Raw genomic sequence first — 121,896 nt, 5'->3', positions numbered from 1 at the left:
GGAAACAGGATTCTCCGTTCCTGTGAATAACCCCTCAGAAATCACTCGGAGGGAAGGGAAAGGTTCAACAGCCAACACTCCACTCCTCTGGACACAGAGATCTGACTTGACATGCAGAATCGATTTCAACTGCATAAGATTTATTAATTACACTTCTGTGTGGACTGATCCTGCATATGATGAATGGCGTCACAGAATTGGGCCCACATAGTCCTCAGTGCTCAACTAGTATTATTTAGGGCTGTCAAGCGATTAAAAAATAAAAAGATTAATCACACTGTTAAACAATAGAGTACCATTTATTTAAATATTTTTGGATGCTTTCTACGTTTTCATATATATAGATTAATTACAACGCAGAATATAAAGTGTACAGTACTCACTTTATTTTTTATTACAAATACTTGCACTGTAAAAAACAAAGTAGTATTTTTAAATTCACCTAATACAAGTACTGTAGTGCAATCACGATCATGAAAGTTGAAGTTATAAATGTAGAATTATGTACCAAAAAACCTGCATTCAAAAATAAAACAATGTAAAACTTTAGAGCCTACATGTCCTATTTCTTGTTCAGCCAATTGCTCAGACAAACAAGTTTGTTTACATTTGCAGGAGATAATGCTGCCTGCTTCCTATTCACAGTGTCACCTGAAAGTGAGAACAGGTGTTCGCATGGCACTGTTGTAGCCGGCATCGCAAGATATTTACATTCCAGATGCGCTAAAGATTCATATGTCTCTTCATGCTTCAACCACCATTCCAGAGAATGTGTCCATGCTGATGATGGGTTCTGCTTGATAACAATCCAAAGCAGTGCGGACTGATGCATGTTCATTTTCATCATCTGAGTCAGATGACACCAGCAGAAGGTTGATTTTCTTTTTTGGTGGTTCGAGTTCTGTAATTCCTGCATTGGAGTGTTGCTCTTTTAAGATTTCTGAAAGCATGCTCCACACCCCGTCCCTCTCAGATTTTGGAAGGCACTTCAGATTCTTAAACCTTGAGTCAAGTGCTGTAGCTATCTTTAGAAATCTCACATTGGTACCTTTGCCTTTTGTCAAATCTGCAGTGAAAGTGTTCTTAAAACGAACATGTGCTGAGTCATCACGAGAGACGGCTATAACATGAAATATATGGCAAAACGAGTAAAACAGAGCTGGGGATAAGTTCAGTCACAAATTTAATTAACACTTTTTTTAAAATCGAGCATCATCAGTATGGAAGTATGTCTTCTGAAATGGTGGCCAAAGCACGAAGGGGCATACGAATATTTTACATATCTGGCACGCAAATACCTTGCAATGCCAGCTACAAAAGCCCCATGTGAATGCCGGTTCTCACTTTCTGGTGACATTGTAAATAAGAAGTGGGCATTATCTCCCATAAATGTAAACAAACTTGTTTGTCTTAGCAATAGGCTGAACAAGAAGTAGGACTGAGTGGACTTGAAGGCTCTAAAGTTTTGCATTGTTTTCTTTTTGAGTGCAGGTATTTAACCAAAAAAAACCCCTACATTTGTAAGTTGCACTTTCCCCAAAAAAAGAGATTGCATTATGATTCTTGTATGAGGTGAACTGAAAAATACTATTTCTTTTGTTTATCATTTTTACAGTGCAAATATTTGTAATCAAAAATATTATAAAGTGAGCACTGTGCACTTGGTATTCTGTGTTGCAATTGAAATCAATATATTTGAAAACGTAGAAAAACCATCCAAAATATTTAATACATTTCAATTGGTATCTTTTGTTGAACAGTGTGATTAATCATGCTTAATTTTTTTGAGTTAATCACATAGAATATCAGGGTTGGAAGGGACCCCAGAAGGTCATCTAGTCCAACCCCCTGCTCGAAGCAGGACCAATTCCCAGTTAAATCATCCCAGCCAGGGCTTTGTCAAGCCTGACCTTAAAAACCTCTAAGGAAGGAGATTCCACCACCTCCCTAGGTAACGCATTCCAGTGTTTCACCACCCTCTTAGTGAAAAAGTTTTTCCTAATATCCAATCTAAACCTCCCCCACTGCAACTTGAGACCATTACTCCTCGTTCTGTCATCTGCTACCATTGAGAACAGTCTAGAGCCATCCTCTTTGGAACCCCCTTTCAGGTAGTTGAAAGCAGCTATCAAATCCCCCCTCATTCTTCTCTTCTGCAGGCTAAACAATCCCAGCTCCCTCAGCCTCTCCTCATAAGTCATGTGTTCCAGACCCCTAATCATTTTTGTTGCCCTTCGCTGGACTCTCTCCAATTTATCCACATCCTTCTTGTAGTGTGGGGCCCAAAACTGGACACAGTACTCCAGATGAGGCCTCACCAATGTCGAATAGAGGGGAACGATCACGTCCCTTGATCTGCTCGCTATGCCCCTACTTATACATCCCAAAATGCCATTGGCCTTCTTGGCAACAAGGGCACACTGCTGACTCATATCCAGCTTCTCGTCCACTGTCACCCCTAGGTCCTTTTCCGCAGAACTGCTGCCTAGCCATTCGGTCCCTAGTCTGTAGCTGTGCATTGGGTTCTTCCGTCCTAAGTGCAGGACCCTGCACTTATCCTTATTGAACCTCATCAGATTAACATGAGTTAACTGCGATTAATCAACAGCCGTAGTAGTATTTACATTCAGAATAAGAAGCCAGTCGGCAGGGCAGGCCAATGGGGACAATATGTCCAAACCCAGGTCAAATGAAGTTTTTACTGGAGGATAGAGGAAAAAATACAATATTTATGCTGCTTTCTCTTCCTGTTTTACTTTCACACATCTCTGCAACTTTCCGTTTCCACGTACAAGCACAAATCCCCACCTTCCATGAGAATAGCTATGCTTGCAGTATTTCCAGTGCCACCGAAATGAGGAAGCTTCAAAAGTCTCTCAGAAAAGCCTGCTGCCAGACAACTTTCACACCAATGTGATTTAGGAAGTACCTTATCTTCTCCCAGCCCTCGCACATGACTGCTGGCCTTTCTGAAAACATCCACCCAATGGGCAGCGGCAGTCAAAAAAGCGAACAGAAAGTTGGGAATCGTTACAAAAGGGATAGATAATGAGACAGAAAATATCACCTTGCCTCTCTATAAATCCATGGCATGCCCACATCTTGAATTCTACGTGCAGATGCGGTCGCTCCATCTCAAAAAAAAAAAAAAAGATATTGGAATTGCAAAACGTTCATAAAAGGGCAACAAAAATTATTAGGGGTATGGAATGGCCTCATCCCCAGCCAGGCTGCCTCAGGCAGCTGCCGGGCAGCTCTGCAGAGCAGTGACCGGGAGGGGTCAGCATTAAAAGCTGCTCCCTGCCCCGGCTCCTGCCCACCAGGGAGAGCGGCAGAATGTGCTGGGGGGTGGGGTGGGGGCCAGGTGCAGCAGGAGAATAATGCACCGCCTCCCCCCGACAGGTAACATGGGGCGTGGAGAGCATGGTGGCCCTGGGTTGGGCAGGGGATGACATGACCTGCCCTTTAGATCGTGCCCCTCCCACTGTGGGGAGGCACTAGTTGTATATGGGGCACCCTCAGGGGAGGGGGACTAGGAGAGAGCAGGGGGGTCAAGCACCCTATGGGAAATCTGGAAGTTGGCGCCTATGCTCTTCGGCACGCGCAGGGTGGTAGCCAATATTTCATGTCTTCAGAACAAAGTTCTTTGCCGTGGTAAAGAGCTGCCCTTTGAGTCAGACTCCTAACCTATTAATGGATTTTAAACAGGTCCAATGTCTGGCACTTGCAAGGCCTGATGGGCAAACATACCTCATTCCAAGGATCTAAATCTAATCTAGCTTTAGTCTGGACCCACTCCAGTGCTCTAGAACATTTAGGCTTGGAATGTAGTGTGTAATGGACAGTTTAAGTATATTTGTTGCATGTCACAGCAAGGGGTCAGACCTGGTCTCCGACTGAGGGAGTCTGATTGGCCCCTTATACCGTGATCATGTCTGGTGTGTCTACAGCACCTGGATACATTCCACTGAAAGGCTTTTTCAGCCTGTCTCCAGAAGGGTTGAGAAAATAAGAACGGCCATACTGCCCAATGTCCAGAAGTCCATCTAGGCCAATATCCTATCTTCCGACAGTGGCCAATGCCAAGTGCCCCAGAGGGAATGAACAGAACAGGTAAGCATCAAGTGATCCATGCCCTGTCGCCCATTCCCAGCTTCTGACAGACAGAGGTTAGGGACCCCATCCCTGCCCATCCTGACTAATAGCCATTGATGGACCTATCCTCCATGAACTTATCTAGTTCTTTTTTGAGCCGTGTTATAGTCTGGCCTTCACAACATCCTCTGACAAAGGTTCCATAATTCCTTTTGTTTTAAACCTGCTGCCTATTAAGTTCATTTGGTGATCCCCAGTTATTGTGTCATGAGAACGAGTAAATAACACTTCCTTATTTACTTTCTCCACACCAGTCATGATTTTATAGACCTCTATCATATCCCCCCTTAGTTGTCTCTTTTCCAAGCTGAAAAGTCCCAGTCTCAATCTCTCCCCATATGGAAGCTGTTCCATACCCCTAATAATTTTTGTTACCCTTTTATGAACGTTTTGCAATTCCAATATTTTTTTTTTTTTTTTTTTTTTTTGGAGATGGAGCAACTGCATCTGCACGCAGAATTCAAGATGTGGGCGTGCCATGGATTTATAGAGAGGCAAGGTGATATTTTCTGTCTCATTATCTATCCCTTTTGTAACGATTCCCAACATTCTGTTCGCTTTTTTGACTGCCGCTGCCCATTGGGTGGATGTTTTCAGAGAGGCCAGTAGCCATGTGTGAGGGCTGGGAGAAGATAAGGTACTTCCTAAATCACATTGGTGTGGAAGTTGTCTGGCAGCAGGCTTTTCTGAGAGACTTTTGAAGCTTCCTCATTTTGGTGGCACTGGAAATACTGCAAGCATAGCTATTCTCATGGAAGGTGGGGACTTGTGCTTGTATGTGGAAACGGAAAGTTGCAGAGATGTGTGAAAGTAAAACGGGAAGAGAAAGCAGCATAAACTATTGTATTTTTTCCTCTAACCTCATTTGACCTGGGTTTGGACGGATTGTCCCCATTGGCCTGCCCTGCTGACTGGCTCCTTATTCTGAATGTAAATACTACTATGGCTGTTGATTAATCGCAGTTAACCTCAAATGATTAACTCAAAATTAATTGCGATTAAAAAAATTGATCACGATTAACCACACTGTTCAACAATAGAATACCAATTGAAATGTATTAAATATTTTTGGATGTTTTTCTACATTTTCAAATATATGGATTTCAATTACAACACAGAATACCAAGTGTAGAGTGCTCACTTTATATTATTTTTATTACAAATATTTGCACTGTAAAAATGATAAAAGAAATGGTATTTTTCAGTTCACCTCATACAAGTACTGTAGTGCAATCCCTTTATTGTGAAAGTGCAATTTACAACTGTAGTTTTTTGTTTGTTACATAACTGCACTCAACAACAAAACAACGCACAACTTTAGTGCCCGGGCCCCTGGGCAATTGCCCCTTTTGCCCCCCCCCCACCGTGGGTCTGAACAGACAATAAAAGGTTTTACAAGTTTATAGCCACTTTCACTGAATAACTAACTTCAACTGCAATGTACAGTGGGTAACTAGGTTTATTTTCTGGCAGTAGTTGAGATTAAAGTATGCCAAGTTTCTACCGCCTCATGGAGAAACTTTAAGAGAAAATGCACATACTTACATGACACTGTTTACGTAAACTCCTCCAGCCTGGTCACTGCCATAGCACATCTTCATCGCACAAACGCCATCTCTCTCCCGTAGATTTTGTGCGTCAGCTGGTGATAGCAATAATTAAAACGTGGTGGTTGCATTAGCAGTGACTACAGCACTTCTTTTTCCAGTGCTCCCCTGCTATCTTCCTCTCTCGCCTTAACTGGGAAATCAACTACCACTATTCACTAGCAGGCTTGGCTTGGCTGATCCTTCTTCCAGCAAACTTGGTTTGGAAGCTTTCCAGGTTAGAGCAAATATTAAGGTTGGCTGAAACCTGTCCACTGAAATTTTTCACTAAATGTAATTGTACTTCCCCATCCCACAGGGGCATAGTGAGGATAAATACATCCAGCAATTATGAGGTGCTCTGCTCAAGGGTGACTTGCTGGCCAGCACTCCCCTGTCTGAATTGGAAAAGGTACAAGAAAAGGGCCACAAAAATGATGAGGGGTATGGAACAGCTTCCATAATAGGAGAGATTAAAAAGACTAGGACTGTTCATCTTAGAAGAGAGATGACTGAGGGGGGATACAATAGAGGTCTATAAAATCATGACTGGTGTGGAGAAAATGAATAGGAAAGTGGCATTTACTCCTTCACATAATGCGACAATTAGTGGTCACCCAATGAAATTAATAGGTGGGTTTAAAAACAAAAAAAAATACTTCTTCATGAAATGCTCCCTTCTAGAGTCAACTTGTGGAATTCTTTGCCAGAGGATATTGTGAAGTCCAAGGGTTCAAAAAACAGGTTTCAAAAAAGAACTAGATACATTCATGGAGGATAGGTCCATCAATGGCTATCAGCCAGGATGAAGAGGGATGGTGTTCCTAGCCTGTTTGCCAGAGGCTGGGAGTGGGCAGCAGGGGATGGATCACTTGATGATTACCTGTTCTGTTCATTCCCTCTGGGGCACCTGGCATTGGTGGCTGTCGGAAGACAGGATACTGGGCTAGATGGACCATTGGTCTAACCTAGTATGTTCAAACGGTTGAGAGTTGCTCTGTTGAAGAGAGACTCATCAGCCAGCACACCCCTTCATGGTGTGGTGTATTCAGGGTCCTTCCCTCTGGTGCCTCTTTCTGACAGCTGCTCCAGCCCAGCGGTGACCTGCTACTTCCCCAGACTCTGCTCTCCAGCCAGGACACATTTAAGCCCACCTCTTTCAGGGTCACAATGTCACACAAAACAATAGTCCGGTTACCTTATACCAGGTTATTGCCCTGACGCTGAGCTCAATGGCCCGTACAGCCCTTCTATCAGGGAGTTTTCATATCACCTTCCTTGGAGGCTGGCAGGGGATGCAGGCCCAACTTTTACTCTGAGCTCTTTCCTCGTCTTGTTCAGGGCAACGCCTCCCAGAGCTTTGTCCCTGGAGGTCCGGCTCCTTGTCTGCTTCTCCCCCAGACTCTCTGTTCCACCCCATCCCAGAAGCCTGAACTGCCTCTCTGGCATCTAGCCCTTTTGCCAGGGCTTACCACAGGAGCTTACTCCACTCCTTGGCTTCCCAGTGAACATCTGAGCCTCCGCCAGAAGCTCCCTTCTTGGGAGAAGATCCCAAGACTCACTCTCCTCCAGACCTTCTGCCTCCCTTCTACTTCCCTGAAATCCTTCCTTTATTAGCTCTGCCACCCAAGCTCCTCCCCATTGGGCCTGGCCCACCCTCTAGGTGCCCTAATTGCTTTCTGTCTCCAGTAACTCTGTGCCAGTGTGGGGTACATACCACTGTAGTCCAGTAATGGGGGAGGGAGCTATATAAGTACCTTTACAAGTATATCTACATAGGCTCATTTCCTTTCCATGATCACTGTTCAACTGGACTGCACACTTTTTGGGTCTTAAAAGCTAGGGTTGGTATTAATGTAAACAATACAACTTCCCAGGGTTACCCCCAGTATCAGCAGAAGTCTCACTGTGCTTTTACCTTCTATCTCCACCCCCAGTTCTAAGAATCTCTAATGCAGGGGAAGTCAATAGGCAGACTGCGGGCCAAATCTGGACTGCCAGACGCTTTTGAACCAGACCCCAAAATCTTTTTATTTACTAATTATCATTGCATTATTTCCTCTGGAGTCTGAACCTTAACAACACCTTCATCAAGAAATTTGGACCTTGACAGAAAATAATTGACTACCCCTGCAATGGTTGAGATCAGCAGAGGCATTTTCACGAAATCTTCAGAACTGCATACCTAGGGCCTGGAGGAACCAGCTCGACATTTTCAAAGGAGGTTTGAGGTTTTCAGCAGTGCAGCAAGGTGCAGACTCCCTTTTGGCTAAGACTTTGTTGCCTGGCTCAGAACTAAAGGTACTGGCTTTTCCCATTCCTCTCCTGGCAGGGCACTGGTTGAGTGGAAGAAGCTTAATATTGCTGCTCATATGGACAGTTGCAAACGGATGTATCCTAATATTGTTACATTGGACATTTGTTGTTGATAGGGAGATTTTCAAAAAACAGTTAACAGATTTAGGAGCACAAGCCCTGACTTTTGTTTCTGGCCATTACAAAGATCTCCTTCTAACATAGTAATTTTAATGCAATTTGTTTTTAAAAAATTACAATGAACTCAAATCAATGGCATACCAAACCTTTTATCCCTGCTGAATTGCATATCCAAGCTGAGATTCCAGTTCAAACTGTGTGCTTTTCAAACAGAGGCATGTATCCTTAAATATTAAACAACATTGATAAAATCATCCTTTCAGTTGATTGATTTATCTAGCTCAGTGCACTACAAAAAACAGGAAACATTACAAAAAGTCTTATTTAAAACAAAATTCTTTAATATTTTTAACTATAAAGACAATTAGTACTTGAATGCAGCATGGATAATAGATTAAATACATTATTACTTAAATATCTCAAAGCTGATGTGTTTTGCAAAACAAAAAGGGTTGACACACCTAAGCCTAGGGTTAGTTACCAGTTGTTTCCATATGAAGATTGAGTGCAGTATATCAAAATATTTATTAAACATTTCTTAGTACAACTGCTATTACACATAGTCCACCCCATTTATATTTTTTGTCACAGTGAATTCATCTGCAACAATATCTTGAACTGGAAAACAAAGATTACACTCAAACAAATAGTGTTGATGTTAGAAAGTTTGGTCACATAACACATTGGCTATTCCATGTCCAAAGACTGGTTATCTTCTAAACAGTAAACAATGCATTATCAGTGCATTCAACTGGGTTCAACAGAGTCTACATCAATTTGACAGAACATGAGACAAGCAGTAACCAAATCACTCTACAAAGTAACTGTTGCTTATGTTCCTAGACTCCCTCGGCCCCGGGAGCAATACTGTGCACGGTCAAACAATGGAGTAAAATTCTGTTGCAAGACAGTGACTGAGGCCTCAATTCAGCGAAGCATTTAAGCACATGCAAAAGTCTATTCCTATTCAGCAGAGCATTTAAGCACATTCTCAAGTCTCACTCAATGGGACTTTGTGTGCTTCAAAGTTTTGTAGAAGAGGGATGGACTTAACCGTTAACAACGCTTAAGTGCTTTGCTTAACTAGGACCAGATTCATGACATGCCAGATAATCAAATGGGTCATTAAACTTTCACTTGCAAACTCTCATCAATGCATTTTCAAGATAGGTAACTACCTGATTTGTGCCTGCATGGAACTCCCTAGAAGTCAATGAGACTCCGTGGGAGCAGCAGTCCACCCAGGCGCTGTCAAATTGCAGGATCAGGAGCGATTTAGCCACACAGCTCTCATTGAAATAAATGGGGGCTGTGTGGTTAAGTCCCCTGGTTGGCTTTTAAAATCTCAACTGATTCATACTACGATAATAAGAGACGTATGGAAATTATGCTTATTGTGCTAGTTGAGTAATAAGGCAGCAAAAGGCTAGATAATGCAGTATTGCATATTTCTGGAGGTCCACTAAAAAAACACCACCATTTGGAATTCTGCATTATAAGGTGTTTTTTTTTTTGAATACCTAAATAATCATGTAACGAAAACCACCCCCCTTTGGGATCTTGCCCATACTATCAAAAAACAAAACAAAAAACCAATATAATTTCATGCTCAGAGAACATGGTGACTGAGAAAAACCAGGCACTTAGCAGCATCAGCTAATTGCATGTAATTCTGCATGCTCCATGACACAAAACATTTTAAAACTTAACTGTGTCATTACATTATAGGATTTTCAAAAGCAAAAAAAGTAGAGAACATCCCTGACATGCAAGAGACATTTTTGTTCATGTACAGAATAATCCATTCTATAGTCCATCCACGTAAAGGTACACTGTAATATCCAATATATTGCATATAATATTCCAACTACAGTACCTCTATAGTAAATAATTCAGAATCCATATTAAAAATTAAGCATACAGGCTTCAAAACATTCAAGCCTATTACACAGAGGTGTCTAAAGTGCAGTTATCAGGAAAAGTGACTAAAACTGATGCTAAGGGATTCTGTATTTATTATCTCACTGACTCCAGTTAAGATTTACTATGTTCTCCTGCCTTCCATCAGTAAATGTTTCTCCAGTTAGAATTTTTCTTCTACAGCTATACTAGTTTTGGAGCGTTAACCAAACTGTACATTTAAACCCCAGTCCTGCAATTTACACAACACAGGTGCAGCCCCACTAAAATCAAGGGGTTGCTTCATCTGCATATTGTCAATTGTAGGATCAGGCCTTAATGACTGCAAAATACAGAAGGTCTGACTCTCAGAACCACCGAGCTGTTGAGGAAAAGACTGCCCTGACTTAGTCACTTCCTGAGCCATCACTATAATATAAGAAAAAAAATCTTCCAGTATGCAGTGTTCCTCCTGACCATTCATCTCCTGCCATCAGATGCCAAAAATACTATATAAATTGATTTTAAATGACTAATGGATACAATGCATTTAATAAGTGTTAGTGATTGCTGCCCAATTGCTGAATCCACAGTAAACAAGGTGGGTAGGTATCAAAAACACTGAGGGTAGTGGAAACTGCTGGGGTGCCTAGCGGGTTGAAAGTCAAGCCACTTGGTAAGGTGTCTAAACATGGAGTTGGAAGCCTAGGTTTCAGCTTGTGGTTTTGAGAATCTTGGCGGGTAGCATTAACCTCCCCACTTTTCATTTTGTGTCTGATAAATGTAACCAGCTGTTGGGAACTAGATGTTGCAAGCAACCAAATTCAAATAAAAACAAGCAAAAAAAAATCAAGTAGCTTTAAACTTCTCCTTTAGCTTAACATGTCCTGCCAAGGACTGAATACATTAATTTTAGAGCCAGAGGGGCCCAAAGGAAAAAAACAAATAGTATTTATAAAATAGAATTTTTACCATCATATACTTGCCACCTATCATACACCAAATACAAGTTATATATGTTAAGCCACCTAAAGGTAACATAAATGCACAACTATATTGGCAAGCAGGTTTAAATTCAGATATCTAGAATTAAGGCCTTGAATCTGTGGCCCTTCTGTTCATAACACCCATTACAAAAGTCAGTCAAATTTGAGTGCAGATGAACAGGATCAAGTGTATAAGCAGAAAGCCTCGGACAAGTATCTAACAAATCCACTTACCTAGAGCGAATACATTTAGCCATAGATTAGTTCAATACTTTGCAATCCTGCTAGTGTTGCGAGGTCTGAGTTAGGCTACTTGTCTTTATCTCTGCATCCTTAAATTAAGGGCACTGATAGTGTGCAATATACATGACAGAGGTAGATGTGCAAGTGATAATTCTATTGCATATTCCAAATTCTAACTCTATGGTGCTTTTAAAATGATCAGTTTGTTCTAAACACTTGCTGGTTGTGCATCTCCTGGTATTAGAACTGAAAGAAGAAACATTTTCTCCCCCATAAGGAAGAAGAGTTCTGGAGATAACTAATAGTGTTAGCCAACTTGCATTTCTGCTTTCAAGTTAGATGTAGGTGAGATTCCTCCTTACTGGTAGGTCTGAATCTGCCACATCCTCTACTTGTTGCAAAAGCACTTTTCATTGTTGGGCTGCATCCAAAAAATCCTGACTCCTGACGCATGGGGGAAAAGCGTGGTGTGGATTTTTATGGTCAGAGAAGGTTAAATGTCCTAATGTTGACTCTAAGGCAGAGGTTCTCAGACTGTGATCTGTGAAACACTTGCTGATGGTCCACTGGGGAGCTGATTGGTCACATGGTAAAGGCCCTCCTGGTTTTCCACAGATCTTTTTGCAGCCAGAAGTGACCAGTATGATCATCTAACCTGACCTCTTGCATGACACAGGCTACAGAGTTAAAGTTTCCAACCTTTAAATTGCATCAAAACACACTTGCTACTTTGCGAATGTTACTTTTCCATGGCAGTAACAGCCACAGAGATGTAGTGAGCTCACACATGGGAAGGGAAGATGGTCCATGTGACACTGTCTTGTCAGATGCAGCCCACTCTAAAAGTCTGAGATCTGCTGCTCTATGGATGTGTCTACACTTCAGGCTCTGCAGCCACACAAGCGCTGTGCCGCTGTAGTGCCATAGTGTAGATGCTACAGCGACAGAAGAGGTTTTTCCATCACTGCAGTAAATCCACCTCTTGAGAGGCAGTAGCTAGGTCAATCTAGCAAGGTCTACACTGGGGCTTAGGCTGGCTTAACTACATTTCTTGGGGTGAGAGTTTTTCACACCCCTGTGCGACGTAGCTAAGGTTTAGGCGTACACCAGATTTCAGAAAATAAATACCTCCTTGATCTGCTTGGTCGTACAAGGAATATAAACAAGTAGAAATGTAACAGATACATGCATGTTCTTTACACTGTAGTCTAGTATATCTATTTTTCAAGCAACTGAACAAGGCCGTCTGGATGTCATGTTTGAAATAAGAATATAAAGTTTATTCTGTCCTGACATTTTCAATAGGACCTACAATTTGTAAGGTAGTGCTTCCCAACACATCCATCACTTTAGATTACTATTTGTAGTTAGAGGCTTACACATCTCAATTTACATTCTTTATGTAGTGGCAACGTCTTGAAGAGAGGCTCTTGGGGAAAAGTGTGTGTTTTGGCTACTTAAAAAATGAAAGAATAAGCCACCTTGCAAAACAAGCTAAAAACAGAAACCCTAAAACTATTTTTACTTTTTTGAACAAAAAAAAAAGTAAACAGAAGCAAACTGACAAGACATGTTAACACTTATTTGACATCCCGATAAATTAATTTCACATGATCTGAAAAGAAATGTACTATCTTGCTTCTCACAAGCACGTAGGATGTTGAGCAAGTTTTTTTAAACACATCTCATACAAGCAGAGACATCTCTTCATCGGGAAATTGGCTTTTAGCACACAGCAGTGACTGCACATACACAGGTAAGTCCCGAAAATACATAACCCCCCCAGATTCTGCAACAAGAAAAATAAGGCCACTGGAAAAAAAAAGTTTTAAAAAAAATATTAAGTAACCAGGAGGCCATCAGTGACTGTTGAGATGTTCTGCATGCTGCAGCTATGAGATGGTGCTTCTGGCCCTAATTCAACAAAGCATGTGCTTGACTTCCATTTGTGGCAGAGGGGACTAAAAAGATCCCGAAGTCCAGCTCCTCAAGGGCAGGGCCCAGGCTTGCTTTGGGGCATTTGGTGGGGGAGAACCAGCACCCTCTTTAGTTGTATTTTTGAAACCGACTGCAAAGCTCTTCTCGGAAATGATTTTTTCCCAAATAAATATGGTGCCCAATTCAGGAAAGCCCAGGCTTAATTCCCATTGACTTCAATGGCACTTAAGCACCCTCCCTGAATAGAGATGGGTTCCTGACTAGTGACTTTAGCTCTATTTAAGTTGCAGATCTATCAGATAATGTTTACACAGACTGCAAGCTAGCTGTCAACTGCCAGTCAAACCACCATTTAAAGATTTACATACTGATAGTGTTATTACAGAAGGCCTCTAAAGTCTGTAGGTAAAGTGCAGACAGAGAAACACATTTAAAGGAAAAGATAATTTTGGTTAATATTGATTGTACGTTACAGGATCTAGTCTTATCTTTTGAAGTAAAACAAAAAAAGTTACATGGCCAAGACTTTGCAGACCTTTGAAGCAGCTTTATAGGTGCCCTGCCCCCACTCCACCCCTTCCCCCACGGCCACACCCCTGCTCTGTCCACGCTCCTCCCCCTCTCTCCCAGAGCCTCCTGCATGCCACAGAACGGCTGAACTGTGGCAGGCAGCAGGCACTGGGAAGGAGGGGGAGAAGTCGATCAGCGGGGTTACTGGCAGGGGAGTGCTGCTGGTTTTTTCAGTGGTTGCTGCAAACCCAGAGGCCCCAGGAAGTTGGCGCTTATGACCACCGCTACTGCTGCTTGTTGGGGGTGATTTAATTATGTTGACTGGAGAGCTCTCTCCCATTGCCATAGAGTGGGTGCATGGGAGACCTTACAGTGGTGCAGCTGCATAAGGTCTCTAGTAGAGACATGGCCTCAGAGTGCTGTCAATTATGCAGACCGAAAAAAGGCCTGATTTTCTAAGTACTGAGCACCCTCCACTCCAGCTGAAGTCAGTGCAAATGAAGGATACTTAGCACCTTCAACACAAGCCGGTGAATATTTGTAAGATTGAAAAATATGGGGGGGGGAAGGAGAGAATTTAAAGCTAGACCAACACATATATAATCATGCATTTAAATTAAATGGCTGTGAAGCTGTGAGCATGAATGATTTGCAGAATGAAAGAAGGGTTAGTAAAGGGTGTTCAGTACTTGCTAGGGATATTCAGAATTACCAGAAATGGCCTCCTGGATTCTCACACAAGTTAGAAGGACTTGGGACAGTTGTCAAGTTTCCTCACATTCATAGCAAGAATGTCTAAGTGACTCTAAACCCCTTTTTAAAGGGTCGTGGAGCCATTGCATTGGTGCACCCTATCCCCAGACACTGCTGGAAAACACTCACGATGAGTCCTAAAAAGAAAATGGAAGCCTGACCTAATTTAATACAATTTCTCTACTTGTCCCATTCCCTTGACTTACTGCAAATAGCAACATATAAGCATGGTAAAAGAGAGCCCTAAATAATTGCATACTTCACTAAACTGTATAAAAGTGCAAGCCTGAATTAGTTCAGAAGGATTCAATTCACAACAGGCCCCCTGGATACTTAGATTGGCCATCACTTGGCCTACCATTTTCATAATTCAGTTACTATATTAGTTTAAACCACAGACCAGACGGACAACTGAATGAAAACATATGCAACCCATTTCAAAAAATGGTAAGGTTTCTGTGACCAGCACAAAATATAGCCCAGTATCTTCAGCTATACAACATATACACACAAAATATTGTGTCTTAATTTTGTTTTAACACCTTAACAATAAAACGGTTCTAAACATTATTCCCATAATGCGCCGACTCTTCGCTCTGTGCTGTACCTGGCAAAACCAGTAATACAGAAGTCTATTTCCTGCTACACAACCCTTGAGCTGATGCATAATTTTGCCACATCAGTGTCAACAGCTGTGGAGTTTCTTTATTCAGCCAGTGGTCACACTTGGTTGGTTGGTTGGATGTCTCACAGTCAGTGCTTCTTGGGGGGTTCCACAAGCAGAATAGGCCATATGCCAAAAACAAACTGAAATGAAAAGGGGGGAAAACAAGATTTGCTTGCAATGTAGCCGCTCAGAACAGATGAAATACAGTTCACTTGTTCTCAGTTATGTTTCTTGGAATTAACACACAGAACACAATGTAAAAATAAAGCCAGAAACAGAAAGGCCTGGCCAATGAACCCAGAAGCACGCTTAAGTGTAAGCCAACTGAATGGCCCACTTCTACACTGTATCAGTAAGTACAAAAATGTTTGACAGCTTACCTTCACCTTTGGCCTGTACTTCAGGAAAAGTGTCCTTGTGTATAAGCTAGGGGGAGAAATCCTTTCATAAGATGCATTGCTTAATAATGAGCATTTCACAACCAAAGTGCCATACAAAGTACACAGCTACACTTAAGGCTTTGTGCAGAGCGGGTGCAGCACTGATGACAGGAGTGATCCCCATGATTTCCTGCCTGCACCAGGAGCACTTCTGTGATCACAGCTCAGCCTCAGCTAGTTCTGCCTAGGTTTAGTCACAGAGCCCTGTTTTACTGGCTGTCACACAGCAGCAAGTGAGCGGTGTCTCCCCACCCCCACCCTTAAGGAAAGGGAGAGAGGAACCTCGAAGAGCATTCCCTCTGCCACAGGGGAAACAGCCATCAGGGACTTGCCCCTCCCTAGCCTGGAGGGGTGGGAGAGCAAACCCTCTGAGTAGCCACAGTGCTGAGCAAAGTTGCATGCACCCATCAAAAAGCAAGTATAGGTTGCTCACAGCTCCTACACTTCTGCTCATCCGTCCCCTCCTCCCATGGTATCTGCTTCAACAGTGGTTTTTGTTTGGTTTTATAGACCTTTACCTCAGGAAGGGAGGCACAGCTTACACTTTCAGGAAACCATGCTGGGTATGCATGACAGTCCCATGTGCCCTTAGCATTTATACAACACTGAAACTATAACATTAGCAAATGGAAGGTTTGCACGGTCTCGTTCCTGGAGCCGAGTTCTGGGTCAGGAGAAATGGAGGCTATTAAAGACTCTGCCACTCACTGTGTGACGTCGGGCAAAACTCTCAGGAAACTTGAGGCACAGAAGTGCCTGAGCAACTCACTGAAAGAACTCAGGAGTTCCTAGCTCCTACCCGGGTGCTTAATCCACTGGATTCCACTGCTTTACAGCAATCGTGATAGAAGTCTACAAACATTTGAAGCTTGTAAACAGCCAAGAGTGATGGGGATTATTTATCATGGCACAAAAGTATATGAACTACTGTAGAAGGAGAAGATGAAATTAACAAAAATTGGCTAAATATTAGAAAAACCTCTTACATGGAGATCACAGACTATGGAATAATCTGATAACAGCCCTGCCAATTCAGAAATGTAAAACCAGACTGGAGAAACACTAGGAAAATTAAATTATAGGGAGATCACTTAGCTCGTCTGGAAAAACACTCCCGGGGTAATGCATGCAAAACCAATTTTCCCCCCCTATTTCTGGCACTGCAAATCTAGCCTACGGTATTTAAACTGTCTGCCTTAGTTTGCTTTCTGTGAAGAACTTTCTATAGCTAGGTGTACTCAAGCCATACAGAACAGCAGAGCACCTGCCTCCTACACTGAGCAGCTGTGTTCAACAGGACAGCAAGAAAACGCTATCACAAGGAGGCTGTTGGGACTGTCCCTCGTGAAAGAACCAAAAGGAAAATAACCAGCTTTATAACTGGCCAAAAAAACCTCAACCCTGCTCTCAGTGTGGAAAAAAGCATTTGAGAAGCGATTAAAATTCACACACTTGCTGGAATACCTCTTAAAGATATTTATTTTATGATTAGGGCCCTACCAATTTCATGGCCATGAAAAATGCCTCACGGACCGTGAAACAAGCCCTTCTCTGTGAAATCCCATGTCCCCTTGTTCCTAGGAGTGCCCCAGCAAAGGGGGCTCCTAGCTCTGGCTGGGGAGGGACAGGACTTGTCCATCCTCTGCACAGCAGCTCTGAGGAGGGAGACCAGACCCACCTCAGGGTGCCTCCCCCTGCTACAGGACACCCTGGGGCTGGGCTGCAGCCCCAAAGGTTCATGCAGCTGGAGGAGGCTTGTGGATCTCCTGATGTCCCCTTGTTCCTAGGAGCTCCCCAGCAAAAGGGGTTCCTAGCTCTCGCAGGGCTGGGGATGGACAAGTCCTGCACTGATGCTCTGGGTGGGGGGAGGGGACGGGGGACCAGACCCACCTCCGGGTGCCTCACCCTGCTGCAGAGCACCCTGGGTCTGGGCAGCAGCCCCAGAGGTTCCTGCAGCTAGAGGAAACTTGTCGCATTGGGTCCAATCTTCCCTGTGCTGCTGGGAGTGCCCCAGCAAAAGGGGCTCCTAGCTCTAGCTGGACTGGGAAGGGACAGGACTTGTCCATCCCCTGCACAGCTGCTCGGGAGAGGTGGGGGGGCGCTACCAGACCCACCTCCAGGAATGTCCTGCGGTTGCAGGAAGCTCTGCGGTTGCTGCCTTCAATGTCCAGCTCTGAAGGCAGCACAGAACTGAAGGTGGCAATCCCATGACCCCCACTACAACAGGTTTGCAGACCCCCCCACTATCAGGATCCCCCACAATCACCTTTTGGGTTGGGAGCCCCACGCTTACAATACCATGAAATTTCAGATTTAAACATCTGAAAATGTTGAATTTACCAATTTTCATATCCTATAGCCATGAAATTGACCATAATGGACTGTGAATTTGGTAGGGCCCTATTTATGTTTCAGAGGAGAGACAAAGCCATTTTGATGACATGTTGCGAATGAGCAACAAAAATATTTTAAATTCCATCCTTAACCCAATTCTAATTCTGATCTACAATAGACAGCAGTAAAGAAAGAGCCAAAAATGATTGGAAAATTTGAAGAGCACCTCCCCTGACCATGAATTCAGCTCCAAGCTTGCAAATGCTTATGCTCATGCTTAACTTTTCAACTGGGCTACTCATGGGAGTAATCAGAGGTGCCTGGACATCAATGAAGTATTCTAGATGAAAATAGCACCCTCATCTCCCTGCTTCATGAAATAGCTGTACTAGTTTTCAGCAGTGGTAGAGCTCATAGAAAGTTAAACACAGGTGTAAGTGTTTACAGGATTGCAACCCGAAGGAATACAAACATTTAAGTTAACATCTTGTGTTTGAAAAATGAAGCAATACAACCTCAAGTCCACTGGCATTTTCACTGCTGGAGAGATAAAAACTATAGGACTGCCAGTGTGAATTGCAACCCACCCTGCAACACGAACAATTCTACACTCTAATATATAGTATATATTCTTAGACAGATTTCTCTACCAATTACAGAAACTTCCATCCCATTAGTTTAATAAAAATGGTTATTTTCCCAATCCTTTCAGCTAATATGACTTTTAAAGGGCAAGATGCAACTGGGAAAATACTTGTCAAAAACTAATCCTAAAACAGTTTTATAAACATCTAGGTTAGACCATGCCTGCTACCAAGGTCAATTCCCCAATACCCACAGAACAAAGCATAATTATGGAATAGATATTATTTTACTAGTGTGCCTGGTACTCTAAAATGAGGCACTTCCAACTAGCAACTCAAATCTAAAAACTATTTATAGAAACCCCACATACTTTGCTTAACAAGCTATGGGGAAAAGGCTGTTTCCTACCTTAGCAGGATATGAAGGTAAGAGCCAAGGCCCGTAAAAATGTGCCACCAAGCATGAAACTGGGTCACGGCTCCCACAACAGGAGGCATCTTCTCTCGTAATCCCCTGTTCAAAGAAACGTGTCACAATGCATTTTGTTCCAGACTATGCAGTCCCAAGCAGCAGTGTTCACTTGTCAGATCATGTTACTGTTTCTGTATCTCAGTCACGTACGACATTTGTGTTCAGTCTTTACTAAGTTAATAATGACGACATTTTTTCCATCCCTAGTTTGGGAAGATGTTCGTCGAACCAGTCTTCTCATAGGTTTGGAAAACTACTGAGAGTCTTAAATGGTTTAGACCCATAACTTCAGGTATCACATCATACTAAAGACACCAGAAAATACTAATGCATCTTACTTTGTTCCCGCCAGTTTCCTGGCCAGTGTGAAAAAATAGAAGGTCTGAGAGAGGAATTGGAACCCTTCTGAAGAACTCTGTATAAGCTCAAAAGCTTCTCTCTCTCCCACCAACAGAAGCTGGTCCAATAAATGTATTAACTAACCCACCTAATCTTGGGACTGACATGGCTACAACAACACTGCATACCCACTTCTCTGTGTCTAGTAGCCATTTCGTCCCCACTCACCAACCTCATGGGAAGTTTGTCTTGACTTTCTCTCCTTCCCAGTGCGAGGCAAGGGCAGACTGGGTGGACAGCTGTGACCCAAACCACCAAGGACAGCAAATGCCTGATATATAACTCAAAGTGACTCTGGATATGTGGGGCCCCAGAATTTGGGCTCCAGCCCAAGCCCGAATGTCTACACTGCAATTTTTTAGCCCTGCAACTGAGCCCTGGGAGCCCAAGTCAGCTGACATGGGCCAGTCATGAGTGTTTTATTGCAGTGTAGACATACACTGAAGAGCTTTGCTGGTAGGAAGCAGAATTGAGTGCAGAGCTTGAAATGCTCTGCCCAGTTGGTTGACAGTTGGGAAGAGAGCTGCTGGGGAAGAGGACAAAGCAAAGAGGGGAGTCAAGTTGTCTCAGCTCCTCTTCCTCACCACAGAGTTCTAGAGACAAGTATGATTAAGTTGGTTTTAATTTGAGATGGAGAGAGAGTTTAAATATCTTTTCCTTCCTTTTAAAAATCGATTTTCACATTCAATCACAAAAATTGGATATGGTAGCTGATTTTATTTATTTCCTGTAGCCCTTGTTAACTAGTTAGTGTTAGTCCTAGAGCTGGGTTGAGGTGGACATGCTTGTGCAGACACAAATGTGCTCATGAATAGCCAGGTTAATGTCATTCTGCATTAAGAACAGAAAGGGGAAACTCCACAATATGTACGTAACACATCGACACTCCTGGATCCATGCTCATAGCCCTGGAGTAGCAGTGGCTCCCACAGCTCAAGATTCAAAAGTTGGTGGCTCCATCCAGGGGTGCTCTGTGCTAACCTAGCTGTGGAACCATAGCGACCTTTAGTATTTTCATCAGTTCCATTCTCTGTGGAAATTGAAACATGTTACAGAAGTGAAGTGCAAAATGGTTACAAAATCCTGAAATTTAAGAGGAGGTGAGTAGGTCAGTGTGACTCATAACTTAGGGCATGTCTCCACTTACTGCGGATCAACACTGCAGCGATCTATGCATCAGGGTCGATTTAGCAGGTCTATTGAAGACCTGATAAATTGACTGCAGATTGCTCTCCCATTGACTCCGGTACTCCACCAGAACGAGAAGTGTAAGGTAAGTCTATGGGAGACTGTCTCCCGTCGACCCACCACGGTACAGACATCGTAGTAAGTTGACCTAAGCTACCTCGACTCCAGCTATGTTATTCACGTAGATGGAGTTGTGTAACTTAGTTGACTTACCCCTTTAGTGTAGTCAAGGCCTTGGAGACTTCCAAAGAATAAAAATTACAAGCAAGAAAACGTATCTTCTCCAAGAGTACCAGCTCTAGTAAGTCACCCCTGGAGATTCCAAAGTTCCAGGGATTTCGGATTAAAGCTATGAAACAGGTACAGTTAAATTAAAAATTACTGCAACAGGCAGCAACACACACATTGTACGGTAGGAAGTACACTGACATTTTTTTCCTTTTGCCAGCTGGAGATGGAAAAAGGTGCTTCTAGCGATTGATGCAATCTACTAAGATGCAAACTGCAGGCAAAGGGCAGACTCCCTCAATTGATAGAGTGGTTTTGACCTCACGGTTGCATCAGCATGGCTGAAAAAGCAGTCAGTCCTTGTGCCAGTACCTGCAGCTTCAATGAACACCCTGTCATTTGTGCTGACAGAGTCACATCCCAGCACCAGATGTATCAATAGCATCAAGTTTTGGGCATGAGCCTCAACTGACATAGCTGACACATTCACAGGTCTGCAAGCTCCAAGAGAACTCTGCTGGGACCAAGTTTCAACTGGCCCAATGTTGTGCATACATCATTAACAGCCACAAACTGTGGTGGAAGGAGGATGTCAGGTTATACAATATGCCTTGCTGGGTTCTGGCCCAATATAGTAAATTACTGGTGTAATGCTGTCGAAGTTGAAGTCAGTACAGGCCCAGAGAGTGCCTGAGCAGAGGAGGTGAGATCACAGGAGTCAACTGGGATCTTCTTGATGCAGGCCTTAACCTGTCCCTAGAGAGAGATGAATAAACGTCCTCCAAGTTGGTGGTTAGTACTACTGTTAGGATGCACCCAGGGAATTAATATTTCAAGAGTGATACATTGTCAGGACCTATCTTGCCAGACCTGTGCTCTACCATGCATAGACTTGACATCCAGCTGTGAAATTTGACAGTGGCTTTCTGTGAGCTTTTGTCTTTGAGGTCTTCCTGGCTGACTTTGCATTGGATTGAGTTGAGGTGTTGTGAGGAGGCCAGGAGAGTCTCTTCAAATGCCACGCCAGGACACAAATGCCCAAAATGATGCAACTCTGTCAGACTAATTAGCTGTGATTCACCTGAAACTCCTCCAAGAGTGGTCACTGTTTATTAGTTGACAGACATACATCTATATTGGATGTTTCAAGATCTTGTAGGGTTGCTATTTTTGACATTTTGCTGAAAAAGAGGAAGAAGAAAAAAAGGCAAAACCTGGAAAGATAACAGGCCCTAAAACTCCCTTTGGTGACCACAGTAAGTTTTTTTTAAGTCAAGAATGAGACCAAAAAAAGGAAGAAAGAAAATGCCACAGCCAGGTGGCTGAATGATACTGAGCTCACAGCTCTGACTCCAGATCAGTCAGCAGCAATTCAGCCATGGAAGCCTTTTCAGCATCAATGGCAAGAAAAGGACCAAATGTTGTAGGCACTAGAGGTCACTATGGATATGTTTATACTGCAATTAAATACCCTCAGCTGGCCCGTGTCAGCTGGCTTGGACTGTGGGCCTGTAAAATTGAGGTATAGAAGTTTGGGCTCGGGCTGGAGCCTGGGCTTTGGGACCCTCCCTCTTTGCAGGGTACCAGAGCTTGGACTCCAGCCCGAGCCTGAACGTCTATACTCCAATTTTACAGCCCCACAGTCCAAGCTCACACAGGCCAGTCACAGGTATTGCAGTGTAGAAGTATCCTATGGTTCCACAGTAGGGGCAACCCAAAGTGTCTTCTTACTGGATAAAAAGCTGTTTGAATTTTGAGCTTATGGAAGTTCTCCACAGCTAGGAGCGTGGACATAGGAGTGTTCTGTTATCACCACGCTTTGGTGAATGTGCTCTCAAACGTGTGTGTATATTTAAGTAAAGAAACGACTACTGATTAAGCATCAAAACTCCCAGTCCACGAAAGAGATGCTTAAACTATATACGTGTCTCAAACTTTTTCAAGAACTAGTTTCAAAGTAGCTGTAGATAAGCAAGATATTTAGTATTCTGCCTCGAGGGCTGCCAACGAAATGACCAGTTAAATTCCAATTCCAGAATTTCTACATCATTTTTCACGCTAACAATGCTTAGAATTTGAGCAGCTGTTAGAGGTCTACTCTGTTGTGAGAGCTAATCAAGAGCAGACTGGATAAAACACTTGTAAATATTCTGTGGGGCTTATACTGACATATCAGGAGATGGACTCAGAATTATTCTGCAGAAAACAAATAAAGCCATGGAACTCAGAAATTAAAAGATATGCAGACAAGTTGCAAATGCTTACCTCAATTTATCACAGAAAATGTTGTCTACGTTCCAGAAAAAAAATCCCATTAAAAATACACTTAAGGATGTATAGCCCAGACCCCTAAGCCATGGGTATACCCTAGGGGGAGAGAAACAAAGTGAAATTTAGTTTTGAGGATACAAACTGCATTTAAAGTAACATATATAAATTACACTATTTACAAATTAAATGCCTGGTGGAAAAAAGATTAAAATTCCTTTAACGCGACACCATCAATTTGAAATCTAATCACATTTTAAAAAGTGAATTAAAGGCTCAGTACTGTCAGGTAAAACATCCCAAGTCCCTTGCTATTTTGGGGTGATCACTCATTTTCCTCCTAGACATTTCTTACCCTGACAGCTAGGTGTGAAAAAAAACAAACAAACAAGAGAGGAAACAATTAAACTGACTATTCCAATGCACAGACTAAATGGAAAGAATTTTTCCCCTCTCTAATCTCTTTTGGTTATTCTTTAGTATTACTTCTAACAGTGATAGGTAAGAGAGTTTCAGACAGAAGCGTTGTGGGTAGTTGTTGGTTTGTGTCCCTTTAACATTCAAAGCAAAAGTTATTGCAGCCTTTCGATAAAGCGGCATACCAAAGCCAACCACTAGCCCAGTGGACAGTTTTAGAAAAAATCATTTCAGATTGTGTTTTACCAACGAGAGCCATTAGGAAAAAAATCCTATTTAGGATACAAGACAAATGTGCTGAAGAACCACAGATGCAAGGCAGCACATCATTCATAAGCCCATCTTACTGTTTGCATTCATGTAGGCCACCGAATCATTAACGTCTTAGTGGAAGTGGGTGAAGTTTGTTCCTTTGACAGTACTAGGACAAGTACTCAAAAATATCCAATTCCAACCCCAAGAAGCTACCATGAAACACAACTCATGTTTTAAATGTAAATAAAATTCTCTGACAGTAGTGTTTCCTGTTAATAAACACTTTGGAGTTACGGTGACTGGCATGAGGTGTGTGGTTTACGAGCTTGTAGATATTTTTTCCTCAAGGCAAACATATCAGACATACACTGAATGTGTTACTGAGGGGGTAAACACAAACCCATTCACATCATCAGCAGACTGATTTCTAACTAGCATTTATTTAGTCCCATAAATATAACAGGTAAGCTGAGCCAAACCCCCAAAACGTCCTTACCCAAAGAGCTTACTTTCTAAGGGCACAAGTTAGCTGAACATATGAATGAACAAAGAAAGGCATAAATTATATACTGTTAATTTCAGCTGGAACGGCTCATTAGAGGGGGTTATGTGTTTCATGGAGGAGGAAAGAGAAGGGGGTTTACACGCATTATTAACTGAGAGTCTGGTCCACGAGCACAGGGCAGCATAAATGAAGGCACAATGTGGGACTGGGCGAAAGAGACCCTCTGAGCAATCAGACTAGGAAGGGTGCGGGGAATGAGAAGTGAATGGTGAGGAGACACAGGTAGGAGCATAGTTCTGAAGAGTTCTGGAAGTAAGAAGCCAGAGCAGGAGTCTAAGGAAGGGGGGCCCAATTTGAGTAATAGAAAGAAAGATTTTAGGGGCTGGGTTTGATGGATTTGGGGATGAGAAGATACTGGGGGGAAGGGAGTAGGTAAAGGAAGGATATTTTTGCAGTTAGGTACTAGACAGCCACAGGACAGCAGAGTTCAGGAAGGGATGAATTTTGGGAATGTGGAGGAAGTAACTACAGGATATGGCGAGGGTCTGGATATGAGAGAAGGAGAGAGCGACTGAATGTTGTCAAGTATTGGGTAAGACAGGAAGGTGGGGTAAGAGAAGGAAAGGTTTGATTTTACACATTTTAACTGGGGTGACAGCAGAACATACAAGAGAAGATGTTGGAAGGATAGGCAGAGCTGTTGGGATTTACAGGGCTGGAAAGACAGTAAACTTAAGTTGCTAACACACACACGCTTTTTTACGGTAGGCAAACTCAAGATGGATATATATTGCTCAGACCTAAGCAGTATCTGAACCCCTGAGAGAAGAGATCACTCAAGCAGGAGACACACAAAAGAGAGGAGAGGGCACAAAGTGAACCTAGAAACTTAATTTAATATATTTATTCACACTGGCTGGTCTCTCTGTTTCTTCAGTTTTGCCAAGAGAGACTTTTCACTGGTTCTCAGTTCTTCCAGCTCTTTTGATACCATTCCTTTTATTTTGAAAAAAAAAATTTAATTCCCAACTTCACATATATCACACTTTACCCATTCAAAACAGTAACTTCAACAAAACTTTTAGCATCCAAGTTCTTTACGTGCTAACTTTAAGGACTGGGCTGCAGGGAAAACATTAACTGAAGTGTTTAACCCTGTGACTGACCCCAACGTCAGCCAGCTACTAGAATTTTTGTTTGAGCACTGGCAGTATTTACAGTACTTTAAAAAAACAAAGGAAGAGAGAGTCCCTGTGCCTGAAGGAATCTACGAACTACTGGTCCAAAGCTACTGTCAAAACAGTTGACAAAAAGACATTGATCATGAATGTGTGTGGTCCAGGCTTGCTTGAAGGCACAGGCTAAGGGACTGTCTACACTATGCATCTTTTAGCAACACGGGTGTGCCATCACAGCCGTGCTGCTAAAAGGCACCCAGCGTAGCCTCTGTTTGTCAGAGAGAGAGAGAGAGAGAGAGAGAGAGAGAGAGAGAGAACACGCGCGCGAGAGAGCTCTCCTGCTGACAAAAACCGTCCACCCCCAATGAGGCGCTTTTCACACTGGTGCTTTTCGTTGACAAAAGTTTTGTCTTTTGGGGAGTGCGTGTGGTTTTTTAACACCTCTGAATGACAAAAGTTTTGTCGTTCAGTTGCCAGTGTAGACAAAGCCTAACTTCAATCAAATATCTTTACTGAAAGACATGAATCACTTCTCCATTGCCACAAGACAGAGAGCATATGACCTTGCGTTTCTTACTCATTTTAGAGAAGTGGTCAGCAATCCCAGTTTCTCATGTTAAATTGTTTTTAAAATGTACACCTCTTAGATGCAAACACCTAGTTAGAACGTATCTACTTGTAATGCTGAGCTAAAGAAACAGTCACTTACCACAATACAATATATACAGACCGGAGTACTATAATAGAAACTAGTGCTCCATACACAATCTGCAGGAAAGTAAAGATAAAATTCAATGTTAGTGTGTAACAGGCAGGTATTATTGTGTTTTTAAACCATACTAACACAAAAGAAAACTAAACGTTTGTTGGTTTCTCATCTACAGTATCTTTACTGACTTTTTCAAACCATCATTTTGTCTATTCCACAGTATAGAGGATAGTTTTTTCCCCTTTAAGTTTCCAAACAAAAGAAAAACAAAGCCAAAGTATAAAATGCCTCCCTGCAGTTGAGTTTTGATTAGGGAGCAAAAAGAAAAGGAGTACTTGTGGCACCTTAGAGACTAACCAATTTATTTGAGCATGAGCTTTCGTGAGCACATCACCATGTCTTCCCTTCTCTGTGCACTTTAATCCAGGCCTGCAAAAATGACAGTGGCCTTGGATGGTGTCTAAATTAGCAACTCCTTCACAGACAGCATTTGTGAGTAATGATACCGTGCAGCATTAATGAAAGCAGAAATCTGAATAGACCTCACTATGTCTACCATTCAGCAAAGCCCAAGGGAGCATTTTAAGTTAACTGTAGCATATGTTCAACATTGAGGCCTTCTCTAAACAGGGATGAGGTAGTGTTCTATGAGTAGATCGACAACTCAATCATGATACGCCTGTTTATCTGAGAGGACCTAGTGAAACTGGTCAGCAATTATAAAGGTATTAGTGGGAGCTCCAGGAGACAACACAACTCGCCCATTAGCAGATACGATTATCCCCAATATCAGTCTCCACCAGAAGAGAATTTATTTTACGAAGAGCTTGGCCACACCATGGCATGGAAAGCTGTAGTGTAAGTAAGCCAACTGTGACGTTTATAGAGAGGGGGAAATCCTAGAAATGTACGGGACAAGCTGCAGAAGTCGCTAAGCAAAAGGATTTGAGGAGTTGCCACAGGGGTTAAGTTGAAGAAAAAAAAATGAATTCATCTCTATACGCTCTTGGGTGAGGTGGATTATCATGAGGGATAGGATGATCTTGCAGTAAACACACAGCACTGGGAGTAAGTTAACCTCTCTGCATATGGCAATGAATCCACAGGCAGAGTTGTATAAACAGCAGATGGGGACACTCTCTCTCTCTCGGGACAGCATGAGGATGGAACTCTTGACACTGGTGTCAGCACCACAGACTGCTCTTTGGGACAAGTTGACTTTTTGCAACTTCAGCTGAGAACACCTTACTTAGAGTAGCCTATGCAAAGCACCTCTTTTAATAAAACAGTCTCTCTCTCTTTCCTTTTAAATAAATCTTGTTTTACTGAGAAACCTGCTGCTGTTTTGGGAAGTTTCACTTAGCCAGAGAACAAGCACCTGGCATCCTCAAAAAGAGAGGTGCTGCAGGATAAAGAGTTACTGGAACTGAAACCCCTGCCCTGGCATTCTAAATTTTTGGTCAACAGGGAACGAGCAAATGCATTTATTCCCAGTGAGGTGTACAACAAAAAGCTGGGCAGATGATAGAGAGGGGAGCAACCATGAGATTGAATGAGAAGAGAGGTGGCCGTGGGGTTAGGTAACAATCTCAGATGGCAGAGATGGGACATTGATTAATGTTTCTTGCCCCCCAAAAGGAAGAGCAGTCTGAATTAAATTAAGTGGCAAAATGAGACAAAGAAGAAGGGGTGCAAAACTCCTAGTTGGGGTATATCAGCACAACATCACTAATTTACACCTGCTGAGAATATGGCTCAGGAGGGATTGTACTCAAAGACACCACCCCAGTGTGAAAGGCAGCAATTTAGGAAAATAAATGAATAGGAAATAATTTATGGCTGCTCACATCCTTTCTCACATGCAGCAGGGGGTTGGACTAGATGACCTCCTGAGGTCTCTTCCAACCCTAATCTTCTCTGATTCTATGATAAGCCCCAAATGGACTCCTCTAACAGTATGGTTATAAGGTCAATAGCCCAAATGAGAACACATTAGCAGAAATGATGGTATCTGGCACTTTACACAGGAGGTAAATATTTTCCTTATTTTACATATGGAAAAACTGAGACAGAGGTGAAGTGACTTGTCCCCAAATATGCAGCAGTCTAGTGGCAAAGCTGGATTAAGACCCAGGTCTCCTGAGTCCCAATCCAGTGCCACATATACTGGTCCACACTACCTTTCTTTTACCACAGTATTCTCTTGGTACATCAACAAATCAGTGAGATGGACACTGAATCCTTGGCCAGTAAACCATAACATGAAGCTAGGCAGCAGCAAAGTAATATTTCAAATTATACAACTTGGGTATTAATTTTTAAAAAGAAAAGGAGTACTTGTGGCATCTTAGAGACTAACCAATTTATTTGAGCATAAGCTTTCGTGAGCTATAGCTCACTTCATCGGATGCATCGGATACAGGTGCACCTGCCCTAAATTGTGATATCCTCCATATCCCTCTCTATTTTTCCTTCCCCATTCCCCGACCTTCCTTTGTTTTTCCTTTTAGCTAATCCCTTCCTATCTTTCCTTCTCTCTCTCTTGTTCTATATTAAATATAAATATTTAACAAACAGAACTCCTCCAATAATTGTATTAAAAAACCAAGACCACTACAAAATTGAGGAACTAGTATGGCATTTGCAAACCAACATTTTACTGACACTGCTTGTATGTTCTATCCCTTTCCCCACCCTTTGTTTTGTTTATTTAGCCTTCAGGCCAGCAGCTATCTCTGGCAATAGAATAACTGGGGCCTGTAGGCTCTATCATAATACAAACAAACAACAAACTGGTTCGGTTATTGGCATAACAATATTGTAACTGTAGCAGCTGAGAAAAATCCCTCCACAGAAGTTTAAAGGCAGCCATTGAAGGATTGTATATTAGTCTCAAATCAACCTTTAGCATTAAAGAGGAAAGGTTATGGTGACTGGCAGACCATAATGTCTACATTTTACTATTGATAAGGTTACGATTCTGTCACGGATTCTGTGACTTTCCGGGACCTCTTTTGGGGCAGGGCTGGAGCAAGTGTCAGTCCTGAGGTCAACCGGAGCCCTGAGCCTGCCGCACAGCTGACCGGTGGCCAGCCCAAGGCCTACCGAAGCAGCAGTCCCCGGCCATCGGAGCAGTGGCTGGGGTTGGGTGAGTCCCTGGGGCTGGAGCAGCTGCTGTTTGTCCCACACACACCTCCACGTATTTTTAGTAAAAGTCAGGGACAGGTTGCAGGCTTCTGTGAATTTTTGTTTATTGCCCATGACATGTCCCTGACTTTTACTAAAAATACCCATGACAGAATCTTAACCTTAACTATCCATATGTATCAGAACTGAATCAATTCTGACCTGAGTCTTTATGGTACTTAAAGTGAAGCTCCAATCCAGACTATGTGAAAAGTGCACAGTGGACCTGCCCCATTTGTGTTCAGAGTAAGAGCCGATTAAAGTTGTTACTAAAACAGTCACTACTTTTTATTCACTATTGCAGTGCAGAACTAAACAAAGGGATTTGCTAGCGTAATTCCAATCTGTTTTATGCATTAACAGAAAAGTTAAGTAAAGTCTTATTACCTTTATTGGGGAGATGTGTGACCCAGAAACAACCCAGCTAGACTTGATATAGTGATCGTTAATACTGAGCCAATTGAGGAAAGCTGTATACTGCCTGTGTTTAAGTGTCCAGAGGGAGTTCACACCTTGCTACAACCAGAGAGTGAGTCCTCCATCTTTATGCCTCTCCGTATTGTGTATAGTTTGAGGTCCTTTTAATATTTCCAATACATTAATGAACACTTCTATCTTGTCTTAACCCTGATTTCCAAAAAGGACAAATTTAAGATGATCTGTTCCACTTCGACACCCAAATCAAGAGACTTGTTCTAAAATGTTAGAAAACTCACTACAAGAGACAGCACGCTAAAGGACTACCAAAGGATAGTTTTGATCATTTTCCTTACTGCATTCTTCTTACTTACAATTTCCATCTCTAAGCATTCCTCTATTTCTATATGGATACACGTTTCTGCTTTACAGACAGATTTCTGTCACACTCGTTAAAATAGTAGCCAACATCAAGCTTTTATCATGTAACAGACTTACACTGGCTCTTTGTACAAGTATGAAAGGCTTTTACTCCATCTAGCGAAACACCTGGCTTATGACCAGCCCACAGGCCAGGTAAAATACTGGCTAAAAAATATTACTCTTTGGAGCAGCTACTGACAGAATGAAGGAGCAAAAACTGAAGGAAAGCACTTTTCCTGAGAGCCACTGACTTGATCCCTCAAAATTAGTGGCTTAATGGCTTGGATAGAAGATAGTCATAATGATGCAGGGATAAAAACTAACTATTGCTGTGAATGGAAAGACATCCATCGTTGACACATCTTGAAAAAAAGAAACAAGAATTTAAAGTAGCGTGTTAGTAATAAGATGAATACACGTTTATTGTTCCAGTTTCTCATTCTTTCTCTAATAGTTCTTCCTGACATACGCCAAACACCATCATCCTCAGACACAAAACATTGTAAAGAGATACTGTGACCATGAAGGGATAATAATTGTAGAGTCATGCTGCAGTAGTTTCTTGCTGGAGGAATATAAATGGAGCCACACAGTGAGCTTTAAGTAATGCTTGAACCCACTCTATACATTTCCTAGTCTATCTTTTAAACTGAATATAAAAATTCTAAGTTTCTTCCCTGACCTCCCCCAAAAGATAACACATATTTGTTTTTTTCTTTTAAAAGCTTTGCTTATGTTTGCTCCAGTTCTTTATGTTGCTTCTCTCTGCATTTCTAAATGTGGCATTAAATAACTGCATCACTTAAATTACAATACTTTGAAAACACACAAGGTAGCTTTCTGTAACTCTGTCTCTTACAGAATCTGCTTTAAATTGGACTAGAGAAAACAGCAGACCAAGTAAGAAAGTTTGCAAAGTAGCTTAAATAAAAGGAAGCCGCATAAGCATCTCTTCAACGTTAGTTATCATAAAACACTTCCCTCCCCACTGTATGTGGCAAAAATGAAGCTGCACATTATTCAGGCTGCCACAATTTTTCACCTTTGCACTGGAAAATACGCCTTAGGCTTATCAGTAGTAAATACTTTGCCCTTAAAAGTAGGTAACGCCTTTCATCTCCGGGCCCTAAACAGAATTTACAAAAAACTAAAACTAGTATTTTAATGCAGAAAATTAAGTGACTCACACAAAATCACTTTCTGTATCTAGTCAGAGGCACAGCTGGGAATAGAGTTTGGGGACCCTGAGGGAGACTAGTCCCAGACCCATCAGACTGCATTTCCAGTGGAGACAGGTTCCGTTTTCTGCTATTTCCCACCATTTATTAACACTGCTCCTGACTTTCTGCCCCAGTCTTCATTAAACTGGTTAGCATCAGTTTGTTAGCTTCAACTATTATTGCAGATATCAGGAACTTCACCAAGAGAGTCTGGATTTTTGTACACCACCCAATATTTATCAGTTAATATATTTTTCGCCAAAACAAAATGTTTAACATTAAATATTTAAGCATCATCTATCCTGGAACTGGAAGTCTTATTTGCAGTTTACAGTACAAAAAACAGATTTCTACTGTATAGGACTTGAGTTTCTGAAAGATGCTTAAGAAATAGGGTGGGAAAGGAATCAGATGCTTAAACTATTACTTATATTACATCAGGATCTAGAAACCCCACCCAAGATTAGGGCCCCCATTGTGCTAGGCCCTGTACAAACACAGTGATGGTATATCTTCACTGCAGAGTTAACTCAGGTGATCAGCACCCAGGTCTGAGCACCTGAGTTAGCTTAGCCCGGTTGTGAGCAGCCCCACTGCAAAGCCCCAGCTGCCCATCAAGTGAGTGGATCAAGATGGTACATGATGTCAAGGCCACACCTTTGTATTAGGGATGAGGCCGCCTCTAATTTATTCTGTTAAGCAAATTAAGTACAGCCTTCAGTTGGCCAAAGGATGGTAGGCTGTTCTTACCATTGCAGCACTGGGATTTCTAAAGCTCCTTGATACCTACTGTTAGTGTGGAGGAGAGGACCACTGTACTTTTACTTATTTTCTTACTATGCCATAAATAATTGGAAGCCCCTCTAATTGTAAGCAATTTCGGGGCATTAGCCAGGAAGAAGACAGAAGAACAGGAAAGAAAGTAAGCAGCTGACTGAAAAATGAGGCCTGGATCATGGGTACTGAAACAATGCAGAACCCTTCTGTTGTTACTTCATCTTTGTGGACTAGGAGATTGAGAGGATACAAAAAGCATGGCCTGCTTTACTCTCTACTTGAACACAACTATTTGCCCCTTCCTTTGTGAAACTGACCAATGTATAGAGACTGTATGAGATGATTCCTGGTATTACTTAAGTCCCGTAAGGAAAAACATTGCTTGGCTATTTAAAAGTGAGTATAGACTCAGGCCTCAAAGTTAAACTGCAATTATATATAAGTAATTAAATTCACATTAATTCTTCAATAAATATTTAACGAAATGAATACATTCTGAAGTTACATAGCAATCCCCTATGTACTCTATAAATAAGGGGCAAATATTGAGGTGGAAAAAATACCTAGCTTAGTTACACAATCATAGAAATACTCCTTCCCGATTTACAGTGCATTTGGGTAAATTCCATGCAAAAATGAGTGCAGTACTTTAACATTTGGAATTTGTTCATTTCCCTAATAATTTACAATTTGGAAAAAGCTGTCATAGCAGAAAAACAATATTTTTAAGGAGCTACGTATTTTTCACTGTTACCCTTCACAACTTCGTGGTGAAATGATGATTGATGGCATGAAGGCTATATTCTGAACTTAATGGAAACCAGATATAAACATTAAAGCCAAGAGGCAAGGATTTTAAGTTTCCTAGAATTCTCCCTATTGCTACAGGAATGCGACCTCTTAATTTGCATCATATTTAGCAGCTCAGACATTAAAAGCATGCCAAGCTGGCTGCAGTCAAGCTGTAATGCTTTCACAGCAGTGGGCAATACTGCTCAGTGGGCATTTGACTTTAAACCATCAGCATCAGTAAAACTTAATTTCCCCCGTTGTTACATCCAAAATTATTTAAAATTAACGGATTCAAAACCAGAGCGGTGAGTGGCTCAAAGGAAGAATTTCCTTTAAGTCTCTATTTTCACCCTGATCACCATAATAATGCATATGTTCCTCTTGTTACACAAGCATAAAAGTAGCACCATGATTATCAGGCTTTTTATTAATATACCAGCAGAAATACATATACCATTTCTTATTGTGACAGCTGTGCCAGTGATGGTGGTATATTCTATGCCATGACATCTGAAGAAATTAAGGTTTCAAGGCTCAGTCTTCCAAGAAGCTGAGCATCTACAAAACACATTAACTGTCCAGATGTTATCCGGTCAGTCAGTCATCCATCCATGTGGGGAAATATCCACTCCCATTCTGTGTAGATACATAATCATGACTGCTAACCTTTTGCATTGGTAAATACCAGCACAAAAAAAGCAACCTTCTCCCTATCAATACACAGATCAATCTCTAAGCATGCAAGTGACCCTGAGGGCCTGAAAATGCAGCAGGTCACATTACTCTAGAAGATGCAGGCTTGTTCCTAGACACCATCCTGAATTTTTCACCAACGTTAAGTTTTCAGTCAAATACAGGTGGGTACAGATAAAGGTAAGATGACACATCCACTGAGGGAGGCAGAGGGAGAGAACTGCTGCTCAGTACTCCATCTCTCATATAACAGACCTAGTAGCCTGCTGAAGCCCCTTAACTCATCGGCTTTCTGCAGCTTTCCTGGTATTTTCATTCCGGAACGACCTGTGCTTCTAAAGCCCCAGAGTCAAATCACTGAACTCAGAGGTATAAATACCAGGAAAGCCACAGAGTACCAAAGAGTTAGGGTACTGGGTACATTTCCATTTATCTGGTGCCTCTGAAGAGAAAAGACTCAATGTGTTTCTCTCACACACAGCAGCCTTTAGAGAGCAGCCAGTTTTCATCCCTATCTTCTGACAGGAAATAGGAGGAGCCAGCAGAAAAAACAAACAGGCTGTATTGCTATTAAGGAGCAACTAGGGCTTCCCAGCAAGCAAGAAGAGAGAAGAGCAGACAGGTGTCCCTCTCTCTCATGCACCTCACCGCACAGTAGACCTGGTAATTTATATAAGGTAGCCATTGAATACCCAGGTAAAATATTCAATCAAATACTGAATTCACCCCAGCACTCCTTGACAATGAAATACAATCATTAAGTTTTGAGATAATTCTCCAATATTTTTTCCAGGTCAACAAATGACAGGACTGCAGTACGCCAGTTAAAAAAAAAAAAAAAAGTGTAAGGCATGATTATTCTTTTTGTAAACTGTGATGTATAATACAAGATTCTCAAACATGACACTAACATGGCTACAGCAACACTGCATACATTATTTAACAAGGCTGTCTTTACGCTAAAGAATTAATTGCAAAGGAATAAGATTTACCTGATGAAATACAGGCTCTTTCAAATTTAGGTAAATCTGCAAAGAGTCAAAGAAAAAGTGTTACACATACTTTGTTTTACATACAGATTATTTTTTTTTTTTACACATATTGAAAATCAGAAAGACTGAAGCCATCTTAGAATAAAAATACAACTATCCACCTACACAGTACTAAACTTGATTAGGCATCTGAGTTCTTTCCCCTGACAATAACAAGCACCAATATTCTTTGAGTCCCTCCAGATTTACATCACTATTTTAAAAATTAGTTTTAACAGCTAGCTTAAACAGATAGTTTTAGATGTGAACGTCTCTCAATTTATTTAAACTGCAACACACATATAGTGAGTTAAAAGTGCATTAAAATTTTGAACATATATAATCCTTGATAGGTACTGAAACAGGCTGAACTATAGTCCTCATAGGCAATTAATTTTTTCTTGAAATTATCAATCTGTCTCTGTTAAATGATATCTCTTAATTCCCATGGATGCTAACAAAAAGTCACAGTAGATTCCTACTGCTAAGGTAGCGAGTTCAAATCCTGTTTTGGAAAAAAGTGGGCACTGTATCTATGAAAAGAATTTTTTCATTTCAGTCTCCATCTGATCTGCTCCACAACATGCCATACCAAAAAGGCTCAGAAGAACAGCCAACACATATAAAGGTGCAAAATCTGCAATACATTATGATAAGGGTCAGCAATGAAACTGGCAGGATTACTTGGCTTTTATCTCCATCACCAAATATAGAGATTCCACCCATGTGGTTTTAGGTTCCTAGGAAACCCCCCCACAAACATCCAGGGAGCACGCTGAATCAAGGAACAGAAACAAATTAACCTTAACTGTATCATATTTATTTTGATCATTTAAACAGCTAACTTCTAGTTGTGGCTGGTTTTAACCTCTATTTAGCACATATATTGCTTTCTAACTGTAGATCTCAAAGCACTTTACAAAGATGACTGAGCATTATTATTCTCATTTTACAGATGAGGAAGCTAAGGCTCAGAAAGGTAAAGCAACTGCCCAAGGTCTCAGAACAAGGCAGTGCAAGAGTCAGAACAGCAGACCATTTTCCTGACTCCCAGTCCCAGGACCTTAGCACCTGGATTGCCTTCCTATAGTCTCTATGTGAATGAACTTTTTCCACATAAAGTGTTTTGAATCAGTTTTTATTTACAGAAGACATTAAAGTTTCCCACAGAAAAATTACATTTTTCACAATACAATAACTAAATTAGTCTCCCGAGCTTTGAACAGAATTATTCTCCCCTGCCCAGTTTCGACAGCAAGCAATAAAGTACGAGAGATGGAATTTTGCCAGTTTAATATTCCTTATATGTTAGAAAAATTACTAATGCACATATGAAAGTTCTGCATAAGAAAAAGTTACTTACCATGCTGACTATGACACTGAAAGTTATTAATACAAAAAGCAGAGGATAATTGACACTGTTCTTCTGCTTGAAACATTCATACCTGAAATAAAACATACAGGAAAGTTACATGTCCTACTTTATCATATATAAATGATAAATCTTACAAGAAGTAATAATGTTAAAAAGAACCATCTGTTGGAAACTAAAGGGAACCTGTGAGTGAAGTGACATGAAACTCATGGGCCTTGTAAGAAAATGTATACTTTCCCACAAGGCCCTGTCACTTTTATAGATGGAGTATATTTCACTTGTAATAAATACTGGCCTGATATTTACTTTTAATTATGTGTTACTGTATGAACAACTTGTTTGGGGAAAACACAAGCTAATACACACAGGGAAAGATTAACCCAATGAAAAGAAAAAGGGTGGGAAGAAATAATGCCTAAAAAGGCTTCCTCTTTCATGGACAGCAAATTAGACACAAGTTTGATGTGGTTACTAGAAAAAACACTGAAACTTTCACATAGTAACATGTAGCCCAAAATTATATTGCATCAGAAAACAGGAAATTATATGGGCTGTGGTGCAATCACACTTAGATTACTGGGTACAGTTCTGAGAACCACATCATCAGAAAAGAGCTTGATAAACGGGAAAGAACTCTGAGAACAGCAAACGTGACTGGGGCTGGAGGAATGGATGTGTCAAGAAAAATTAAGACCTAAATACGTATAGCTTAAATGATGAATAAGGGTTTATATGTCTACAAATCACCACAGAGGGAGAAATATTACTTAGCCTTATAGTAATGGGATGAAAGGGAGGAAAAATATATATTTATCTGCAAAAAATCTTCAAGACAGGAAGATGTATGGCTCTAGAGCATCTTGCCAAGGGAAGTGGTGGAAATTCTACTACTTGGGATTTTAAATTAGATTGAACCAAGGGTTAGGGAATATTCTGTATTGAACAATCCTACTTTGGCAAGCAGATGAACTAGATGATCTCTCTTCTTAAGCTTCCATAATTTTACTAAATATAAGCACATTATGTAAAGCACTTATATTTAAGAATTTACATGCAGTATACTACTCACTGTACATAATTTCAAGCAGATTCTGTGCATAAGCCTCACTTAGGTCCATTATACTTTTAAAAATATGGAATAATCAATACGATCCAAGAACTGGTGTTTGAACTTGGTTTTTTCTTCTCTGAATCACACTCAATTCAGGCAAAATAAATGCAAAAGAAATCTCACGGGTACAGGATAAAAGATGGAGAAAAGTTGTTCTCTCTTGCCACAGAGGGCAGGACAAGAGGCAATGAGTTCAAACTACAGCATAGCAGATTTAGATTAAATCTCAGGAAAAACTTCCTAACTGTAAGAACAGTAGGACAATGGAATAGACCGCATGGGGCAGTTTTTTTTCCCAATATCTTCATTAATGATCTGGAGGATGGCGTGGACTGCACCCTCAGCAAGTTTGCAGGTGACACTAAACTGGGTGGAGAGGTAGATACACTGGAGGGTAAGGATAGGATACAGAGGGACCTAGACAAATTAGAAGATTGGGTCAAAAGAATTCTGATGAGGTTCAATAAGGACAAGGGCAGAGTCCTGCACTTAAGACGGCAGAATCCCATGCACCGCTACAGACTAGGGACCGAATGGCTCGGCAGCAGTTCGGCAGAAAAGGACCCAGGGGTTACAGTGGATGAGAAGCTGGATAGGAGTCAACAGTGTGCCCTTGTTGCCAAGGCGGCCAATGGCATTTTGGGATGTATAAGTAGGGGCATTACCAGCAGATCGAGGGACGTGATCATTCCCCTCTATTTGACATTGGTGAGGCCTCATCTGGAGTACTGTGTCCAGTTTTGGGCCCCCCACTACAAGAAGGATGTGAAAAAATTGGAAAGCATCCAGTGGAGGGAAACAAAAATGATTAGGGGACTGGAACACATGACTTATGAGGAGAGGCTGAGGGAACTGGGATTGTTCAGTCTGTGGAAGAGAAGAATGAGGGGGGATTTGATAGCTGCTTTCAACTACCTGAAAGGGGGTTCCAAAGAGGATGGATCTAGACTGTTCTCAGTGGTAGCAGATGACAGAACGAGGAGTAATGGTCTCAAGTTGCAGTGGGGGAGGTTTAGATTGGATATCAGGAAAACCTTTTTCACTAGGAGGGTGGTGAAGCAATGGAATGTGTTACCTATGGAGGTGGTGGAATCTCCTTCCTTAGAAGTTTTTAAGGTCAGGCTTGACAAAGCCCTGGCTGGGATGATTTAGTTGTGGATTGGTCCTGCTTTGAGCAGGGGGTTGGACTAGATGATCTCCTGAGGTCCCTTCCAACCCTGATATTCTATGATTCTATGAAAGGTTGTGGAAGCTCCCCTTTAATGGAGGTTGTCAAAAGGAGGCTGTATAGCCATCTGTCTTGGATGGTTTAAACCAGTGGTTCTCAACCTATTTACCATTGTAGGCCATATATGCTGCTCTCTGTGTGTGATGTGGGCCTCATCCACACAATATATATACTAGCTGAATGGCACTGAGGATGTCACATAGGCTGCAGCTATATGCTGATTGGGCCGCAAGTGGCCCGTGGGCTGCGGGTTGAGAACCACTGGTTTAGACATAGCAAATCCTGCATCTTGGCAGGGGGTTAGACTCACTAGATGACCCTTGCGGTCCCTTCTAACCCGATGGTTCTATGATTCTAGGATCGGTTCAGATTAAAGTGAAACAGTTTTAAGAATGAAAACATTATGGACCCAAGTTTTACATCAGAGCTGGTCTAAACTGTAGTGCATGCAGCTATGATAATTTACCCCACCTGAGGATTTGGCCCAACAGTACTCCACTTAATCCACAAGCTACAGGCAGACTTCAATAAAGCTACACCAATTTACACCAGCTGAAGATCTGTCTCTATGTTTTTAAGTAGTCAAACAAAACTCATTGCTTGCAACCAGTTCATAACAGGAATAAGTGGATTGATTTCATTAGTTGGATTTTCAAGGCACAGCCCGCCATATCGCTTCAGGGACTGGATGTGGCAGGTGGGAAAGACAGTATTGCATAACTTGACTCATTTGTTGGAGTTGCAAAATGCTACACAGTTCCCTGATCCAAGGAGGAGAATTGCTTTGGATGTTGTGCCAAAATGTTCTAGTTTTTCCAGGACACTCTTCTACAAAGTATTTAGTTTCCTTAAGAATTTTTTTTTTTTTTTTTTAAGGGTATGGAAAGCAGGTTTGACCAAAATTTAGAAGTCTACATTCAGAGCACACTGTCCCTAGTGAACGATAACCCTGCTGTTTTTGCAAGAGTTTCATTACTCTTGTTGTCTACATGCCAAATACTGCTTAATTCTTAACTGTATATAATGCTTTACATTTGCAAAATGTTTTTACAAACATTAAATCAACATCCCTGTGAAGTAGGGAGGCAATTTGATTTGTTTATTAACATTTCTACAAGGCTTATCACAATATTGTCTTACTTTATCCAAAATGTTATGTCTCATTTACAGCTAGGGAAATAGACAAAGAGGTTAAGCAATCTGCACCTGGTCACACAGCAAGTCTAAGTTAGCAAAGCTAGGACTAGAAGTCAGAGTTCCTGGCTCCTAATCTGCCCATTAAATCGTGATTCTTTACTGTTAGTAAAATTGTTGACTGCACTGAGTATAGCATAGATGCTTTAGCATCAATTTAAATGAGAGCAGATTGGGTTCCATGTATTGGACATTACATAAAAGTAGCTTTCCAATATTAAAAACATTTGACAAAATACTTACAGGCAGTAGACAAACACACAACAACTGTATATCATTGGCAGTTCATCCAATAGCTACAAAAAGCAGAGAAACACCAAAACATGAAAAATCGCTTTTAACTCATGCACAGGTGTAAGTTAACCAGGAGGAAATCACTTGTTAAGTAGGGGTTTTTAACAGTTTTATGATACCCAGATTCTTGACTATATTTTATCTTCGACAGTATCAAATGCCTCTCAACCTTAGAAAGCAGGTGAGTTACCATGCTTGCTTAACAAATCTTTCAAATATAACATATTATGAGACAGCATGCGTTCACAGATCTCTGCCATTTTCACCACTCTCATATCCCTTTTAAACATTTACGGAATTTCCAGTAAATTTTTAAAGAAATCCTGTAATACAGGAACTACCTAACCCCCAAACTTCATAACCTGCTCAAAACATTTCGTGGTATCTCCCCACCTCTCAATAAAAATTAATCAGGAGGTTGTAGTGAAGCCTCTTTAAGACCTCATTATTTTTGCACAGAGTATTACAGAACATTAGTACATTACGAAACATTCTCTGATGCAGTAGCCTCGCTTTTCGTTTACCTTCTAATTTGCAAAATTAAGTAAACTGTAGTAAGTTGCAATAATTGGGTCTTCCAATTATGACTGCAAATTAATGCATTTTTATCTTAAACAATTTTTAAACCATTAGTAATAGGATCACAACATTTTGTCTAAAGAAAATGAAGTTACTCTTCTGGAGGGGGGAAAAGTCTTTGGGAAGTAATACACCCACCTTAATGGAGGAGGCAAGAAAGATCTATGAAGAATAGATACTTCTGCTGAGGATGCTCATGTTGCATTTGAACTTTTGCATCACATACACAGAATCAGAACATCACCTTTTCCACCAAAACTCTGCTCTCCAATGAGTGCTTACATACATGCACATGTGAATTTGAGAGTGCGGAGTTGATTTCTCACGGAAGATGACAGTAAAGTCAAGAGACTGAATCTTGACAAAGGGGTCATTAAACATTATGAACTTAGACAGTAAGCGCTCCACATAGTTTCAATTAAAGAACAATTTTTATGTTTCTTTACTTTGACCCACATTTTTGTCAGAGGGAAATGAATTTTCCGGGGAAGAGGTCAAATGGGGTGCAAATAAGGCCAGCATGTTTTGCTGCTGGAGGCAGTGGTGCTCCCCTTTCTGAAGGTTATTGAGGGGGATTGCCAGGCTGGAGCTGTGCTGGTACAGTGGCTCCTGGCTCCCAGACTACCACTGGTGCAGGGGCACCCAGAGGGGCCACAGCTGCACTGGTGCCAGAGACGCTGTAGTCCTACTCTAAGTGCTGAACCACATGAAAGGAAACCACTCCCGATGGTAACTGACATGTTCCTTTGCATAAAGCCAGCCTGGTACTGCTCAACTTGGGAAGAAGGCCTCTGAACACATTGGCCAAAATAACCATTCAATTTTTAACTTTCACGTTGAAAGGCAATTCAGTCATTTTAAGATAGTGGCCGAGTCTATCAAGAGTGAGAACAAATTAACGTCTCTTATTTTTGGCAAAAAAAAAACTTGGAGAATTCAGAAGGGATGACCAACAATACCCAGGATAAATGAAGCTATTCATTTAGAAGATTCAGCACTAGAGATGAACAGCCCAGAGTTTGCTTAAACCATTTCTTAGCATTTTTGATATTTCAATTTTCCAAGGTCTGGTCAGGCATAACCACGTGATTAATCCATGTAGCTCCTTCTTTAAATAAAAGTTGTTAATAAATTAAGGTTCCATGAAAGAAAATAAAACCAAAATCAAAACAAATACTGTGGCCAACATTTTCAAAACTGGACACTAGCCTCCAAAGTTCACATTTTGGTAGTTTTCAAGGACAAAATAGTAGAGTAAATCTCCTAGAGGTTCAAATAGATTCCATCTAGGTGGGAACCAATTCCCCCCAAAAGACAGCATGGCCCAGGCACAAGAAGGAGGGTGTGAATCAGTCCTTTCAGAAGTCTTAACTACTGGATGTCCAAGCATCAAGGAACCTTGCATAGTGACATAGTGAGCGGATATAGCTGCCCACCAAACAGTTTTGGCAGCTGCTCTTCAGGCAACCACTGGAACAATTTTTCTGAAGCCATTGCCTTTTCCCCTTTGCTGTACAATTCTGCCTGATGGTCTGTTTGCAATACTGAGTTAATGATAGCTCCTGTGAAAGTTACCACTTGAGCCACTATGAATGATGACTTTTCATTGCTGAGACACAGACCCAGTGAACAACAGCATTGTCTAAAGGATGGAATGTACTTTTTCTGACTATGGGGACTCATCAGCTAGTAACAGGGTAATTGTGAATCCCTCGCATTTAGGTTAGCTGCTTCTACAGCTAGATATTGAGTGCTGTGGAGTAATTTGTACTAGAAGGGACCTTGCATATGCAAAAGCTTCGGTACTTTATACATTCTGACCTCAATGACAGATAATAATATGCACCACTGAGGCTGACAGCCTCCAACAAATCCCATAGACATAAGAGAGAAGATTATGGAGGCCGTCACCATACTGACCTTGACTTGGAAGATGAATTTGTCTCGTGTTCTCATATCTATGGCAAAGCCCTTCAAGTCTTCTTGGGAATGACGCTATATTGGGACTAGAATCTCCTTGCCCAACAATGTATTGCTGAAGAACCTCTTCTATTATTCCCAAATGGAGAACCAGCCAACAATTACTGCTTTTCACAGAGTTTCGACTTAAGTGCCAAGGGCAGATGCACATCCAGAAGTGCAGTTTTATACTGCTACAACATTAAGCAATACACGGGGATACCAATGGATGACAAAAATAATCCTAGGCAATAATGTTCAGTACCAAGTCGAAGCTGTAATGTAGTTTAATATTACAGCATCACAAATGAAAACTCTAAATCTCATAATAGGGAACGTCCCTTTTACTAAATAGTCAATTGATTAAAGTACTGATTTAGAAACCAGTATACATTCCTGCATGTACATCAGTACCAATGGCTAACAAAGTAGGGCTCACACTACATCTATGCTGAAAGGAATCACATCCAGTGAAAAACATATTTTACATATAAATCAAACAAAATTAGATTAGCTAAGAACAAATCCCTAAAATGACACATTCTGTCCCCCTTTAGAGTGATAATTCTTTGCCAGCTCTGCCAGACTTAAAATGAACATGCACAGCCACCTGATTTGATTCCTATGAGGGAAAAGCAAGCCACTGGAGGCATTTGGTTACAGAATTAAAAAAACCCAGCAAATGCACACTTGGGGACAATAGTGAGATACCTGCACAAGGTTATTCGCATCTGCTGATTAGTACTAACCTGCATTTCATACTTCAGGGTCATGTGGAAGCACCAGGATCCCAATCCAACAGCTGAAATGAAACCAAAACACAATTAGCATAACCTTTGTTAAAATCACATCAGTGTATTATCTTAACAAATTAACTTCACTGACAACAGATCTTTAAACATCACAGACAGGGACATTTTCAGTCATCTATCCAATTTTTTTTTTAACGCCTTTTGACAGACATATTGGTCATTAAAGATCCCATTGAACTTTTTGTCAGAGAATATTTCCCCCAGCATTCTTTTCCATAAAATAGGAGAGCACTGAGCATTAGGATCACAGGAGTATTGTATTCCCAAATATTAAATGTATTAGAACCGTTAAGAAAGATGGAGAAACAGTTACACAGTATTGTCTTCTGACTAAATAAAAACCACAAACCTGTGATATTTTTGTTGATGTTCAGCTGAAAGGCTTTAAAAGCCAAAGTTTACAGAATCTTTATCAGACCACAGGAAACAGGATTTGAGTTCAGATTTCAGAATTAGAGCCAGGTACAGCTGTGGATTGCAGATTACGTAAACCTAATGGAACTATTCAGAAAAAAGACTAGCAGATCTTTTCCATTTCTGACTTCTATGAAGCTCTTGATATATTCACCTGGCTTTTTTCATTTGACATATTTGCCCTCTCATCTCTGTATTTACTTCTGACATTAGTTTAAAGACACCACCTTACCTGGATATCATTCACCTTGTTTTTCTTAGGCCTGATGAAGACAGATTCTTAAACCATGTCCACACTCAGACTTCAGCCAGCATAGCTATGTCAGTCAGGCGTGTGGTCCTTGACCAATATAGCAGTGTGGGCAGAAGACCCTGGTGTAGAGTTAGGCTGGTCTACACTACCGCTTAAGTTGATTTGTAAGTTACGTCGCTCAGGGATGTGACAAAGACACCCCCCGAGCAACGTAAGTTACACTGAACTAAGCACTGTGCACACTGTTGCTCTCCCGCTGACATAGCTTCCACCTCTCACGGAGGTGGAGTAATTATGCTGATGGGCAAACGCTCTCCCAACAGCACAGCGCGTCATCACCAGATGTGCTACAGTGGTGCAGCTGCGCCGATGTAGTGCTCTAGTGTAGACTTGCCTTCAGTTATACCGGTAAAGCCCTGCTTTTATGGATGAGTTTGCCTTGCGAAGGGAGAGGGGAATCAGATATCAGTAAAAGTGTAGATTTGCTGGTATAAGTTGCGTCCACACTAGGAGCACTTTCCCGGTATAGTATACCGGTATTCCCACACAGGTAAAGTGCTGCTAGCGTAGAGACAGCCTTAGAAATTGTTCTGACTATTTAGATAAGACTTGGTGGGGCAGGGAGTTAGCTTTGGCAAGGGGTTGCTGGTCTCCCCTAGTACTTTCAAATGTGACAAGATATGTTCCTTGCCATTAAAAAAAAAAAAATCTTCCTTTTTTTGGGGTTGGGGGAAGAGTAGATAGGTTAATGTCTGGGTTTATACACATTCCACCTAACACTCTCCCTTAGTTTCAAATCAAGGTATTTTTCATTTTGTCTTAAACTGCTCTGCAGTGTGGCACTCCAGTCCAAAGATATAATAGTCACATTTCAGTAATGGGTAAATAGATCACTTTTGAGAATACATACTGAAGTTGGTCAGATGTGCAAGTGCCCTTATCTAGAGGTGTTCTGTTTTTTTATGCTCTGTTAGACTAGTATTACTATGTCACTGTGTCTCCTTACTGAAGAGGAATGTCTAAGCATGCAACTGCTTACTTACAGTCACATTTGCAGTCCAACCATATCGTTCAAAATGTGTTGTCAGAGATATCTGAACTTCATTAGCGCTCTGGGGAAATTGGACACCATTGTCTATGGCAAGCATACGCACTTCCATCGTTCCCAACTGAAATTTAATTAAATTACTCATTTAAACCTGAAAAAAGAAAAGGAGGACTTGTGGCACCTTAGAGACTAACCAATTTATTTGAGCATAAGCTTTCGTGAGCTACAGTTCAGCTCACGAAAGCTTATGCTCAAATAAATTGGTTAGTCTCTAAGGTGCCACAAGTACTCCTTTTCTTTTTGCAAATACAGACTAACACGGCTGCTACTCTGAAACCTGTCATTTAAACCTGAGTGTCACTGTGTACCTGCATCTACACATTCTTTTTAGAGAACTTTTCATATCATGACCAACATCTATTCTAACTCCATTAAGATTTAATTGGGAAATTCACATGTATCTGGCTACACCTACAGTATATTCTGACTGTCATTCAATTTGGAAATCAATAAGCTCATCATAGCAGTGCATGAGTTGGTGTCACTGTAGTCAAGGTTACATCAGTATTTTCTCTATAAAAATCCTTTCCAGTTTATAACAGCAATAAATTTCACCTTGGGCAGAAACATGGCATGCAAGGTTTCAACTTGTTTTTTTAATGAACAAAATATGTTAGTTGTAGGTTATTAAAGTTATAAAACCAGCAAACCAATTAGAATCCCACTCCACACATACAAAATTAGAAACTGTTGTAAGGACTATGCTGTAGAACCTTGGTGTTTCTTTTATTATGAAAGATTACACTGGGTTGAAAGATATTCCTTAAAATGCTTAAAATGAGAAATGCTCTTGGGTCTGTTAAATTCTAAAAAACTATGAATGCTTTAGGTGCAAGCCCTGTACATGCACCACTTCAATAAAATCTATAATCTTGGTGCAATCATGTCAGATTTCCTAAATCAAGCAGGATCAGATCTGTTCAGTATTTGGATGCAAGAACTCAGTGAGAAATCCAGGGTGCTGCACGATGGGGAGCTGGTTATTCAGTAGGTGGCACTCTCCCCTCTGAATCAGTGCCCTAGAACGGTGCTGTGGGAATTGTGCTTCGGGTACTATCTTTTGGATGAGACAGAAAACCCAGGCCTTGAATACTTTTGGTCATAAGATCTCATGTTAACTTTATGCAAAAGTAATTATGTCACTCTAGAGTCCTGGATAAAAGCCATCTAAAGTATATTCTGTCCATCTAAGAGAACCCCTTAAATTCAGTTCTGTTTGCATGGTGGTGGCTTCCTTGCTCCATCCCAGTAGCAGTTAATAATCCATATTGAGAGTCTTGAGGATTGATGCTTCTATATAATACATCCGTTAGTACTACTGTTTGACTTTGGTATATATTCACAGCAGCCAAATAGATCATCATCAATCAAAAGAACATGCAGTCAGTCAGCTGAGAAGCCACTGTGCTGAAGTAAAAACCCAATTGTGTGCCTAGATAGCAGGTAAATATGCCTTTTCAAAGTTAGGTAATTTGGAAAGGAACTACTTAACAAGACAAAATGTTACAGTCTTTTGTGCAAATTATAAGTGGGACTACTTGTCTGTCACAGAGGTCGCGGAAGTCACAGATTCTGCAACTCTACGAGACTTCTGGAGGGGCAGTGTGGCTCAACCCAGGCCTGCCCAAGTGTCTGGCTCGCTCCAGGGCCAACTACTCAAGTGGCCCCTGGGACAGCCACACCAACTGCTGCTCCAGTGGCCCCATGCAGCAATCCCCGGCCGGCCAGCCAGAGCAGCCACGGTCCATGGCCCCGGGCAGCTGGTACCGCCCAACACCCCCTCAGCAGAGGTCCCCACACTCCCACCCCAAGATTTAGTCACAGGTATTTTTAGTAAAAGTCATGGACAGGTCACAGGCTGTGAATTTTTGTTTATTGCCCATGACCTGTCCGTGACTTTTACTAAAAATACTTGTGATCGCAGCTTTAATTATAAGCATACTCTGCATTTGTCCATCACCACACGCAGATGCCCCTAACATGCTTACTACAAAAAACAAAACAAACAAACAAAAAAATCCTCACACCACAATATTTTAAGACTGCAGTTTCAGCAAGTTTCTAAACTGAGAAAGGCACTGTGGATGTCATGCTTGCAAGTTACAACATGTTGATTTGCTGCACTATGCTATATCCACTGGGCAGGCAAGGATCCCATTCCACTCTGCTCATGATCTAAGACTAAGGCCATGTCTGCACCAGGAGTGCTTCACCAATACACAGGGCCCTTCCACATTCATGGGCCATTTTGGTCAATTTCATGGTCAGACTATTTTAAAAATCGTAAATTTCAGTGTTGGAATTGTAGGGGTCCTAACCCAAAAAGGAGTGTGTGTGTGTGTGGCGGGGTGGGGGGGTCGCAATATTATTATGGGGGTGGGTTGCAGTACTACTACCATTACTTCTGTGCTGCTGCTGACGGCGGCGATGCCTTCAGAGCTGGGCAGCCGGAGAACAGCCGCTGCTGGCCAGGAGCCCAGTTCTGAAGGCATCGCCGCAGCAGCACAAAATTAAGGACGGCATGGTATGGTACTGCCACCCTTACTTCTGCGCTGCTGCCTGCAGAGCTGGGTCCTCAGTCAGCAGCCACCACTCTCCGGCCGCCCAGCTTTGAAGGCAGCAGTGTAGAAGTAAGGGTGGTATGTCATCTTTAAGAAAGATGTGGATACACTGGAAAAAGTCAAGAGGAGAGCAACAAAAATGATTAAAGGTTTAGAAAACCTGACCTATGATGAAAGGTTAAAAAAATGTTTAGTCTTGAGGAAAGATGATGGGTGAGGGGAGAAACCTCATTACAGTCCTCAAATATGTTAAGGACTCTTATAAAGAGGATGGTGATCTATCTTTCTCCATGCCCACTGAAGGCAGGACAAGAAATAATGGACTTAATCTGCAGCAAAGGAGATTTAGGTTAAATATTAGGAACAATTTTCTAACTATAAGGGTAGTTGAGCTCTGGAATAGGCTTCCAAGGGAGGTTGTGGAATACCTATCATCAGAGGTTTTTAAGAACACACACCTGTCGGGGTGGTCTAGGTATGCTTAGTCCTGCCTCAGCACAGGAGGCTGGACTAGATGATCTCATGAGGTCCCTTCCAACCCTATATTTCTATGATTACATCTCTATGTTGCCATTTCAAACTCAGCCAAACAGGGCTAGCAGAAATTTAAATTTAGTTTGTGAAAATTTTTGAAAGAAATGAAAACACTTTTTTGACCAAAAAAACTTCAAGATGAAAATTCTCATTTCAAATTCAAAATTTTAATTTATTTTTCATTTCCCCCTTCCCTTTTCCCCTCTCTGAAAGGGGAAAAGGAAAAAAAAAGTTACTCTCTCTCGCTTGAAGTTTTAAATTAAAAAAAAAAAAACTTTCCCACTTCCCCAGCAAGAAAGGTGAAAAAGGAAGACAAAATGGTGGGAAGAAGAAAAAAAATCTCTAGTTTTTTCTTTAAAGATTTTCCTGTTACCACACAAAATGAATTTTTTCTAAACAAAAATACACATTTCCCATTTTGCTTCAAAGATTTTAACCAGAAAATAAAAACAGATAAAACAAAAAAATTCATAACTATTTTTGTCAAAAAGTTATTTAACAAAACACAAAACAAAACACACTTTGCTGTGGAGCTAGTTGAAAAGTTTCAGTCAGAGTTTGAGAGCCACAGCTGTTATCTAAGGGCCTCTGTGAAATGGTACAAGGTCTTATTCTTCTGTCTTAACCCTGCACACTATGCATATAGTATGACGTGATGAGCAGGCCATGGAATCCTGATTGGACATTAACGAGCAAGCTACGAACTAGAAAGGGAAGCATGTAACTGAGCACCTCATATGTCTGCCAAGGATCACAGAAAAATCCTTATTTCCTCGGGAGCACCCATTTTCTATCCATACCCACCCTTTTTTTAAGCCATGCAATTGAAATAACATAGCAAGCATGCAAGGGGCTTGGGATTTATTTCTGCTCAGTAAAGAAGAGTAATTATACTAAGGTAGAGTAGTTAAAGTAGCTTAGTACTTAACCTTATTTGTGTCCATGTGTGGCCTCTAGTCTCGCTTCCACCACAACACCCTTATGTTCCCCGTTCCTTGCCTCACATTATAGAAAGACTTACATGATCTAGGCATTTCTAGAAAAGTATTCACTTCATAAAAACCAAAAACACAATCAGACATTCTGTAAGTACGTCCTCAAATAAGTATAGTATTTTCTAACTGGGAACAAACATGAGGAGAGAGGAATGAAACATTTGCCACAGAAATAAGCTTCCCATGTGGTCATCTACATATTGAGAAAGGGAGACAATTAGGTTCTGACCCAGGAAGTAGAGGTCTAGGTTACATTGTTACAAGAGAGTTTCCCCAAGCATGTAATAGCATAGAGGTCAGTAAGCATACAGAATTTAGCCAGCTGGAACCTCTTAATTCAGAAGCTTTGGCAACCAATTGAAGCGACATAGCATTTAAAAGTTAAAGCTGACAACAAGCTGCAGTAGTTAAATAGATACCGGGTGTCACCCCTCAACATTTTTATGTTGATCCTCATCACTTCAAATTACAGAGGGGCATATCTAAACAGTGTGATAAGCACAGAATACACACCCTATTTTAGAGCAGTGGAAAGTAGTCTAACATATGTAAATAAAGTACTGCTGAAAATGTAAGATCCCACTAAGCTATATTATATTTAGAGCACCATATTCCTTTTATTTCTGAAAGCATTAATACAGGTTTCTTGGTACTAGCAATTGTAGATATTTGACTGTCAGTTGATATATTTGTTTCAAAATCTGAGTGGTGATGCAAATACAATGCCATCCACAAATTTCAGGCTATGAACCCACCCATGCTTTCACCTCTCAGAATGGATGTAGATATGTATTTGTAAGCAGGTTCAGGAAAAATCTGAAACTTTATATGATAAATGATGCTTTATTAGACTGCTTCTATTGTGTAGGGACTAGTCTTACAGGAATGAATTCTGGGGACTAGATGGAGAATATTCTGTGGGGATTTTTTTATATTAAGGTATTTATGGATTAATATTTAAAATAACTTCACACACAACCAAGAAATGAAATCCAGGGGCAGCACTTGGAGTTTCATTTATTTTTATAATTTTTCAAATTTAATTTTGTTGGATTATTTTTGCCCTTTTTTTTTTTTTTTTGGTGGTAGCTGAAAAGTAATGGTTTTCTTCTCTTGCATTTCCCACAATCTAGGGACAGGAGTGGTCCCAGCTACTCCATGTAGACCTGTTTTTGGCTTCTGGGTAGGAATAGGTGAATGACCCTGTCATAAATATAAAGGGAAGGGTAAACCCCTTTGAAATCCCTCCTGGCCAGGGGAAAGCTCCTCTCACCTGTAAAGGGTTAAGAAGCTAAAGGTAATCTCGCTGGCACCTGACCAAAATGACCAATGAGGAAACAAGATACTTTCAAAAGCTGGGAGGAGGGAGAGAAACAAAGGGTCTGTGGGTCTGTCTATATTCTGTCTTTGCCGGGGATAGACCAGGAATTGAGTCTTAGAACTTTTAGTAAGTAATCTAGCTAGGTATGTGTTAGATTATGATTTCTTTAAATGGCTGAGAAAAGAATTGTGCTGAATAGAATAACTATTTCTGTCTGTGTATCTTTTTTGTAACTTAAGGTTTTGTCTAGAGGGGCTCTCTATGTTTTGAATCTAATTACCCTGTAAGGTATCTACCATCCTGATTTTACAGGGGGGATTTCTTTATTTCTATTTACTTCTATTTTTATTAAAAGTCTTCTTGTAAGAAAACTGAATGCTTTTTCATTGTTCTCAGATCCAAGGGTCTGGGTCTGTAGTCACCTAGGCAAATTGGTGAGGCTTTTTACCAAACCTTGTCCAGGAAGTGGGGTGCAAGGTTTTGGGAAGTATTTTGGGGGGAAGGACGCGTCCAAACAACTCTTCCCCAGTAACCAGTATTAGTTTGGTGGTGGTAGCGGCCAATCCAAGGACAAAGGGTGGAATATTTTGTACCTTGGGGAAGTTTTGACCTAAGCTGGTAAAGATAAGCTTCGGAGGTTTTTCGTGCAGGTCCCCACATCTGTACCCTAGAGTTCAGAGTGGGGGAGGAACCGTGACAGACCCCTTAACTGAAAGGTTCTAATAACAATTCTACGCACATCTCTCAGTTTCATTTAAAGCCAAGTCTTCTAGGCTGGTTATAAATTCTTATCAATCTGTGGCTGGAGTGCAGAATCCTTTCTCCCTTGGCATTCATTTATCTTTAGCACAATTTGAGTGATTTAGCACTAGAACTTAAGCATGCCAAAAAATATAGAAGAGAATCTAAAACACAAAATAAGACACTTCAATCTTTGACAAAAATTTCAGGCCAAATCTAGGAGCTATGCCTCCGATGTACACTCAAAGTCCAACACCTCTGATAAGAGAAAGCAGGACCAATAGATACCAGACGTATACTTTGGGGAGATAAGGTTAGATTAAGTTCAAAACAACTACAGAAGTGCTTGATACAAGAAGTTGGATCAATTCCCTTCTAGAATGTGTAACATTAAAGTACTATAGACATAATCCCAAAGAAAATAAGCAGTACTTGGGAAAATATTCAGAGAGACTCTCTCTAATAGGTCATGCTTTCAACACCACAGTTATTTGAGCTTCTTAGACGCCTGTCTACAGGTTAATATTATGAAGTTCTGTAAAGAGAAGAGTGCCCTCTAGCTACTGGGAGAATGCCTTGAATGTGATTGTTTGTCCTGATGCAGGTCAAACCAGTAAAAGGTAAGTACTAAAACTGACAAAAGAGATGGAAACCTTGTGCTCACTCAGTTCCTCCAAGGTGTTTGCCCACTTGTTTTATTTATGCTTTTATAAGTGTTACTGTTTGGTAAATATGGGCCACACAACATAGCTTCTGTAAATCAGCATAAAAGGGACACAGTCTATGAAAATGTATGCACTGGATTAGGACACAAGGCCAGATAGTGCTTATTTTACTACATCAGACAGTTATTTTGTTAATTCTAATTTTATTTATCTGGCCTAAACAAAACTAATAATCATCTCCAGATATTATAGATTATATAAAGAACTGAGGTTGAAGTTATAACAGAAACAAATGTTCCGATTTTGACTATACAGATCTCATCTGAAATCCCTGTATAATTAAAGTGCAAATCAAGTTTTACACATACCTGTGAGACAAAAAAATGCAGCTAAATATCGTTTTTCAAGGCCATCTTTATAGGTCTGAATCGCACCATAGATTGGAGGTAGAATGAAAATCAGGTTACTCACTGTGTTCCCTGTAAGATAGAAACCCAAGAAGAGATTTAGTATTGGGCAACATGCACTTGAAATAAACAAAGCTGCATTCATTCAAACAAGACTTCAACAGTTCTCAGTAAAAAGGCTACACCTTTTCTCCAAGCCTCTTTCTGCTTCAGCACTTTATCCACTGTTAGATTTTGCTACAGTCTGGATAACGTCACTAAAAAGTGTGTGTGTGGGGGGGGGGGGTTGATTTTTTTTTAAAACAAAAACACCTTTATACTACTTTCCATGTGCCCAGGTAATATTACAATAGTACATCAGACCAAAGAGGAATACTGGATGGTGCTTATGTTTATGGCAAAGGAACAGGAAAAATATGGTTAATCTTGGTAGAATACAAAGCATATTTTATCAGAAATTCTTTTAGCAAATATAAATCCTCAAACAGCAGAAGTTTTGGTATTGTAAGGAGCTGCTTTTTTTGAAAAAGCAACTCCTGGAACACTTTAGGGGCACTAACATGAGCATACAGTACTCCTTCCTTCTCTCCCCATGCTCCTCCCTCTGATCCCTCAAGAGAGGTTATACAATTTTCATTTTAATCATTTAAGCTAACTGCAGGCAACACTCTTCCCTTATCAGGGTTTAAAGCTTTTACCATACACCTACTAACCAAAGCACATTTCTAAAGACAAATTTCAGTAGGACCAGCACATTCTTAGTGTGGTCCAGAAGCAACAGGCTGCTGGGATGTGTGACATCTGACCACAAGAGCTCTGCTACCAACACAGATCTCCAGTTTTTAGCTGAATAGAACTTGAAGCCATTTGCCTAAACACTGAGCTTGGCTGTATTCAGATACATATAACATGCAATCCGATAACACAAAGAGAAGACCAAAAATAAGTGTCACATTTTAGAACTACAACCATCTAGGATACCAGATGCCACTGCAAGAAAGTAGAGCACCTGCACAAATACTATAAACAACGACTCTCCCATACTGACTGGGTAGTGTTTTTACATCCACTTTGCATGGGTGTACTATAAATGACTGCACAAAGTGCAAACAAAAGTGAGTAAACCCTTAGTAAGGCAACTGAAATTAAGCAAACAGGCTTGGTCTGAAAGGAGTGCAAATTCAGCATCTTATCCCTGCCTGATGTAGTCAGATTTTAGGAGCAGAAGTTATGTACTGTAGTTACCAAATTAAATACAGACCTATACTTTTCTTTAAAAGGGCTGATTCACAAAAATACATGAGTCTGACCACCTGACAAGATAAAGCACAGAGAAACACGTACTTGCAGATTGCATCAGACCAAAAACCAGAAATGCTTGATATTATGCTAATATCAGAGCCTTATTATTCAAGGATCTCCAATAAGAGTTAAATTGTATAAAGCCTTGAACAAAGAGGTGCATCCTGTGAAACGTGTAAGTTAATTTGGGGCATTTTGACCAATACAGCAGCTCAATATAGCACCTGCCACAGGAACTCTTCTCACACAAATACCTAATCCCCTCAAACTACTTGCCAAAAGGAAATGGGAAGAATCAAACTATGCTCAAGTGTTTTAAAGTCCAATATATTCCAAGAAACACTACCAAAGAAACTATGCTTTGCTTTACATATTTAAACACTCTCCTGCAGTGCAAAAACCCCAGACACAACAGTATTATTCCAGCATGAGAACCAGAATGTGAAATTAGATACTGGTGAAGTAACTAGCCTATTTTCACTGCCAAAGCTCAGCAAACCTGAAAAGGCAACTAGTATAAACACAGACAAATTTAGATTGTTTCCATTTTAGATGTTCTTCATAAGCAGATAAATCGTATCTGAAGCGAGTACCTTCTTTAACAAGGTGCTTTACTAACATGATCATGCTTAACAATGGCACAACCACCAATTTGATCCAGTTATAAACAAAGCTGTTCTGGCTGCAAGTCAGTGATCCCTGAAGAAAGGCCGCAGTCTTATGATCGGTACTGCAGAACCATACCCCCTGTACCCAAGTGAATCCTTACTGAGGTCAACAGGGCTGTGCAAAGGCACCCAATGCCTATCTGACTGCAGAATAAGGGCCTGCCCTATAGGATCTCTTCATTCTTAATTCCCTTTGGGGGTCACCAGCCCAACGACTAGTGTCAAGAAGACTATTCCCTATTTCAGTAGATGCATCCCTTTAGACAAGGCTAGATAATACTGAATCTCTCTCCTTGATCATTAGTTTGGGGAGAGTAGGGCTGCAGAGCCATCAGATAAGGAGAGATAAGATTATAGGACCTCAGCAGGCTAAAGATGCCCATTCTCTACCTTGTGACACATCCCTAAAGTGGGCAGTAGGTCAGCCTCAACAGAATTCAGGGGTGGAAGAAGCTCCCATTAAATTAAATATTTGTGTTGTATGTATTGTAAATATTTTAACTTGGCCATTATCTTGTCCTCCCCACAAACAATGCAAGAGGGCTATGTAGCCTGAAAAAGCAGGGTAAAGTTTCTTTAGAATATGGCCCTGTGTTCTAAGTCTTCATAATTTTCTAGAGTGGCTCTTAAATGCTCTGATTTCCCAAAGCAGTTATTGCAGATCATGTAAATCTCATAATTTCTTAAAGGTGCTTATTAGTATGAAATGATTCATAGGATGCTAAGAAATACACAAAAGAAGAATACAAAAATACTGAATTAAAGGAACATGTAAAGAAAGACCTGTTCATAACTGACAAAGCAAATCGTTTCAGAATAGAGCCCATTAAGGCTGTAAACTTCAGACTGATATGAGAACACAGAAAAGAGAACAATGTACATTAAGGCAAGAGTTTTAGCTTTCATTCTCTAAATATTTATAAAACGGAAGCTGATGTAAACTATTTGCTACAGTCTTATCAGTGAGCACATTCCTTACATCTCAGGCTGTCTTGCAATGAGAGGAAGTGCCATCACTCCTAACAAATTTTAGATAAAAAGAAAAGGAGTACTTGTGGCACCTTTGAGACTAACCAATTTATTTGAGCATGAGCTTTCGTGACCAAAAGCTCATGCTCAAATAAATTGGTTAGTCTCTAAGGTGCCACAAGTACTCCTTTTCTTTTTGCGAATACAGACTAACACGGCTGTTACTCTGAAATTTTAGATACTACTTCCCACATTGTTTTAGCGCACGGTATTGACTAAATGCTCTTGGCATGCATCAGGGGAACCTATTAAAAATATTGTACGCTTTGCACTTTTGTACTTCCCCTACTGCTCCACGTTAGACTGTTGAGTCCCCCATCATCCTCCCTCCCACCTAGTATGCACTCTCACCCCACCCAGCTTTATTTATCTGAACAGCATGAGTCCCAAGGCCTTCCCTGAACACAGGCTCCCCATCACCACACAAATTATAAAAATCTAGTTGCTTTGTTAAAAGCAGCTTTTTCAAGATTATACGCACCCAGGGAGAATAATTTTTTTTAACCTAAGTGTTAGTTTAATCTATCATCATGGTAAAGGGAAGGCAAGTAGATTTCATGCCTTGCTTTGCAAATTTTCATGACAATTTTTCATGAAAAGGCTATTTTAATACACAGCATTGTTCCAAAGTGACATTTTATTTGCCAAGGAAGTCCAAGTACAGTACTGTACCTGTATGAAAACAAATTTATACAAATATAAATTCCATGGTCCTCTATTAGTTATACTTCCCATGGGCAGAGTTTTACCATATCTGCAAACTATCGAACAAATACAATCGGTAATTCAAATTTCTATGGAAAATTTGAGAAGTCTATTACTTTGCATGTATATTCACCGAACAATTTTACAGTCCTTCAAACATCTATAAACCACCATAAGTGTACATGGCTCCGGACAACAGTTTCAGTCATGCCAAACAAAGATCTGACAGTCTAATGATGTGCCTGATGCGTGCACATGAAAGGAAACAAAGGCATAAATGGGTACAACACGGAACGGAGCTTGGTGTTAACTGGAATATTTTGTAGAATAAATGGGCTCCCATAAATTTGCTGAACCTAGATTTTGTAAACCTTTAATTCCTACAGAATTAGCTAACTTTTGAATTGGAAAGTTACTTCTACAAAACACATGAAGGAAAATGTGATAGGATAAAGTAAATGAAGCTAGACAATTCAGTCTATTTTCAACAAAATATGGCCATTAGAAAAATCTAAGCATGGAATAAAAATACCCTAATGCATTACAATAACTTGCAACAAATGCAGGGTTTTCAATGAGGGAAAGGTACTAAAGAAGCTAAAAAATACCTCATTAAACTTTTGGCAGGGCAACCAGTGTGACAGGAACATTTCTAAATTACCCTGGTATCTATATTTGTACGAAGGATGAAAGAGATTTATGAATCATGAGGGTCCTTTCCGCTGTTAAAATGTTCTCTCTCTCTTTAGGAAAAGCCATCAATTTTGACTCTCCTGAACTGAAAATAGTAAGTTACAGTAGGGTGTATATGACAGCGTGGCAAGGACACTTTTGCAGTTAAAGTTTTTTTAGTTTTAGATTTGTGATCAATAAAGAAGACCACCACATTTCTTCCATTAAAAATCTGTATGGTATCATACCACCACTTTAAACAAGAAAAACAGGGAAGGCAGCAGCATTTTAAAGGGATACCAACATTATAACAACTATCATCACACGTAATTTCTACGTTTACTTTAACTAAATGATTCAAGAAAAAAACATCAGTTTTACTTCGCACATCTGACAGCATTTTGCACAGCCACTGTCAATGTATTTCCATTTGTGTGGGTCTTGCACATAGCAATAGGGAAAAGAAAATACAAGTATGAGATAGTGAAGTCAAAGGTGAAGTACCTGAATTTTCTTCCGGTCTGTTTATTATTAGGCCACAAGTGACTTAATCTTAGAACTTTTCATATTTTTGAAAGTGACAAGTACTTATTTTTATAATCAAACCTTTAACTTTGGACAATCCAGTCAGAGCTACAGTGCAAGCTAACAATTATCAGGGTGTCTAATATGCTTATTAAGAAAGTGGGAAGAATGGCATGTATTCAAGCACATCTGAAAGAGTGGTCACCTGCTTGTGCCTAAAGGCTGGATTAAGTTAGCTGTATCATGTGGGGGCGGCCTCCCTTTTAGAGGTTCTGGGGAGGCAGAGGTTTCTTTCTATGCACAGGTAGCCAGATGAATGAAAGGAAAGGAGAGGGAGAGAAGGGAAAGGAAGCAAAGGGGGGGAGGGGTTAATTATGTGGCATGGGTGACAGAAGGGACAAAGGGCATGGAAAGAAAGGGGTTTAAAAAAAAGTGGGTGGGAACTAACGTATGCATGGGTGTCAAGGTTCCTTCCCCACTCTGAACTCTAGGTTACAGATGTGGGGACCTGCATGAAAGACCCCCCCTAAGCTTATTCTTACCAGCTTAGGTTAAAAACCTCCCCCAAGGTACAAACTTTGCCTTGGCCTTGAACAGTATGCTGCCACCACTAAAGGCTTTCCATAGTTCCTGCCAGGAAATTAGTTCCTGCATCTGTAAGGATGTCGGAGGGCCAACCTATCCTGGCAAAAAAGTCTGTTAGTGCCTGGCACACACTTTTAGCCCTAGTGTAGCTTAGAACTACTGCTTCCGGCCATCGGGTGGCAAAATCCATGAAAGTCAGTATGTACTGCTTTCCTCTGGGTGTGTCTTTCAGAAAAGGACCCAGAATATCCACAGCTACTTGCTGAAATGGAACCTCAATAATGGGGAGTGGCTGGAGAGGGGCTTTGACCTGGTCTTGGGGTTTTCCCACTCTTTGCCACACCTCAAGACCGGGACATAGGTAGAAACATCCTTGCCCTTTCCCCCCCAGTTGAATGACTTTCCCAAATGGTCTTTGGTTCTGTTCACCCCAGCATGGCCACTAGGATGATCATGGGCTAAGCTTAAGAGTTTTACCCGGTACTTAGTTGGAACTACCAACTGTCTCTGAGGATGCCAGTCTTCCTGGTGTCCACCAGAAAGAGTTTCCTTGTATAAAAGTCCTCTTTCTACAACAAACCTGGATCGATTAGAAAAGCTGAGAGGCGGTGGGTTGCTCTGTGCCACCATCCAAGCTCTCTGGAGGCTTTCATCTGCTTCCTGTTCGGTCTGGAACTGTTCCCTTGATGCTGGAGACATCAGTTCCTCATTGGATTGTGGACCTAGGCTTGGTCCCTCTGGAAGTGATGCAGGTGATGGGGCTGTTTCCGGGGACTGTGAACCACTCTCCACTGGTGCACTATGCTGGGGTTCAGGCTCCGGCTGAGCCTCTTGTGTACGGTTATCTGCTGCTGCCAGTGCAGGTTTGGTGGGGCCCTCTGGTGTTGGGGTTGCAAACACTGGATTCAGTGCTGGCAATGGTTCTGGGACTAGCTCTGTCTGGGTCTCTGTGACTGGATCCACTACTGCTGTTGCAGACGTTGGCATGGGGTCCAGTTCCATCACCTCTGACTGGGTCCTGGTAGAAGTTTCCAGAACAGAGCTAGGTCTGACAGCTTCCTTAGCCTGGCTGCGGGTGACCATTCCCACCCTCTTGGCTAGCTTCACATGATTGGCCAAGTCTTCCCCCAACAGCATGGGGATGGGATAATCATCATAGACTGCGAAAGTCCATGTTCCTGACCAGCCCTTGTACTGGACCGGCAACTTGGCTGTAGGCAAGTCAAAAGAGTTGGACTTGAAGGGTTGAATAGCCACTTGGACTCTGGGTCGATTAAATTGGGGTCCACTAAGGAAGCATGGATAGCCGACACTTGTGCTCCGGTGTCCCTCCACACTGTGACCTTCTTCCCGCCCACACTCACAGTTTCCCTCCACTCTGAGGGTACTTGGGCCTGAGGACCTCTGGTGTGATTCCGGTGCAATGATCTGTAGTCTGCTGGGGTTCTGGGGCAGCTGGCCTTTACGTGCCCCCGCTCATTACATTTAAAACATCGCCCAGCTGACTGGTCACTGGGGCGAGATGGGTTGCTAGAAAATGGTGTGGCGGGACGATAAGGTGTCTGGAGTGTTCCTTGGGGCGTAGTTGGGGCCTTAGGCTGCACCCGGTAGTAGGGTGTGGTCTGAGGGTGTCCCTTCTGGTATCCGCTCCAACTGCGACCAGGGTTGTTTCTCTCTCCTCCCTCGACCCTTTTTGTTCCGGTTTGCCCCGCCTCTCTAGCGGTCCTTGGGACTGCTTGTACTGATCAGCATAAGAAGCAAGACTTCCTTCTGAGTCCATTTTCTTATCCCATAAACACTGTTTTATATCATCCTCTGACTTATTCAGGAATTGCTCCTGTACCATCAAATCCCGCATTCCTTCAAAGTTAGTTACAGCCCGTCTGTTGAGCCATTTATCAAACAGATCTGTCATCTGGTTTACATAAGCCACATTACTTAGTCCAGGCCCGCTCTTAAGGGTTCAAAGTTTTACTCTAAGTTTCAGGTGTAACTTGAAATTGCTTTAAAACCAAATCCTTGAACTTATTATAGTCAGAAGCCTCATCAACAGGCATCTTATTGAATATGTTCAGAGCTCTTCCAGTCAATTTTGCGACGAATATGTGGTCATCTTGTGAGCTTCAGGAATTTTATGGAGAGTGCACAGTCTCTCAAAGGTGAGAAAATATTCAGCAATATCACTGGATTCATCGTACTGTGGACACAGTCGCTCCCATTTGTGGATTGTTGGGGAAATTTTGTTAGGGTTATCCAGTAGATTCCAGTCAGCCCTTGCCTTCTCCATCTCCAGTTCATGCTTCCTCTCTTTTTTCCTCTCCTCCTCAGCATGTTTCCTCTCTTTTTCCCCTCTCTCCATTTCTTCTTCTTTTGCCTCCATAGCTCTCCTGTGGGCAGTCTCCATTTCTTTTTCTTTGGCCGCTTGTGCATCCATCTCCATCTGTCTGAGTTCTCTCATCTTTCATGTTCCTTTTGTCTTTCCTCAGCCTCAAATCTGGCTAATTCCAGCTTCTGTTGAACACTGCATTCTGTCATCCTAACCTTTCTATTTTTAACTAACTTTACACCAGAGAGTAAGAAAGAAAACAAAAAAAACCCTGGCTTGTAACATTTTGCTGTGCTGTAACCTGATACCTTTTGTCACTGATAGCTGTTCTCAGCCTACAGAAAAATCTTTTTCTTATGCCTGCTGCTCTGTCCCCCAGGCAGAGAGACAGAATCAACAGCTGCAATCACCTTTTCCAAAACCTTTTAAATCCTGCTGTGCTTCTGGTTCAAAATGATCTCACCACTCTGCCACCATGTTAAGGTTCCTTCCCCACTCTGAACTCTAGAGTACAGATGTGGGGACCTGCATGAAGGACCCCCTAAGCTTACTCTTACCAGCTTCGGTATGCTGCCATCACCAAGCATTTTAAACAAAGAACAGGGAAAGAGACACTTGGAGACGTCTTCCCCCAAAATATCCCCTCCAAGCCCTACACCCCCTTTCCTGGGGAAGGCTTGATAATAATCCTCACCAATTAGTACAGGTGAACACAGACCCAAACCCTTAGATCTTAAGAACAATGAAAAATCAATCAGATTCTTAAAAGAAGTATTTTAATTAAAGAAAAGATAAAAGAATCACCTCTGTAAAATCAGGATAGTAAATACCTTACAGGGTAATCAGATTAAAAACAGAGAATCCCTCTCGGCAAAACCTTAAGTTACAAAAAGACACAAAAACAGGAATATACATTCCCTCCAGCACAGCTTATTTTACCAGCCATTAAACAAAAGAAAATCTAATGCATTTTCTAGCTAAATTACTTATAATTTAACAGGAGTTGGAAGGCTTGCATTTCTGACCTGTTCCCGGCAAAAGCATCACACAGACAGACAGACCCCTTTGTTCCCTGCCCCCAGATTTGAAAGTATCTTGTCCCCTCATTGGTCATTTTGGGTCAGGTGCCAGCGAGGTTCTTAGCCTCTTAACCCTTCACATGTGAAAGGGTTTTGCCTCTGGCCAGGAGGAATTTTATAGCACTGTATACAGAAAGGTGGTTACTCTTCCCTTTATATTTATGACAATGGGTTTGAAGGGTAGGATGAGAAGTTTCAATATAATACAGAAGGTGAGACACATGAAGAGGGTTTGATAAAATGTTTTTTAAAAAGAATTAGAAAGTCAATAGCAATTTACTTGTAATACAGGCATAATTTCTAGGGCACCCATCACCATGGTATCAAAGTGCCAACAGGGAAATTAAAATGTGAATAGAACAGCAAATTTCTGCTGTATATACAATAATTTACAATTAGACCACACGGAGCAATAACATAGCTCAGAATCCTTGAAAAGCCAAGATCATTACTAGATCACCAGAATACAGGCATCACTTCATAAATTCTTCAGAAAAAGAATCCGTATTTCTTCAATTCACTAACTTGTATCTTTTGCAGTTCTCTCTTCCATCATATCACCAGGAAAACAGCACAGCAATTAGCTTTTCATTTCCACAAGCCATTTTTAAATTTAGAGTATCTTATATTTAACGCTCCACAGTGACATACAGCATGAGTCAGGAAATCCTGTATCCAATTGATATTTCAGGAGGACCTCAAGTAGATAGAATAGAGTCACCCAAAATGGAATTTGGCCAGTGTGTACCAACACTAATCTCCCTAATTTTATAAAATGTGCCACAGGAACTTCCATGACCATGAGTACTCAGGACCTTTGTTTTACTGTCATCCAGACATACAGCGCAGTGTTACATCAGGCTGGAGTACTGCATCAATACTGACTGAGGGAATAGTGTTAACCACTCAGTAGAAACAGCTAACTTCTTGCACCCTCCATTTCCCATGGAGATTCCCCATCCAGTATTAATTAGGCCTGTTCTTGCTTAGCTTTGGTAATTTATTCTGATTACAATCCATGCTGGCACCCAGCTGCACCTTTTAGTAAAAGCAACCTAGACAACATTCAAATATCTCATACAAATCTTTCAAATAGTAGTCCTATAACTCCTTTGTATAGGAAAATGGAGAAAATATTGAAGGAAACAAATGATTAGACAAACGTTAACTGAACCATATAAGCAATAATTGGAAACTTACTGAAGTACCATAAAAATGGGTAATGATAAAAAATAATGGCTAGAACTAATGGGTTACTATAAGGAACAGTGTTAGATTTGGCTCTAATGACAAGGAAGAAATTTAAACAGCAAATTAAAGGACTGCATAAATGGAATTAAAATAGGAAGGCAAACACTGCAGAGAACCAAGAAATAATACAAAGATCCAAGCCATACCATACAGCACGGAGGTATATCCCATCCCTATACAGTACTGGGTAAGTACAGTATCCACATCTTGACACTGTATTTTAAGGAAAGCTAACTGGACAGAGATCAGAGAATAGCAACGGAAAGTATCAGGAGTTAAAGGATGTTCTTAAAAAACTGAAAGAACTAAGTATCTATACCTTAGCTAAACAACAATTAAAAGGGAATGACATAACAGTCTACATATTTGGAAGATGTGAAGATCAAGAAGTGAGAGGAATTCTTTGGGTTATTACATGGGGGCATTTTAACTAGCAGCAATTAAACAAAATTAAGAAAAGGTAAATGTAGGTAGAATTTCCAGAAAGTGAGCTCCATTATGCACCGGAAGAGTCTCCTAGTGGGAAGCCCATAACTTGGAACAGTTAAAACTAGACTGGACAACACACTAGAAGTTGAACTGCAGAGAACAATACAGCACCGCCCAGGAGATGAACTGGATGAGGCATGAATATAGCACCAATTCTACCACTGATGGCAACACATGCCCATGCTATGAGTACATGAAAATTCAGTCCTGCTATGTGTCAGACCTGACAGAAATAGCTAGCTGTTTCAAAGATGCCGAAGCACTGGAATGGGGCCTCTCACACGGGACCTGCACTGACAGAAGCAGCACGGCACAATACTGAAGGCATGCTAGGTCACTCAAATGTAAATTATACAACATACCACCTGTGTTTCAGAAACTTCTGGGCCGCTCCTCCCACCCTTCAGTTCTCTAGTGCGCAAAGATTTGTGCTGGCTTCCCTCTAAACAAAAATATTTAGCAGGTGCCTTAAAGGGTGAGAAAAGGGACAAAGGTATTTTCAGAATAAGACATTAACTATAACAGCACGAGTCTGGCCTTTATTCCCAGTGACCCAAAATATGCCATTGTTATTTTGTAAGTAGTTCTGATCTGCTATCTCAAGATACGTTATGGCTTATGAGCTTTACATCCTTTACTCCAGTTGCAGAATTCATTCTCACTTGAGGATTGTAACACCAATTCAGCTGATGTTTTTATATCCAAGTAAAAATGTTACCTACAATATTTAACTTTACAATTGTCTTCTCCAAACATAATGAAAAGTCTGGAAGGTAGTTAGCAAAAAAAGCCTTCCGCACTCCTGAGTAACACAGGATACAGAAGAGAGCTCAGTTCAAACTTGGAAGGGGCATGGGTGTTTTCAGTGTACTGGGTTCTTTTTGCTATGCACGTCTTATAAAAGCACTTATAATTCAACAGCTCATAAAGTGCCCTGGGGTACCATCAAATTATCCCTTACTTTACTCTAACCTTCATCTAACCTCTGTAAAAACATTTGTCAACTGCTCGAAATGGCCCACCTTGATTATCACTACAAAAGGTGGTCTTCCCCCCCTGCTCTCCTGCTGGTAATAGCTCACCTTAAGTGATCACTCTCCTTACAGTGTGTATGGTAACACCCATTGTTTCATGTTCTCTGTGTATAGAAATCTCCCCACTGTATTTTCCACTGAATGCATCCGATGAAGTGAGCTGTAGCTCACGAAAGCTTATGCTCAAATAAATTTGTTAGTCTCTAAGGTGCCACAAGCACTCCTTTTCTTTTTGCGGATACAGACGAACACGGCTGCTACTCTGAAACCTGTACATTAAAAGACACTAGCCATATAAAAATCAGTATGTTCTACTGTTTAGCTTCTGACATTGTGACTTTCATCCAGAGTGGATGAGAACAGATATTTTTAAATTTAAATCAGATTTTCTTATTTAAATCAATGTTTTATTGAATTTATATTTTTTATTTTCAAAAATAAACGTGTTTAAAATGAAATCTGAATTTAATACAAAATACGTGAAGCCCTAAACTTATTGTAATCTTTTAAAACATTTACATAAAAATATAAATATTCTGAATCCATGGGCCTCTATCAAAAACTGAGTTAAAAGCTGTTTTCTTATATTATAAAGAAAGAATCAGGGGGAAGACATCTAACTTTTAGGTCAAGCTTTATAAATATGGCACAATAGGTTAACCTAAGTAACTTAGTAGATGTCACTTAGGAAATGTCATCGTCAAGAGACTTAGGCAAGCAGGAACTTCCACTCCAGTCACTTTCACATAAGCATATTTGAAAATGTTCCCAGGAGAACCTGAAATAATCAGTTAATTCACTGACTATAGTTAATTCCTCTAATATATCATATAGTTGTAAATGTGAGATGTGTTTTGATAATAGAAGTTTAAGTAGTCAAAACATATGGTTGTTTTATTTAATAAAAATAAATTTAATAAACTGTTGTGTGCTTAATTAAATTCCAGTTACCATCCTAATAAAGCTTGACACAAATCATGAGCAAAAAGTTAATTATCTAGTATAGTAGCAATATACCATTCGTTTTCCAACAAAAGAATCTGAAAATATCAAACAATATAATTGCTTAAAGAAATATATATCATTATAGTGTACCCTCTTAGGTCCGATGTAAGCTGCTTTATGTCAACCTAACTCTGTAGTGTAGACCAGACCCTAGTGTAAAGGCTCTATTTATTTGAATATCAACATATTTTAATGGGTATATTAACCAGTGAGAATGCACCTTTCTTTAGAAAATAACTGAAGTGCAAATGGAAAAGTTGATTACAATGGATTTAAATCGAGGCTTTCCACCTGGTGATTTAAATCTATCTACCCTGCTTTCATCCTTTTGTGCATTATGCTAGCACTGTAGCTATTCACTTGCACTCATTTCTTTTTCTTTGATTTAACACGACACATACCAAGCCCAGAATTTAAATCATCAGACATTTCTTGACAAGAAATTGATATCCTAAGTATCACACAAATATGACAACTGTGTTCATGCTGCAGTTTAACACAAATTACTGATATTTACTTGCTGATGGTTTAAAAATACTTTTAGATAAAAAATGTTTTGAGTACTTACATGATTCCCATCACAATTGTGTCTGAACACCTTATAATCTCTATGTATTTAGCCTCACAATGCCTCTGTGAAGTAGGAAAGTGCTATTACCACCATTTTACAGATGGCCAGAGACACCTACCTAAGGTCAGACAGAAAGTCTGTGGTGGAGCAAGGAATTGAACCCAGAACTCCTAAGTCCCATGCTATCACCCTAACCACTAAACCACTGATGAATTTCTGTCAGTAAAAGGCTGGGTGAAGGAAGTGAACAAATACCTAGAGTAAATTGTCAGGGACTACAACCTTTGTTACTTGTTTCTACAACGCCTAGCACAATGGAGCCCAGTCCTTACTGGAATTAAGAGACGTTACTGCAATCTCTTTTTGTGACTTCTCCTTTACTGGAGGTTTGCAACCATGGTACCCAATTCTGAATTATCCTCTGCAAATCTCTGTGGATGGATAGCCATTTTGATCCACCCATCCAAGATCTTCTCTCTCTGCTTCATTTTTTTCTGCCCTCAACTTTCCCTTCCAGTGCCGTAAACATGCCTTGCCATCTGAACCTCTTAAAATATGCCCTGCAAATCAAATCTGTCTTTTCATAGATCTTTAACTAGCATTTCCTGAGTTCCAATAATTTCCAAAACTTTTTTTGTTGGTTACGTGATCAAACCATACTTTCTGTTGCTGCGATAGAAATTATAAAATGCCTCTTCCTTGGTTTTCAGGACAACACGCAGTAATTCAAAACCCAGACTTAACCATCGTTCTTTTTGTGAAAGGACAGATCCTGCAAAGATATCTTCCACAATGGTCTTTCTTGAAGAATTTTATGATTTGGCCCGGACAGTCTTACAAGAGTAAAAGTACAGCCTTGAACAATAGACCATCCAATCACATTCTGCAGCCACAAGGTCTGATGGGCCATGATGAATAGAGATGCAGGGAAGAGTTCCAAGGCAACATCACAGAATAAAAATAGCTGCCAGACAACATACACTCCTCAACATTTTCCAAACTTAGTTCTTCTAACCACCTAACAACATAGGTGATATCTAGGTCTGCATGGAAGCTCAAGGGCATCCTAAGATTCTCAAAAAGAACAGGAGCACTTGTGGCACCTTAGAGACTAACAAATAACACGTAGCCCATGAAATCTTATGCTCTAATAAATTTGTTAGTCTCTAAGGTGCCAAAAGTACTCCTGTTCTTTTTGCGGATACAGACTAACATGGCTGCTACTCTGAAACCTAAGATTCTCAAGTATGGTCTCCATCTCCAGTTCATTTTACCCTTAGGGACTATCACAGTATTTTCTACACCCTTAAAAATGACAGATGCGATCTTCAGACGTCGTTTGAGAGAGCAAACCAGAAGTCTGGATCAGCGGTTCTCAAACGGTGGGTTGGGACTCAAAGTGGGGTGCAACCCCATTTTAATGGGGTCACCAGAGCTGGCATTGAGACTTGCTGGAGCCTGGGGCTGAAGCCAAAGTCTGAGTTCTGCAGTCCAGGACTGAAGTTGAAGCCTGAGGGATTCAGCCCTGGGTGGCAGGGCTCAGGCTTTGGCTTCAGCCATGGGCAACAAGGCTCAGGTTACAGCCCCCCTGCCCAGGGCAGAAGCCCTCAAGCTTCGGCTTTGGCTCCCTTTCTGGGTGGTGGGGCTCAGGCTTTGGCTTTGCCCCCGGGCAGCGAGGCTCAGGCTTCGGCCCTGCTGCCATGCTTCAATCCCCCTTCCTGGGGTCGTGTAGTAATTTTTGTTGTCAGACGGGGGTCACAGTGCAATGAAGTTTGAGAAACCCTGGTCTAGATTATTAGGAAGGGCTGCAGCTTCTTACTGGGAGCATTCCATTCACAATCCAGGATGTCCCGAACGCACTGGACTGCAAGAAATAATAACCCTTTCCTATAATTCGCTGAAATGAGGTCCTGCCATCTCTATGGGAGTCTCTTATTTAAGACCTTTTGTGGGGTGGGGACAGTATCCTGCCTCTGGGGAATTCATTCTTTGCCTGACAAACTCATAGGACATTCCAAACTTAGAGAAGATAGTGCAGGTAAGTCATTTTCAAGTTGTATGTGGAAGATTTTGCAATAAAATTGCAGGCATAAACACTTTGACATGTCTAATGAAGTGTCCAGACAATACAGGAAGAGTATTGAAAACAAATAAAATGCTTGATTTACAGCCCAAAAAATGCAACAGAAGTCTAAACAAACCATGCTGGAATTCGCAAAAAGAAAAGGAGTACTTGTGGCACCTTAGAGACTAACCAATTTATTTGAGCATAATAAATTGCTCAAATAAATTGGTTAGTCTCTAAATATGCTCAAATAAATTGGTTAGTCTCTAAGGTGCCACAAGTACTCCTTTTCTTTTTGCGATTACAGACTAACACGGCTGTTACTCTGAAACTTGTCATGCTGGAATTGTGAAAAGTTGGAATTTTGTCTACAATATTAACTCTAACATTACATCATTACTAGGTACACTTACTTTAATAGCAAAAGAAATTCTGGATCTCAAACTGATTTTAAATGCTGTCTTAAGTCAAGAAGCAGGCTAATGCTGGAAACCTGGAGGTTAGGGAAGAAAGAGGAAGATAGCCAAGAAATAGGCTAATTGTTAAATTTATGAGTGGCCCTAAAGTAATGTCCGATATCATGGCTATGACCAAACCAATATATTAGGATAATCCATGAAGTCTCAATCTTTGTCCTTCTGATCCCCGCCACAACATGCTATACAAATTCCATGGCCCACCCGTGCCACAACTGTTTTTCAGTAGATTAAAAGCCAGGGCCAGCATTAGGGTGTAGCAAGCAGAGCAACTGCCCAGGGCCCAACGAAGCTAAGTTGCTCAGGCTTCGGCTTCAGCCCAGGAAGGAGGGGATCGGGCTTTGGCCCTGAGCAGCAGGGCTTCGGATTCAGCTTTCTGACCTGTGCCCCAATGAGTCAAATGCTGGCCCGGCTCTCTGGTTTATTTTGGTGGACCCCTGAAACCTTCTTGCAATCTCCCAGGGGGCCTCAGACCTCAGGTTGAGAACCACTAGGATAATTAGCTTTATTTTCTTCTTCTTGAGTTCTCCTTGCTCCAACTGCCCATGTTCAAACTAAACTGTCAAACTATACCACCTTACTCTTCCTCTCCTGAACACCCTTGCCTCCATCTCTGGACCAACTTCTCTACTCAAACTAAGGACTTGTTTATACAAGAATGTTGCACCCCAAGTTAAATTTTTAAAGCAATTAAACTGGTACAAACCCCTCTGAGGATACTCTTATTTCCGTTTAAACGGAAATAAGAGTGTGGACAAGGCATTTAATAACAGTTGAACTAAATCTGTTAACATTCACACCTTTCGTGGAGCAGCTTCCTCATGTTGGAAAGGCCTTAGTCACTCTCTTGATGTTGTATTCGAGTACTGTCCTTGTTCCAGTTCCAATCTCTGAATTCCCTTGCTCTGATCACCACTTTATCGGTTAATATTACTCACTTACTCCCTGCCTTCTGTTCAATCACATAATCCTTCTATGACCTCCAGAACACCAAAATCTGACTCCTTTGCAGTACTTAACCTGCTCCATCCCACACACACCTCCAGTATTTTGCCTCATTTGATTCCCTGCCTTGCCCAACAACCCAACCTTGACTTACTACTTGCATTCACTTCTTCCTTTGCTCAACTGCCTTTAGAGAAAATCCTAGGACCATACAGATTTCCTTCACTACTGCCTTCCTTACTCTCCCCAGTCTTCCTTGGGAAACTATTCTGCTTCTTCTCTCTGTCTCCTGCACTTACCACCCCAGCAGTTCTTTTCTGCAGTCATTTCTCTCCAAATTCACACTCAGCCCTGCCAGAACTCTTCAGAACCTCTTCAAAGTAACAGGATAACATTCAGCAACAACTTTCAGCTATACATCTCTCTCCCACACTGGACTTGGACATTGTGGCTTCTCTTCCACTATCAACTTCCAACCACCTCCTCTATATTCTCACTCTTTCTTCAGTCTCCCAATTTCTTTCCAGCTACCTTTGAACATGACTAGGTATCCCCTAACCCAGTGGCCCCCAAACTTTTAACCTCATGGCCCCGCTTACTCCTGTCCGCGCCCCCGTCCCAGGGCCGGGAGCAGAGCCGCAGACAGGAGTAAAGGCGCCGAGGCTGGGGCCGGGAGTGGAGCCGAGGCCAGGGGTCAAGGCTGGCAACTGGCACCCTAGACGTAGAGCTTGCAGCAAGGGCCAAGAGTGGAGCTGGGTGGTGCTCCCTCCCTGCGCAACATCCATAGTACAGAAGTGTACAGATATTTACTGAACACTGTAAGTGGACTTTCTGCAACAGAAGAGAGGAAGACTTAGGTCTGTGCCACAATTTAAACCATAAAAAGTAAGTGATACCATATACTGAAAGATTAAACTGCAAGTGGTACAGTTTTTTTTATTATAACTAGAGCATAGTATAGAACATAATCATGATAGCTGGCGGGTTGTTGGTAAGCTTCATGGAAGAACTGAGTTTAAAGGGAGGATCTGACAGAGGAAAAGGGTTGACAGTGGGCGCACATGGACAATGGTGTTCCAAGCATGAAGGGTGGCACAGAAGGGGGTGTGAAGATGACCATGAGAAGAACATAAAGGACGTTTTCAGAAAGACTTGAGACAAGTGTACACAGTGGGTGTGCTAGCTGGACAATGAAAGCAGAGATGTAGACGGGTTAAATTATATATGACTCTGAAGGTGAGAACAAGAAATATAAATCTGACATGAAAGGCAAGAAGAATCATAAGAGTCGAAGATGGGGCAGAAGGTGAATGATGGGATAGGAATGTTTTTCGGAGAGGAGTAACAGCTGTTCATCTTCTTCTACACCTAGAGTGAGAACAGATGGGAAGACAGAGAAGGTTGCAACATTAAAGGTAAGAGATTAACTTGGTATGGACACATCTGTCAGTGATGGGGATGGAGAGGAAAGTATGGATTCAGAGAGGTCTTAAAGGAACAAAAATCAGAGCCTGAAAAATTTACCAACAACATCTACTACACTAAGGCTCAAGAAAACTAGCAAAAAAATAGTTGTGCTACCACATACCCCACAGCCAGACACCATGCAGTGGAAAGGAACCAGAGAGTGTACTACTTATAATGCACAATTTAGTTACTTTCATGTCTGCCTCTGCTGCTTTCCCTCACAGCAACAGAATTAAATTGACCTGATTTGCGTTTTTACTGTTGCCTACCAGTTCTGAAGAGGAAGCGTAAAAACAGGCAAGACTGATTTGGTTTTCACTCTGCTGTTCCTGAAGAAAGCCATGAGGAACAGCAGAGGCACTGGAGCTGCCTGCAGATGCAGGAAAACAGCATTACATGGCACCAGGTTGGAAGGTCAGCTTTGTAGTAACACAGGCCACAAACAAAAGGACACGGTCAACTTTTTTTTTTAATTAATAATTAAAAATTATTATTTTAATTATTAAGCAAGCTATAATTAAGACTGCTATAACTGAAAGATCAGAGAAATAAAAAATGTTGCATCTCTATTTTTCCAGACTGTTTACTTTGTGCATTTGGCTACACTTTGTGTACAGTCACTTCCCCTATTACTTACATGGGACATTCCCACAAGAGTAGAGGGGGGAAAAATTAAATGCCATTGTAAGAGTGACAACAACTGGGAGGAAGACTCAGAGGCAAGTTACCTGGAACTACTTTTAATTCATTGTTAACAAATTTACTAGATTTCATACTGAAGTTATCTTTTTAGAATAACGAGGAAAATTTTACCTGTGCTTTCCCCAACATGTCCTTTCTTTGAATAATAAGGGCCAGAGATCTGTTTCAACTGGTACTTCAGTCTGCTTGCAGCTTAGGAGGAGAACCAGACCAGTCAGTCACTGGCAGCAGGGGAATATCCCACCTCCTGAGGTTCCTTTCAGTTCAGACAACTTCCACTGCCAGGATAATTCAAATCCACTTACTACAGATTGTGGTAAATACTCTTTGAGGAACAACCTCTCCAACTGCAGAGGATTGTAAAAAATCCATCTAATGGCAAACCCATATCCTTGGATGCCAATTTTCATTTCTATTCTGGATGATCCATTTGTCTCTAGGGTGGGACCATATTACCTGAAAACTTCCTTTCTTAGAGTAAGTACAGATACATTTTCCTGTTCTTCTTTGTGTTAATGTGCACAGATTCATTGCTATGAAAATCCCACTGTAGTGTGCCTCCAGGGTGGGAGACAGGATCATTCTTTAAACTTGGACATCAAAAATGAGTTAGATTATATATATACCTCTCTTCCATCTTCCCCTGGACACTAAAGTTGGAGACTACTTCTACCAAAAGAAAGGAAATGGCATTCTCTAAGATCAGATGACCACTATGCAGAATTTGGTGAGCTAATGGCTGTCTAGCAGATCTCAGTATAGGAGACATGACTACTCTACCCTGAGAATGTCAATGCTCTTGAGAACTGGACTGAAGCTTAACTGAAGGAGGAATATTTCTTGAATTAATTTAGGGAATGAATGCTATGACAGTTGTGCAGACTACTGGTCCAGAGTAGAAGTCCAATACTGGGTCTCATCAGAGAAAGCTCACAACTTCAAATAAAAAAGCCCTTGCTTGATTAGGATAGTAGCCGTCAGGAGGCCTACTCTAATAGATAGGCAAGGACAACACTTTCCGTAGGGGTTTAATCTGGATAGCATGGCAGGGAGCAGAATGAGGTTCCAAGGCTGTGGTCTATGACCTCATGGAGTTTGAATAAGGCTGATGCACTAAGAAAATATTTAACGTTGAGAACTGTACAAAACACTTGCCGGCATTGACAACATCAGTGCTGTGTCTGGTATCCTCCACCTGCTACCCAGAGGGAAGTAGAGGGGGAGGAGGCAGCTGAATTCCATGGTCAATAGTGTGGCAATTGGCACTGGCTGTATGGACTCAGGAATGATCTTTCATCTGGTTCGCTGCTCTTCGAGCTTCATTTTCCTCATGAAGATAGGGGAGAAAGGCTGCTTGCCCTGGAGCCAGTTCTCTTCCCAGTCGTGCCTGGCTCCTCTCCTGCTGGGGATCATACACCCTGCTTTTCGCCTGTGGCTTTTCCCAGCCTTGCTTGCTTGCTGAAGCCTGCAGGGGCACCAGCCGCTGCAAATGCCTCAGAAGGGGAAGGAGAGCTGGGGGGATGGTCTCCCCAAAAAATCAAAGACTGCCCTGGCACAAAGCTGGGGATTACACATTTTTAAAACAGAACTGCCAGTCTAAAAATTTCTCTCCAAAAAGCTCTGCAACAAGTAGGGCGGGGGGAGCCAATGGCCACGGTGTGGAGACAGAAACAAACGGAGGGAACTTCAGAAGGAGAAGCATTCCTCAGCTGCCAGTGACTGACAGGTCTAGTTCCTCCCACCCAGCAGGCACAAGTACCCACTGTAATGGACCTGAGGACCAGAGCATGAAGAAGAAGCAAGCAATGATTCTACAGAAGTTAACAGCACTGATCCCCACACCCTCCTGGAAAAGATTCCCATTTGCCAATAAGGAATTAATTTCTCAAGTGTTGATAATATTTAGTGTATCATATTGAAATCTGTTAAGACCCCCTAAACAAACTGATGGATTCTGAGCTAACACAAAAGGCACATACTCCTGAGGCCCCCAATTCCATGGAGGGGGTCGGTCTGTCTCTCTTATCTTCATTTATACACATATAATTATATATAGAGAGAGAGTGACGAGGCAAGGCCAGATGGCTATAGAAAAGTAGTGGGAGATAGATTATATTAGCTCCAGGCTAAACAAATCCCTGGTACCAGGATAAGTGAAATGGCAGCTGCTCCAGGTCAATTAAGACACCTGGGGCCAATTAAGAACTTTCCAGAAGGCAGGGAGAATGGTAGGTTGATTGGGACACCTGAAGCCAATCAGGGGCTGGCTGAAACTAGTTAAAAGCCTCCCAGTTAGTCAGGTGGGTGTGCATGTCAGGAGCTGTGGGAGAGACTTAAGTAGTACACACCAGATCAGGCACAAGGAAGGAGGCCCTGAGGTAAGGGTGAAGTGGAGCTTGAGGAAGTGAGGGCTGCTGTGGGGGAAGTAGCCCAGGGAATTGTACATATCATGTTTCTAAAAGGTCAGCTACCACAACTTTGCCCCCTGATCAATCACTGAGACTGGGAGACAACAGAGACTGTGCAAGGAAGGATAACTTCTCCTCACCTCCCTCGCTGGCTTATGATGAAAATGGCTCTGTAGACTGTGACCCTTGTCTCTAGAGAGAAAGATTACGTGGAGGGTCACAGTGAGCCTCTGAGTCTAGCAAAATCCACCAGGAAACGCAGGACCCATGGAGGCAAGGACAGAGCTTTGTCACTATATAAAAAAAACCTTACATGTGAATGGACTCCTATGACTCCAGAGGGACTCAGCATAATCTACCTGCATGCAGGCAACCAAAATCAGTGGCACTCCATTCAGATGCAAGGATCCATGCTCAGAGACCCTTTTGCAAGATTGCTCTGCAACTAAACCTTAGGTCTGCCTACATTGCTCCGTGCTGTGAAAAATTTTGCACTCTGTGTAACGTAGTTAGGTCAACCTAACCCCCACCGTAGACAGAGCTAGGTTGACAGAATAATTATTCCATTGGTCTAGCTACTGTTTCTCGAGGAGGTAGACTTATCACAACAATGGAAAAGCCTCCTGTCACTGTAGCAAGTGTCTACATTACACAGGCTTAGCTGCAGCACTACATCTGTGCTGCTGTCATGCTTGTAGCGTACCCATACAGTGTATACACACTCTTGGACATCAAGTTTGACTATGTGGACATACACATAAAGAGGCATGACTTTTATGGAATTATAACCAGGAGAACTGCATAATAAAAAACCAAAACACGATGTCTGCCACATGTAGTATACACGGATAAGAGACACCATCAGTTAGAAATCTCTTATTTAAAAAAAAGAGAGAGAGAAAGTTAGAAGTAATTTCAGGCATTACACCTCCCAGAGTTCCACTGTCAATATTTTGGACTCAATCACATCTCCTCTTTTGCTGTGTGAAAGACTCATACAACCAGGGGAAACAGACAGTACAAACAACACTGTCAAAGGCACAAAAAACAAACTGAAGACATTTGTGTGTCTTTCAGTAACAGTAATTATAGGTATTACCTGCAACTATAGAAGATAAAGAATTATACAGGCGTGTTAAGTCAGCAGTGTTTCTTTAACTTCACTCATTTTGCATAAGTGTAAAATTCTTTAATACTTTCTGAAGGTGCAAATTCATATCATTCCATTCATAAGTCTGTGGGCGTTGGAAGTTTTCAGACAACAGAATTAGAACAGTGGCATTTATATGATTTAACATTTGGAGTGGCAGTTGCCCAAATGCCAGCCATATGAATGTTGAATTTGAAGTACTGAACATGATGTAATTTGGTGCTTTAAGTAGCATTAAAGTATTTTATTGCCACTGATTAACTACGCAAATATTAACAGGTAAACACAAATGGCATATGTTCATATCACTTGTTAAACCCCTTTCGGCATGCTAGTAACGGCAGATAGATGAAAACTGATTGTTCAATATATTTGTACCTTCAAAAAAGCCTTTGACACAGTCTTTCAAAAGAGGTTAAGCAACTAAGTTGTCAAGTTGTGTCATGAATTAGAAAGGGACCAGAGACAAAAAGAGAAGGACTAAATAGTTGTCCATCAACTACGCAAAAGTTTAACAGTGGAGTGCCAAAATGTTTTGTGCTAAGGCTGGTGTTTAACATTCATTTGTGACCTAGAAAAGAGAATGAACAATAAAGGGGCAACATCTGTCAATGACAAAATTATTAAAATCAAAACTAGAAAAAACCATGAGGAAATGAAGAGCAGTTTCTTAGCTTACTGCTTTAACTACATTACCTCTTCTTTGCTCCCCCACAATTCACTGTTAACATAGGCAAAGTAATGCAAATTGGACAAATAATTTCAACTACTCATACATGTTGGTCAGTTCTATATTAACTTTAACCACTCAGAAAGAGACCAGGCATAATCGTGGATAGCTGTAACCACATCTTCTCCATGTGAAGTAGCACTCAAAAAGGCAAACAAAGTGTTAGGGTAAAATAAGTTAAAGTTAAGACCAGATGTCTGTTTAATGCTCCACTCTTCTAAATGCTCTAAAATCTACAGTTACTTGGATTGCCTTAAAATTTGCTGTCCCTTGTGCAGGATTCTGTTAGTGATCCAAATTTGGGGCCATTTCCTGAGATACAGCATTTCTTACAGTTGAGTGATTCTAGCAACCTTTTGTTGCTCACATATAGAGATCAAACAAAGACTCAGATAATTGCATCAGGATGTCCAATGCTAGCGGGTGACCCCAACAGAGTGCAAGACACCATGCAGAACTTTGGGCAAAGGTATTTGTAAAAGATTTTGCTTCTGTTTGGAATATCAGAAGCCTCATGTGTTAAGACATGATACACTAAAGCTATTTCTTACTGCAAATGCGTAGTGTAAGGCTAACTAGTTGGAAAATGACGTCTACAGTGCAATAAACTACCCACAGCTGGCCCATGTCAACTGACTAGGGCTCGCATGGCTATAAAATTGCACTGTTGATGTTCAGGAGGGGAGAAGGTCCTAGAGCCCGGGCTCCAGCCCGAGCCCCAAAGCCTGGACTCCATACCAAGCCTTAATGCCCACACTGCAATTTTATAGCTCCGCAAGCTGGATTCAACTGACATGGGCAAGTGGGTAGTGTATTGTACAGTAGATCTACCCTTTGTCACAAGACATGGGTTGCGCCGATGAAGTGTCACAACAACAAATATGAGCTTCACATCAGGCACAGAGTTTAAATTCAACCCAGGGTAGAAATCTGAGTCAAATATGTGGACATGTTGCTCCAGTGTGCCTGTATCAAAGGGGGAATCTTATTCTAGGGAAATGTAATCTGAGTACAGTAGACTATTCAGAAGATGCTGCGACTATTTTTTTTTTTTTTTTTTTAAAGAAAATTAACTTCTACAAGCAAGTGCTCTCTGGAAGAGTGATTGGGGTGGAAGAGTGGGGGGAGGGGTTGGGGCAGGTGATGGGGAGAGGAAATGGACTAGGATATATACTAAGGAAGGGTTGGATACTGGAAAGGGGACATGGGGGTGAGTGATTGGGGATGGAGAGAATAGGGGCAGGGGCGCCTGTCAGCCCCACATTCTCCTCCCATGTCTGTGTGCCCAACCCACCTACAGGAATGTGACCCCTGACCCTTTCCTGCCCTCCCTCATGTAAGGCAGATTCTGGAGGGTGCTTGCCTATCTGCGGGATTGAGCCCCACTTCCTACCCGTTATTCAAGCTGGGATCTGGGGTCACTCCCCCTCTCGGGGTGTCTGAGCCCCACTCCCTGCCCCCCAAGGTGTGTACACCAGGACTGGGGGCCTCCACCCGTCTATGAGGGTCTGACTCCATCCCTGTTCCTCCTCATGCAAGCCACATTCAGGGGGTTTGCCTTTCTGGGGGTGTCTGAGCCCATCTCCCTACCCACATGTGATCCAGAACCTGAGGAAACTCTACCTCTTTGAGTGGAGACCTTAGAACAGGCATGCTTGGAGCATGCATCAAGAACACTAACATGGGGTGAGAAGCTGAGAATGGGTTTACTTAACTTAACTTTACTCAACTTTCAGGGGTGGGCAAACTTTTTGACCTGAGGGCCACATCTGGGTATGGAAATTGTATGGCGAGCGACGGTCACGAAATTGGGGTTGGGGTGTGGGAGGGCTCTGGCTGAGGGTGCAGACTCCAGGGTGGAGCCAAATATGAGGAGTTCAGAGTGCGGGAAGGGACTCTCAGCTGGGGAGGTGCGGGGGCGTGAGGGCTCCGGCTGTGTGTGTGGGCTCTGGGGTAGGGCTGGGACCAAGGGGTTCGGAGGGTGCGAGGGAATCAGGGCTGAGACGGGGGTTGGGGCACTGGGGGGTAGCTCAGGGATGCAGTCTCCAGGTAGTGCTTACCTCAAGCAGCTCCCGGAAGCAGCGGCATGTCCCTGCTCCAGCTCTTATACAGAGGCGTGGCCAGGCAGCTCTGCTGTGCACTGCCCTGTCCACACGCGCCGCCCCTGCAGCTCCCATTGGCTGCAGTTCCCGACCAATGGGAGCTGTAGGGGTAGCGCTTGGGACAGGGGCAGCATGCGGAGCAGAGCCCCCTGGCTGCCCCAACGTGTAGAAGCCAGAGCGGGGACATGCTGTTGCTTCCGGGAGCTGCGCGAAGCGGCCCCTGACCCTACTCCCCAGCTAGAGCACTAGAGCAGGGCAAGCCCCAGACCCCCCGATTAATACGGCTGGCAGGCCAGATGCAGCCCGTGGGCGTAGTATGCCCCCCCGCTCTATTTTCTGGTTTTCAGAAGTTTTTTTTGCTGAACTCTATGTTCCGGAAGGACACACACTATCACCAGGCAACCTCGACTCGGTGTTAATACAGTTTTTTGCCACTTAGTAAAGACTGAGATGAAAAAAATTACTGAAAACATGGCAGTGCCATTACATAAATGGATGGCATGCCCTCACCTTGAGCCGTGCGCACAGTTCTGGCTACCTCAACTCAAAAGAGCAGAAATAGAAGGTATCTTAAACAGACAACAAAAGTGATTAGAGATATGGAGAGAGATTGAAAAGACAGAGTTTAGTTTATAAAGACAACAAATAGAAAGTGATATGATAGAAATATGTGAAAACAGATGCCGCAGTGAAGATGAATTGAGTGTTCCAACTTACCCACTCAGAATACAAAGGGGCATTCAGCAGAAGAGAAAAGAAACAGGTCTGAAACTGACACAGGATTTTTTTTTTCTTAAGTATGATATAGAAATGCTGTACCAACGAGATCAGAGGCCAAGAGAGCAGTAGGATTGGGTAGTAGAAGTTAGTAGGATTTAGAAAAGGGGTCGACATTCACATGAAAAATGAGAATATCCAGGGTAACATGGGACAGGATAACGAAAGTCTATGACAAATACATACCCTTGTGCATTAGGACATAAGCCACCTACTAACAACCAATGGCTAGGAAGAAATTTCTCCTTGAGATAGATTGTTCATTCCATGATTGACTATAACAAGAACCCTTACACCTTTCCCTGAAGCATCCAAAACAGACCTCTATCTACAACAGGCGGACCACTAGTCTGAACGAACATGGCAAATACTATGTTTCTAAATGCTGTTTGCATGCTAAATAAGCATGATTGTGACATTGGCATGCCTCTTCTTGTGATAGCTGTTGATCAGAAGCAAAGAGAACCTCAACTGAGGGAAATGGTGCATCTTGAACCGTTATACAATTATCTGTTTTCAAATCAAAGCTCTGTGGTGATTTTTAGCCATCTGAAATTTTGCCCAAGCTTGCTTTCTCTCTGAGTAATACATTATTATTAAACTATGTCTGTATCTTGATCCCTTCTCAGATTTGCAAGTCTCTTCTATCCTTATTTCAGTATTACTTGTTAACCAATACATTTAGAGAATATCCAAAACATGACTTCTGATTTGACAAGAGGTGGGTCCTGACCCCCAGCGGCATCATGGACAATTTCTTTTAACTTAAAGTATTAATTTAAATATGGGCAAGTTTCTGTTTTTACAACATAATTGCTAAATACATATCACGTTCTAAGACACACCCTTGTTACGTTCATATTAGTGGATGACAGAGAGGGAACACGGCTTGTCAAGCTGATACTTGAACCAAAAACAGGGGACATGGTGATGTAAACATCACATGGGTTCAACTGACGTGAAGTACCCTTGTCTCTATCCATCATCTTTAATTAGAAATAAGGAGATGACTCACGCACAACAGCAGCACTTAAGGTTGAATGACAGGCCCAATATTTTAGAGGTGGGGGGGGTTGTTTGTTGTTTTGGTTTATTTACAAAGTTTACAGAGTTTGCACAATTCAGTATGCTGAGCACTGGGGGCTGGAACGGGTTGGTTCAAAACGAGTGCTTCAGTACTGTGTTGTCCTCTCACACACAAACAAGTGCCAGCAGCACTGCACTCTTGACCAACCCTAAAGAACAAAGTAGTATGCATGCAAATTAGCCAACAAAGGGAATAAAATACAGTTAGAAGTAAAGGTCACTTTAGCTTCAAGTTTTTAAAAAGTATTTGCCTTTCAAGACCTTTGTTTCTTTTTTCTCAGGGGGAGGAGAGGGCGGGAGCATTTGGCGTCTATTTAAATGAAATTAAAAAATCTGAAGATTTTATTTCCTGTTGGTATCAACAATCCAACAAGCTTTGCCACAGAATGCAGACATGGAGGAGGAGACTCAGGGAGTTGGAAGATGTTGGAGAAAGAGCTGTGGAAAATTCAGTCAGGTAAGTGGATAAAGGAAGACAGAAGGGAAATTTTATTTTTGGAATTGTGAACACCAAAAAAGTCCCAGACAGGAACCTTTGGGTTTGAATTGTTGGCTTTTAGGGGTATTGAGGAGCAATGGAATTATTTAATAAAAGAAACAGTGTATACTACATGACCTCACATTCACATCTCTGAATACATAAATTTGATCAGCTGCCATCATTTACTACTCATTTAGAAAATGAATGGGAAAGAAATACACGTAGGCTTCCGGACTAGCACATGAGCACAATGTCTCAGTTTGTACTGAAATTAGCATATCAAAAACATTTGCAAAGTGGCACAATGACTTGAGTTGCAAAACAAGCCTATGTTTTTGGCTCTTACAGTGTTTTAGTAAGGCTGGTTCACACTTAAAAATTAGATCAACACTGCTATGTTGCTCAAGCCTGTGAAAAATACCCCGAGAGCCACAGTTAGGTCAACCTAACCTTCGCGGCAGACACGGCTAGACTGAAGGAAGAAGGGCTTTTTTGGCAACACAGGAAACCTCTGTTATAGCACTACAGCACCACAGCTGTAGTGTAGACATGCCCCAAGATAAGGACAGTAAAAGCTTTTTTATCCAGCATGTTGGGGGAATGGGAAGTGCTGGTAAGTGAAAAATGCTAGTTAAGAAAGAGTGCAGGAGTTTGGGGGGTGGGATGTGCAGGGCTACGGGTTAGGGTGTGGGGCGCTCTGGGAGGGAGTTTGGATGTGGGACAGGGGGTGCTCACCTCAGGCGGCTCTCCGCAAGCGGCAACCAATGCCTGCGGACTCTAGGCGGAGGCACACCAGGCAACTCTGCACAAGCTTCCCCCGTCCGCAGGTGTCGCCCCTGCAGCCCCATTGGCCGCGGTTCCAGGCAGGGGCAGCACGCAGAGCCGCCTTGCCACGCCTCCTCCTATGGGCCACAGGGTCTGGTCGCTGCTTGCGGGGAGCCGCCCGAGGTGAGTGCCCGGCGGATCCAGCACCCCGCACTCCCTCCCGCACCCAAACTCACTCCCAAAGTCCACGCCCCACACACCCCTGCGAGCCCCAAACCTGCACCCCTCCCCCGCACTCCGAACCCCTCGTGGCCGTTCCTCCCCCTAGAAGCAGCAGGCACATGTCGCTGCTTCTGGGGGGCCACGCACGGAGCCTGCCGGCCCTGCACCAACCGGACTATAAACCAGACATTCTATGAAGATTAGAAATGCCGGTTTAGAGAGCTTTCCAGTTGGTACAGGGCCAGATAACACAGCTTTTAATGTGAAAAGAACACATGGCTTAACCCTGACAGTGTCCTGCAAGTTTCAAATATCCAATGGCTTATTATAAATTATTTGGAATAAAAACTGGATGCAAAAAGTAAGAAATATTGTCATTGTAGTGAGTGGCTCTCCACTGCTTGTAACACACTGGACATCCTGCTTTTACAATCTACTACAAAAATGGGCATACCTCTACCTAGATACATGCAGGTTTACTGAAGAAGTCCTATGCCTTTCTACCTAATGAGAAATTGTTGGTTTGTTACCCAAGAACATACTGCTCATAACACAAACTCTTTTCTCCTCCATAAACAACATAATTCTAAAAACAAGCACCAATGTGTTTTATACTGCTATGTAATTGTTAATGCATTTGCATGTTGGTCTAAGGTTGTTTTGTTTTTTTAATATATCTGGTATCACTGCAAGGAATACCAAAAAATTTTGTTTTACAGTATGCTTACCTTGTACATTTGAGTTTCAAATAGGATGTGATATTAAAAATCACAAAGACTGTCAGGGACACATACAGAATGCAAAAATACTTCAAATTCATTTTTTAAATTCACTAGATATCAAATGACAACAATTTAAAGATCCAAAATAATTAGATACAAATAGGGGACTTCAGAAGAGCTATAAAACAAAGGTCATGAAAGATCCCATGGTTCTTTTATGAAAGACAGGTTGTTAATCCATTTGCACTGATTTAAATTACAACTCTAGTTGATTCATATCCTCTAAAACTGAGCTTTATCTTTCCTCTGACCCTCACATTCAGAACACTCTCCACTACCGTGATGTCATCTTTGTCTTCTCTTTCTTCCTCCGCTTACTCATAGGATGTAGAGATGGAAACCCACTGGCTCACCCTGGTCTGTCTCGACAATAATGGAAGATTATTCCATAACACACATGGATTAGACACTAGTAAAACCTAATTTTACATTTGTAAAGTATTGGGGCCTCCTCCACTTCCCTGGAGAGATTATTTACTGAACATACAGATGTTCAGTCTAAATTTTCTCTTTTTAAATTTTATCCCAGTACTCCTAGTTATAGCCCCCTTTTGCCATGCTAAATAATCTTCCTTCCTTCTCGGGGTTTACACCCTTCAAATCTGTGTAGATTTATGTCCCCTTCATCAAATTCTGCTGTTCTTTACATCTCTAAAATTATTTTATTCCTCTCCATATCTAGCGCCTATTAGTGTGGGCTAACACGTTATGTCCCAACTTACTCATTTTATAGCCTTTCAATCCATACAAAAGTACATCTTGCTAGTCACTACGCTTTTTCATCCTTAGATCTATAAATGGTTAAAGTTTGGCAAAAAATTATAAACAAGTGAAAGCAAGGTCTTACAATGGAAAGTTTCAGGCAACCTTAACAACAGGCAGCACTACCAGCCCCACCTCTAATATTGACTTTGTTTTTCTAATATCTCTATAACTCTGCCTTGTCTACACTGCTGCTCTTCTACTTCTACATGCCTTCCCATGGCCACTCTCTACAAAAGAGCCTCTCATGACCATTCCCTGTGTCTTTTTCACCCACTCCAATGTTTGTGACAAAAGAAAACCCACTATCATCTGCATCACCCTCCTGTATGCCTAAAACCTTCCAAAAATGGATGCCAAACTTGCTCCCACTCATTCAAAACACTTCTGAAATCATACCTAATCTGTGAAGCATCTAAACTATTCTCAGCTATGATTTTTTCTAATACAAGGTTCCAAATGCTCTGGGGGATGGAGCTGTTTTGTTTGATCCTGCTCTCCTAGGCTAATCCTGCAAACAAGAGCCCTTAACTTTAAGCCCACACATAAACCTTTGCAGCATGGGGACCCTACCATACAGCAGCATGTATGCACTATGACCACCATCACCCTTAAAAATGACACAAAATACTTAATTATGGGGGGGGGAGCGGAGATAAGAGTCAAAAATCAGTATTTTTCATAGCACAATCTGCAGTGCCATGAATACAAAGTGAGCATCTCTGTGATCCAAGGCCACCCCTAGGCACAAAGCCTGACAGCTTGCTGTCCCACCTTCAGCCCCTAAAAAATAAGATCAGCTTGATTAATAAGTCCTGCATGTATTAATATATTCTTCCTCAAGTGCCTTTTCTGAACAACTGCACTTTGCTTTGTCCATCTTAGACTGACACTTCTTCCTACCTCCCTTGGAAAGGACAGGGAATGTGCCTCACTCTGTTTAAGAGCTATGCAAACTCATGGCTAGGCTTACAGGAATTTGATTTATCTATGTTTTATCTATCAAGTTGCAGTGGGGGAGGTTTAGATTGGATATTAGGAAAAACTTTTTCACTAAGAGGGTGGTGAAACACTGGAATGCGTTACCTAGGGAGGTGGTAGAATCTCCTTCCTTAGAGGTTTTTAAGGTCAGGCTTGACAAAGCCCTGGCTGGGATGATTTAACTGGGAATTGGTCCTGCTTCGAGCAGGGGGTTGGACTAGATGACCTTCTGGGGTCCCTTCCAACCCTGATATTCTATGATTCTATGATTCTATGTAAGTCAACAAATATCAAGCATTTTCAAAATTCTTATCTATTTAAATTTTCACAGTTGCAGAAAATGATGGAAAGGTCAGATGGGGGGGGATCAGATAATAATTACTTAATGACAGCAGACATTAAGTTTTAAAAAAATAAAATTTTATAACCATTAAAACACAAATTGCCAACACCACCTGTCAAAACATACAAAGCAAATATCCTTAAATCAAACTCTAATTCCTCTCGAAGCAGCATTTTTCCTACTTTACCTATTGGTGTATTTCAGTCATCACAGATGGAGTTTTTTTTTTTAACCTGTGTATGGTGAAACTGACATTTACCAACATTTACTGATAAAACTCTAACCCTTCCAAGCCTAGGGTATGGCCTATATGTGTGATTTTTTTTATTAAGAATCTCCCTTCTTCGTATCTTTAAGGCCCCAAGCCATCCCAACGTCCATAGCCAACAGCCTGTTGCCCCCCTCATCTCATCTCCCGCTCCGGCAGCACCCCAAGGCTATCCCCACAGGCAGAGATGAGAGTGCCAGAAGGGACCCTGGTGCACGTCTAATCTGGCCTCCTGCACAACGCAGAGCAGAGGACTCGGCTGAACTCACTCCTCTTCGAATTAGCGACTCTGGGGCCCAGCTTCCACTCGCTCCTGCCGAGAGCAGCCGGGACGCATCACTGGCATAACAGGTGATCCGTTTACACCAGCCCCGAGGCCGGGGCCACGAGTTCGGGGGCAGGGGCCGCCAGTTTCTCCCCTCACAGCGGGGAGCTGGGGGGCAAGGGGCTGCCGGGCCCGTCTCCCCCTCCCCACCCGGGCTCCTGGCCCACACGCAGGAGGAGGGAGGAAGCCACCCCCGGGCATGGCGGGGAGCGGGCAGCCCGGCTCGGCGGGAAGGGAGGCAGGGCCCGGGGCGGGCCTGCACCGGCCCAGGCCCGCCGGCACTCACAGAACTCGGCGACGTAGGAGGACACGGCGTAGTTCTCCTCGCACCACTCCAGGGTGGAGGTGGGCGCGCCCCAGTAGCCGGCCCTGTCGGCGGCGGGAGCCATGGCGCAGCGCTGCCTGCGTGCGACCGCGGCCGGGCCCGGACGCTCACTGCGCGGCGCGGCCCGAAGCGGAGGCGGGAGGTGGCTCCGCCCACAGGCCGGGCCCGGGCGGGGCCGCCGGGCCCAGAGCCCGCCCCGCTCGTTGCCAGGGCGACCGGCTGCGGCCTGCAGGGCGTCCGCGCCAGTCGGGGAGCAGCGACTGTGACCCGCCGGGGCCGGTTCGTGGGCGGCAGCGCGGTTTGGGGGGGCGGGGGGCTGCCAGAAGCGGAGGTTTGGGGGCCGGGGGCGGGAAGGGGGGAGGTTTGGGGGGCTGGCAGAAGCGGAGGTTTGGGGTGCCGGGGGCGGGAAGGGGGGAGGTTTGGGGGGTTGGCAGAGGTTTAGGGGCTGGGGGCGGGAAGGGGGGAGGTTTGGGGGGCTGGCAGAAGCAGAGGTTTAGGGGCTGGGGGCGGGACGGGGGAAGGTTTGGGGGGCTGGCAGAAGCGGAGGTTTAGGGGCTGGGGGCGGGAAGGGGGGAGGTTTGGGGGGCTGGCAGAAGCGGAGGTTTGGGGTGCCGGGGGCGGGAAGGGGGGAGGTTTGGGGGGTTGGCAGAGGTTTAGGGGCTGGGGGCGGGACGGGGGAAGGTTTGGGGGGTTGGCAGAGGTTTAGGGGCTGGGGGCGGGAAGGGGGGAGGTTTGGGGGGCTGGCAGAGGTTTAGGGGCTGGGGGCGGGACGGGGGAAGGTTTGGGGGGTTGGCAGAGGTTTAGGGGCTGGGGGCGGGAAGGGGGGAGGTTTGGGGGGCTGGCAGAGGTTTAGGGGCTGGGGGCGGGAAGGGGGGAGGTTTGGGGGGCTGGCAGAGGTTTAGGGGCTGGGGGCGGGAAGGGGGGAGGTTTGGGGGGCTGGCAGAAGCGGAGGTTTGGGGTGCCGGGGGCGGGAAGGGGGGAGGTTTGGGGGGTTGGCAGAGGTTTAGGGGCTGGGGGCGGGAAGGGGGGAGGTTTGGGGGGTTGGCAGAGGTTTAGGGGCTGGGGGCGGGAAGGGGGGAGGTTTGGGGGGCTGGCAGAAGCGGAGGTTTGGGGTGCCGGGGGCGGGAAGGGGGGAGGTTTGGGGGGCTGGCAGAAGCGGAGGTTTAGGGGCGGGGGCGGGACGGGGGAAGGTTTGGGGGGCTGGCAGAAGCGGAGGTTTGGGGTGCCGGGGGCGGGAGGGGGGGAGGTTTGGGGGGTTGGCAGAAGCAGAGGTTTGGGGGCTGGGGGCGGGAAGGGGGGAGGTTTGGGGGGCTGGCAGAGGTTTAGGGGCTGGGGGCGGGAAGGGGGGAGGTTTGGGGGGCTGGCAGAAGCGGAGGTTTGGGGTGCCGGGGGCGGGAAGGGGGGAGGTTTGGGGGGCTGCCAGAAGCGGAGGTTTAGGGGCTGGGGGCGGGACGGGGGAAGGTTTGGGGGGCTGGCAGAAGCGGAGGTTTAGGGGCGGGGGCGGGACGGGGGAAGGTTTGGGGGGCTGGCAGAAGCGGAGGTTTGGGGTGCCGGGGGCGGGAAGGGGGGAGGTTTGGAGGGTTGGCAGAAGCAGAGGTTTGGGGGCTGGGGGCGGGAAGGGGGGAGGTTTGGGGGGCTGGCAGAGGTTTAGGGGCTGGGGGCGGGAAGGGGGGAGGTTTGGGGGGCTGGCAGAAGCGGAGGTTTGGGGTGCCGGGGGCGGGAAGGGGGAAGGTTTGGGGGGCTGGCAGAAGCGGAGGTTTAGGGGCGGGGGCGGGACGGGGGAAGGTTTGGGGGGCTGGCAGAAGCGGAGGTTTGGGGTGCCGGGGGCGGGAAGGGGGGAGGTTTGGGGGGTTGGCAGAAGCAGAGGTTTGGGGGCTGGGGGCGGGAAGGGGGGAGGTTTGGGGGGCTGGCAGAGGTTTAGGGGCTGGGGGCGGGACGGGGGAAGGTTTGGGGGGCTGGCAGAAGCGGAGGTTTAGGGGCTGGGGGCGGGACGGGGGAAGGTTTGGGGGGCTGGCAGAAGCGGAGGTTTAGGGGCGGGGGCGGGACGGGGGAAGGTTTGGGGGGCTGGCAGAAGCGGAGGTTTGGGGTGCCGGGGGCGGGAAGGGGGGAGGTTTGGGGGGCTGGCAGAAGCGGAGGTTTGGGGTGCCGGGGGCGGGAAGGGGGGAGGTTTGGGGGGTTGGCAGAGGTTTAGGGGCTGGGGGCGGGAAGGGGGGAGGTTTGGGGGGCTGGCAGAGGTTTAGGGGCTGGGGGCGGGATGGGGGAAGGTTTGGGGGGCTGGCAGAAGCGGAGGTTTAGGGGCGGGGGGCGGGACGGGGGAAGGTTTGGGGGGCTGGTAGAAGCATTTTGGGGATTTTCCCTGATTTGCGGTATCACTCCTGCTCACCTTATACAAGTGTTTCCTTTAGTTATTACTGTTTATATTACATTAGCACCCAAAATATACCAACTGATTTGCAAGCACTGAGGAAGCCAATCCCTGCCCCAAAAAGCATATAATCTAAAAAGACAAAGCAGGGAAGGGATACAACATACAAGTACAGACCCAGTCCAGTAATGATCTCTATTGGGGTATACCCCAAGGCCAGTGAGGATCCCCATTGATTTCAGCAGGGCTGCATACAGGTATAGGGCTTCATTCACACAGACCTCGTAGGCACATCTTATTATTCATCTTTGTTTCCTTTTCTCTCTTTTTAAGTAAAACACTAATTTCACCTCTCATCTCCTTCTACAATTTAGCTCCATCTTCCCCTGGTTCAGTTCCAGGGATCCCCCTTCTAATATTTGAACCTCTCCCTCCACATAATTGAGCAATTCACTCATAAGCTAAATAAATAAGTAGATGCTTTAAGGTTTGTCTAGGCTAGCTAAACCAAACTTAAACTCAGTCTCTGTTCCTAGAGTAGATGCAAACACATAAGCAGGCACATACCTTGACTCACATGAATAGTAACTATTTGTGAATTTTTTATAGTGGTATAAGCATTTCTTAGGGGCATAAAATGTTTGTGGCTTCAAAACATAATTGCTTCAATGTTAACAATTAAAAGAATTTAGACTTTCAATACATTAATGTTATTGCAAACTTTTATATATATATGCCAGATTTTTCAAAAATAGACTCCCAGATCTATATTTAGGCACCTAAGGGTGGGATTTTCAAAAACATCTGATTTAGGTGCACCGGCACCATTGACTTAAACCTGCAGACCCTGATGGAGGAGTATAGCCTGGTTGAAGCATTTCAGCTTCTTGACTTGTGGAAGCTCAATATATTGGAAGGTGATGTTGATTGCAAATATAGCTCAGATTTATCAGTTTTGTTTTTGATTTCATATTGTTCATACAGTAAGGACGTGAATCATAAAAATGTAGGGTTGAAAGGGACCTCAAGAAGTCAAGTCCAATACCCTGTGTTGAGGCAGGACAAAGTAAACCTAGACCATCCCGGACACGTGTTTGTCCAACCTGTTCTTAGTGAGGCTCTAGACAGGACTTTTTCAGCATAGATGTGAAACTTAGAAAAAAAAAATCTCTGTAAAATCTGAAATTCTGCTTGCAATTTGGAAACCAATTAAAGAAACAAGTACCGTACAGACCATCTACTTTACAAATTTAATATTAAAATATGGGAAGGATGTAAAGAATGAGCAATATGCAAATAAAAATATCTACTAATAGAGCACAAACCCATCAGCTGCAGACGGGATGGTCACAGGTTTCTGTAAAAGCCGGCCCCTTGACAAGAGCTGCAGTATGTGGTTTTGGCAATGGTTGTGGAAGTGGGTGATAGGTTCATAGGTTTCAATTCCAGGGGTTCTCTGGAACTTGAGCAGCTGTTAGGAATCCCTCTGATATTTATGACCAAGTGATGGCCACAGCTATCAGCATCAGGAGCAGGAGAAAGAAGCCTGCCAAGCACTGCAATCAATCAAGGAAGGAGGCAATGCTAAGCAGTGGGCCAGAAGCCCCTAAGGCAGAGGCACTTACCCATGCACTGGGCTCCATTCTGATCTGTTACACTAGTGTACAACTAGAATAACTACATTGACTTCATTGAAGTCATTCCTGATTTAGAGCAGTGTAAGAACAGAATCAACCCTGTATCCACCACCTTCAGCTCACTCAGATCTTGGCCTAGGTTTCTACTAGTAGTTCATGTCTCCCTCCCCAATTGACCCCTATTGCCTTTGAAGCCACTATCCCTACATCCCTCCAACAGAAGGGGGTTCACTCTACCAACCTTCTCAAAGCAGACATTTTAGGGGTTTGCAGCATGCTATGCTTCAAAGCTGCACCCTAGAACGCCTATATTCACCACTGTCATGTAATTATGCTATATTTTGTACAAAGTATGCCTTGTGAGATATTATTTTAAAAGTTTTTATCTATTGTATATTAATATCCTGTTGGATTGTATGTGAAGTTATGAAGTTTTGCTGTGTGTGTGTTACTGAAATATGTTGTAAGGTTGGGAACACTCACAACAAGCCTTTCAGGTGCAACAAAGGAGGAGCCAGACACACTGATGACCTGTTAAAGGACTCCATACCCCCAAGATCTATCCCAAGAATCACATACAATGGAGACTTCTCAGAGATAGCACATAGACAATGGAAACTGCTTGACGCATGTCATAGCAAAGCCTCTTTTCAGCAAGCTAAACGAAGCTATAAAAGAGGGGAAGTAACATCATTACTTGGCCTCTCACCCCCCACAACTCAACACCTGGAAACATATCTGGAGGGGAAAGACTGAACTGGGGAGGTGGTTTCAGGCTGGAAGAGAATTCCAGCCTATGTATGGAAGATCTGTAACCTGCTTGTATTATCTACCAGGGGGAGACACTGCTTGATTGAAATCCTATCTAGTTTATATAACTCAGATTGTGATTTTACTTTTATTTCTTAGATAGATTTTAAGTGATTATAAGTAATAAGTGTACAGATCAAAGTTGGCTCTCTGTAGTTAATAAATCTGTTTTATATTTTACTCAAAACAGGGTGTTTTGTTTGAAGTGCTTGGGAAATCTGCTCAGGAACAACAGCTGGTGCATGTCCTCTCTACATTGAGGGAGGGGCGGACTGGGTTATAAATTTACACTGGTCAGGCTTCTGACCAGGGCAAGACAGTACACCTCAGGGGTGCAAAGCTGGGGAGCTGGGGGAAATTGGCTGGAGCCTCCTCTATTGTTGGTTCATGAGTGGCTGGCAAAAGCATTCATGTAACTCAGCTGGGTGCATCCCTGCTGGTGGATGTCTTTGTAAGTGCAGTACCTGGAGAGGTTTGCAGCTTGTCACAGCATCACAGTATGAGAGGTAAGACAGTGGGCTTAGTGGTACCCTAGTTCCAGGTTGCACCCTGGGGAACCCATCACAGGGGGCATTTATCTTTCTCACAGCCAAGTCTGAGCCTAGCAGTTGGGTGCTGTCTTTCCTGGGGCTACTCTGATACGGGCCGAGAAATATAAAGCCGTTCCCTTGTCTTTCAAATAGGAAGTAAAGGCAGATAACCAGATCCTCAACATGTATAACTTGGCATAGCTACTATTGACTTCAATAGACCTACGCTGAATTACAGCAGCTGAGGATCTGGCCCAGGGGTTGTAAAACCAGAAACACTCTCAAATTAGACTTAGAAAGTGAAGGGAGAGTTTTTCGAAGGCAAAAATTGTAATTATGAGTCAAAATCCCATTGACTTTCAAAGGAAGTTAGGTGCCTGACTGTGCCTTGTGCTTTTGAAAATCTTCACACAAGTTTAAAAAGCCCCACAATAATTGTTTATAATACTTTCCTCAGATGAAAAGCATTAACTTTAATTTATTATTGAAAAAGCAAAACACTGTAAATTACATCCAATTTTGCATGACACTTTCATACACAGATCCCAATCTGAATACAGCCTGCTTGAACTTTGAAGCCATTAAATAATCAATTCTTCTTTGTAACCCTCATTGTTTCTAGTACACAGAGTGAATAGGCTTCTGTTGCTAATTTAACACCTGAAAATTTGCATGCTTAACCAAAGGTTATATAGTCTAGTGGATTAAGGGCCTAATTCTTCTCTCGTGTACTCAGGCTTTACACTTGTGTAACTCCATTGAATTTAATGGAATTATTTCTAATTTATACCAATGTAATTAAAAGGAGAATTAGGAGAATTAATAGTCAAACTCATGTACAAGCAGGAAGAATTGGAAATCTTGGCACAGTCAAGGAACTATGATGTGACTAGAATAACAGAGACTGGGGGGGGGGGGTAACTCACATGACTGGAGCACTGTCATGGATGGGTTTAAACTGTTCAGGAAGGACAGGCAGGGAGAAAAGGTGGAGATGTAGCACTGTATGTAAGGGAGCGGTATGATTGCTCAGAGCTCCAGTATGAAACTGGAGAAAAGCCTGTTGAGAGTCTTTGGGTTAAGTTTAGAGGCGAGAGCAACAAGGGTGATGTTGTGGTGGGTATCTGCTATAGACCAGCAGACCAAGAGGATGAGGTAGACGAGGCTTTCTTTGGACAACAGAAGTTTCCAGATCACAAGCCCTGGTTCTCATGGGGGACTTCAATCACCCGGACATTTGCTGAGAGAGCAATACAGCAGTGCACAGACAATCCAGGAAGTTTTTGGAGAGTGTTGGGGACAACTTCCTGGTGGAAGTTCTGGAGGAACCAACTAGGGGCCATGCTCCTCTTGACCTGCTGCTCACAAACAGGGAAGAATTGGTAGGGGAAGTAGAAGTAGATGGCAACCTGGGCAGCAGTGACCATGAGATGGTCGAGTTCCGGATCCTTACAAAGGGAAGAAAGGAGAGCAGAAGATTATGGATCCTGGGCTTTAGAAAAGCAGACTTTGACTCCCTCAGGGAACTGATAGACAGGATTCCCTGGTTTCAGAGTAACAGCCGTGTTAGTCTGTATTCGCAAAAAGAAAGGGAGTACTTGTGGCACCTTAGAGACTAACCAATTTATTTGAGCATAAGCTTTTGTGAGCTACAGCTCACTTCATCGGATGCATACTGTGGAAACTGCAGAAGACATTATATACGCAGAGACCATGAAACAATACCTTCTCCCACCCCACTCTCCTGCTGGTAATAGCTTATCTAAAGTGATCACTCTCCTGGGAGGCTAATATGAGGGGGAAAGGAGTCCAGGAGAGCTGGCTGTATTTTAAAGAAGCCTTATTGAGGGCGCAGGAACAAACCATCCCGATGTGCAGAAAGAAGAGCAAATATGGCAGGTGACCATCTTGTCTTAACAGAGAAATCTTCAGTGAGCTTAAACACAAAAAGGAAGCTTGCAAGAAGTGGAAACTTGGACAGATGACTAGGGAGGGGTATAAAAATATTGCTCGAGCATGCAGGGATGTAATCAGGAAGGTCAAAACACAATTGGAGTTGCAGCTACCAAGGGATGTGAAGGGTAACAAGAAGGGTTTCTACACGTATGTTAGCAACAAGAAGGTGGTCAGGGAAAGTGTGGGACCCTTATTGAATGGGGGAGACAACCTAGTGACAGATGATGTGGAAAAAGTTGAAGTACTCAATGTGATGGGTTCCCTCCCTTAGGATGGCACCTGACGTGCTGAGATATCACTGAGCCCGCCTGTTATGCGAGCCTGGGCACCCTTTTTACCTGTCTTGCTGAGCCAAGCTGTTAAGCCTCCTCCAGCACACACAGGCAAGGCCACACCCAACTGCAGAACAGAACAGACACTGAGAAGGCTCATCTTAAGGGACTTGCCCCAGCATTCAGGTATCCCACCTCCCTTGGAGTGCAGACCCAAAGGTATATTATGAAATCTGCCTCTGCCCTCAATGTGGACCCCCCCCCCCGTTAGAAATTACAGAAACTGGGTTTAATAATAAACAAAACAAAGTTTAACAACTATAAAAGGCAGATTTTAAGTGGTACAAGGGGTAGCAAACAGAACAAAGCAGATTACTAAGCAAATAAAACCAAACATGCAAACTAGGCTTGTTTCACTAAAGAAATTGCTTACAAACAGTAATTTCTCACCCAAGATATTGCTGCAGGCAGATTACAGACAGTCTTGAAAGGCAGATACACTGGTCTCCAGCTTAAAACCTCAGTTATTACTCCTCATAAGCTGGATGCCCTTCCAGTTTGGGTTCAACCCTTCTCCCCTCAGTTCAGTTATTGCTTCCAGGTGTTTTTTCAGTTTCTCTTTGGGTGGGGAGTCAGAGGAGAACCATGATGATGTCACTCCCCTGCCTGATATAGCTCTTGAGTAAGGTGGGAACCCTTTGTCTTCTAGTGGAAAACCACTAGCATTCCAAAAGGGGAGGAGGGTATCCAGTATCTGGTAACTCGGATCCATGTCTTCATGGCTGTGGCAGCCATTGCTTGTAGGCTGTCTCCAGCATCCATCTTTTCCATTGTTGTTCCATTCTATTGTTGTACCTGAAGGGCTGGTTGGGGGTGACACTTGAAATACAGATACAGAGTTAATATTCCTAACTTCAGATACAGAAATGATGCAGGTGTATAAATTGGATAATCACATTCAGTAAATCCTAACCTTTCCAATGATATCTCACATGAGCCATCTTGCATAAAGTATATCTCAGTTATGTCATATTAATATCATAAGCATATTTTCATGAATAATATGGAGTGAAACGTCACACCTTCCCCCTGAGATTACTGCCAGAGGGGTGGTCTCTGACCAATGGGGAGGAAGTATACCTAAAATCCCTTTTTGGCTTTGGTTATACAGCCTCCAAGTGTTGCCAAACACTGCAAAGTTATCCATAGGTGCTTTTGCAATGTTCTGGGTTTCTGTTTCCAGGTTGCCTGAAAACACTGTGGTGTGTAGCACTGTGTACATAATGCAGATGTCAATATCTTTTAAAGTGTAGGTGTCTTGGCATTTAGCCATCAATGCCATGAGGCAGCGTGCCTCAGTTTCCCCTTCCACACAGCAGTCTAGATTGGTTATGCTTTCCCTGCTGTGCCAATCTCTAAGCCTGTCTACAGGTACTAGTTGAGAGGCAGTATTCTCATAGGACTTTCTTGTTCCCACTCCTAGTCTGTACCAAAGATTTTTCCAAAAAAGCATGCACCCACCGGCGCCAACAGAAGTCGGCGCCTATGCTTCCTGGCAGCCAGCAATCTGGACAGACTTCCTACTGTCAGGCAAAATGCTCCCATCCCCCTTGAAGAAAAGCCTGTCTGTAGTCTCTGGGTAAGAGCTGGCCTCAAGCACACCCACCCTTGTCAGCAGACAGTGTTCCACTGCTGTAGAGGAATTAAAGAGACACTCTCCAATTTCCCCAGCAGTTTCTGTGACTTCACTTTTTCCCGATGGATTGGATGAATGGACTATAAGGTGGATAGAAAGCTGGCTAGATTGTCGGGCTCAACGAGTAGTGATCAATGGCTCGATGTCTAGTTGGCAGCTGGTATCAAGCGGAGTGCCCCAGGGGTCATTCCCGGGGGCTGGTTTTGTTCAACATCTTAGTGATCTGGATGATGGGATGGATTGCACCCTCAGCAAGTTCACAGATGACACTAAGATGGGGGGAGAAGTAGATGCGCTGGAGGATAGGTGTAGGGTAGAATGACCTAGACAAATTGGAGGAGTGGGCCAAAAGAAATCTGATGAGGTTCAACAAGGACAAGTGCAGAGTCCTGCATTAGGATGGAAGAATCCCATGAGCTGCTACAGGCTGGGGACCGACTGGCTAAGCGGCAGTTCTGCAGAAAAGGACCTGGGAATTACAGTGGATGAGAAGCTGGATATGAGTCAACAGTGTGTCCTTGTTGCCAAGAAGGCTAACGGCATATTGGACTGCATTAGTAGGAGTGTTGCCAACAGATCGAGGGAAGTGATTATTCCCCTCTATTCGGCACTGATGAGGCCACACCTAGAGTACTGTGTCCAGTTTTGGGCCCCCCACTACAGAAAGAATGTGGATAAATTGGAGAGAATCCAGTGGAGGGCAATGAAAATGATTAGGGGGCTGGAGCACATGACCTATGAGGAGAGGCGGAGGGCACTGGGCTTATTTAGTCTGCAGAGGAGAAGAGTGAGGGGGGATTTGATAGCAGCCTTCAATTATCTGAAGGGGGGTTCCAAAGAGGATGGAGCTAGACTGTTCTCAGTGGTGGCAGACGACAGTACAAGGAGCAATGGTCTTAAATTGCAGTGGGGGAGGTCTAGGTTGGATATTAGGAAAAACTATTTCACTAGGAGGGTGGTGAAGCACTGGAATGGGTTACCTAGGGAGGTGGTGGAATCTCCATCCTTAGAGGTTTTTAAGGCCCTGCTTGACAAAGCCCTGGCTGGGATGATTTAGCTGGGGTTGGTCCTGCTTTGAGCAGGGGGTTGGACTAGATGATTTCCTGAAATCTATTCCAAACCTAATCTTTTATGAAGAGCTCTGAATTGGAAAGCAGAGAACCCATTTAGCTCAGTATCTTGTTTAACTCAACCATTTAAATTATTTACCCTTTTCTAATATGGCTGTTTTATATATTGACCTAAACCTTGTCCCACTGAAATCCTAGAGAATGTTGCTATGGAATTCAATTGGACCAGGGTTTAGTGTTACATCAGGTGTAGCATATAATTAATGTTTCACTTATGATTACAAGCCACACCTGCTCCCATAGGAATGTTGAATATGGCTGTGACATTCCTCACATTTTAGATATCAGCAGGTTGTAAGATAAAGGCTGGAACTGTCAGTCTTTTAGGCCAGATCAGCTACACTGGTATACTAGGTTTCAGAGTACCAGCCGTGTTAGTCTGTATTCGCAAAAAGAAAAGGAGTACTTGTGGCACCTTAGAGACTAACCAATTTATTTGAGCATAAGCTTACGTGAGCTACAGCTCACTTCATCGGCTAGCAGAGTGCTTCCAGTATGGACACAGCTTATGGCAGCACCAGTAGAGCTTATTCCAGTTTCCCCTCTTCCCCCCACAGCCCAGCAAAATAAGATATACTGGCAAAAGCACAGTTTTGCTGGTGTAACCGTCTACTCCTTTTGTTAGCATAGCAGTGTTGATCACAGAGCCTACCTCATCCCATGCCTGACCAACATAGCTTGCTCACAACAGTTTGCAGTATTGACCTGATCTTAGAAATGAAATCCCAATATGCTTTACTGTTCTGCTGCTGAACAATGAGCCTCTGTTGGGGGTCAATCATCCTATGGTGGTGTGGAAGTATAACATTGTATAACATTGTATAAGGGGACATGCTGGATACATTGTATATGAGAGGGCATGCCAAAACATGTTACAAAGTATCTGAGGGAGCACACGTAGGGACAGTTAGCTTTTGAATGGAGAAGCAATTAAGATAGAGCCAGCACGTCTAAGAAGCAGGCATCAGAATGGAAGGTGTGAAGGGCAATTAGTTAAGTCAACTGGAAGCTGTTAAAGGAGATTGTTAAGGGTGGCAGGTAATTGAAGATACGTGACTGGTCTCAGGGATCTCGAAGGGTGGTGACTAAAATCTTTTTCTTCTTTTGCCTGTAACTTCTCTGTAACTTGTTCTCCAGCAAGCTGTATAAATTAAGAGAGACAAGCCCCACTCGGGGGGCTCACTTCTAACTTCTGTATTAGCAGAGCAGCTTTGCTAATAAAACAGAGTGGTCTGATAAATTGTGAGTCTGAGTCAAACTTTGACAGTGGCGTTCTCAATACCCAAGCAAACTGTATGATGTGGATAACTACAGGACTCTCGAACTCAATTCCTCCTTGGTTCAGGAGAGTTCTGCTTTGTTAACTTTCTGAACAGGCTACAAAGCCCATCTCTGTTTTAGGGCGCCTGGTGAATAGAATGTGCTTAGAAATATAAGGCCAGATTCTCCCCTGCTTTAAGGCCACTTTGTACAGCTGGGAAGGAGATGATTTTCCCATTGGAGGGGGATCCTCTGGTGTTGTAGAGCTCCTGCTCCAACCCACTCCTGGAGGCTGGCGTTAGGGACATGGCTGGGGGAAAGACGACATAACAGGGGCTCTCTTATACCCAGCTGACCCCTGGCTGTTGCAGTAGCCACTGGGAGCCATTGGCAACCAGTAGCTAGAGCAATAAGTCATATAATATTGTGGAATCACTGTGAAAGCATCTAGAACAATGGATAAGCACTTGTTACCAATCAAAATAAATAAATAAGGTTCACCTTAACTGGCTTTCTTTCCTTTCTGAAATTGATCCACTCCAGCGTCATGACAATGTTGGCAATTCTCACCAACTATTCCAGCCAGCAAGAATATTTTCAGCATTGCAGCAAAACCCTTCAAAGATGCTGGGTGGGCTGATCTTCTGCTAAGGCTCTACTTAAGTAGCCAGAATTTCTACCCCTAGTTACTCTAGTGACACAAAATTGTCTCATCCAAAGCAATGAAATTATGAATACCACCACTAACATAACTGATCCTCCCACCTCAATTTTCTACCCACTCATCTGTCTCATCTATGCATGTGTGTAGTTTCTAATGCACCTGTCCCCAATGTGTTTAAGTGTCATTTTAGATTACTGATATTTTGTGCTGCGAAAGCAGGGTTAGCAAGGGAATGGCTGCCACAGCTGAGACACTGAACAGGCAGGGGGACACATCAGATTATCAAGTGTGTAAGTGGATCACCCACCTATGTGCAAGGAGCCTGAAGGTGGAATTCTGGTTGCAAAATATTGTGATGAGACCATTTTCTATCTATCTGAGATAAACTACTATGGTTGGTTAAGAGGTGCCCACCAGTGAAAATCTGAGCTCTTTCCACTTTGTCAATACCTTTCAGGGCTTGTCTCATAATAAATTCTTCATATATGTTGAAAAGGCTTGGGGATAAATTAAAATACACCTTTGTCTCACACCCAGCCCAGTGGAAAACCACTCGCTGGCATCTACTGCTGTTCACATTGTGCTGTGGTCTGGTGGTGGTGGTAGAAACAAGGAGTTCAATGAGATGTTTAGGAATCCTGATGTTTGCCAGGATCCTCCAAAGACAGTCACAGTCAGATGGTATCAGATGCTTTTGAATAGTCAATAAATCATAGGTGATTGTACACACTGCATTTTTCAGTGCTGGGATGAATAGTCACAGTTTGATTATGTTTGGCCTGGCCCTGTCTGAAACCAACTTATGGTGGTAGTTCTGCATCTATCCTTTACTTCATATGATCCAGGATTGTGTACAATTTTGCTCACAGGTGATATCAAGGAGATGACACAATAGTTACTACACCTTGTTCTCTCTCCCACCTTTGGTAAGGGCGGAAAGATTACCTTTATCCAGTAGTCTGGTCAGTTTCTAGTCATCCCTACATGGTTGCAAATTTTCCACATGAGATCAATACCACAGTCACCAAATCACTTTTAACAGTTCTGCTGGTATGTTTTCTACCCCTGGTGCTTTCCCAGGCTTCATTTTCATAATAGCATATACCATTTCCTCTTGCAGGATTGATGGATCCGACTCCGTACTCTCGTTTCTGTCATACTGTGCTCTAAGTGGCTCTGAGTCATGCAGATAAGCATAGTAATCTCGCCATCTGTGTTCAATATCATCATCATCAGTGAGAACTCTGCCATCGTAATCTTTCATTATATCTGATTGCAGAGAAAACTTTTCGGTAACAAATCTGACCGCTGTAAACCTAACTTGTGTTATTGCTCTTTATAATTCTCAAATTTCACACATTTGCCTTTATATAGTTGCTTGTCTCATCTAGTCTGCCTTTGAATCGGTCTACTCGGTTCCTTGTATTCCCTCTTACATTCTTCAGTCTCCAAGCCACTCTCTTTCACTATGCATCATTTTTTCACCAGATCAAACACCTTCTCAATAAACAATAAACCTCCTGAGGTCCCTTCCAACCCTGATATTCTATGATTCTATGACATTAAAGAAGATCCTGAGTATCCCAGTGGTGCTGTTAGTTAGGTGGGAATCCTCTATCCACCCCTCTGCTGGAGTCCCTTTATTCCTAAAGGAATTTAAAATTGGCAGTGCCTCCACCTGACTGGCATCTGTACACACTCAGTGGTGTGCCTTGGGAACCTCCAGCAATAAACCCATTCTAATAATAAATAATAATAATATAATCTGTGGCATGGGTGTAACTCAAATACCAATTATAAATAATATACATCCAATATGCTTAGAGTTAACACACTTTTACTTAACAACTTCAAAAATCAGAGTATAACTGACTAAGATTATATGTCACTATTAATTTAAATCCACAGGGGGTAGTTAAATAAAATCAATTAACAAATATAGGATACAGTAATAAATGAAACCTATGTAACCGGCATTTACACTGCCACCATTTACCCCACCCCGCAGTGCACACTCCTCTGGATTTCAGAGTCCGAGACGCTTGCCTGCGTGGGCGCGCTGGACGACCTGCAGCTGGAGACAGCGCTCTGTTGGGTCTGTGTATCAGTCCAGCCAAGGCAACAAGCTGCACAACCCCTGTGACGACTGGAGCCGGCTCCACCAATGCCAGCAGCTCTGGGCCCTGGTTCGGTGGGAAGATCACTCTGCCTCTCCTCAGACTCAGTCTCTCTGCTGTGCCCCTTCCCTTGCAAGTACTTTTCCAAACAACAGTGGGGGTTACTCACAGTCCTTCACTGCAGGCCCAGCTCAGTCAGCTCCAGGCACAGCAACAGTCTCTGCTCTGACTCCAGTGAAGCCACCAACAGCCTCTGAGGCTCCCTGCTCGATCAAAGCCCCCACAGGCTCTCAGCAGCAGCTTCTGGCTTCCTAGCAGCAGCGCCTGGTCTGGACAGAGCTCCACAGCACCAATCTCACTCCTTTCCCCAAAATGCAGTCCGCCGCCGGCTCTCCCTGCACCAGGACGTCTCTACCTCTTTGCCCAAGGCACCATGGGAGTTGTGGTCTCTAAGGCTAGATTACATCACAGAGGCTTTTCCCCTGGCACACTCTCAATAAAGTTCAGAGGCCCCTCTAGTAAAGGGTGCCTACACTATCCCTCCATTTTCTGCAGATGCTGCAGGAAGAAAAGCAGCACTTGCTGCACACGTGTACAGCATATAGCACTGCTCCGCTGTCACTCAGAATTTTATGGGGGTGGGTGGAACAGAGAGCAAATAATTGTTTAAATGAAAAGACTCCTTCATGGATTCACATTAAAAAATGGAATTTGGATGGCTCAGGGGATGGGTAATTGGATACAGAGACTCTCATCTTTAGGTTAGGGGTTCAAATTCAAGTCTAAGTCTCCAGCAACTGAAAAGTGAGATGAAACAAGCAAGTGTTCTCAGTCCTGTTCCTATTGCTGCTAACAGGTGGGACTGAACTTTTCTCTAGGGCTATGCTATAAATCGGCTGCTGAGCTATACTTTACCATAGGACTTGGAGAATTAGCCAATACCTGTTTGGTTATACATGCACAGGCTGATGCCTCATCTCAGATCAGGTCATGGCTGGCTTTATGTAGGAGCACGCAGGCTGTGACTGGTATGTAGAGTAAGAAAACACCAGCCTCAATGGGCTCTGGTTCAGATCTGCCTCTTTCTACAACTTCTTCTCATTCCTGCCCCTCCAAAGAAAGCAGCTACCAGTCTGAACCTCCAGCTCATGCTGTAAAGCAGAACCAGCCCACTGGGCAGAGGGCTAAGCAGCAACTCTAGTGTGTTCTGAAGATTAACTGGTTAATTTTTGTAACATGGAGCTCATCAGATCAAAGGTGCTATGTGTTACCACATGTCCAATTTCACTAATGACAAGTGGCTGCCTAAACTGTAACAGATTCTTACCGGCAACAGTTCAGTAGCTTCCTTCCCCTTCTATTTCCTTATAAAAAGAACCTTTCTGCTCACTGTCCTCACCACAATTAGATTCTAGGGTATTTGTATGTCTCTCTCTGTTTCTGTTGCCAAGCCCCTGTTTAGCACTTTGGAGGGCTGACCCTTAATCTCTTGACAAGCAAATGCATTTCTTGACAGCCTGATTCATGTTGGCCCATTGCCCTCTAATGGCTTGGAGCTCTGACAGCTGGCAACAATTTTCTGACTATTGGAGCTCCAATTGCTTCCCTGTCTGACAGGGGCCGAATAATCTTCTTGTGACTGCCAAATGGATGATAATGGCCAGTGCATTTGAAAAGCTCATTAATAAAATTCCCTTCTCTGTCCATTTTTATAACACAACCTCTTTTTTCTCCTTGTTTCCTCTTTCCACTTCTGCAAGTTGTTTCCCTCTCCCTCCCACTGGAGAATTATTTTGCATATTGGTATCGCTGCACTATTCACATTCGTCTCTCTGTTTTGGCCTTTAAGTCTTATCTAAGCTACCGACACCCTGATCTGTCTATAGTACTGTCTGAAATTGCCTAGCAAGACCCCTGGTATTTTGTTCACACCAGCTTCTAAAACTACCGCTTCCTTCTTTCATTGGCCTTGCCTGCCAACCGTGATTTTTTTTTTTCAAGTGTACTTTTAGCTGTTTTGTTTTCTAGGAAAGTTTGGGCCCAATCCCACAACCCTTGCTTGTTTCCTAACTCAAAACAAGAAGAGGAACCATTGGTGTAAGGATTACTCATAAGCCACTACAGTGTAAGAGCAGATTTCTATTTTAGGCGCTTAAAACAGTGTCTCATGTCTGCTGAGCCATAGCAGATGGTGTGGCCTTGCAGGTCAGTTACCTATTGCAGGGAAAATCAGTGACACGGAGCCTGGGTATAGTAGAACCTCAGAGTTACGAACACCAGAGTTACGAACTGATCAGTCAACCGCACCCCTCATTTGGAACCAGAAGTAAGCAGACAGCAGAACCCAACCCACAAAAAAAGCAAATACTGTGCGGTACAGTACTGTGTTAAACGTAAACTACTGAATAAAGGGAAAGTTTTCAAAAATTTGACAAGGTAAGTAAACTGTTTCTGTGCTTGTTTTATTCAAATTAAGATGTTAAAAGCAGCATTTTTCATCTGCATAGTAACGTTTCAAAGCTGTATGAAGACAATATTCAGTTGTAAACTTTCGAAAGAAGCACCATAATGTTTTGTTCAGAGGTACGAACATTTCAGAGTTACGAACAACCTCCATTCCCGAGGTGTTCGTAACGCTGAGGTTCTACTGTATTTTCTTAGTGTAACTGTAACCCACATGCCTAAAAGGGAGATATCTCTTCTTGAGAGGAGAAGCGGGGGAGGAATGAGTTGTATCTGGCTCAGTGTAGCTCGGCAGATCAATGCACAGTTAGCATCCACACCTAGAAGTTTCTGGAACCGGGTATGGTAGTTTTGGGCATGATCAATAGGCTCCCTGTAGCTGGACTAATAGACTCCATTGAGGTCAATTAGTCAGAGTAGCTGCTCAGCCACAGGAACAGAAACTAAGCAGGCTGTTTCCCCCTAACTCTGAAGCATTTTGCAGAATGATAGTGATGTTAACTTTCTCACAGAGAAGCCCTGGCAGGGTTAGTTATGGAAAGCGGAGATTGGGAGGGAAAATTATTTTTCATTTTAATTGTATAGCTTGAATGTTTGATTTCAGCCAAACTCTTTAAAATTGTCCAACTCTTTTCTTATTTAAATGTGATGATGGGAAAAGAGTCGTCTATATTTTGCTATTCTCGGTTGTTATTGTTCTTGTAACAGATTTTTCATTTATCCACTTAATACTGATTGGTTGGTTAATTACTCTAGCTAATGGAGCGATTCCACAGTGCAGTGGAGGAGGAGAAAGTCTTCCTGGGTTCCAGCTGGAGACAGGAGGTTGTTGCAGTGCTTTTGACTCAGCAGACTGTATCAAGTTGATGAACAAAGACTCGAGGGAACACAGCCTAAGCTTCTGGAGTGCCGAGTTACTTCTAACTGTTTCTGTAGGACTGACCTGTTTAGATCAAACTGAATTTACTATATGCAGATTAATAAGCAGCCTTGCTCTGTATTAGAATTTAAGCTATTACTGTTTCTTTATGTTTATAAAGTTGTATTTAAGAATTAAGTTTATTCCTCGTGTTCTTTTTGGACTTGATTGTGGGGAGGTTGACCCTGTGCAATTCTTGCTGAAAATCCCCGGTGACTGAATTCTGGGTTTCTATGTGCTTTTCTATAGCAATTGTGTTGAAGCCAATGTTTTCCCCAGGAATTTAAATTGTTTTCCCCTCCCCCCCGAATTTACGGGGAAGGGGAGATGAAGGGTGAGACAGTGAGAGTGAAGGTAGGTTCAATTTACAAGCATTTAACTCTAAGATGTGGGTTGTCACAGATGCAGCCAATGTGTCTTCTACAACCTGAACATCTAGAAATGCATCTGCTGGCTTACTACTGACATCAAGATAATGTGGACAATGACTTACTACTTTAAGCCTATTTGCATTGGTGCATTCATCAGCCATGTATGCAAATTTTTTGAATGTGGTGAAAGAGTTCTTCACTTTTTTAACGGCTGAGTCTTTCACTGTTGTACCACGTGCTTCTAACCAGTCAGCTGAGTTTCTTGCAGAAAGATAGTGAGCATTTGCATCCAACTTCCAGATTAACAAGTGACAATGCACTTAACATTGGCCTCCAGTTTGTAGCGTGTGGTATCTCTTGCTTAAATAGAAAGTAGGATGCACCAGCCATGTTTGTTCAAATAAACTGTGTTGTGTATCCAACATTCTTAACAGCCTCATTAAGTACTACTAAAATTGGTTTTGACAGTGATTGGCTTATAAGGCTTTCTTAGGGGCTTAGTGTTTTTCAGCCTTTTCATGTAGTTTGTCAGCATTGGCTTTGCTGATGGGTCTGACAAAATTGTTTGATATTTTTTGTTTTAGAAATCTATATCTGTTGTGTGTTTTGGCATAATTTGCATTATCCTTATGTTAAATTTGCATTTAATTTATTCATATGTTTTATATGTAGCAGATCAAAGTGAAAATGAAAAGACAAAAACAAATGCAACCATTTTTCCACTCTAAGGCCTCAAAAACCAACCAAGCTGAAGAACACACTAAGAATGAAGAATATACCAACATGACATCTGAAGGTTCACACAGTATATTAACATCTGAACAGCCTGAAGCACAAATACGGCTACCTACTTAAACAGTGTCTCCAAAACCTAAAGGCAGTTCCCAATGTTTGTTGAAGTTTTCCATTTACTGAAGTTACAAAAGATGGCTACTGATGCACCTCTTGCAAAAATCTTCCAAAGAAGGAAAGCTTCCCAATGCTACAACTGGTAAAGATGTGGACAAAATGGAGAAAGTCCTGAGAAGAGCACCCAAAATAATTAAAGGTTTGGAAAACATGACCTATGAGGAAGATTGAAAAAACTGGGTTTGTTTAATCTGGAAAAGAGAAGACTGAGGGGGGACATAACAGTTTTCAAGCACATAAAAGGTTGTTACAAGGAGGAGGGAGAAAAATTGTTGTTCTTAACCTTTGAGGATAGGACAAGAAGCAATGGGCTTAAATTGCAGCAAGGGATGTTTAGATTGGACATTAGGAAAAATTTTAACTTTCAGGACGGTTAAACACAGGAATAAATTGCCTAGGGAGGTTGTGGAATCTCCATCACTGGAGATTTTTAAGAGCAGGTTAGACAAACACCTGTCAGGGATGGTCTAGACAATACTTAGTCCTGCCATGAGTGCAGGGGACTGGACTAGAAGACCTCTCGAGGTCCCTTCCAGTCCTACGATTTATACATTAATGCTCCATTTGTCCCTTGGTCTGCACATTTCTTTGTATGACTTCTGGACAGATTTTATTTGCCAATTGTGTTTAGTACCTTATGGTGGGCCTGGGAATGTTAGGCCCAGGATTTGATTGAGGAATGTACTCATGATTGAGCCTTTGGGGTATTTCCAGATAATTAATACATATGAATAACATGGATATGGTGTAATATACCCTATCCATATTATGTATGTGTACATATGACACCACCTTATATTCAAGCATAACTATTTTTTAAATTTATTGTAGTCTGGCTCTTTTACTTTGGTGCCACAAAGCGCAACACATTCCTATTAGAGTAATTACAGTTACCACCTGTATTATTATTAGTAGCAGGTTGAGTATTTTGAATTACTGGGATAGGCATTATTACAGTGTGTTTCACAGTGCTATGTATATGAGAAGTAAAAGAAATATGGAGTAGTGACATTACAAAAGAGGCCTTTATACATAAATGTCTTGTCTTTAATTACTACACAGTACTGTCCTATCATATTCTAGGTCAGTGGTTTTCAAAGTTCGGGTCGCGACCCAGTACTGGGTCGCAGAATGCAAGGGACTGGGTCGCCTTGCTCAGCATCCAGGGACCCTGGTGGCTGGCCAGTAAAAACTCGTAGTCCCTACCTGTTCTGACACCACACTGCGTCCTGGAAGCGGCCAGCAGCAGGTCCTGCTCGGAGGCAGGGGGGCCACGGGGCTCTGGGCGCTACCCTGCCCCGAGCACGGGCTCTGCACTCCCATTGGCTGGGCTGGGGGGGGGCAGCGCCTGCAGGCAAGAGCCGAATGGAGCCACTTGTGCACCTCCACCTAGGAGCCAGACCCGCGGGCCGCTTCTGGGGCACAGGACAGGCGGGAACCCCCCCTCTGCACCGTGACTGTGCCGCTGGCTGGGAGCCACTGCAGGTAAGCCTGCGCCCCAATCCCCTGCCCCAGCCCTGAGCCTCCCCAACCCATAGCCCCCTCCTTCACTCCAATCCCCTCATCCCCCAGCCCCACCCCGCAGCCCTCACCCCAACTCTCTGCCCCAGCCCTGAGCCCCCTCCCACACCCAACCTCCTCATCCCCAGCTCAGATGGGTTGCAGGCATCAATTTTCTTCAAGTGGGTCGCCAGAAAAAAAGTTATAGGTTACCCATACTGCTGGTTGTTACCCTTCGGTAAGCTTCACGGGACAGGGAACAGGAACAGCTTGCTTCCCTGTTCCATTGGTTGCATTGCTCTGTGATACACCAGGAGCAGATGTAGATCCCGTTGTTGCATATGGATGCTGTCTTCCAGATGACCTACTGAATGGATAGTAATCAATATTCCTGTATCAGGATTTAGTGTTGGTACCCAGAGACTGAACAAGATTGTTTTAATAACATGGGCCTCACTTAGGATGAAGTGTCACTCACCCCAGATTGTGACTGGTACTACCAGGGAATTTGTTTACCCAATTTGTAGTTACCGTGTAACTTAATTTTTTTTACCAATTTGTTTTTTCCTTGCCTTCATGTTGTTCGCTGCTATTTGTGTGTTGTGTTGTTTAAACAGTTTAGCAATGTTATGCACATGGTAAATGTTGTACAGCTATAATACAACAGTACAGCAAAAATACAGTAATGATACAGTTACTTTTACACAGTAGCTAAATTCAAATTAAATGACAGTTTAACCCTGGTTCAGCTAGTGGTTTTTAGCTGATTTGTTAACTTAATTGTTTATATATGGTAGACTGAGGTGTAGTTGACCAGTCTCTTATTTATAAAGCCCTTCATTTTTCTTTTTTTGGGGTGTGTGTGTTAACTGTATACTGATATTTTTTGGTGTTTTTGTGGTGTGATATTTTCTGGTGGTTTTGGTTTGTGGGATGCAACCTTAAACATCTTCAATTAGTTAAATTTTTTTTATTGTTTTACATTTCTTCTTGTTTTTAGTAACCCACATTTAACACACATTAACTTGGTTTGTTTACAGTATGATGGGGACCAAGTTTTTTATGACACAAGCTATATAGGTTTCAGAGTAGCAGCCGTGTTAGTCTGTATTCGCAAAAAGAAAAGGAGGACTTGTGGCACCTTAGAGACTAATAAATTTATTTGAGCATAAGCTTTCGTGAGCAACAGCTCACTTCATCAGATGCATAATATTTTATACTAAATGTAATGGTTAATTGCTTACATAGATGCTCACAATCTTCTGTGAGAAGGTGGATGGCTTTTCCCTGCAGAGCACTCTGTTTTAGCAAAAGAGTTAATAAGAGAATTTTTATCAAGCTTTTTAGAGTTAATTTGCTTGTGATACCAATTCATTAACTGTTTAGAAGCACAAATGTTAACAACCACTGCTTTCCTTTAACATACCATAAAAGAAAAAAGTGTATAAAATTAAACCAAAATAAATTTTAAATGCAAGTCTGAGCAAACACTTTGAGGGTATTAAATTTTCATGACACTTTTCTGTGTTTGTGAGACAAAGGTGGAAACCTCTTGAAAAGGTGGAAACCTGTTGAAATTGTTTTATTAGCTTTATGCATAAATTACTGGTTTTAAACATTTTTGCTATAACATTTTTATAACTATATATAAACTTGTTTGCACTTTTAAAGAAACCCAAACAAGAAATTGACATTTTGTTAATATTACCTTTACTTTAATGTTGAGATTTTCCCTCCTTTTCCCCCCTTTAAATAAAAACTAAAACTAAAACAAAACTGATTAATAAAAGAGGATTATTTTTGTTTTCCGTTGCATTAATGGTTGAGGCAGAAATATATGTACATATATTTATAACTTAGACCTTTTTGAATTTTGAAAACCCTGTATTAATTTAGTAACAAGGCATTTTTTATTATTAAACTTTATTTTAAAACTATATGTAAAAACGATAATTTGTTGTTTTTTAAACGGAGGACAGCTCGCTTACTTACCAGATTAGCGGTCGTGGTTCACCAATGCGGTTAGATGTCTGGCTGCGTGTGTGTGTTTTCTCTCTATGTGCCGCCCCAGCCCTGCGTAGACAGCTGGCATGGCAGACTTCGAGAGCGAACTGCCCAATGACGATAAAATCTGTTAACGTACGAAGGCACCCAGCCAGGTTTATTGTCAACAAAACATGGTACTAGTATGTAGGGTGACCAGAGGTCCCGATTTTATAGGCACAGTCCTGATTTTTGGGTCTTTTTCTTATATAGGCTTCTATTACACCCCCCACCGGCCCCATTTTTCACACTTGCTGTCTGGTCACCCTACTAGTATCCTGCAGACTTTACCAGACAACTAATACAGGTATGCCCGTAACAATGGACCAGCTCAGTGAATGACAGGACTTTCTGTTCCTCCCTAGGCTAAACAAAGACACTCCCTCTAAAATACATCTTTATACACAAATACAAAAAAGTTACGTATTGCTCCTCTGATGTAGTTAGTTGACACTCTCTGACGTTACCACCCATCACCTTGTACATCTCTATCCATCGCAGTGTCATCCTGACCTTATCTTTAGGCGGGGTCAGTGTGTTCCTGTTATATTGGAGGAACGTGTTTGTACCATTCTTGGTATGGGGACTGGTGTGTTCTGGTACCACCCTTCTGGAATGTGTGTGTGTGTTTTGTGCCTAGCACTTAGGATTGTGCGTTTCTGCAGTATCAGCCCCGTTCTTGCCAGATTCTGTGAGCATGGCCTGCCTCTAGCTCACAGCCTAATTTTGCTTTATATCAGCAAAGTTTAGACTGCTACTTTAGCCCAGGCCTCAGGCCTCCAGTACAAGGGCTTATGTCTCAGGCGCTTTTCCAATAGAGACCTCGCTAGATCATCAGTGCAGTTCCCTGCACTGAGGCAGCACTAAATATTATCCAGACCATCCCCTGAGGCGTGGTTGTCTAATCTGGTCTTAAAAACTTCCAGTGACAGATTCAACAGCCTCCCTAGGTAACTTGTTCCAGTATGTACCCATCCTGACTCCAGTTAGGGCCTATTGGAGTGGTAGTGGTCGGCACAGTTAGAGTACACCTCTTCAGGTCTCCTGCCTTTACCTTCCCCGGAGTGTAATCCCATGATTCTCCCGCCCTTACACAGGTAATGTAGCCCAGGGCCCAGTCTATGAGGGGTGGGTGAGATTCTGTGGCCTCCATTGAGCAGGAGGTCAGACTAGATGATCATAATGGTCCCTTCTGACCTTAAAAATCTATGATTCTATGATCAGCCATACGCGCCCAGCAGATCCTACCGGGTTCAGTTTTTCCCCTTTGGGCGCTTGTGACCAGTGTTCCTGCTAATTTTTCCCACGCAATTGTGGAATGAATTTTGTTATGTGCGTGGATATGGAGGTGATGTGTGACATATCTCCTTCATATTAGTGCACATAACAAAATTCATGTGATGGGGGTGGGGCTGAGGGGTTCAGAGTGTGGGAAGGGGCTCAGGGCTGGGGCAGAGTGTTGGGGTGCAGGGGTGTGAACACCATCTGGGGGTGTGGGCTCTGTGGAGGGGCCAGGGATGAGGGGTTCAGAGCTGGGTGCAGGGGTGTGACGACTCCGGTTGGGGTGCGGGCTCTGGGTTAGGGCCAGGGATAAGGGGTTTGGGATGCAGGAGGGGGCTCCAGGGCTATGGCAGGGAGAGAGGACTCCCCCCAGCCCTCTCGCCTCACAGCATCACCTGAGCTGGTGGGGGAGAGGCGCCTCTCCCTGCTGTGGCAGCTCTGGGGTTGGGGCCGCAGGATCGGCGCCTCTCCCCCGACCTCCACAGGTCCGGCTAGGGCTGGGTTTTGGGACAAGTGCCCCGCAGCAGAGCTGGGCTGCCTGGGTTTGGGCCGGGCTGCCCCAGTTGCTTCTAGGTCCAGGCCACACTGCGCTGCGCTGCCCCAGCCGCAACCGGGTCCTGGCCAGGCTGCTATGGCCTGGCCTGGCCTGGGCTGGGCTGCGTCAGCCGGGGTAGAGGCACCCCGGCTGCGGCAGGTCTGGGCTGGAGCATAGTTGGGGGCAGAGGGCCGCCCCGGCTGTGGCAGGGGGGCCAGGCTAGGTCCCCGGGTGGGTTCCCTGAGCACCTGCATGGTGTTTAAATAGGCTGCTGCGTGACCACGGCTTACAGGGAACTTAGCTTGTGACCCCTGGATTACAGTGACCCAAAACTGCCTTCTTAGACAAAAGTATTGTTTGTTTAACCACAGGAACAAAGCACAGCATGGGCGGGGAGGGGGAATTCAACACAAAAGGTCTACCTGTAGGTCAGTTTTACCTAGATGATCGTCAGGTAGGCAAGTCTCTCCCAACAACTGCCTACTCCCTCAAGAGTGTCACTTGTATTCCCCCAAAAGTCCTTTGTCTCAATTTCCCAGCTGTTTTGTTTCTCCCGTGTTTAACAGTTGGGAAACCTGCCCTCTTGCCCCCGCCCCCTCCCTGCCCACACACACTTGACAATCTCATCCAGTGAGCTCAGCAGCTGGTCAGAGGTAAACAACACAAGAGCCACTTGTTCGGAGTTCTCTTAAGTGTCAGCCAATGGATGGATGGCTGAAGCCATTGTACCCTGTCCTGCCTACATGCAGTCACTCGCTTCTAGAATTAACCCCATCTTTTCATACAGGCAGCCTCCTTCTGAACTATATTATTAATAAAATGATTACTAAGCAGCCCCATGTTCTTCACAGTGGTCTTTTCCTTTTCAGTGCGAATGAAAGATAAGAGGCCACTATGGGTCCACCGGGAGCTCTTTGGTGACATGAAAAATCAAAAAGGAATCCTACAAAAAGTGGAAACATGGATAAAGTGTTGAGGAGGAGCACAGAAGAATAGCAAAAGCATGTCTGAACACAGTGAGAGAGGCCAAGGCACAAAATGAGTTATACCTAGCAAGGGACATAAAAGGGAATATGAAGAAGTTCTTTATATATGTTAGGAGAAAGACGAAGGAAACTGTAGGTCCTCTTCTTAGCTGGGAAGGAGAACCAATAACTGACGACATCAAGAAAGCGGAGGTGTTTAATGCCTATTTTGCTTCAGTCTTCACTAACAAGGTTAATGGTGACCATATAATTAACACAATTAATGTTAACAACAAGGAGGAAGGAATGCAAGCCAAAATAAGGAATAAGCTAGCTGGGCCTGATGAAATTCATCCTAGGGTACTTAAGGAACTAGCCCTGAGTATTCTCTGAACCATTAGCAATTACATTTGAGAAGTCCTAGAGAATGGGTGAGGATCCAGAAGATTGGAGAAGGGCAAACACAGAGGAAGGAGGAACAAAGAGGATCTGGGAAATTATAGACCAATCACTCTTCCTTGGACACGTGGAAGGATGCTAGAACAAATTATTAAACAATCAATTTGTAAGCAACCTGGAGGATAATAGGGTCGTAAGGAATAGCCAACATGGATTTGTCGAGGGGAAAAAAAATCATGGCAAACCAACCTCATTTCCTTCTCTGACAGGATTAATGGCAGTGGGTGGAGGGGAAGCAGTAGGGGTGATGTATCTTGACATTAGTAAGGCTTTTGATACATTCCCACATGACGTTCTCATAAGCAAACTAGGGAAATGTGGTCTAGATGGGATTACTGTAAAGTGAGTGCACAATCTCCCCCCCCCCCCAGTTTCATACAGGAGGTCTGCTCGCCGTGCAAATCCTAGCCCCAGGAGGAGCTCTTAACTGCAGTACAGCCTGAGCGTGGAATATAAATTCTGCAGAGGAGAGGTGCTGCTCCCAGCGTGTGCCCCAGGGGCAGGGAGCCAGTATTTTGTTAATAAACAGAGGCAGGGTAATTAAGATAAGAAAGGGCTGGTAATTAAATTAAGGATCTGGAAGCCTTTCAATGAGCCTGTAGAACAGGAATGCCTTTGTGGGCGGAGGCATTGAAGAGAACACAGGCGACTCAGAAGAAATACAGCCAAGTTTACACTCAGAAAAGAGGGAGATAGATGTGAGGGGGATAGGTGAAAAGAAGGGGCCAAAACCAAGGGAAGGGATAGCAGTGATATAGAGAAGTCTTACCTGTAGTAAGACTGTCCTGTACCCCAGTCTTACCTGTAGTAGTTATATGGCCCTGTCGTGAAGCAAGTACACCCCATCCCCCTTTCGGGGTGGAGCAAGGGCGTCACAGCCCCACAGTTAAGTCTGCCTGCCTGCCCTTAGCCTCAGGGTAGTATGGCCCAATAGCCAGAGTCAATACAGTCGCCCTTGATGTCAGGGCGGTGCGGCCCAGTGGCCAGAGTCAATACAGTTGCCCTTGATGTCAGCGCGGTGCGGCACAGTGGCCAGAGTAATGCAATTGCCCTCCTTAGCAGGGTTATGTAGCCCAATGGTCAGAATCATGGGGGTGGCACCGGGGTTAATGGGACCCAGGCCCTCCCTCTCCACCAGGTCCCAGCCCAGGGCCCTGGTCTTGGCACACGTGCATGCTACTGAATCCGTGGGGATTCAGCCGAAACACACCGACTCAAAACCCGGTTCACTAACCAGTCCACTGCCTAGTTTCCCTGTCCTTCTTTCTACTGTATCTCCTGATGCTGTGGCCTGCACGTCTTCACGGTCTCCGGGTTCCTCTGGCTGCACTACCCGCAGTGACTACAGCGTCCACGGGCCGTCCACAGGTATCCAGGTGTCTGCCTGGATCTCAGCATCTCCAGCTCCCACTGTCTGGGGCTGTGGCTGCTCCCATGTTGGAGCCAGCAGCATACATCCTGCTTCCTCTCTGGCAGCCAGCCTAGAATGAGCTGGGCTGCTCCCTTTTATACTGAGCCAGCATTTGGCGCATGCCCAATAGGTGTGGAGTTAACCCCTTCTTGTCCAGTGTAGGGCCTGTACACCCTGTCACAGGTTCCATCACTATACAGTAACTCCTCACTTAAAGTCGTCCTGGTTAATGTTGTTTCGTTGTTACGTTGCTGATCCATTAGAGTACGTGCTCATTTAAAGTTGCGCAATGCTCCCTTATAACGTCGTTTGGCAGCTGCCTGCTTTGTCCACTGCTTGCAGGAAGAGCAGCCCGTTGGAGCGAGCTGGTGGGGGCTTAGAACCAGGGTGGACCGGCAGCACCCCCGTCAGCTCCCCTAAGTTCCCTGTGTGGCAGCTGCCCAGCAGGCTATCAATTGCTGGCAGTTCAGCTGTCCCTCCCCCCACTGCCCTGTGCTGCTCCTGCCCTCTGCCTTGGAGCTGCTCCCAGGAGCCTCCTGCTTGCTGTGCGGGGGGCAGGGGGAAAGAGGGGGGCTAATGTCAGGATGTGCCCCTCCCCCCCCGCTCCTGCCCCCTCTCCTTTACCCCATCTCCACAGAGGGCTGGGGGAACGGACGGACACGACAGGACTCAGGGAGCTTGCTGGCAGCAGCTGCTGTCTCAACTTGTTGATCTACTTAAAAGAGTGGGGTCAGCGTACTTAAAGGGGCAATGTGCGTCTCTCTCTCTCACACACACCATGTGTGTCTCTGTCTCTCTCTGCCATGCTGTCTCCCCTCCCTCCATTCATGCTGCCTTGTAGAGTGTGAGGCTACATTAACAATGTGTTAACCCTTGAGGGCTCAGCCAAGTGCTAGTTCATCATTTAGCAGTAAGGCATTTCCTGGGAAATATCCCACCCTCTGACTTCACCACCTCAACCAAGCTTAACAATCATCATTGCTGTGTACAGTATTAAATTGTTTGTTTAAAACTTATACACTGTGTATGTGTGTATATATATAAAAATATAGTCTTTTGTCTGGTGAAAAAAATTTCCCTGGAACCTAACCCCCACTATTTACATGAATTCTTATGGGGAAATTGGATTCGCTTAACATTTTTTCGCTTAAAGTAGTATTTTTCAAGAACATAACTACAACGTTAAGCGAGGAGTTACTGTAATATCTGAGCACCTCACAATGTCTAACCTATTTCTCCTCACAGCCTCTCTGTGAGATAGAGCAGTGCTGTTATCTGCGTTGTACAGATGGGGCACTGAGGCACAGAGAGACTAAAGGCCAGATTTTCAAAGATATTTAGGCACCTAGTGGGATTTTCAAAAGCACTTAGAAAGTTAGGTGCTTTGTAAAACCACTAGATGCCGAGCTGCATCTTGGAGTGCCTAAGCAACTTTGAAACTCTGTTCCCAAGGCCATACAGGAAGTCCATGGGGGAAGTAGGGAAATGAACCCAGGTCTCTCAGAGCTAGCTCCTTATCCACTGGACCAGCCTCTCTCTCTGCTGCATGGTACAAACAAAGAGGATCTGGGAAATTGTAGACCAATCACCCTTCCTTGGACATGTGGAAAGATACTTGAACAAATTATTAAACAATCAATTCGTAAGCAACCTGGAGGATAAGATGGGAGCAAAACCAAGAATGCCAATTTGCTGAGACTCCAGCAAACAATCCCAGGTGATTGGGAAGGATGTCATAGTTGACAGCATGAAAAGCAACACAGAGGTCAGGAAGGATGAAGAAAAAGAGAGAACAAGAGTCAGATGAGAGGGGATCACTTAACCTCCAAGGGATGGCAGATTCTGCCCAATCATGGTTGTAGAGCAATGGCTGCTCTGTGCAATTTTACATTTGAACTGAAAAACATTTTGTCATTTTTTGTTCTGAGTTTGAAAAGGAAGGAATGAGAAAGTGTTGTATGAGTATCAGATGTGTTTATGCCTCAAATTTGTAGAGTTTCAGCTGTATCCAGGCCAATTCCAGAACAGAAAACAGAAACTGCATCCACAGAGTCCATAAAGTCGGTTATTGTCATGATTTGTATTATTCACTGGGCACCATCGGTGTGCACAGCACTATTCAGAATATGCCAGAAAATGTAGCCCCTGAGCCAATGCATATAAAATGTGTAGCCCTGGATAAGATGGCTCAGATATTTAAGTTTGAAATGTATAGTTATTAAGCACATGTTAAGATCTATGAGTGGAGGCACTGATGGCAATAGAAGTTTTACCTGATTACGGACTGGAAGATTTAACCATTCAACTTCTTTTTCCAGAGGAAAAGCTGCCCAGAGCTCCTGTACCTATTTATTTTCCTTTCCTACCTGCAGTGACCCTGATATACCTCAGAACACTTAATTTTTTTTCCTCAATTTTAAAATGTGGAATTTTCTTGGTCTCATGATTTTGTAATGAGTCTCATGATAATGTTTTCCTGAAAGCTCCAGCTCCTGGAGTCAAGTGGATATGTGATGATTTCAGCCTTCATTCTTAAAGAAAAAGTAAGTTTCTAGCCCTCATGGTTGTGAAGAAAGTTTCAAAATGTGACCCCAGTGCACCCTAAAGGCTCAAAAAGCAGAAGGCAAATAAAAAGAGCCCCAAATTCTGAAGCACTTAGAGGAGAGGAAAGTGATCAGGAACAGTCAGCATGGATTCACCAAGGGCAAGTCATGCCTGACTAATCTAATTGCCTTCTATGACGAGATAACTGGCTTTGTGGATGAGGGGAAAGCAGTGGACATGTTGTTCCTTGACTTTAGCAAAGCTTTTGACACGGTCTCCCACAGTATTCTTGCCAGCAAGTTAAAGAAGTATGGGCTGGATGAATGGACTATAAGGTGGATAGAAAGCTGGCTAGATTGTCGGGCTCAACGGGTAGTGATCAATGGCTCCATGTCTAGCTGGCAGCCAGTATCAAGTGGAGTGCCCCAAGGGTCAGTCCTGGGGGTCGGTTTTGTTCAATATCTTCATTAATGATCTGGAGGATGGCGTGGATTGCACCCTCAGCAAATTTGCAGATGACGTTAAACTGGGTGGAGAGGTAGATACGCTGGAGGGTAGGGATAGGATACAGAGGGACCTAGACAAATTGGAGGATTGGGCCAAAAGAAATCTGATGAGGTTCAACAAGGACAAGTGCAGAGTCCTGCACTTAGGATGGAAGAATCCAATGCACCGCTACAGACTAGGGACCGAATGGCTCAGCAGCAGTTCTGCAGAAAAGGACCTAGGGGTTACAGTGGACGAGAAGCTGGATATGAGTCAACAGTGTTCCCTTGTTGCCAAGAAGGCCAATGGCATTTTGGGATGTATAAGTAGGGGCATTGCCAGCAGATCGAGGGACATGATCATTCCCCTCTATTCAACACTGGTGAGGCCTCATCTGGAGTACTGTGTCCAGTTTTGGGCCCCACACTACAAGAAGGATGTGGAAAAATTGGAAAGAGTCCAGTGGAGGGCAACAAAAATGATTAAGGGACTGGAACACATGAGTTATGAGGAGAGGCTGAGGGAACTGAGAAGTTTAGTCTACAGAAGAGAAGAATGAGGGGGGATTTGATAGCTGCTTTCAACTACCTGAAAGGGGGTTCCAAAGAGGACGGCTCTAGACTGTTCTCAGTGGTACCAGATGACAGAACAAGGAGTAATGGTCTCAAGTTGCAGTAGGGGAGATTTAGGTTGGATATTAGGAAAAACTTTTTCACTAGGAGGGTGGTGAAACACTAGAATGCGTTACCTAGGGAGGTGGTGGAATCTCCTTCCTTAGAAGTTTTTAAGGTCAGGCTTGACAAAGCCCTGGCTGGGATGATTTAATTGGGGATCGGTCCTGCTTTGAGCAGGGGGTTGGACTAGATGACCTCCTGAGGTCCCTTCCAACCCTGATATTCTATGATTCTATGATCTATTATTTTTACATAATCTCACGATTTTTAAGCCGATGTCATGATTTTTGGTGAGCCTGGTTTGGCAATACTGTGAAAGTGACTTGAAAGTGTCAGTTTTACTCCAGTTTAAAGTCAGTTTCTAGTCTATTATTTGTAGTATGGTAACATCCCTAGAGCCCCAGGCAGGTGCAGTATAAACTCACGGGGCCTTGCCTGAGTAGGATGTTTTCAAAAGTTAAGTGATCTATTCCAAGCTTGGTGAACTGCAAAAAGTAAGTAGCCTACATGATAGAAAGTAATCTAGATTTTCTACAATTTTTTCAATTGTATTCAAGAGTTGGTAACAAAATAAGAATATACATTAAACCTAAGCAGTGTCCTTTAAGTGACTTATCACAAGATATCAGAACATGTTAGTATTAGAACTGAGTGGGTCTAATAATTTCTTTTTTTATATAGGAATTAGATACAGTGCTCCTGTCAGCTAATTTCTAAGTTTTTTTTTTTTCTGAAGATAATAAAAGAGAGAGAGAGAGAGTTTTCAGGTGCCTAAGTAGTCCCTGGAATCATGGTTAAAGTTGCCCCCCCCCAATCTGAAATGGCACCCCTGTTCACAACTTACTGCAAGACTGTACTCAAGGAGTAGTTATCAGCAGTTTGCTGTCAAATTTGAGTGTGTACCTAGTGGGGTCCCGCAGGTGTGAGTCCTGGGTCTGGTACTATTCAATATTTGTTTCAATGATTTGGATAATGGAGAGTATGCTTATAAAATCTGCATATGAGACCACGGTGGGAGGGGTTGCAAGCACTCTGGAGAACAGAAGTAGAATTCAAAATGACCTTGACAAATTGGAGAATTGGTCTGATGAAATTCAATAAAGACAAGTGCAAAGTACTTCCCTTAGGAAGGAAAAAAAAAATCAAACACACAACTACAAAATGGGGAAGAACTGGCTAGGCAGTAGTACAGCTGAAAAGGATCTGGGGTTATGGTGAATCACAAATTGAATATGAGTCAACAGCATGATGCTGCTCAGAAAAAGGCTCATATAATTCTGGGATGTATTAACAAGAGTGCCATGTAAGATATGGGAGGTAATTGTCCCGCTCTGCTTAGCACTGGTGAGGCCTCAGCTACAGTACTGTGTCAAAGAAAGGAAAGACATGGATAAATTAAAGAGTCTAGATGTGAGCAACAAAAATAATGAAAGGTTTGGAAAACCTGACATATCAGGAAAGATTTTAAAAAATGGGCTTGCATAGTCATGAGAAAAGGAGACTGAGTCTCCTTACATGTGAAGGGCTGCTATAAAGAGGACTAGGATCAACTGTTCTCCAGGTCCACTAAAGTTAGGAAAAGAAGGAATGGGCTTAATCTGCGGCAAAGGAGATTTAGGCTAGTTATTAGAAAAAAATGTTTAACTCTCAGGGTAGTTAAACTCTGGACTAGAATTCCAATGGAGGTTGTGGTATCCCTGTCACTGGAGGTTTTTAAAAGCGGTCTGGAAAAACACCTGTCAGGGATGGTCTAGATTTACTTGGTCCTGCCACAGCACAGGGGGCTGCACTTGATGACTTCTCAAGGTCCTTTCCAGCCCTACATTTCTATGATTCAATGACATGCCCATTAGAGACTGTTAGGGGGCTTATTCCTTCACCCACTTACTTCCCTGGTCCTTCTCGCATGAACAGAGAGCAACAATACCCAAGTCCAAAGGTGCAAACAATTCGATGTTTATTGGGGAGAACTTCCAGCAAGCATGATTCCAGTTTCCTTCCTTAGTGTCCTCCTTCCCAGCTCTGACACCACAGAGCCTTACACCTGTGTCTCTGTTCCCATTCCTGCCCTTAGCCAAACATGATTCCAATTTCCCCAGCCCCATTCCCTGTTCCCATTTCCCCTTTTAGCAAAACATGATTCCAATTTCCTTACCCCCATTCCCTGTTCCCATTTCCCTCACCCACATGCCCACCCCCACACTTCCTGATTGACTGCAGACTATATAGTAAAACTTGAGTTCTGCTTTGCTATACCTTAACCAATCATGTTCCGGAAATTTAACTAACCAATCCTAACATATTGTAACATGATTATGTACCCAATTATATCCCACCACCTTAATTAGTTTACACCCAGCAAAATTAATTATACAGCAGACAGAAACAATCACAGAACCAGACAGAGATTATACAGACAAACAACAGCAAAGTGGGAACTATAATGACAAAACAATACAGAAGTGAGGATTTCACATCCCAGCTATTGATAAGTGAGTTCTTGCCAGACAGGATGCTATCAAACTAAGTTTTCTTTTACATTTTCTAGGCACTTCCCTTTCTCTGGAGGTGATAAGCACTATCAGAACAGGATTGTATTCCTAACAGCCGAATAGCACCTTATTTCAGTGTGACTAGTTTGGAATGTGAGGATGTGACCGTTCGCTTCCCAGCTTATGGCTGCCTCTGCTGCTTAGCCAAAGGCCTGAGCCTAAGCACGGGGCCACAAACTGTCACAGTAAGAGAAGGCCCTTACACAGGCAGACAGTGATTTTAATTCTCTCTTTTGTACCTCTATAACTAGCCAAGTAATAAGAATACACCTAAATTCTTAGAGTATAGGCCTTTACAGACAGGCCTGAATATCTATATCCTAACAGAGACTAAGGATCTGGCCCACGGAGGACAGTTTTGAACAGGATCCTGAAATGAACAGGAAGCCAGGTGAACAGAGGATGGAAGTGATGGGGTGGCTCTTCTTTCAGAAGGTGGGCAGCAGCTTGGTGCCTGGGCTTGAGTGTGGAAGGCTGGGAATTTTGAGGATGGTAGAAAGAGTATTTGAAGTCGTCCAGGTGAGATGATTTGCATGGGGATTTCAGCAGAGGGGGAATCCAAGGGGTGGCTTGTGGAGGCAACATTTCAGAAATGAAAACAAGCAGATTTGCAAATATGGAAGAAGGAGAGTTCAGGATCAGAGATAGTGGACGCAAATGGGAGGTCTTGAAACAAGTGTGAACATGGTATTACCAGGCAGCCACTTCTCTGGTTAAAATAATCAGTTGGTAGGTAGAATGTTCAGACAGGGCAAGCTAATGATGATGGCAGGTATTACTTTTATTATTTATAATTATTTGTACTGTGGTAGGGCCTGGGTGCCCCAGTCATGAACCAGGATCCCCCTGTGCTGGGCACAGCTCAAAACCACAGAACGAAGATGGTCCCTGCCCCAACGAGTTTACAGTCTAAGTACAAGACGAGAGACAACAGGGAGCAGAAGGAAACAATGAGACAGTTCAGGCTGGCATGACAGGTGGCCTTCGTGTACCAGATACCTAGGTACTGCACACACCCTAACACAGAGCAGTGCATTTGTACGGGGGGTTGCTGTATGAGTTGTGCACCTTTCGCCACAGTCAGGGAAGCAAACACACGCCTGCACACTCCATACACAATGCAGCCATCACGCTCCTGTGAGAAGGGCCAGGGAATCTTGAATATTCTCTAGTGAGTATGGCCCTTGGTTTACTTACCTGACGTACTTTACCTGGAAGATGGCCCCTCTCGCTGTATAGCGACACCTTGCACCAGGGCTCCGTACTGATTGAGAGAGAAGAGCACCACCTGATGAATCTCCACTACCATTTCTTGCAGCATGTCCTTCTCACAGGTTCAACAGCAGAACGACAGAAATGGCCTCAAACATACTCCAGTAACACTTTGGAAAATGATCTGGAGCAATCGTGCTAGAATTAGTGTAATAACTTGTAATCACAGCCCCATGCACTGTCCTGGGGCATTGGGCCAGGACAGGACACCAGGAAAGGATGCTGTTTTGCTGTATATCCCCTCCCCAAAGAAGGGCATGATGAAAGAGAACGGCGCTGACACGCATGGTCTTAGCAATAGCAGCATGCAGGACTGCAAGGCCAGCACCCTGCAGGATTTTGCCATAAAGCAGCAATGGCTCGGTCAGCACGTTGGCATTGCAGAGTGGTGCACCAGTCCATAAGTGCTGACTTTTATTTTTCCCCAGGGGTACTCCACCCTGCTTGGCCTGAGGCCCCGCCCCTTCCCTAAGGCCCCACCCTCACCCCGCCTCGCTCCCTCCTGTGAGGCCCTGCCCTCACTCTGCCTCTTCTCGCCCCTGCTGTGCCCCCTCCCCCAAGGCTCCTGCTGCTCTTTGCCCCCCCCCCCCCCCGCGCCTCCCCCAGACACCCAACAGTTGTGGCTGATGGGTGCTGAGCACTCACTATATTTTTTCCATGGGTACTTGAGCCCTGGAGCACCCACAGAGTCGGTGCCTATGCACCAGTCCCTGCTCCAAAGCCATGTTCTCTGGAGCTTCTAACAACCACCCTAAACCCACTGCAGTGCAAGCACATTGGGCTGTGCTATGAATCTGCTAGGCCTCATGTTGCCTTGAATAGACCTGTGAGGTCTCATTCTCACAGGTAGCTCCTCAACACATGAAATACGTGGACATGGACAACAGTCCATGTATCCCAGATCATACTGTACAATTCTTCGGCTAGTGGCTCAGTTAGACCCTGACAGTTCATACTGAGGGTTCAAGCATCACAAGCTGGGGTGCCCACACAAAGACAAACAGCACCAGGCTGCTGATCCAAGACAGACACTCACAATCCCAGCAAAATCCTAGCATTGACAGCAGCGGTCTCACCCACAGGGCCAGCGTGTTCTGAGCCAGCCTGACACCTCTGTCACAGTTGCACATGTGAACAAACAAGGTTACTCAAAATAGGGCCTAAGTGGAATTTAACTGGTGTCTAGGCCAGGTGCTAGCCCTCTACACAGAAGTGAATTTCATCTAACAAGAGGATAGACAGAAAACTGCTCCTTTCATGGCATAGGCAGAAATTATTCTGTTTTCCCTCAGAGTTCGTCATTGCACTGGCATTGTGGGCCCCTGGGACAACTGAGTGAAGAGAATTTAGCTTGGTGAGTGGTCCCAGAATCATTGCATATTCAACATACTGAAACACACACGGGACATACTGTGCACAATTTGGTTTGTTTCCAAGGACAACCACAAAGCCAAAAACTAAACAAACAGGTATTTGGATCCCAAAGCAATGCCAAGCCCCTCCCCCTCCTTTTATAGCCCCCTTCCCAAAGCCTCTCTTTTAGATCTATGTTCAGACTCCGACCTCCACCTTTATTCTGGACACTGTCCCCTATTTTAATAAGATGAAGTAAAAACTATTTGGAGCCCAGGATGCATATGTATCAATAAGCATCTCTCATGATCTCTGACCATTGCAAGCCTGAGGTTTCCATCCCCCGCTTGGCCCCCGCTGTTTGCCATCCCCGACAGAGTTATGGTCGGAGGTGTGCCTTCTATGCATTCAAGGCATGCACTGCATATCCCAGGACTGTTCTGTCCGGCCCCTGAATGTGCACAGAGGAAGCCATTTTGCGGTGTGACCTTGCATGCACCATACCTGTGAGGACCCCATTTTGCCTGCAAATATAGAATTGCATGCCTGACTAAAAGTGTCACGGCATGACACTGGTTATGGCTATTATTAACTGTGAGTTTCTTGTCTGTGTGTGAAACCTAGTGCACAGCTTAGTGCATCACACCAAACAGTCCGGTAGGAGACCTGGTCAAAACTTTTCCCTCAAGGATTTTGGCCAAAAAACTAGAAGTTCCCTTTTAAAAAAATGAAAAGTTGAAATTTTCCGTAGCACGTTCCCCCATTTTCCAACCTATTCTGTCTGTCTGGGTTAGATTGTGCCTTTAGACACATCAAGGGGTGGTGCATAAGCCCCACCATGCCAGAAAGGCATTCTGTTCATAGATACACCTGTGAAGCACAGTTCCTTCCTGGCTGCCCCTTGCTTGCGGGGAGTCATTTGCTGCTGGCCTATATCAAAGTTATGACACACACACATACCACTCACTCCTGGCTGCATGGCACAACTCATTCCTTTCCCCTTCCTGGGCACTCCCCAGACCTGCTCTGGGGCGGGAGTAAACAAGCATGTTGTTCACGGTCACTCCCCCACAAACAGG

General features: G+C 43.1%; 1 protein-coding gene across 2 annotated transcripts; it reads right to left on the bottom strand.

Annotated features, from left to right (window-relative positions):
* Positions 1-8,310: 8,310 nt before the first annotated feature.
* ACER3 (alkaline ceramidase 3) lies at positions 8,311-84,784 on the bottom strand. Of its 2 annotated transcripts, XM_073335220.1 has the most exons (11): positions 84,605-84,784; positions 52,202-52,312; positions 43,179-43,231; positions 39,841-39,893; positions 36,053-36,134; positions 34,651-34,686; positions 26,151-26,209; positions 23,084-23,185; positions 18,941-19,045; positions 15,554-15,599; positions 15,169-15,313 (listed from the first exon to the last, which is right to left on the bottom strand). In XM_073335220.1, the coding sequence occupies exons 1-11, from the start codon at positions 84,705-84,707 to the stop codon at positions 15,260-15,262; spliced, it is 804 nt and encodes a 267-aa protein (XP_073191321.1). In that variant the 5' UTR covers positions 84,708-84,784; the 3' UTR covers positions 15,169-15,259. The 2 variants fall into 2 exon arrangements, with proteins under 2 accessions (XP_073191313.1, XP_073191321.1); XM_073335212.2 differs by lacking the exon at positions 15,554-15,599 and having other exon boundaries at positions 8,311-15,313.
* Positions 84,785-121,896: the final 37,112 nt, after the last annotated feature.

This window comes from Lepidochelys kempii, chromosome 1 (assembly GCF_965140285.1).
Source record: "Lepidochelys kempii isolate rLepKem1 chromosome 1, rLepKem1.hap1, whole genome shotgun sequence".
Lineage (NCBI taxonomy): Eukaryota > Metazoa > Chordata > Testudines > Cheloniidae > Lepidochelys > Lepidochelys kempii.
Note: the sequence above shows the minus strand (reverse complement) of the source record. Positions and strands in the feature narration are given on the sequence as shown.

What these genes read in the sequence shown, in the direction of transcription:
- ACER3 (XM_073335212.2), bottom strand. Translation starts at nt 84,707, where the DNA reads ATGGCTCCCGCCGCCGACAGGGCCGGCTACTGGGGCGCGCCCACCTCC. An exon ending in TGCATTTTTTTGTCTCACAG is followed by an intron (nt 43,232 to 52,201) that starts GTATGTGTAAAA and finishes GTTTCATTTCAG; the next exon opens with CTGTTGGATTGGGATCCTGG. An exon ending in CCCTGAAGTATGAAATGCAG is followed by an intron (nt 39,894 to 43,178) that starts GTTAGTACTAAT and finishes TGCTTTTTGTAG; the next exon opens with CTATTGGATGAACTGCCAAT.